This window comes from Cibotium barometz, chromosome 17 (assembly GCF_041138505.1).
Source record: "Cibotium barometz isolate CiBa-2024 chromosome 17, ASM4113850v1, whole genome shotgun sequence".
Taxonomy (NCBI): domain Eukaryota; kingdom Viridiplantae; phylum Streptophyta; class Polypodiopsida; order Cyatheales; family Cibotiaceae; genus Cibotium; species Cibotium barometz.
In genome coordinates, this window is record NC_141062.1 from 40,415 (window position 1) to 184,593 (window position 144,179).

A 144,179-nucleotide genomic window follows, 5' to 3' on the forward strand; every position below is an offset into this window, starting at 1 on the left:
TCAAATGAATGAGTAGAGTTGACTTACAATTGATTTATAGCATGACTCATGCTCATTCATATCATAATACATGGTTCATAGTGCTTCCTTCATCACATCCACTCATGGCAATGTCAATACATTTCCACATACATCAACAACATGTGAAGTATGTATTCAATCCCCCAAATGTGCCAAAAGCTATGCTCACTTATGCCAATATGCAAGACATAGCATTGAATGGCTGTGTGTAGCATTCAAGCATTCATAATCCATAAAGAAGAGCATGAATGGCCATGATTAAAGTCCAATTTTTGAAAATTAGAGTTTTATGTATAATAAAACCCTAATTCACTCCATAGCTTGAAAGAATGCTTCAAAATTGTAAGGAAGTGATGGAGCAACTCACCAATGTCACCCGGGAAGCCTTAATACTTGAATTTGTTGAAGGAGATGAAGATTAGGGTCACTTTGGTGAAAAACGTGGGTAGCTTTGGTAGTGATTTTCAGCCACATTGGGAGCCCCATTGCTCATAGAAAATAGGTGAAATACTTCATAAAACATTGCTACATACATAAGAGAACATACCCAAGCTTCAATGGGGAGCTTGGCTTAGTAAGCCAAGCTCTTTGTGAGCTTGAAAAATCGCGTTTTCTGAGGCGGGCTACTGCAGTTCGCCGCCCCTCTTCTGGTGCTCTTTGGTGTGCTTGAAAAGTTGCTTTCACTCCCAATTGACTTGGAGACTCAATGCCCTTTGCTCATGTTGAGATTCCATGGCTAGGGTTTGCAAGAAAGCTCCCAAACAGAAAAACGTTTTTGATTAACAACTGCTAATCAAGATTAGTGAATTTTTCCCAATTTGGTCAACTCATTCAAAAAAATTAGGTCCATGTGCTCAGATTTGAACCACAAACTCTACCTTAGCCATATCCCCTTCCCCCATGAATCAAATGAAGCAGAAATTTCACGAAATGAGAAGAAGAAAAGAAAAATTAAAAATCATGGATCAAAAGCCATGCTCTGATACCAATGAAAGAAAGTAACAGGGGTGGGTTAGTCCCTCACCAAGGGAGTGGCTCATGAAGGAGTCACCACTTAGCATCTCACGGGAGAAGCTCACCATTGATTCTTGGAACAAATAACATTATCCTCAATGAGCCATAATCCCATTTACATTGGTATTTATACTCCACCCAAGAGTTCACACCTTACTAGTTGTCCATGGCCTTGGGCCCATATTGCTTTCTTACAGTCTAGGCCTCAAGAAAGTCAGGGATTCCATATAATTGCGGTACTTCCATCATCTGAAGACCCAATTACCAATTTATGAATTTCAGTCTTTCTGAATAACAATTTGTATAAGTTTTATCACACAATTACAACCTTTTACTGCTACTTCAAGAATTTTTGACATTTTTGGCTTCTCGGTTGATTCACATTAGCCAATTTGCTCTGATACCAACTGAAAGATCCCTGTCCCCTTCGCGCAATGAATTCAGGGGTACTAGCAGCGGAAGTAGTAGTTTTTGTGCGGGGCAGGGTCCCTCACTCGGGGCCTCGCCCACGGATATTCAGACAAGAGACTAATCCCTCGGTTCTTCCAAAACCAAACCCGGAAAAACTTCCCTCGTCGAAAAGCACGGGCGATTCCTCCAGGATATTTTTACTCTAACGTAGTCAAAAGCCTTAACTAACTGAATTGACCTGATCGAACCCGTAAGTCCCATAGTCAGTTCAAGGAAAAGATTGCACTTGGATCATAGAGACCAACGCTTTTTTCCTCATTGAGAGGCACAGCCGTTGATTCTTTTGCATAGAACAATTTTTATCTGGGATTTACTTCATCTATCGTACCATAACAGAATTGAGTCTCATTTTAGGGATCCATCAGTCCAGCCTAACCCCATCTAGTCCCGTGGGTTAGCCAACCGTCCAACCACTGTAGTGATGGGATCCAATCAGGAATTTGGTTAGGTTTTGTCCCGGGTACCAGGGAAAAGAGTTCTCAGGCCCCCTAGCCGGATATGCACGCAAACTTAAAACTAGTCACACCACTTACACACCCAATATGAAATTGTCTTTTTCACAGATTCAGCTGTCTTTAAAACAATCATTTAATGAAATCACAGTGTCACTGATCATAATCCTCAAAATCTCTGGTTGAATCCTTATTTCCATTTATTTCGTCATCGGTGTACCTATGGCATCTTTGGCAACCAGAACGCTCACCACCTGTCCACTCAGGGGGCTTTTCGATGGTTCCTAGCTCATAGTACTCGGTAATATATTCACATATCAAAATGGAATCTCTGTTGAAGATCAACAAGATCAACCAACGGATCCATATAAAAGAGCCATGGACTCATTCGTTGAGGACCAGCAAGGTCAATCAACCAGATCCATGCCCGAATTCAGAAAACAACTCTTACTCCTTGTTCCAATATCTTCCACGACGCACGTGTGGGTATCTTCGGCGACCCAAAGCCCGAGCACCCTCTAGGATCCTTCCCAGGTGACTTAGCCGTTCACTCATAGGCCGCTTCCTTGGTCCCTCATCCACCTTACTGGAAGCTCACCATTTTAATTGAACCGAGGCTGGTTAACACCTCGGCCGACCTTGCTACGCGAGACGTCCTCCATTGACTCTCCGTCAGCTGTTGTAACTTAATCAGATTAGGTCTCCACGACCTCATTCACAAGACAGTCAAAATGCTTCCCCAGCATTCTTGACATAAAACAGTCATTTAAAAACAGGTCATAAATACAATTTCTATAACGAACTCTCGTCTTTCCATATTGTTCCTTATCAATCCACTTTATTTAAATCACATCCATTTCATATGTATTTTCATTCTTATCCAATTATATCATTTTCATCTCATCACATCTTTCCTCATTTATGCTCATCAGATCTCATCCACTCGCATCTACCCACCTCCACATCTCATCACATCACATTCATTCACATCTCACATCACATGACATCACATCTCATTTATTCACATCCTAATTCACATCACATTCATTCATATCCATCACATTCATTCTCATCACCATCCCATCACATACATTCTATCCAAATAACATCTATCCACATCATATCTCATTCTTTCACATACACATCCACATACATTCTTTCACATACACATCCATATCATATTTCTTTTAGAATGCACAAACGGTGGGAATTACTCTTTTGGAATAACATCCAATTACATCATTTTCATCTCATCACATCTTTCCTCATTTATGCTCATCAGATCTCATCCACTCGCATCTACCCACCTCCACATCTCATCACATCACATTCATTCACATCTCACATCACATGACATCACATCTCATTTATTCACATCCTAATTCACATCACATTCATTCATATCCATCACATTCATTCTCATCACCATCCCATCACATACATTCTATCCAAATAACATCTATCCACATCATATCTCATTCTTTCACATACACATCCACATACATTCTTTCACATACACATCCATATCATATTTCTTTTAGAATGCACAAACGGTGGGAATTACTCTTTTGGAATAACATAAAAATAAACTTTCTTTTCCACAAAATTGTAGAAAATTTTACCATAACCTCCTTTGTATGGCTGACCATTTCTCATTTTTTATCATTCTAATTTCAACTTAAATTAACTTAATCTAGATGTATAGGACTCTAATCTACTCAATTTTCAGAAATCAAGAGAGTAAACAATAAGAAAAGTTTAATTAATCTTTTTTTAATTAATCATTCAAGGATAAAGAAAGGCTAAATTGTAAAGAAGAGAAGGGGGTGGCCTTTTTATCGAGGCATAGCATTAGAATTTACTTCAATCATTTATAAAACAAGAAAATCAAGAAAACTATAGATTTAAAATTAAAAAGTAAGAAAAATTTAGCTTACATGGAGTTGTTATCAAGAAAATTTAATGTAAATGGCTCTGGGTGTAGGAGTAGAGTAACAGTACATAAACACCATTAAGCTTTTACAAATGGCGAGGCTTCTATTTATAGAAAAAAGTGAGCCTCTAACCAAGCAAACTGATTCTAGAAATTTTCAGATCAGTTTAGTCAATTTTGACCATTTTTTGGTCAGTTTAGCTTACTTTTTGGATCTAGTTGAAACATGAGAGAGGAGAGATGAAAATATCTCATTGTTTTTGAGTTTAAAACTCCTCCACACATGTGAAATAGGCACCTCCTTCATGAGGGGAGATCCCCACACTGAGGTGTCAAAAATGCATCATTTCCTCTAAATATCTCTTAATTTTTAACTAATAAACCTTGTACTCAGTCAACTCTTCATCTTATGTGAGCATTTACTCATTTTTGGGAGTTTTTCTTTTATTCTTAAATTTATCTCCTCCCTACATTTGGATTAATCTTATTGGTCCATAGGAACCTTAATTGGAGCATAATTCAAAAATTTCTAAAAATTTGGACCCTTAGACAGGTCCTTTTTACCTATTTTCAATTATTCCAATTGCACATTGGAAAGTTCTTTTAAAATTTCTGTTTTCGGGGAAATCATTTTAGACACTAGGAGGATTTTTATATCTAAAAATATCTCAATTTTGAATTACATCCCTCTAGACATTTTCTCTCTCCAGTCCAAAACAGGATCCTTCTTTTATTTCTGAGAGGGGAATAATTTTAAGATCAAAAGGGAAGGTACTTACACCTGCACACCTCAAAAGCTGGAGGGAGGAATCTTACATCCTACCCCACTTAAAAAATGTGAGATGTCCTCATCTCGCAACTAGAGGACAACTCTTTCCCTAAGATCCAACTGATTCTAGGGTTCCTTATAGTCTGGTCAACCAGACAGAATCCTGGGATAAAGATCCCTTATATAGAACTCATCATCAGATAACAATTCTATCAGATCATAACATTCATATCTTTAACACAATAATGGTCCATTAAACCAAAATTTTCATCTGAACAGTCCTCCATGGGAATTTCAATTATACAGATTTTTAATTTGACATCCCTTAACTTGATCCACTGGGTCAAGTGTTAACAGTAGCAATCTGTCAGCACAATCCACTAAACTCATAGTGATTTGCTGAAGTCATTATCGTCATTCCAGTTAACGAACATCATCATAGGAACTCGTCCCATTCATCCTCATTGTGGTTTTTCTCAGCTTATCGCTTTTCAACCAAAACTCAAGAATCATCATTTTTCAATCAGAATCCAAATCAACTCATCAGTTCTCAACCAGAATTTTAAAATCATATCAACATTATTCGAATTCATTATCTGGATAGCATTTTTGCTTATAATTTCAAGATCTTAGATTTACTCGTATATACTGCCAGTAAAGAGCTACAGTTATACCCTCGGTATATACGGATAGTCACGGTCCTTGGAACTATAAGGTAAATACCATCATGTCTAGGCCTCAAGTAAGTCAGGGATTCCATATAATTGCGGTACTTCCATCATCTGAAGACCCAATTACCAATTTATGAATTTCAGTCTTTCTGAATAACAATTTGTATGAGTTTTAGCACACAATTACAACCTTTTACTGCTACTTCAAGAATTTTTGACATTTTTGGCTTCTCAGTTGATTCACATTAGCCAATTTGCTCTGATACCAACTGAAAGATCCCGGTCTCCTTCGTGCAATGAATTCACGGATACTAGCAGCGAAAGTAGCAGTTCTTGTGCAGGGCAGGGTCCCTCACTCGGGGCTTCACCCACGGATATTCAGACAAGAGACTAATCCCTCGCTTCTTCTAAAACCAAACCTAGAAAAACTTCCCTCGCCGAAAAAAGCAGCCAAAAAAAGCACGGGCGATTCCTCCAGGATATTTTTACTCTAACGTAGTCAAAAGCCTTAACTAACTGAACTGACCTGACCGAACACGTAAGTCCCATAGTCAGTTCAAGGAAAAGATTGCACTTGGATCATAGAGACCAACGCTTTTTTCCTCATTGAGAGGCATAGCCGTTGATTCTTTTTCATAGAACAATTTTTATCCGGGATTTACTTCATCTATCGTACCATAACAGAATTGAGTCTCATTTTAGGGATCCATCAGTCCAGCGTAACCCCATCCAGTCCCGTGGGTTAGCCAACCGCCCAACCCCCACTGTAGTGATGGGATCCAATTAGGAATTTGGTTAGGTTTTGTCCTGAGTAGTACCAGGGAAAAGAGTTCCCAGGCCCCCTAGCTGGATATGCATGCGAACTTAAAACTAGTCACACCAATATGAAATTGCCTTTTTCACAAATTTAGCTGTCTTTAAAACAGTCATTTAAAACACCATATTAGATAATTTGGGAAAAATCCCATTCCCATTTGAAAAATGGGAGCATGGTGAACTTGTCCAAAAGTTTGTCAAAACCTCCTCCTGTCACATATCATCGGAAAGATCTTGAAGAGTAGAATCTAAATCTATGATCTCCGACAAATTTGGAGTTAGTATGTTTAAGATATGTCCAAAACTATATGGAGTAATTGATTCCCAAAATGTGAGATTTTTTCCAAATTACCTAATATTGACTTTTAAGGAAATCATAGTGTCACTGATCATAATCCTCAAAATCTCTGGTTGAATCCTTATTTCCAATCATTTCTACATCGGTGTACCTATGACATCATTGGCAACCAGAACGCTCACCACCTGTCCACTCGGGGGCCTTTTTGATGTTTCCTAGCTCATAGTACTCGGCAATATATTCACATATCAAAATAGAATCTCCGTTGAAGATCAACAAGATCAACCAACGGATCCATATAAAAGAGCCATGGACTCATCCGTTGAGGACCAGCAAGGTCAATCAACCAGATTCATGCCCGAATTCAGAAAACAACTCTTACTCCTTGTTCCAATATCTTCCACGATGCACATGTGGGTATCTTCAGCGACCCAAAGCCCGAGCACCGTATGGTCAGCACCCTCTAGGATCCTTCGCAGGTGACTTAGCGCTTCACTCATAGGCCGCTTCCTTGGTCCCTCATCCACTGTACTGGAAGCTCAGCATTTTAATTGAACTGAGGCTCGTCAAGACCTCAACCCACCTTGCTACGGGAGCCGTCCTCCATTGACTCTCTATCAGGTGTTGCAAATTAATCAGATTAAGTCTCCATGACCTCATTCACAAGATGGTCAAAATGCTTCCCTAGCATTCTTGACATAAAACAGTCATTTAGAAATAGGTCATAAATACAGTTTCTATAACGAACTCTCATCTTTTCACATTGTTCCTCATTAATCCACTTTATTTAAATCACATTCATTTCATATGTATTTCCATTCTCATCCAATCACATCATTTTCATCTCATCACATCTTTCCTCATTTATGCTCATCAGATCTCATCCACTCGCATCTACCCACCTCCACATCTCATCACATCACATTCATTCACATCTCATTTATTCACATCCCGATTCACATCACATTCATTCATATCCATCACATTCATTCTCATCACCATCCCATCACATACATTCTATCCAAATAACATCTATCCACATCATATCTCATTCTTTCACATACACATCCATCACATTCATTCTCATCACCATCCCATCACATACATTCTATCCAAATAACATCTATCCACATCATATCTCATTCTTTCACATACACATCCACATACATTCTTTCACATACACATCCATATCTAATGTGATTCACATCACATCTCATTTATTTCATAGAATTTAAACCTAGAATTTAAGAGAATTCTAATTTTGATATAAAGATTCTTTACACATCTATTTATGCATAAAAATCATCTTCAGTGGCAATAACACATTTATAAAAATCCTTTTATGCATAAATTCAATTTTAATGAGAATAACACTTTTGAAATAAAAATAAATCCTTTATGCATCTTTCTATGCATAAAATCAATTTTAATGAGAATAACACTTGAAATAAAAGTAATTCTTTTATGCATCTTTCTATGTATAAAATCAATTTTAATGAGAATAACACTTTTGAAATAAAAATAAATCCTTTATGCATCTTTCTATGCATAAATTCAATTTTAAGAAAAATAACACTTTTATAATAAAAAAATTTCCATTATGCATCTTTCTATGCATAGAAATTAAATTCAACGAAAATAACACTTTTATAATAAAAATAATTTCCATTATGCATCTTTCTATGCGTAAAAAATAAATTCAATGAAAATAACACTTTCATAATAAAAAATTTCCATTATGCATCTTTGTATGCATAGAAATTAAATTTTATAAAAATAACACTTTTATAATAAAATAATTTCCATTATGCATCTTTCTATGCATAGAAATTAAATTCAATGAAAATAACACTTTTATTTAAAAAAATCCATTATGCATCTTTCTATGCATAAAAATTAAATTCAATGAAAATAACACTTTTATAATAAAAGAATTTCTATTATGCATCTTTCTATGCATAGAAATAAAATTTAATAAAAATAACACTTTTAAAATAAAATAATTTCCATTATGCATCTTTCTATGCATAGAAATTAAATTTAATAAAAATAACACTTATATAATAAAAAATTTCTATTATGCATCTTTCTATGCATAAAAATTAAATTCAATGAAAATAACACTTTTATAATAAAAAAATTTCCATTATGCATCTTTCTATGCATAAAAATTAAATTCAATGAAAATAACACTTTTATAATAAAAAAATTTCCATTATTCATCTTTCTATGCATAGAAATTAAATTCAATAAAAATAACACTTTTATAATAAAATAATTTCCATGATGCATCTTTCTATGCATAGAAATTAATTTTAATAATTAATATTAGTGATATCCATGCATATTCATAGGTGAATATGTACATGGAGTAAATTAGAATATTTCTTTTAGAATGCACAAACGGTGGGAATTACTCTTTTGGAATAACATAAAAATAAACTTTCTTTTCCACAAAATTCTAGAAAATTTTACTATAACCTCCTTTGTATGGCTGACGATTTCTCATTTTTATCATTCTAATTTCAACTTAAATTAATCCAATCTTGATGTATAGGACTCTAATCTATTCAATTTTTAGAAATCAAGAGAGTAAACAATAAGAAAAGTTTAATTAATCTTTTTGTATTAATCATTCTAGGATAAAGAACGGCTGAATTGTAAAGAAGAGAAGGGGGTGGCCTTTTCATCAAGGCATAGCATTAGAATTTACTTCAATCATTTATAAAACAAGAAAATCAAGAAAACCATAGATATCTCTTAATTTTTAACTAATAAACCTTGTACTCAGTCAACTCTTCATCTAATGTGAACATTTACTTATTTTTGGGGGTTTTTCTTTTATTCTTCAATTTATCTCCTCCCTACATTTGGATTAATCTTATTGGTCCCATAGGAACCTTAATTGGAGCATAATTCAAAAATTTCTGAAAATCTAGACCCTTAGGCTAAGGTCCTTTTTTACCTATTTTTAATTAATTCCAATTGCACATTGGAAAGTTCTTTTTGAATTTTTATCTCAGGGGAAATCATTTTAGACACTAGGAGGATTTTTATATCAAAAAATATCTCAATTTTGAATTACCTCCCTCTAGACATTCTCTCTCCAAGCCAAAATAGGATCTTTCTTTTATTTTTGAGAGGGGAATAATGTTAAGATTAGAAGGGGAGGTACTTACACCTACATACCTCAAAATCTGGAGGGAGGAATCTTACAGCCACCAAGGTTACCAACCTCCTCAATCAGGACTGAGGACTAACACCCACCAATCATGCCCATAATCCCGGTTCATTCCACCAAACTGATCCTACATAGGTGTCACACCAACTACCCTTGACGCAAGGGTATCACACCAACCACACCTAACTTGGGACACACGCACACACAACTGTTCCTTTGAGGGCATATATTTCAACAAAAAGAACCTCTAAGTATGTATGTATAGGATGAAACAATCTCCACTAGAGTGCATCGTCAAATGTGATTGTTTTTGGTGTGCAGCTACATGAGATGTGTTGGAGATCATAACCTTTGGTTTTACCTAGGTTGACCTTCAAATTATGTGTCTCGCAAAAAGATTGAAGTGCATTCACACACTGAAGGTCCTTAATTGAGGAGATAAGTACCACATCATTTGCGTAAAGTAAAATCGAGATCAAGGAGCTAGCTAGAGAGGAACCTGCACCTGCAAAGGTTGTGATAGACTCAAGCTCATTGATATATGTGCCAAACAAGGTCGGTGAAAGATAACAACCTTATTTCACCCCAATCGTACTGAATGACAACTTGTAATGACATGTTGATTAGATTTGACTTTAATATTGCTTTATGAAGGGAGATGGTTGTTGTCAAAGTGAATTGAGACCAAGGGAAGTGGTTGTGTTGTTCACATGTTTCATCAATAGTAATGTAAAACAAAATCAATTTGGTCAATTTACACATTCTATGTTGCTACATTAGAACGCGGATCAACTAAAACGAGTTCTTTTATGCAATAGATATTCATTATTATCACGCTATTCCAAGTTTAGTAATAAAATTTCTATTGCAAGTAATTTTTGAACAACTTTAAGTTCCAAGATTTTTGTTTTTGTAAGTCGTGAGCTTATGCCATGTCAATCAAGCTTGTTTGTCACTACCTTGACTTGATATCGTGGAAAAAACTTCAAGTGATTTTAGATTGAGATGATGCTTTTTTAAAAAGTCAATCTTTGAATCTGACAGAAGTAACCTTTTCTTTGTTACAGGAGTTCTAAGATATATATATATATTATTCCCACGGCCTTAAACAAAAATCGGCTTTGGACTCAAAAAGTGTAGCTCCAATTCTAAAGCTAAGAGAGGGTGGCCTCGACGCTAGCAGTGAGGCGGTTCACCTCGTCCTGGTCGATGCCGAAGGCAGTCTCGAGCACCTGGTCGGGGAGGGGCGGGTAGGCGGCAAAGAGGGCGGCGGCCAGCTGCGAGACGCCGGGGTTCTGGCTGTTGACACGTGAGCTTGAGCACTTTGCCGAAGACGAGTAAAGTCTGTCATGGCATATTTTCTGTGTTTTCAAGGGAGTCAATAGTGATGGGAACATGTGAGCATTGCTATTGGATAGACACATCTGCTATGTAGAGAATTCCACTGACCTCTTAAAAAATGCTTGATTAAGTTCCCTCAATGCCTCAAGAAATACCCAAAAAAAACATGCCGATTTCTGAGAAAGAAGATAGAATGGTTTTTACATGCATAAAACAGAACTACCTATATAGATCACTAAACTATCCCAACCATAAGTCCCAAATATGTTTTTAAGTAGCCAGCCGTTACACTTTATAGGATTCAAAGTAGACTTTGCACCTACTATCACTTAGTGACAGAAGAGAGGCGATGTTGCAACAACAAATAAGGAGGGTATATGAGAATAATTTATGCGATTTTGCGTTTCTCAGGGGTGCAGACCTATCGTGTTCCAAACTCTTGGATTGTGTGTGAACTTTGAGAGAGAAAATATGCAATAATCAATTGTGGTTGATGCACTGGAATGATCTTCCTCACATGCAAATTGAATGATATCAATCCCCACAGAGCTACTTAGTTTCATATAGAACACCAACTCTATTTGTTTGCCAGCTCTGTTTATAAATTTGCCAAGCATATTGGCATGCATACATGTCACGTAGGCTGTAACGCCTGGCAGACCGGATGGCCATGTCCGGGGTTCAGTGGGAGAGGACGCCCATGCGGAGTCATGGGCGGCCAGGATAGTGTGGATGGCAGGCCACACACTATATAGCCTGAGAGATGAGGGGCAATCCTCATTCTTCCTCTATGGCTGGGTGGTGAGCCAGAGGTCGTCCCCTCTTGTGGTAATGCTCGTAGCGGCATTACGGATATCTAACACTGGTATCAGAGCGTGGTTCGATGGGGTCGTCAGAGTCCGCGCGTGACCGGTGGACCAGACCACTTGATGGTTTTCAACCATTCATTTTCTCACCCTTATCTCCACAATGGAGTGTGTGGAGGGAGGCGGCCAAGAGATTTTTGAAGGGAAGAACTCTCTCTCTCTCTCCCCGTCACACACAGCAAGCAAATTGGAGGCATTTTTTCTCTCGGATCGGAGCATCCCGGAGAAGCGGCGCTGTCTAGGCTCGCAGGAAACACAAATCGCCAGGCAACCGTAAAGGGGGGTGAATATTCTCTCTCCACCATTGCTCATTTATTAGCGTTTTTTTTAGTAATTTTCGAGTTCTCGCATTGTTTTTTGCAAGAATTAAAGATGTCTGCTAGGCGTAGTGTGCATCTATGGAAGGTCCACTACCATATCCTTAAAATGCATATTCACCAGACTACCATAGTTGAGAGGTCCCAATATCTCATGCCATAAATGTATGTCTGAAATTACAAATTCATCTACTGCATTTGCTTCTGTAACAGGAGGGTTTGTTGCCACTTTAGCCTTGGTACGGCTTAATCACATACTTCACAAGTACTTAAGGAAAATGCATGGAATCAAGGTGGTGGTGTTCTCAATTTGTAGGGCTATGAAGGAGAAGGAGATGAAAGCAGCAAATCTAAAGGAAGTACATCCTCCTTGTCAACAATATTGGTTGACAAGATATCGCACGGCAAAAGGATCAGCCAGACTTCATGGGTTGTCAACCGAATGCAACCAAGTGATAGAGAAAGTGCATACTTGGCAAACTCGATCTTTTTGACAAATTGATTTGTCTACTAACTGCAAGATTGTAGGCTATCGCAGTAGCCCAAAATAGTGTCGAGTATTGGGGGTCCAACTGCCTAGCCTCCTAGCAACACTAGGGTAAAGGGGTCGGTCTTGTGGCACCTTAACTTTTTGGCAATGAAGGGGTCATCGCCTATGCCTTTTTAAAGAGTTTCCAAAATCTAAAGTCATCGCATGATTAGAAATTAACTTTTCAAAAAAAAAACTTAAAAAATGTTACCTTGGTGGAGTTCCCAAGGAGCCAATACGAAAGGCACTCATGGGCTAGTAATGTGGCACTTATGCCAAGCGTTTCCCAACAGCTTACACGTAAGTCAATTTTGCACTTTCTGTGCCTCTTTATTGGGTCTTATGATAAAGAAAAAGGGCAGGCTTGTGACTTAGTATTGGCACCCGCCCCTTTACCGCCCCCTTTACCCTACCTCCTGAACACCCCAACAAAAGGCCACTGGGATACTATGAGAAAGGCTCTCCATTCCTTAATACATCTCATGGACTCACTCTGTTACATGTGCTAATGGGACAATCCCCCCTACTAAAAGTGATATGGATGAAGATCATTCATGTTATGATTCCCCTTCATACACGGTCAGTTGTGTTCTCTAATCCCTACGTTATAGCAGATTCTTTAAAAATAGGGATGCTTAGCTATGTCATACATGACATAGAGATTCTTTAAAAATGGAGATGCTTAGCTGTGTCAAACATGACATCCAAGCTCCTTGCTTAGCTATGTCATGCTCAACATCTTAGCTCCTTACTTGGACGAAGCATATACATGTTTTGGGTAGAACACCTTAGAAAGTAACTTAAACTCCATATTGGACAATGTTTTTACTCCTTTATTATAGAATTGGCACCAAAGTTTGGAGATCCCTATATATTTTGAGTGGGATGCCCTAGAATCGATCTCATTGGGAAGAAAGACCTTACCCTTGAACATGGATCTCCATAGATCTAGTGATAATAATGCCTTTATTGTAAGGAGCTCAATCACACTGGTAGAAGTGGTGAATTATTACAGAAAACCGGTCATTCTCCTTGAATAAAATCTTATAGCATGTTTACTATTCATGAAAGAAAGCATTTACATTTACTTAATGTGTTCTCATTGCCATGAAGGTCTTCGTTTGAATACGAGAAATACCTCTAGAACGAGCATACCAGCAACCCTTCAAAGGTAACATTTTTCCATCTAAAGCAATTAAAGCAATGCCAAAAAAACTGAGCAAAAAGCAAGAAACTGAAAGCAAAAAGCAAAAAGTAGATTACAAAAATCTTGACGAGGGAGGGGCACACTCTCTCATATTATAAAAAATCGGAGAGGAAATGTGCCACCTCTCCCCATACATCACGTATGGATTTTTCTTCTTTGTTTTACAACGTTCTTATTTTTAACTTTCTTATTTTTCAATTTTTTTTTAAATTTGGGTTTTTTTCAAAGGGGAGCAACTTCATATTCATCAATTCAATATGCAAATTTGTTTAATAAATCTAAATCCTAAAATTACAATACTAATATATTTAATCTTTTGCTTGTAAAAATCTCATTGATATTGAAAATAGCTAGGTGACAAAGAACGAGTTGTGGCTCCCATTTTGGCAACCATACATTAATTATTTTGCGCTTATTGAATTGGAAAAAAGCTTCTTATTTTTCAATTTAAAATATGGTTTAATAGTTTTATCACATTCAATGCTAAGCAACAAAACTACACTACTAATACACTTGCTATTCTTATGATAGCAATCTCATTGACACCATAATCAACTACGCAATTCAAAGCAAGATTTACATCCATGAATTAAACAACCAACCATGTAAGTTTTCAAATACATATCAAAATAATATATTATATATAAATAAGAAAATATCATCTTATAAAATTTAAATATTTTATTTGCTTTTGAACCACATTGAATATTAATCAATATTTTTACACATCAAATACAACTAAAGCAATGCATGGCTAAATTAATACTGTGAATTAAAACCAACAACCATATAAATTTGTATGCAAAGAAATAGAATATCTCTCACACACACACACACACACACACACACACACACACACACGAACATAGATCTATTTAGAGAAAGAGACGCGCACACACATGAACATATATATATTTATAGAAAGAGGTTCTCATTCTATAGTGCTTTAAAATAATTCTACAATGTAAAACATTGAAGGTATAAAAGATACAAAAAAGAAAAGGCAAAAAAGGCAGCTGAAACAGCCCAATCTTTGAAAAAAGTGAGGCTTGAACCATCAACACCATCATGGATAAATGTCGATCAAATATATAAAGAATGGACAAACAATTGCGAGTCCATGCTTCGTCAAATGCGATGCTGCGCTCATTGCGGCATCGTCAAGTACCATACAACAAACAATACACTAAATACAATGCCGGAGATGAACATACCTCCACCATCATCACTAGGAAACATATTTCTATCTACGTATGTAGAGAATACATCCGGAGCTAAAGAATGGTTCTCATGCATAACATGCCGCAACAACATTATACGACTGAAATATGTGGTATGCTGTGAGCCGGATTACATAAGGAAAGTCCTACAAGCTTATACATTTCACATGCAACTACTAAGTGTCATTGACGTCTCCACAAACATAGGCAACAGCACGTGCCATTGCAAACGTTTTAATTGATAAAAGATCCCTTCTAGATAACCCATTGATCTGTTGGGATGTGAATAGCTCACGTTGCATCAACCAAAACGAGCTATCTAAATCTATCGAGAATGTGCTTGCATTCAACATGATGAGCAATCTTGTAATCCAACATTACCTTACAATGTTCAAACGACCACACCAAAATCTTGGTCTATGCATACTATCATTCGAGGTTGCATCTTCCATAATTTCAAAACACTCCACTGATAGCCCCTTTGATCTCATGGCTACAGTTGAAACAAAAAATTCTTACTCTATCCTAGAGAATATGGTCCCCATAGCCACACACATGCAGTACCAAAAATTAGATACACACGAGATAGCCTCAGTGTTCTTAAGAGACTCGGGCATGGCAGTCATTCGGCCCCCAACATTCTACATAGACGGCCGTCCATCCATGACCTCCCCTTGTGGCGACCTATCAATGGAGAACGCATTGTTTCCATTTCTATTCCCATTTTGACGTGGAGCATATGATGGGAGTATACAGTTTGCAGAGGACTACCTAAAGATGCACATCGGATGCATTTTCTCTTTTTGAAAGCGGCAATTCACCAATTGAATGTGTACGTAATCTATTGTACTTAAGTAAAATGATGGTATGAGAAGCTAACCACCCCTCTCTTTTTAAATGCATGTTCTTGATGGTGAGCGATTACTACGAAATTGAACAAAAACACTTTTTGGGAGATGAAAAATCGATGAACGATAACACCAACATTCATGTGATCGTTAGTCCGTCAACTCAAATTATCGATCTGAAATATGGTCATAGTGATCATTACTTCCATGTTATCAAGAGAGCTCATGAGCTCATGCAAGCAATGTCTCACTCATTTATTTTTTGGGCTTCAATTCCCCAAAAGCACTAATCTTTTTTTATCAGGAATAATAAAAGCATTGCCCCTGGTATTTACATGCTTTTCGTAAGGGTGGCTCCTACATTTAGATAAGCATATGATTTTAGTAAGGGTGGTGTGATAGAAGCTAAAAGACAAAACATATAATCTTACTTAACACCTAACTAAAAGTTAACACTAACCACATCACTAAAAGAGTCAGCATTGACAAAATACAAGCAATTCCAAACATCTGTCCATGATTTATGAAAAAATGCAACATATCCCATAGACCCGATAGCAGGGCCAAATACAGCATCATATCAACGTGGAATAGCACCAAAGGAGGCCCATAAGAGAATGTTTTAGACTCCAATCAACCATTTTGCCAAAACAGGCAGCATTGTATTTAGTAGACCTCTAGCACATTGTAGCAAGTGCATCCCCTTTGCAATATGCATATAGCACTTTGCATTCCGTACATAGCACATTGCATTATTATTGAAAAAGGAATATGCCCTTTCTTGGGTAGATTGCACATTGCATTCCACATATAGCACTTTACAGTTGGCGCATAGTACTTTGCGTGATAATGCACAACCACACATTCGTGTGGGAGGAGAGTTGTCAAAATTATAAGACCAAGCAACGTGCCCTTACTTGCGTAGATTGCACATTGTGTTCAGCTCACTGTGCAGCATTGCATTTGACACCACGTAACACTTTTTTTCAGTAAGCGCATCGCAATTTGCAAATCGACATATGCATTTTGTACTTAGCACTTTGCAGTTGGTATCACGCGACCAACACATTCGTGTGAGGGGAGAGTTGGCACGCTTCCTCTTGAAAAATTATAAGGCCAATCCCTTCCTTGGGTATATTGCACATTGTGTTCAACACATTGCACATTGCATTTAGCACATAGCACTTTGCATTTCGTACATAGCACATAGCACTTTGCACTTTGCCATAGAAAAATAACACCTTGAATATCTCTGTAGAGGGATAATCTTGGCATGCCTAGAAAATTGGCAGCTACCTTCCAAGACAATTCGAATCCTAGATTTACGAACTCATCTAAGGTGTACCGCTTGTGTAAGGAGCTCTCCCCAAATGGATTTCTTTTCTAGGCTGATGAAAAACAAAGACCTCAAGACTAGAACGGAAGCTTCTTGGACGCCCATTTTGCATTTAGTTGTTGTCTAAAGTGATGTTGCAAGCCTAAATCAATGTGCCAAATATCTACCCATAATCATAGGGCCAAGAAGCATAAACAATTCAGTCAGCTCGAATTTTCGCACACCAACTTGAATTTTCATTGAATTACAGTTCTGAGGCTCTTATTTGGGCTTCAATTACTGATCGTGTTTGTCAAAATGGAAAATCCTCATGTGTATATTGAAGAAATTATATTTTCCCTTGAATTTATTTATTTGCTTTGACTGCTCATTCTACATATCCACTCTTAGGATATTTATGTATGCAAGTTGTGAGTAGTGACCATTATTTAGTTAACAATCAAAGTCAGCCACATGCAATGAAGAAGGCATATAATATATGCCACCTCTAAATTGTGCCATTTGACAAATTTATGCAACTACGTCTTCAATGTTGTCATACTCTACATATTGTATTTCTTTTGCCAAATATCGACCTAAATTACCCTGATCATCCCCATGTGTTTTCACCTGAGCACAAAAACATGAACCTGTTAAGAAAAGGATGACTAGACATAATGAAATGTATGAAAAAAGGAGTGTTGGGTTCACAAACTTAGTGCTTACAACCAATAAGGGCATTGGCTGACCTTACGTTCACCAATTCTTCAAGGTTGTCACTTCTCTATCCGTTTATCTTCGAGTTGATCTAGACATAAGGACTTGGGTGAATCCTTGAGGCCCTCTAGTCCACTCCTCCCCTACATTTCATCCGCACCCGCAAATTTCCATGGCTAGCTTTGAATTTACTATGGATGTTCTACCTGCTCATGCAAATGGATGGCACCAACCCAAATCCGTCTATTGCATGGAAATTGTGTGTAAAACCTTTAGTATTCTAGAGGCCTCCATAGGGTTTTAGAAATGTTTATGAATATTTGCATCAAATCCAAAAGATAGCATGACTTTAAAATGTTTCCAATAAGGAAGGATATAGAAAATAGAAAGTCTTTCCATGCCATGTAGAGGTGTACATGTGTTATGATCATGCCATTCCACCAACCAATCCCCAACCTTCATCATTGAAGGTGCTTCATATCAGGTCACCAAATGAAGTATCAATGTGATTGGGATGATCGATATGAAGATACATTTGATATCGATGGTTTCCATGCACCACTTTTCCAAGGTGTTTTTGTTAACATTCTTTTGCAACATTTGATGAATATGATATGCATCCCTTGATAGCAAGCTACAATTGTGGCTTGTTGTGGCACCCCTTTAAAATTGATATCTCCTTGAAATCCTCTTATGGAAGCTCCAAATGCCTTGAGCATCTTGGAAGTGACCCTACTGTGAAATTTGGATCAGAAGGCCAATACCCCATTGCAAACATTGCTCTACTTCTATGAGGAATAATCTCTACATTGTTATCCACTTACATAGTCTTGGGTGATTACTTTGTCCATATCCACATGTTCCCATGCTATCCTTGTGATTGCACAACTTCCTTTCCTAGCACCTTGCTCATTAGAGGCTTTGTACTTGTGAAAGAGGGCCTTATGTATTGTGTGCCATGCTTTTCCTCATAGTTTCTCCACAAAATAGCATAATTCTAACCCTTTATTTTTCTTCTTTTGTGATGCTTGAAGCATGTAAGCTATGTTCACTCTAACCCATGTAAGGATGTGTAAATTGATGTGTCCAAAACTATGGTCCTTGCTTCAAAACCTACAAATTCATCTAAGACCCTTATGGATGTACAACTTTTCAACATACAAGAGTGTTAAAATTCTTTGTAAGTCTATGTTGTGCCTTAAACCAAGTAGAGCCACATTTCACCATCATCAATGTTTTCTAGATGACTACAAAAAATATGACATAGACAAAATTCCATGCCCATGTGAGACCAAAAAGGTGGTGGTGAGGATCTTTGAGAATGTGGAAAAAATCACCAAGGTGAAGGGGAAACAAAAGCAAAGAAAACATATTGTACTAGGCAAGGAGATGCTTTGCAATGACCTTTTATTGTTCTTTAAGAGTCAACTGACAAAATTCATCAAATAGAATTACATGTGTAGGTAGGCAGAGGTTTCTTGAAGATGTGGTAGTATTAGTGGTGGACTACGTAGAAAGCTACATGTTCAAGGAGAAAAATTCCTCAAATACAATTACATGTGTAGGTAGGTCGAGGTTTCTTGAAGATGTGGTAGTGTGTAAAAAGCTACACGATCAAAGAGCAAAAAGGCATTAAGTGTATGCATTGGAATTGTAGCTAATCCCACAAAAATAAATTATAAAATATGCAAAACAAACAATTATCTTTTCTTGAAAAATATAGTTTTCATCCAAAAAATTAAAGAAAATACCCTACTAAGGTTTGAAATAGCTAGATACAAAATCCTAACCATACGATTGATACAAGGCTAGCATTGAAGAAACCATCAAAGCTACCCTAAGCGTTATTAAATACATCAATAAAGCAGTTGATACCTTGAAATTATTGATTTCTTTTGTGACGCTTTCAAATGTAAGACCCCCTTTCATGGATCCATTGACTTCACTTGCACAAAATTTTAATTTTTCAACAAAGTGATTATGCTTACTTCTTGGCAGTAATCCATTTGAGGATATGCAATGTCGAAGCTTCAAAATTCAATAAAGTGACTATGCTAGCTTATTGATAGAAATCCATTCATCAAGAACACATAATCTTGATGCTTCAATCCAGATAGCACAAGCCTTAGATGATAAATCATGATAGTCTAGCTCATGCAACAAAAATAATGTAGCCTCTCCATACCCCAAAACACCATCCTCACATCCAAAGTCTGACCTCTATCCTTTTATGTTTCGAGTAACACCTCAAAAAATGTATATCGGCAACATAGCATAGAAAATGCACTCATGAAGTTCCAGTTTGATATTACCTTCTTAGTAAAAAAAATAATGGCAATACTTCGTGAATAATAGGCATAAAATTCTCAAAAAATCTTTAGGTGAGAGAGAGAGAAAAGACACCTTTCATCATTTCAATTCTTTTGGAGCCTTAGAATACATGTAGCACTTCCATATCCCAAAACATTGTACTTGCATCTAAAAATTGATCTGTATCCTTTTGAATTTTCATCCGATACCACAAAAAGGACATATATCGACATAGTGCACATAATCCATTTATGGGGCTTGCCACCACTGCCCATGTGAGTCTGATTGTAGAAGTTTTGTTCTTCTCCCTTGTAAGGCGTTTGCTATGTTTATAGGTTGATGTTACAGTTTGTTGATTTGTAAAATGTCTGAGAATCTATCTAGCATTGTCAGCGAGAAGCTTGACAAGAATAACTTCTAAGTATGGAATTTCAGGATGATAAACTTCCTTATGGGAACGAGAGTTTGGGAGTACATCAATGGTGAAAATGCAAAACCAGTCTTGGGTGGTTCTCCCACTGCTGCTAAGCTAAAGCCCTTTTAAGAAAGGCATGAAAAATTCCAAGAAAGTCATGTATTAGTTGTATGTTAGTGATTGTGCATATATAGGATGTAGAGACGCCTAAGGAGGCATGTGATACATTGGTAAAACTGTATAGCACCAATACCAATGCAGGAAGCTGTAGCTTAAGGAAGAGTTGCATAATGTGAAGAGAAAAAAATTGAATATAAATGAGTATTCCTTGAAGGTGAAATTCCTTGAAGATTCTCTTGGCTCAATTGGAGCACCTGTTGATGATGAGGACTTAGTGTCCGTGACCTTGAATGGCCTTGTGAACGATTATGCATAGTTTCGGACATCCATTGGAGTCTATGATACATTTCCTGATTTTCAACAACTTGTTGCTCTATTGTTGAGTGAAGAGAAAAGGAATATTGGTTCAGCCACATCAACTTCTCAAGAGTCTGCCTTCTACTCAAATACAGGTAGAGGCAGGGGTAGAGGGAGAGGCCATTTTGGTGGCAACTCAAGAAATCGGAACCAACAGCAACAATAAGAAAACCTATCCTATGGAGGAGGATGTGGTAGTTCTAGAGGTAGGGGGAGCCAAAGAGGCCATGGTCCATGTCAAAGGAACAAGCAAGAAGATAGCAATAGAAAATACTATTATTGTGAGAAACCTCGACTCAGTAATGCACAGATAGATTGCCCAATGCAAGGAAGTGGAGAACGGGGATAGTTTAACTCATATCCTTTTCAATTGCCAAGCGGTTGTGGAACAACAGGGACGACTAATCAGCACCCTTATTAGCTAGACCCTACCAAAGCTAAACACAGCAGTGTCTTGCCGAAAGGATGCTTTTATACTCCTTGGGGGGGGGACTCGCGGAGTGAGACTCATTGGCTGGGTCACATCTCGCACACAGGAGGGGTGGTGTGTAGGGGCCGTCCTTGTTGCCTCACTCCTCGATGAAGTTATCCCAGAATACCTATGAAGGATTCTAAAGCCTGAGAGGAAGTATGAGGATGGGTGAACTTCATTATTGGGTAGGGGGAGATCGGAGTGCATGAAAGTGTAGTGATAAAATCAAACCCTACTCCCTTTGGCCGAGATACCTCCTACATCCAATGCCACAAGTGGTAGGGATGTCTTAAGTCAGACATCTGCCAGGTACGAAGGTTTTTGTGGGTGTAACTCCTACACTACGTGGTCCCCGTGAGGTCCTAGTGCCTACCCTGACAACACGAGGTGGTGCATTAGAGTAAACGACTCTAAGTTGTTGTTTAATACATAAGCTAGGGCATGGGTTTCCTTCGACTGTCAGGGGCTCGTCAGAGCCTGAGATCCCGGCTCGCAAAAAAAGAAGAAGAAGTGGAAAACTTGGACATAAGGAGAAGACCTCCTATAAAAAGTAGAGTGCCAACAAAGCAATTATGCGTCATCAAGAGGGCACGGTCATGACAAAAATGAGCACCTTTTTGTCATGCATCATATCATTATATCCATGCGAGGAGATGCTATAGGTTGCAGTAATGTTTGGTATGTTGATTTAGGTGCTTCTAACCACATGACCAGTCATGGTGACTAGTTTCGTGATGTCAAAATTTTGAATAAGCCAGGTTATGTTGAAATAGGTTATGATATTGTGCATCCAATTGCATAGGTTGGTAAAGTCGCTCGCTATACAGGATGGCAATACGAAGTACTTGGCATATATACTTCATGTTTCAAATATCACCAAGAACCTAGTTTTAGTTATCCAGATGGTTGAGCAAGGTCTACAAGTCAGATTTAATCCTCATGGATTGAGGACTTGAAAAATCAGTGCCACTTGGTTGCAAAAAGGCAACAAAATTGGCAAAATGTTTACCTTCGATGTAGATATGCCTGAGGTGAAAGCTGCTACGTTTGCACATGGGAGAGGTGTCATTGCAAATATTGAGATATGGCACAAGCGGACGCGTGAATATACAAAGTCTAAAATCTATGCAAATGAAAAACATTGTTGCAGGGTTGCCTAAATTCAGAGTTGATGGAATGCAAAAGGTATGTGAAGCATGCCAAATGGGCAAGTAGGCCAGACATGCATTTCCACAAAATGCTAAGGTGAGAAAAAGAGCTTTGGAAGTGATCCACTTAGATGTTTTGACAACCAAAGCCACTTCTATTAGTGGATGCCACTACTATGTGAGATTTATTGATGACCACACTAGGAAGATGTGGGTTTACTTTATGAAGCGATGTGTGGACAACCAAAGCCGCTTCTATTGGTGGATGTCACTACTATGTGAGATTTATTGATTGACCACACTAGGAACATGTGGGTTTACTTTATGAAGCACAAAAGTGAAGTGTTTAGCCACTTCAAGGGTTTTAAGGACATGGTTGAAAAAGAGAAAGGTGGGCACATTAAGGTGCGAAGATTTGATGGAGGGGGAGAGACTTTTCAGAAGAGTTCAGTGATTATTTGAAAAAACAAGGAATTCAGAGGAAGTATTCATGCAGGTCTACCCCTCAGTAGAATGGGGTTGTAGAAAGGAAAAACAGGCATATTGTAGAAGTAGCACGAGCGATGATAAATGAGAAAAAGATGTTTGACTACTTCTGGGGGCTGAAGCAGTAGCAACTGCTATTTATATTATGAACAGAACCCCCCCTGCAGCTGTCCATGGCATGACACCTGAAGAAAAGTACACAGGCAAGAAACCATATATTTCTCACTTGAAGGTATTTGGTTGCATAGTTTATGTTCATGTTCATGATGATGAGAAAAGAACAAATCTAGATACAAAGGCATAAAAATGCATCTTTATTGGATATGCTATGCAGCAAGAAGGGTATCGCTTTTATAACCCTTCCACTCACAAAATGCAAGTGAGCAAAGATGTTTTTGATGAAATGAGCTGCTGATATTTACCAAGAGTAGTCTTAGCAGATGCAGATGCAAGAAATGGTACTATTGCAACAAATATAGAGCAACAATCTCAAGCCTTCAGTGGACATGGAGATTCCTCTAGTAGTGGATCTAATGCATGGACATGGAGACTGAGATCTAGTGAATCCTCTCATGGCCGTCTTGATGGTGGTGTGCAGGCACGCAAGGGAAAAGAAAAGGTGGACCATGCTCCCGTGTTTGATGTTTCAGCTGGTAGCTCTCATGTTGATGGGGAGTCAAGTGGCTCTGAGAAATGACCCTACTGAGGAACTTGGGATTCCCTCTGTTGTTACACTTGGTGCAAGAAAAAGAAAGCATGCTTTAAAGACTCTTGCAAGTGATCCAGTTGTACACAGGTCCACACATCTTAAGTATCCAGTTGACAAGTTGAGATATTATGGGTATACAACACATCACTATGCTTATATGGTCAAGGTTGTACAAGAACAAGAGCTCACATGCTATGAGGATGTAGTAGGGCATAAAAATTGGTAAGTAGCTATGGATGAAGAGATGGCTGACTTGGATGCAAACCACACTTGGGATTTGATGGCTTTGCCTCATGATAAGAAGGCTATTGGCTGCAAGTGGGTTTACAAAGTAAAGCACAATGCTGATGGGTATGTGAGCAGGTAAAAGGCAAGATAGGTTGCCAAGGGTTTTGCACAGGCATATGGAATTGATTATGAGAAAACCTTCAGCAGCCCGATTGCAAGGATGGCCATCGTGAGAGCAATAATTGCTATGGCTGCCACCAAAAAGGATGGTCTTTGCATCATATGGATGTGAAGAATGCTTTCTTGCATGGTGATTTTCAAGAAGAGGTGTATATGGTGCAGCCACAAGGTTATGAGGATGATGTACACCCCAATTTTGTATGCAGGTTACGCAAAGCCTTGTATGGATTAAAACAGGCACCCAGGGTATGGTTGGAGAAGATAGGGAAATATCTTGTCACTATTGGATTTCATATTTCCAATGCGAATTTTTCACTATGTGAAAAGGACAGACAAGGAGATTTTGCTTGTAGTCATCTATTTTGATGACCTGATTATTACTAATGATAGTGATGTAGATATCAGTGAAGTGAAGCTACTTTTGAAGTAGAAATTTGAGATGATGGATCTGGGAGAGATGTGTTACTTCTTGGGCATTGAGGTTATTAGATCCCCTAGTGGAATATGGGTGTTGCAAAGGCAATTTGTCTCGGACATGCTGTCCAAATATGGCATGATCGGACGTAAGCCTATTTCTATTCCATTAGAGAAGAATGTGAAGCTCAATACAGAGGCATGTGATTTTCTTGAGGATATTACTATGTACAGTCGCATAGTAGGTAGCTTGATTTACATGACTATCAGGCTCCACCCCTGATGTATCTCCTGGGTGAGTTTTGAGGGGGAGTGTTGAGATATCAGGCTCCACCCCTGATGTATCTCCTGGGTGATTATCATTTATGTCACCACCTTGGTTGGTTGTACTTGTGGCATAGTTAGACTGCCACATATGTTTTGGCTTGGGTTCACATATGAACCGTATATTCTAGGGTTAGACATATAGGGTATACCCCTCTCCTATTGTATTGTTGTTGTGTACTATTTTCAAGTAAGTGAAGATAAGCTTCAACCTCCACACCTTGTATCCTCTCTCTTGCATGTTTGTTGTGAAGAAGCTGCAAGTGAGTCTCCTCCCTCTCTCCCGCAATTTTTACAGGTTTGAGGGGTGCAAGCCCTATTTGCCAAGGTCAACTGTTGGTCTATCCATGTCCAAGTCGGGATTGAGGATTTGACAGAGAATCTTAAACAAGGGAGTGTGTGGACCTACGTGCAAGGTTGACGGTCGAGAAGGGGTGATGTGTCAAGATTGTGCGTGTGGGTTTATTTGACTAACATAGAACTTTTGTGGTGTGAAAGTGTGGCAGGCGAGTCAGGCCCTACTCACACAGTGGTTAGTGAGTCCAAGTCCCAAGGATGATGTTTGTGGGGTTTTGTCTGTAACCTAGGATTTGATTGGGGACTTGTCAATCAGTTTGTGGGAAAAGTGTAACATCATGTGGATCTAACAGAGGATCTTCCAATAGAGGGCCACATGAGGTGGTCACTTCAACTAGGGTGAATCTAAGTCATAGGTGGGGTTTTTATTAGGCCACCGTATTCAAAATATGTGAGCTGGCCACAGGCCCTTGTGTACCTTTGTCACGAGTGACGTTGTCTGTCACTATAGTTTTAGTCCATGAGATAGACGTTGTCTGTCACTATAGTTTTAGAGACAAAGTTAGTTCTAGTGAGAGGACACTGGGGAAAGGAGAAGGCTTTGGGGAAAATTGGAAAAAATTTGAGTGAATTCTCCGCCCCTCGTAATAGTGGTATCAGAGCAGTGTAACCATCATATCACATTGTGAGGTTGATGCTAGAGTCTGTTGTGATAGGTTGACACTCGGGTCCTTCCGTGACCTTGGTCCATTGCAAGTCAAATGAGTCTTCCCTCACCTGTGCTACCGTGCCATTTGCATGATAGATATCGCAGAAGAAGCCACCGGAGTGCCGTTCGATGGGGAATCAATGGAACCCATTGAGCCTCAGCTTGAGGAAAGACGAGCTAGATCAAAGTTCAAAGTTGTGGAGTCTTGACTGGCCGCCCTGGAGAGTGTTTTCTCCTAGATTCTTGCCAGACAAGAAGCATTGTAGAGGCAGCTCGCTGATGTTAAAATTTCCATGGAGAAGCTGATAGAGAAGAACCGTGATGACGGAGGCCAGCTGTGCATCAAGCCGAAGAAGCCGGAGCCATAGAAGGGTATGCGCGAGGTAAAGGTCCTTGAGAATTTTACATATGATATAACGCAGTACCTATTATTGGCCAAAATTACCAACGCATAAGAGCAGGTCTTGCATGCCTCCACTTACCTTGCAGACGATGCAAAGCAGTGGTGGTGGAACTACAAAGAGGATGAGCGGCTGAGGCGAAACACATACATTGTGCGCACATGGGAGGACTTGCAACAATGTCACGAGCTACGTTGGCCACTCCGTTGGTTCAGCCATATCTCGCCCCGTGGCTCCCCGCGCACAACCCAGGACACTTGCCAACCGTATTCACATCAAGGCATTAAGCCACAATCCCCCGTGAGTCATTGCTACCTATGTCATTGCCATGGCCCTCCGCTTGTGATGCCACCGTACTTGCTCCATACGGTGTTGCCATGTACCCTCGTACATGAAACTTCTATGCATTGTAGATGAGCTAGTCACTGCCCCCTACCTTGATTCCTCCAAACGAGCTTGGTGTCTCTTGTACACATCCTCTTTCACACCTAAGCGCCCATTTCTTTCTTGGCGCACCCTTTTGGAGTGAGGCAAGCTAGGGTTTTGCTGTGCCGAGACCTCCGAGGGATGCCATGGTGATTGGAGTGTACATAGGTCTTCACCAGTTGGTCAGGTGAGCCTTGAGGCGTTCTATAATTATGGAGGCCATGGGCGCGGGTGCATGTTGGTGCTACAACTAGGCGGGGCTATGAGAGCCGGCTGTGACCAAGCATTAGGGCAAGGTGAGCTGATTCAGGGCATGAGGGGCAGGGAGGTGGAAGGATGTCATCGGGACGAGCCCGTGGCATGACATGGCATGTAGGTCAATGAGGAGGCTGAGTCTCGGGTCGTGTGTGTGTCAGGGCACGTAGGTCCCCAGAAGCGGTCCGAGTTCCAAGTTGACCGTCGTGAGTGCGTTGAGGTGCGTAGGTCCCCCAGAGTAGGCCGAGTCCTGACGTCACTCCTGACTGTGTGGGGGCAGGTAGGGCCAGAGTGGGCCGAGTCCCAGGTGGGTTGACCCATCATGTGTCGGGGTCAGGACACACAGGGCATGTACACGCGTGAGCCGAGTCTCCGGGCGTGCTCACTGGGTTGTGAGGCATAGGCCTCAGATGGCGGGTGCAGCAGAGACGGGCATTGGTTCGGGGCCAAGGGGCCGCAAAGTTTTGGATCGAAGCTTGGAAGGTGAGCGTGGGGGCGGGGGCTGGATGCCAACCTAGATTGGAGTTGACTCGCGCCACACAAGGTCCTGCAATCTTGGAAGGCAGATGGCGAGCCCGACTCTGCGAGAGGGCGAGCATGGGGTGGTCCACGATGGAGCTGCACCCATGCCAGCAGTTTTTCGTGGTAGAGCTGCCAGGCTCCAGCCCGTCACACATGGTATTAGAGACAAATGGACCGAGGCACGAGCGACTCATGGATGATGAAAGGACGCATGAACTAAAGCAAAAGTCAGAGAATCAAACATTGTAGGTGACTCAGTCATTGATGATCTGGATGGAAGAGACGATGGCCAAAGGACAGGGGAAACGTAGGAAAAACTTGCATAGCGTCTTGAGACTAAAAGCATAACTATCCAGAAAGGACCTTATAGCCATGGAACGAAGTGACCTAGAATGCGATCAAGCATATGAAGAGGCCTTCGTCCATGAGCTATCAGAGGAAGTTGGCACCTTAGGGATTCAATCTTGTAGTCACATCCTCCATATCCATCATCTTTGTGTCCTTGGATCTTTTAAGAAAAATAGTTTTTGTCAAAACCATATCCTTCACCTTAAAGGTTCTTGATCTTTCACCCTTTCGAAGCAACCACTCATTGTAGTGCTTTTATTTTCCCCTTATTACCAAGCAGTACTCTTTTAATGTCTTCAATTACCACATATATGTCTTTCTACTTAATAACACTATATTTAGTTACAAGTGATACTTGCTTCATGTATAGCTCATAATATTTATCCACCTATCAAAAGCACCCTTAGAGCACACTATCATGTGAATGTCCCATTTCACATACGTATTAAGGAGGTTGATTATTCTGCGAGCTTTCTAGTTTGAGCTAGGAGTAAACTGTGAGCTTGCTTCAAGCAGGGGTTAGGCTGTGAGCTTTTAAAGTGCTAGGCTAGTCTATACTAAATCACACCAAAATGAGATTTGCATGAAAATATTATTAGAAACGGACTCATTGGGCATATTCAGATCGTTTTGACACCAAACATGACCATATTGTGACATTCCTACTAAAATATTATGACCAAATTTGTCCCTATGCAGCACACAAGTGGTCTGCATTAACGCATATTGGGCCTTTTTGGTCTACATTAATGCATAAATGGTCTCATTGGGCCTATTCCAATCATTTTGACACCAAACATGACCATAGTTGGACATTCCTACTAAATAGGAGCCAACCTCGCAATCGGTTCTACGTATGTCACGTTCGCAGCCTCGGCTTGTTGCAAATGCGATTCCACTTGGAGAGGAGAGGGAGAGGGAAAGAGAGGAGATGGTGTACTCGTGAGCGTGGGTGAAGGGGAAATCGTGGATGTAGCAAACGCATGAGACCATAGAAGGAAAGAAAGCATGCAAGAAATCCAACACAAGGGAGTGGAGAGAGGGAAGCTTGAGCTCTTTTCATTCAAAGTGGTATCCAACAAGTGAAGACCAAAGTCAAAGACTTTGCCTTTTATACAAGTGCCTTTTTCCAAGGGAGGACTAACCCTTTCCTTCTCTTGCACTCTCTCAAGCTCTTAATCCTCCTAGCTAGTGGCGCAATGTGCGACCACCCTACTCTAGCTTCCCTCCTTTTCTTTATAGCTCTCTATGTACATGGCCAAATCGGCAAAAATTGTAGGTACATATATTACAACACAGGTGGGCTACCAAAAGGTTAACATGCCCCCCTTCCTGCTGTAGATCGAGTCCTCTGGATTATGGTGTTTGTAGGATGTTAGTAGTCTGCGCTACTTTCATAAGTCTGTGCCGATCAAAGGTACGTTGTGAAATCGTACTAAAAATGTGATGCGGCTTCCAAAAGTGTGTGTCAAGCATATCCTCAAAGGTTCAGATATGATGGGCATGCAAGTTGCACACTCTAAAATACAACCATATGAGCTGTTTTTGAAGCTCGGTCCCTTGTCCAAATTGAAGGTGTGGTGAAAGAGGTATCTACAGTGGATTGGGTACTAGAAGGGTAAGTACTAGTAGGTTGTTTTTTCCTTTGCTTATCATCCTAAATCTCTTTGGGTGGTGGAGGTTTTGCAGAAATGAAAAGGCCCAGAGCCATGTCAGCCTCCTTCGCCGTTACGGTTTCAGGGTAGGTGACATGCTCGGTTGTATACTCACATTAGGAAAAAAGGGAGCTCATTTTGGGGCCTTTTAGAAGAGAGAGAAAATAGGCTCTCAACCAATCAGGAGTGGGCCAACGTTACGTTGAAAATTCAACAAAAGAAGATGAAAATAAGAAAAAGAAATAGTACTGTATATTCGTAGAAGCGTGTCACATTAATAAAGTGATCCAATTTGAATCTTTAAAAAATTTATTTTTTGTGCAGAATTTGGTGATTCTGACACCGCAGACGTGTCCGAAACGGCCCAAAACCCCAAAAATGGCACTGGAAACGCTGGAATCGGACATCCGGAGGCCCGGAAACGGCCAAAACCAAAAGTGAGATTTACTGATAAACGCGATTTGGTACCTTCTTCCCGTTTGGTACCTTCTTCCCGGGAAGAAGGTACCAAATCGCGTTTATCAACAAATCTCACTTTTGGGGCCTTTTTTGGCCATTTCCGGGCCTCTGGATATCCGATTCCAGCGTTTCCAGTGCCGTTTTTGGGGTTTTGGGCTGTTCCGAATGCGTCTGCGGTGTCAGAATTACCAAATTTTGCACAGAAAAGTGTTGCTCTTATATGAACATTGAATGTAAAGCATGTGAAAGAATATATTTATTCCTTTTCACACTGACATTTCTCACGCAAGTATCCATACTTTCTTGCTTTTGTAGAGAGAGAAAAGAGAAAATAGTGAATTTCTTACAGGGCCTCAAAATGAGCTTCCATTTGTCTTAATGTTTTGATGTGTGGTGCACATATTACTTGAGACCTCCATTATACGGTTGTACAACACCAAAATGCCGGTGGGAGGGTGTTGAGTGACATTTTGGCTACTTAAATAATTATATGTAGCATTTGCCTCCTCCCAACCGACATGTTGCAGCCAAATATGGATTTCCCCTAAGACATTCATAGATATAGGGTAGTGGGAAAGATCCTCAGGTTTGGCTAAATCTAAGATAGGCTCGGTGGTAGGGAAGAGTTGGGATTCTTGTATTATGTGACACCATGCCCTAAAATTGAGGACTATGGGGTGCAATGGCAGGTGGTATATGTCTTCTAGGAAATCTAAGGCAAAATCACTGCTATAAAAATCCATGGCTAAGATAGGGTGTGTGTAGGCGGTATGTTTTTCTAATAGTGAGATGATATACTGGGGTGGAAGTGGTGAGGGGAGGTCTAAGTGGTGTTGTACTGAGGCGGCTGTGATGGAACTTGAAATAGTAATGGAAGGTGCGTGGGTATAAAGCTAAACTTGCCAGGTCGGTAGCCACATTCGGTAACCGTTTGTGCTCTTCTTCATAAAGACTGCTTACCTCCGGGGCTACCCTTGGTGCGCCGTCGCTGTTGCCAATTCTTGTCGCACCTATAGTAGCTCCTCCTTATCCTTTTGTGCCAACTTGTCATTGAGCTCTGAGGTTGATTTGTTAAGATCTTTGGCATGTTTCTCTACATCATGCAATATCTTCTTTGATGTTTTCTCTATGTTCAAGTGCTCTTCCAGCTCTTTTGCAGCTCTTGCTCTTGCAACCTCTAACTCTGTTGTCATGTCTTTGGCCTGCAATTCTATCCTTAGCTGTGCATCTTGCAGTTGCCTTTCCAAGTCTTTGCATCTATCTTCTTGTCTTTGAGAATGCTCTTGCAAACCCTGCACCTGTGTGTCTCTTGCTTGTATGGCCAATGTTTGCTCTTGTGCAGTTTGTTCTAACACCTGTATTCTGACTTTCAGCAGCCGTTCTGATTCAACCAATTGGTTGACTTGTTGTATGTACACCTCCTAGCTGGCTTGGACTCTTGCAAGCTCGTCCTTCGCTTGATCTTTGATTGTCTGTGCATTGAGCATCTGAGTTTTGAAGTGCACTTGTTCTTCTTCTCTCCTATTGTATATTTGCATAGCATGTTGTTGCAGCTCAATCAGGGTTTGCATGAAACCATACTCACTTTGTTCGACCCTATTGCCTGCAAGTGCTTTGTAGGCTTGGTATGACTGCCTATCCACATAATCCAATGTGTTCTATGTGGCAATTGCCTCTATAGCTGTAACAGCCTTCGGAGGGAGAAGAGGTGGGTTAGGGTGCATCTGACCCTTGTTCTTCAAGGCCGTGAGCATGGCTGTTGCCAACTACTCCTTACGTATCCTTGTTGCCGCATCATCTTGTGTTGCTGCTAGAGGGGGTGGTGGATTAGGATCAAAATTTGGCAGATCATTTATGTTTAGGAGCTTCTCCAAATCTTCTAATCTCAATGCCCAAGAAGTAATGCAGCTCTCCCAAATCCTTCTGTGTTCGTCCACCAGTGCTGTTCTTGTGGTGTCTTCGTTTTTCCTTTCCTCTTCAGCTTCTCATTCCCGATCTAGTGACTGGTCCCATGCAACTCTTGGGAGACTTTCCTCGCGCCTCTGTGCGTAATGGTTTCTCCTGGTTGATCATGTTGTCGGCATTTTTGAGTGTCCTTGAATCTCCTCGGGCTTTCCGTAGGCAGGTGTTCAGAACCTCTTGTGTACTCGCCTTCACAACCTCGAATGTTGCGTCCTTTACTTTTCCACATGTACTTTCTCACCTCCCGAGTTCCTTACAGTCTTTTCCAATGACTCATCACTTATGTTATATAGATCCTCAGAGCAACATTCTTTGCGTCTATTTATGTTGGGAGAGAAATGTTGGAGAGCCTTTGCATACTAGTGTGTCAAAAGTAATCCAAATCATCTATACCAATAATCTTTCTAGAGAGCTCTTTTTGGAGAGCATATATGTGTCTATTGAATAAAGAATACGATATACTGCCTTTACTGCACAAAACATTAGAGCCAAACCATTTCTAGCCCATCATGTCAAACCAACAAATGAAGCTCTATAATGTCGGGCGAGGATGGCAAGGGTGCACCCATACCTGCTAGTTTGATGGAACAAGCAGATGATTTAGAAGAAGGGTAGTAAGACTATTCCTAATGGGAAAGCACAGGTGGCTATTCCACAGATTGAAGATTTTGAGGAAGAACGGATTAAAGAGGTAAGTCGTAACCTTTCTGGAGCAACTCTTTCTCTTGATTCCAAAGATGTCACCACGTTTCAGGCCTTGTGTAGCTGATTTGGTCTAAGAGCCCAATACATAAATCAGGAGTGCTTTTTAATTTTTTATGTCGCGTCTTAAGAACTGATTTGATTATGCAGTAGTATCTTTTAAGTATTCTTTGGTTACTTCATAACTATCAAACAGAAGCAAAACCCTTGATCTAAGATGTGACCATGTTTCATGCCTTGTATAGCTGATTCGATCTAATTGCCCAATACGTAAATCAAGAGTGCTATTTTTCATTTCTGTCTTGTCTTAAGCAGTGATTTGATTATGCAGTAGTATCTTAAGTATCAGTATTCTACTTCATAACAACCAAATAGTAGCAAAACCTTGCAAAGCTCCAACCAGTCAGTGCATGTGACATGTACTATTTTAGTGCACGATAGTCAGTAACAATTTTAAGTCTCAATAAAGTTTTTTGAAATGGCAAGAGAGATACGAAATAGTTTTTAGCAAAGACTGAATCTTTAATATTCTTTCAGAGAGTTTTGAATAAAAATTGAAGAATGAAAACTATTCGTTGTTTGAAAGCTACTTAAGCTTTTGGCATTTAATAAGGATTGGTTTAGATTTGGAGGTTTCCAGTTTTTGGCCATTAATGTTATTTGCTGATGTGGCCCTTCAAAATCCAGACCTCTTGCAGTGGTCCTGGACAACTGGCAGACCACTGTTTTTCTTGGTTCTTTTATGTTTTTAATGCTTTATCTTGTGGTTAATGTTTATTTTTCTGCCTCCACTCTGGCTTCCAAATTAATTGAAGAGGAGGTGACATTTTTAAGATTGGCAATGGGGCAACCGTAGATGATTATGCAGAGGCTAGGGATTCTTGTGCAGAGGACATGATGCACTTTTCTACTCAGCATAGCTATGGCCTTGCAAGTGTTGCAAGCAGCAGTGATAGGTATGCCTTGTAGTATGATTTTGAAATTGTGAAGAAACACATGGAAGGGGAAACTAAAAAGGCTGTTCAGTTAGAGCAAAAGTTGAAAGTCCTTACAAAAGGCTATCATGTATTTTTCTTTTCTTTTCCATGTTCAGTCACATACAGCTAAGTATGGCTGCTTGTGTCTGTATTTACCTCAATGTTAACTGCCAAATATTGAGCATTAAAATTGTGTGACAGCTTCTTGACATTGCAGGCCATTGCTTAGACAAAGATGTTGGAATTGAGCTTGGAGTAGACGAGGGGTCTACACTCCCACCTATGAGCCCAGGAGGGTTCCCATGTATGAGAGAAAACAGGATGGGATTGTCCATCTTAGGATTATTTTGCCCATAGAGAGCCACCCCTAGCCAGGTTAACCCCAAAGTTAGAGAAACAAGAGGGGCAAAAATGGCCCCCCTGTTGGAAGGCAAGCAGACCATCTAACGATAAGACTGTTGGCCACCTCAAGGCAGGCTGTTAGGGACAGGCATCCAGATTCAGGCGACCCCCATAGGGGAAGACCTTCCCAAAGGCTGTACGCTTCTCTAGAAGCCAATGCGATCTCTACAACCCATGCACGAATCCCAAAGGAGCGTATTTTTCCATATCCAGTCCACTTTTGGAGCTACTATGGTTGGAGTTTTTTTGCCACATTTAGGGGGGTTTCCATCTCTACAGTTTGTGTGATTTTGGCTATATTCTCTTCACCTTTTAGTCAGTATTAAAGAAGCTGTATTTCTGCATTGTTTCCAGCTTCTCTTCCATCATTCCTTGCAGTTCTTTGTTGCCTAGAAATGAACTATTTGTCTTGGGTTTTGGGCTAGTGCATGACCAGCATCCACACTGTTTTCTTGGTGGGTTTTAACAAAAGATCCTAAATTGGGTTCACATTGTTTTCTCTTAGAACTTCTTCTTAGTGTTCTTTTCTAAGTGGAGTGCGTCTTTGTTCTAAACAAGCAGACCTGTCTCCATTTTGGTTGTCTCTCTAAATCTTTTTGATATTATGTAGACTAGACCCTTATGCTCTAGGTCGACTAGGTGAGCTAGCTGAGCAGCTCTTTTGGGATGCCACTTGACTGGAACTGGTCTCCTAACTAGCTGACCTCAGTTGAACTTTTGTTGTTCTTACAGCTACCTTATTGAAGTTGTAATATTATGAATGGTGTCTTTGGCATTGCTAGATAATTGACATTTATCCTTTTGACTCTAATATGCAAATGCAGTGGCAGGGTGATTTGCTTAAGAGATCATGTGGCACAAGTTCTCAAGAAGGACATAAGCATATGTGTAATCTATTAGCCCTCAGTTTAGCAAGTAGGAGATTGGCATAGGTGAGAAGAGTTCGCCTAGAGGTATCGTTGTGTAACAATCACACACTCGCAACAATACATAGTTTTGTGTAATCTATCAGTCCTAAGTTGAGCAAGTAGGAGATTGGCATGGGTGAGGAGAGTTCGCTTGGAGGTATCGTTGTGTAGCAATTATACACTCGCACACCAGAAATATGCTTTGGAAAGTATATAATTGACACCCCTCCCCCCTTTAGTCTTATTGATTGAGTTCTTTGATTCCTTGTTGCATAGCCTCAATCCAAATCTATTGCAGAAGTGTGCCCCTTTAGTCTTATTGATTGAGTTCTTTGATTCCTTGTTGCATAGCCTCAATCCAAATCTATTGCAGAAGTGTGCCCCTTTAGTCTTATTGATTGAGTTCTTTGATTCCTTGTTGCATAGCCTCAATCCAAATCTATTGCAGAAGTGTGCCCCATTCCGGCCCTTCCCTCTTGCCATCTGTCGCCCCCCTTCAGCCATGATCTTCATTGCGCTTGGTGGCTTCCTACATCAAGAGAAGGCCCAACCATAGAAGTGTACAATTTCCATCCCCATTGATTTGTTGTTCAGCCACGATTTTTCCTGCTCCAGCATGGCTTATCTTCAGCAAACCTTCAAGGAAGTTTACAACAACTCATCACTTGTCTAGTGGGCTTATATTCCACACAGCAATGTCGTCTTTGAGATCATCGAGTTGCAGATTTGATTCAGCATTCTTTTCTCAACTCCCACGCATCTATCTTACTCACGCAGACAGTTGCGACATAGATTTATTATGTAATAAATTATTATGTATATAGACAATTCTTAGTTTTTGCAACATAGATAAATTTACTGGAGCTTATTTTCTATATAGTAAATTATATAATGTTTGGTTTTCCTTTGTAGTTTAATCTACTTCATCTAGGTAAAATTATGTTGTAGATTTTCTATGTAGTAAATTACTTCCTATGTAGTCTATATAGGAAATGTTCATATTTTGCTAGTCTGAAATTTTGCTAGATACATTAATTTGTATCTAACAAATTACCTTTTTTTTTTCTATATAGACAAGGATTAGAGTTCCTTGTGTAGGATGGGAGTCAAATGATGGCTCTAACAACAAGAAATGCAAGGTCTTCTTCTATTGTCACAAGAAATGGCATTTTTCTAAGGATTCTTGTGAGAGCAAGAAATGCTTTGGTTGCAGGAGTTGATAACTCTAGGTTCATGGGTAGTGGTGCTTATTGCCATATAACCTTAGAAAAGGAATGGTTTGAAGAGTTTGATTTACAAATGAGCTGTCTATATCATCACCATTAGAGATAGCACATAGTGTGAAATGTAAGAAATACAAAGAATTGCGATCATTACCAACTGAGGCAAGAAGTACATATCTCATTGGTCTTCTGTAAGTCCTCCTTAATCATTGAGAAGCTTGACTTTTCAACTTTGGTTGTAAGACCAAATGACTCTTGGCTCATTGATAGTGGTACTTTTAGCCATTTGACCTATTGAAAGAAGTGATTTAAAGCCTACCAAAAGTGTATCCAGGATCATCATAGACAGCTCATAGTACCATATCAAAAAAAATGGATAATTTTGATTCTCACCAACAAAGATGAGAAGCAATTCTCAATGATGTATTGTATGGTCTTCATATTTGCAAGAATACATTGTCAGTTAATGTTGTTGTAAAGAACAAGCAAGCTAAATTTGAGGAGAGAAGACGTTGGTATGATACAGAGAAACAAAAGAAATCATCTCTTTAAGTGTGCTAGACAAACGTCTTTACAGGATGACAACTTTTGCACATGCAAAGTCTTGGGTTAGCGTTGTGTGGCCGGCATGAACGATTTGGGCGCATTAGTCATGCCAAAGGTCTTTATAGGATGACAATTTGTGCCCATGCAAAATGTTGGGCTAGTTGTGGCATCCTAGGGACTCCTCAAGTTAGTGTTCCTTGGGTTAGGGGATTTTTCCCAATTTGCAAAGGTATCATCATGAGGAGTTGCAAGCCCCGAGATCGGAGAACTGCTTGACAAAGGACAATGTTGAAAAAAAGTTCAAGGTTCTTTTTTAGAGCAATTAGAGCAGCAGGATATGGTGCCATTCTGTAGGCCTCTCTTTCTTGTTGTAGATACAAATATTAACACTTATGACGTAGATATCTTACATTGTGCTCATATGGCCTCCAAAGTGACTCCAAAAGTAGTAATGTATGTCTCAAATAAGGACTTTTAAATTTTATTAGGTGCAAACATTGATTATACATTTTAATATGTTTTTAAATGTACTTATTTCTTCTTCTTTTTTTTTTTTTGTTAATAGGAAGTTGATATATTAAACATCAAGCGACATAAAATAGGTACTGGGATTGTGGTGAGCAAGAATACCAAGTATATATGTGAAGGTGAAGAAATTGGTAAAGGTCATTGGTGTGTTTTGTTACAAAATGTATTAAAAGCTAATGCATTATTACTAAGGGCATGCAATCAATTTAAGACCTTAGGTGATGTAAAGGATTGCCACATCATTTAGCCATCAAAAAGTCTATGCGTCACTTCAAATGGTAGGTTTCATGTAATTTTTATTTATTTTTGTCTAAATACAAAGTATTTAAACTCAATCAAATTATTTTTGCTCTTGCATATATAAGTTACTAGTAAGAAATATTATGCATGCAATAACTTTTATGTTTGTGTTGGCAAGTACAAAATGATGGATGTATCTCGACAAAAACAGACAATCTTTATGTAATAGCAGAGCATATCACAAACCTGTAACACAAAATTTTGTAGATAAAAACATTTCTATACGAAGTATAAAAAAAGATCTCATCTATTAATGGTTATTTCCTTTGACTCACGCAATTTCTATTGCAATTGCAAAGTTGAATTCTATCTTTTATGCTATTTGAAGCTTAAATTTTATTTTTTATGTTTGTTGCATATACTTTTCAAAGAAAAAGAAAAATGGTAAAATCTAATAATTGTTATTTTTATTGATAGATTGAAATTTCTATGAATAATAAATTTTTTAATATATTTAATTGAAAATATTTATTTAAGTTTATTCATAGTTATAAACTTTAAGTATTTATCATTAAAAAAATAATTTCATGCAATGAAATTTAAATGATAATTTTAAAAATAAATGTTTAAAAATATGAATAAAATAATATTTAAATTTATTAATTTATAATATGCACAATACAATAATATTACAATGCAAATAAAAGCACATATGAATAATAAAATAAATAGAAAAAAGTAAGTATTTTCTTCTTGTAAATTGTGATAAATTAATAACGATATCTATTTTGGGAATTTCAATATGTCAAATAGAAAAGAAAACCGCTATTTATACAATGGAACAAATAGCGACAAAAATAAAATTTGCTATTTATTCAATGGAATAAATAACGGTAAAAAATAGCAAGAAAAATAACTATTTATTCAATGGATTAAATAGCGGAAGAAATCACTATTTATTCATTGGAAGAAATAGCGAAAAAAATCGCTATTTATTCCATAGAAAAAATAGCAGCAAAAATTTACAAAAAGCTGTTATTTATTCCATGGAAGAAATAGCGAGAAAAAGTTGCTATTTATTCCATGGAAGAAATAGCGGCAAAAAATTGCAAAAAACTCGCTATTTATTCTATGGAAGAAATAGCGGAAAAAATCGCTATTTATTCTATGGAAAAAATAGCGGCAAAAAATAGTGAAAAAAGTCGCTATTTATTCCATGGAAGAAATAGCGACAAGAAATTGCAAAAAAAAAAACCGCTATTTATTCTATGGAAGAAATAGTGGAAAAAATCGCTATTTATTCCATGGAAGAAATAGTGGCAAAAAATAGTGGAAATAGTCGCTATTTATTCCATGGAAGAAATAGCGACAAAAAATTGAAAAAAAATCGCTATTTATTCCATGGAAGAAATAGTGACAAAAAGTAGCCAAAAAAACCGCTATTTTTTCATGGAAGAAATAGCGAGAAAAACCACTATTTATTCTATGGAGCAAACTACGAGAAAATAGCGGTCAAAATCACACAAAAATATAGCGGAAAAAATAGCCAAAAAAACCGCTATATTGTTTGTAAAAAAAATAGCGGCTTTTTGCCAAAAAAATAGCGGCCTTGAAAACTGCTATTTTTGGTGGCAAAAGAGGTGTTAGTTAATATTGTTTTGCAGCAAGAGTCACTCCCCTCTAGGATCAGATTGGGTAAGCGAGCTGGATGGAGTGGTGATCCACAGCAAGTTCAGGACAGATAGACCTCAGGATTTCAAGGTAATATACCACAATGCTAATTGCTACAAAGCATTACAGGATCCGGAGGTAGTGCCGCATCTACAGGAGTTAGGATTATCCACACTCAGGTGGAAATTGCCATGCTATTTGGATATGAAGATGACTTCATAGTTCATACACAATTATAACAGTCTTACAAATACAACAAGAATTGAAGGGCCTGAGGGACAAGTAAAGGAGTTCACAATGGAGATTGATGCAGTACAACTTCCCGATGGTCAAGGAGCCATTCCTCCATCACTTGTGGAACATCGACAAAGCACTGGCAGGGACAGTCAAATATAATAAGCAGAAGCATCGAGGTGGGATACCCTTTGAAGATATACGGAAGCCAGAGCTTGTGAAGCCGGCTAGAGTCCTAAGGTTACTCACCAACATCGAGCCCGCCAATCACCACAACATTCTAGCACCGAGTTTTGTAGCAAGGTTGTGTCATCCGCATACCTACAAGACCAATTGGGCCGATTTCTTTACTCAAGAGATTAGAACGGCTTGCACTAAACATCAGGACATAATGCTGATGCCACTAATATATCACATGGGTGCCTGGCAGTTAGATAGAACAAATTTTGGCTATGCGGCAAAGACTAGAAGAATTGAAGAGTTGGATGAGGAGGAGCCCAAGAGGCAGAGGGTTGAACCACTGCAGACCAGGCACATGACACAGAAGGAAGCCGGAGAATCCAGCAAGGCAGTAGAGCAAAAGGCAAAGGAGCAGCAAGATGTTGCAGTTACATGGACAAGTATCTCTTCAGAGAGGAAAGCAACAATGACAGCTACAAAAAGAAGTCAGCAATGCGAGGCAAAGGCCTTGGCAAAAGAGGCAAAGGAAGCAGAAGCAACCGAAGCTGTAGCCACTAAGGAGACCGAAGCTCAAATAGCCCAAGCAGAGGCAGAGGCAACAGAGAAGCAAAGGCAAGATGAGGAGGAGAAAAAATCCTATATTTTCCACAGGGTCGGGGACTCATTGATATAGAGGAATAAACATCCTTTTTCAGAGGGTTATTTAGTTCTAGCCAGGGTGGAGACAAAAATCAGTCAATGTAGTTTCAAGTTCAGGGAAGGTACACAGGAGAACTAATTAGCATCACACTCTCCTAGAGTGCATGGGTATATGAGGGCAAGTCCATGAGTTTATTAATCTTTTCAAGATAGCAAGGCAACACACTCATAGTTTAAATTCCAAATTAATGATGTTAGGGTGAAGAGGGTTTAACCAACCATATTATTTTGTTGCAAGAATATTCCAAGGTTACAGATTGAATAAGATTTTTAACAACCCAAAATTCTTGGAAATAACAAAAAGCAACACGATCCCATGTATAAGTTTAGTTTAGGGATAATTATCTCCTTGTGATTGATATCATATGTTCATCAGTTTGTAAGAAAATCTAATGTCATGGTTTCAATTTATGTCTCTAATGACACATTCAAACGCACAACATGAAGAAAAGAACTAGAGTGAGTTTCATTCCTTAACACTAGTTTGGTACCAAAAAAGGACACTTAAGTGTCCTTTTTCGGACGATGCAAATAAAATGCTACTTGCACTAGGAAAGACATATTCAAAATCCCTCTTTAGGAGTTTGAATATGTGACCTAGTGTGTCTTTAAAAAATGTAACCTTGCAATTTGGATGCTGGCACGATAAGGAATTACACCCATAAATAGGACTTGTATGAGGCTGCAACTCAGGTTTGAGAAAACTACCTTATAAGCTTAGAGAAAAAAATCACTAAGCCTCGTGAAAAATTCCAAGTAATTATTTTATATTTGTGTCAAAGATTTTGCCAAGTTTCACAAGAAATAAAATTCAATTGAGAGTGTCTAAAATAACTGTAGGAAGTTGTGTGTGTTTGATACACCACTTTTTAGCATCCATTTGTATCCAAACCAATACATGGTTTTAATGTGTTTGCAAGTTTTTTAAGGTGATACAATGCTTACTCTATCCATTGAGATCTTAAAGTTATATGTAAAAGTCCCTTAGTAAGCTACGAATATTAATTGTTTCAAAATGTCAAAACTGCACACAATAAAAATTCTGGATTTAGATTCTTGAGTCATACGCATTACATTCCTTAGTAAACTTGCAACATTTTGTCTGTATAGAATAATTCCGCTAAGGTACATTGTACAAACATAATTTGGGCACCTAAAACCTTTATTTCATAGTTGTTGAGAGAGAATTTAGAAATTTTGAAAAATGAAGATAGCGCTCAAGTAACAAGATTTACTTGAGCTTGGGGCCCCAAAAAATATGTATTAACTTGATTTTGAACTATATAATCATTTTCGATTGCCAATTTGTACTAACATAATCCTAGTTTTATGGAAGTACCTTTGAAAGGCCAAAATTTTTCTCTTTTTCAGCATCTTGGTAATTATGAGATTTTTGTTATAGTTCACAAGTAGCTTAGGAACTAGGACCTAAAGGAGATTGTGTTGTTTTGAAACCCCAAGTTCTACCAATTAACTTTTACAAACATGAAAAACATGATTTATTCAAGAAGTTATAGACATTTTATAGGATTTTTGACAAAATAGCTTCAAATTTCAATGAAAATTTCAAGTTAGAGTTTTTTGTCAAATTTTTAATATAGCTTGTGTTTTGACATCATGAAAAATCCCCTTTATTTTTTGACTTTTAACCGACCTATGGTTGATACAAGGTGTATAAATATTATTTCTAGGTTCCCCAAAAAAATCCAAAGTTTTGGTGAGAAACAGGACACTAAAGTGTTCTCAGGACACTTTAGTGTCCAATTATTACAAAACTAGTGTTAACACACCCAAGACCTTTTTTCTTTCTTTAAACACATGAATTCTCTCTTGTATGATCATGTAGAATTGTGACATAAGGACCTGACCAAGTAAATTGGGATTCATGCACTACTTCAGCAAGGTTCATCTTGTCTCTCATTTTAGACCACTCCATATACTCTCGGCCCGACACTGTTTTAAAGCTTCCAAAATTCCTATCTTTTGCATATTCAACTGTTAACTCTTGGACTGCCCACCCGATGATGTAACTTATGTAATTACATTTTTGCTGATTCGGTCGTGTAAATAGAGAGCTTAAAAGAAAATGAGGGAAGCTAGAGTAGGGTCGCACATATTGCCAACGTGACCAAAACTTGCCAAACAGGACCCCTGCTATAGCAGCGCGCTGCTTTAGCCAGGTGCTTGTCTCTCAGGTGTAGTACCTCCAGAAGACCCTGAATTTGCAGAGTGAACCATCAGTGCCACCAATTAGAACCTGAAACTGCCAAAAACTTGATCACATTAGCCAGGGTGCTGCCATAGCCTATAGCAGCGCGCTGCTATACCAGTCTGCCCAGTGTGCAAGGAATATCGTATCCAGTGCCAAGTGTCAGTACCTCGAATCTTGCCTGAAGACTTCTCTTGCAACTTAGAAATGGTAAGGTCTTAGGATCTGAGGTTTGACCTAGTGACAGTGCTTCGAACAACGGTATATCTAGCTTTTTGCCTAGCTTTGCGGCCTTGAGATCAGGAGCTTCTGATTGGAGTTCATCTTCTGTACAAGGACCTAGACAAGAAGACGACACAAGCACGGAGTCTTGATAGCAACATGGAGAACGCGGCAAAGATTAGGGTCACAATTGCCCCTAACTCTACCTCAGTTGAAAGTCAATCACCTACACCATCCACAGCGGTGAGACTCTATAGGTCTTTGTCGAATTTCATGGGAAGGATAGGGTTAGCGGATCAAACGAAAATGGTTAACCCGCAAACCACTGTGAATTGGAACCCTAGAGACATGACATCACCACCAATCACAAAACCGATGAGTAGGGATTCAGTTCCCGCCACTATCCAAACATGGAGTAAACAAGGAGGAGAAGTGAATACTTCCACCTTGGGAGCTAATAATCCAACCAGAACGGAACCTTCATGGTTCTCTTTTGAAGCACCACCTCAAAGACCAAATTGGCAACCTCCAACTTCTTGGAGCCGTCAAGAGGTGAATCCAGATCGACCAAGTGCCTCACAGAGAAGGGAAGAGGGGACAAACCCAAACCCCTACCCTAATGCTCAGGCTTATCTTGGTTTTGAGCAACAATGGAGGAAGAATCATGGTACCCTAGTTTCACAGAGGGACAAATGCCCATATCTAAAACATGGGAGGACCTCCGAAGGTACCCAGTTTACAGGCCATATATCCCTTACCCAAATTTCATACCAACCACGGGGATTACAATGCCTATTCCAAGGCCCCCTCCGAATCAAGTCCCAAGACCCACTACTCATCCGATGGAATCTGCAAGACCACATAGACCGATAATCTCTCTCTCTCTCTCTCTCTCTCTCTCTCTCTCGCTTTCTCTCTCAACATAACCTCTATTCTCTTTCTCTCTCTCTCTCTCTCTCTCTCTCTCTCTCTTTCTCACAATGCATGTTGAATTTTCACGATCCCATAGATGATGTGGGTGTACTACATTCCATTGTTCATGAATGCAGACCATCAAGTAATACACATGCATTTTGAAGCAATTTGCAAGCACTGGATACAAGTCCAATTATCGTAGTACTTGCAGGTGCGTACAAAAATGTTAAATTCATAGTTTCAAAGATAATTACAATTCTATTTATTCTTCCACGCGTGGTACATGGAAGGGATTTTTGGATACAAAATCTTGCACTATTCCGGCATACATTGCTAATCCTCGTAGATAAGGCAACATGTTTGATAGGAGAGTTGTGTCCATGGGATCCCCCAAAAAGGTGGGGGTGATTATGTACGTGTTTGCGGTATTTTGATCCATCTTCTCTGCACTATCATCCACAAACAATGTTGCTGATGGGTCGAAGTGTCGCCACTCGATGGCGGTCAAGCATTTCCCATATTTGGTCATCGGTCCTTTCCCCTTTGCACGCCCCCTAGGTCTTCTTGCATCTGTAACCTGTGCAGTACATTTACTTTGGCTGTGCTCGAAGACAAAGAAGGGCGTGTGGCTGGTTGATTTGCGACATTCTGTCTTTAGGAGGCCCGCAGATTGTCTTCCTGTACCGAGCTCCAGATCGCCACATCAAACTGCTTCCCCACCTTGAGTAGGAACTCCGCTACACCAGGCCTCAGTAGGACCAAATGATACCCTACCTCGAATGCCTTGACCGGCAAGGCACCTTGACTCTTCAGCCTCCTATGGAGCAACACCCCATTCAAATCAAAAATCACTAGCTTTCTCGAAGCTGGGGGCAACTGTTCACAACCACAAGCTCGATGAGTTTACAGAAGGGCTAGATTGCGTAGATGGAGAAACATACTGTACATAATCAAATTTCAGCAAAGATTGATGCACTTGACAATTTTGAATCCATACCTTTCCTCTTACAAATAGCACCTCAGCATGCGATTTGACAAGACACAGGACTCTACGCCCCTCCTGCACTGTGGGTTCCGCTAAATCCCCACAGCCCGCGTTGCAATCGAGGAGTGTGTCCCCATGTTCTAAGAAGGTCTGTAACAACCTCGTCCAACACAGACGCCCACTTTGCATGCCACCTACCACAACACCAAATAATAATTACAAGACCACTTGTGTTTTGAATTAAGACAAAGCCACTACATAATTGCCAAGCAATACGTCGCACAGGCTTGTTGTCCCCATCGCGCACCCAGTCTGTGGTGCTAATACTGTCCTCCACAAAGTCATCCAAAGGGGGTGAACCTGTAATGCATGTGCGCACGCATGAGCCCTTTCGTATTCTCCTCTCATGAACAGAGCGCATACCTCTATGTTCTGCCCCACACATATTGGTGTCTTCAAGTGTACGGCCTGCTCACAATGTAATCTCCATTGTATGCATCCTTTAGCTTCACGCAGGCGCTCATCATCCTTGAAGTTTGTCAAAAGGCTAAACACTGATATCGGTGTCCCTATGAATATAACAACACCATTATCTGCAAGCACTCGATTAACAAGATGAAATGCGTTGCAGAAATCCCTCGTGTGGAATGTGTTCCACCATGGCACCGCAGCCTGCAGCCCAAATACTGGCAATGCGCTAGGAAGGTGAACCACCATAATATTGCATGTACTGTCTGTGCTTAGACCATCTACCTCAGAGCACTTTCTGTGGTTCAGCTCCTCTAGGGACTCCAATAACCAGTTGAATTCCGGGCATGCCCGCTCGTCCCTTACTGCTTCACCTGCCTCGAATGGATCGCATGTAAGGACCCGCCATTGGGGCAAAATATGCTTGGTACATTTGCCCACGTGCGTATGCGTCGGGTATTCAACATGAAGCGGCCTCTCTTGATCCTCGCCTCTAGCTGTGTTTATGAAACATATTGTTAGCAGTGCTTCAAAACAAAATGGTGAGATGCATGGATTGTTTCCCATGCAAACCATACTTATGATGGCTCGGGATCTCCTTGTTGGTCCTCCTCGTTATCTTGGTCTCCACGTAATGCTTCAGTGTCTTGTATTCTGGCTGCGACCGCAGATGAGAATTCCTTATTAGAATGTCCTTGTTTTCAAGCATAAACAAACAGAGGTACATGTTACTTGCTTGTTGGGATTGGTGGATGGATGGATTCAGTTCTATTCGTGACTGCACTGGTGAATTGAGGGTCGATTGCCGACGGTCCCAATGTGTCACTAGCTCATGCAGCGCCATAATTGGCGAGTGAAGCCTTTCTGGAACATAAATCCGGACCTTCATCGTTTGCAAGGACATCACTCACAACTTAAACACAAATGTAGAGTCCGTGTTGAAAGCGCATACCTTCTTCCACGGCGGTGATGGCATTCTCCTCCTCATCTTGCTCTCCACTTTCAACTTGTCCTCCTCTACCACCCCCTTGGTTACTTTCAACTTGTGTGACTACAAGTATAGGATGTGTTACACTCACATGGCTCATAGGCCTTTCCACAATGGGAACCGTCTCTGCAGAGGCCATTACATTTCCAATTATGAAAAGCTTCTTCTTTGTTAAGAAGAAAAATAGTCCATGTGACTCTTAATCTAGCTCGTGTTTAGTTGTGCAAATTGTACTCTTCTCACATACCTTTGGGTATGGGACTGTCCAGGTCTATTGGTTCGCTTTGAACTCCCAATCTTGACCTTTTCTCCCTCATGCTTCTTGTAGATGCACGTTCCCCCACAGTGCTATCTTCAGTTTCATGTGACATACATCTCCACTTTGTCAATACGTGTAATATCTTGGAAGATGCAAATGTTAGGGTTTACGGTTTAGGGTTTATACGGTCATTGTTGTTTGTGGCTTACGGTGCCCCCGCAACGTTTTGTAAGTTAAGTACATTGTTTTCTCCTCACGTGGGTGCTCCCCTTCAGGGTAGTCAAGGAACAACGGGCACTTCTTGTACACTTCCTCCGGCCATTGTTGCTCCAGGTGGAAGTCTTCGTACATACAAAGGTCCGGATCATGTATTTTGGTCAACTCCAAACACTTCCCTGGCATCTCGATGATGGGCCCCCTTGCTAGTTGTGCGGCCATGAAACTATTGTGTTCCAAAGGACATGCGTGTTACGGTTGGTTCTCCATCGGGAAACACAAAAACGCCATATTCTTAAAGTGTGCGACAACACAGCATACCGATACACATACCGATACATGTGTCTCCAACATGCAAGTTTCGCATTCGTCTAGGCCCATCAAGTCACTATCGGCCTTGAATGTTTTGAGCACGTTCATGAAGAGGCGCTCCCTGTGTTTGCGCTATGTTTCTTGAGTGTATATGAAGAACTTTCTCTCATCGACGTCGATCGTGTAGAAGGAAGTCCATCGCCTGCACATTTCAAGTCCTGCCTCGTGCAACTGGGACCACAGTGTCTCATTCTTTAGCCAGGACTTGAACTCCCATCTGCAAAAAAGCGATAAACACATGGTGCATGAGCAAAACAGTTCATTAAGGGAGCCAAAATCAATTTTTAAAAAAGCAAAGGAGACAATATATATTCAAATGTTAGGGTGATGCAACCTACGCTCAGGAATGCCCGTGATGACACGCCTCCCCTTGTCGTTGCTACATAGAGCATCCAGAGTCCGCACTTTGTCATCCTTGCTCAATCTTGATGATGCGACACTATATAGCATTTAATGCGCCCGGTGCAATTACATCACACAGTGGCACATTGGTATACTTAGTAAGCATCTTGTTCTGGTAGGTGCCACATCTGCCTTGTGGAGTATGAAGGAGGAGATCACTTGAGAGTTCTACCTTGCAGTCACGAGTATCACATGACCTGCCCCTCGAGCCTTTGGGCTTTTCGCGGCACCTGGCAACCACATGCCCTGCTTTTCCACATCAGAAACACTTTACTTCCTTTCGGAAGGCCTCGATCTGCTCTTGAGTAAACATGGGTTTCTTTTCGAACATCCGGTGGAATCACCCCGGCTTCTTTGGCTGAAAGTCACGTTTCGGAATCTAGGAATTCCTTGAGTACAAACCACCTTCCTTTGATTTTGAGGCAGCTACGGTCTTTACAAAATCCTCCTCCATCCTCTCGGCTGTGGCCGCAACATGCATCACATCCTGCAACTTTTTACAACGAATGGTGCTGACAAAAGATCGGATGGTAGGAGGTTGTCCTGCTTTATATTTCCTTAACTGAGTCTTCATAGAGACTTTGAAAGGAGAAACTTGAAGATAAGCAGTCCATAATTTCTTATTATATGACTTCAGTGTATCGGAGGATGTCATCCGCAATCCCTCCCAAGCTGCATGCACGTCTTCATAAAACTACTTGGGCAAGAATTGCTTGTAGTTTAACCATTTGAAATCCTTCCAAGTTGTGGGGGCTTGCCCTGAAACAAGGAGAGAGCTCCACAACGCACTTGCATTGTTGGTAAGATGAAGGCTTACGTCTTTATCTTGGATCTTTCTTGATAATCTCCGTTTTGAAAAGCTACATCAAACTATTGAATAAATTGTAGAGCCTTTGCGTTTTAAAGAAAGTAGTAATATGTTCACAGCGGGTGGGAGAGTGAGAACTCTATCCCTAATCTCAACAATATGATTGAACATCCATGGGGGTAGTCTATAATGCCACGACATCCCCAGCGGCGTCAAATGAAAAAACAAAGAACAATCCCAGGTCCTCATGAAGGAGATCAATCTCTCGCGCGCTGCCTGCAGAGGACCCGGTACATCTATCCCACTGACTCCTAATGGAGAAGATAATCTCTGGCCATATAGTAGCCAATATATCTGCCTCTGTACTATGGCGATCTCCTAGAACATGCGCACATCTTGAGCACCAGATCCACCACAATGTAATACCCGAGATCACCTCCCAGGCTAAACCTGCCGATGAAGTAGGCAGCGAATCTTGAGCTGGAACGGGGGTCAGAAATATATCCTGCGGAGCCATAATGCAAAAGTGTGTGGGACCTCGCCTCTGTCTCTAGACTGCATGAAGAAAGCATGATCACCAGCCTCAAACTCATAAATTGTAGAGCCTTTGCGTTTTCATCGTAGTCTCCATCATAGGTGGTAAACCAAATAGATTTCCTTCCTCCTTTGAATTCCTTTTGATGCCTTTTTACATTTTGACGAGGAGAAGTGGAAGGTGAACTCTTCTTGGATGAGGAACTGCGGGATGATGATGATCCTGAGGAAGGGTCGGGGCTGGGAGAATCTCTTTTTCTTTTCTTTGGGATGTTCTTCTTAGAAGCCTTAACAGGCTCCCATGGGAGCCTTTCGGAAATGATCACGACGTATGCCCCTGTGGTGCTTTTTGAGTTGTTGGAGTCACATGATTGACAATATCCGTTGAACCCATGGGGATGGCATTCACAAGTCTATGGAAAAGTGGATCCTTGCTTGCCTCTTTAAATTGGGCAGTTAATTCCTTGTAAGAATAATTGCTGTCCAGAAACCCTAATTTTCATGGTTAGGCCATGTGAAAGAAAAGCCCTTGGGAGGACTAAACAGGCTGCCCAGAAGTTGAGTTAAACTGAATCGGACAGAGAACCTAATTCAGAAATTGTACCAAACTGAAACAAACTTGACCCAGGCTGTCAATCAATAGAATAGGCCGCACTACAGTCCTGCGCACAGTTCGTGATTGAAAGGACGGTGTTGGACAGAGCCTGATCAGATATTATGCGAGCTGTGCATGGAATTCTACCTGAAATTTCAGAGTATGTTATGTGAACTGGTTGCGTGCACAATCCCAATCAAGGACAGCAATCGAACAAAGAAAATTACAGAAAATAGTGGTGCGCCTGGCTCTTCCTTCAGTTCTCGCCGGCTTTTTGGAGACTAGAGGAGGCATGCGTGGCTAGGGTACGGGAGAGTGGGACCCCTCATACCCAGTACAACCTTGGGTTGCCGCCTGGCAGCCAACATATCTGACATTGGGCCTTGGAAGGTAAGCCCTTAATCTCATGTTTTCTTCCTCTATGCTCCATACGAAGGGAACTTGTGTAACAATACGACTGGTTTTTGTATAGTTTCCTTCACAGAAGTTTTTTTCATAAAGAACATGAAATATTTCTAATACTTACAGCAGGGCTTGATTGAACTAACCTATGAGATGGTTCCTTCTCTGATAGAAACATATGTTTATTTGCAAGAAGTGAATTGCTTTCATGAAGAGATTGAGCAAATTTTGAACAAAGAGAAGCAGATAACAAGTACAAGCTCAAGTTTAGAGAACATAGAAATAGACTTGTACATACATGGATGGTCTGATGATGGGGAGATAACCCTTGTCCTCCCTTCAACCACCACGAATTCATCGGTATGGTCTCTCTCTCTCTCTCTCTCTCTCTCACACACACACACACACACACACACACACAAGTCTATTTCTATGTATTTAATTCATGCGTTTTATTTTATTCCTCTCAATGTATTTCTCTTTATAAATGTTTTGTTATTATAGGGCATTGAGGCATCGGTTATTCCTATGCACATGAAGACTCCTGAGCAGCGCACATCAGTATCTACATCGAGACCGCAGAAGGTTACGCCCTCTGGGGAAGGAGATTCAAATGTGGTGAACGTGGGAGAGGTGGCTGCACAGGGGGGCAACCTAGTGAAGAAGGTTGCCCAGCTCGAGCGCGCAGCCACCTATGCTCGAGTTCGTACAAACGAACATACCGGGGATGTCTTACAAGTAAGCTTACATATCTCTCTCTCTCTCACTCTTCTCTTATTAGCATTTCTTTTTCATTTGATGCCTGTCGAGATGTCGTGGCATTTTAGGCCACCCCCGTTGTTGAGGCTAGGGAGAGAGTTCTTATTCTCCTACCTCTTGTATGATTGTCGTTTTGAATGGAATAAATTTTCATTTTGAAGGAAAAAAATAGATTACTGTTGAATGCAATGAATGGAAGACAACAAGTTAAGAATGCAATGGAGTGTACTTGCAAATGGATAGAGTGAAAGTACAAGTGAGGGGTCATATAGACCCAAGTACACCCTAGTGTCCTACGTAGATGTCCAATGTGTAAATGGCCTAATTGAGTCCTAAAGCCGTACCAAGGCTAAAGTGGCAACAAACCCTCCTGTTACAGAAGCAAATGCAGTAGATGAATTTGTAATTTCAGACTACATTTATGGCATGAGATATTGGGACCTCTCAACTATGGTAGTCTGGTGAATATGCATTTTAAGGATATGGTGGTGGACCTTCCACAGATGCTTAAACTTACCAAACATGTCTGTGAGGGCTGCTTGTTGGGAAACGTGCATCGGTTCTCATTTCCAAAAAATGGGACCATTAGTGCATCCAGGAACTTGCACTTAGTACATGGTGATGTACGCAGACCAATGCAGACAACATCACTTGGGGGGTACTCATACTTTGTCGTCTTTGTGGATGACTTTACCAAGCACACTTGGCTTTAACCCTTCAAATCTAAGTCCGATGTCTTTGCTTGTTTCAAGCCTGTCCTTGCCATGGCTGAAAATGAGAGCGGAAATAAGCTCTTGTCCCTCCGCGCAGTGATAAGGGGTAAGTACACGTCCCTTGAACTTTCTGATTTTTTAGCAGCACAAGAAATTATACATCAGCGCATAGTGCCATATGGAGTTGCAGAGTGGAAGAATTGGACATTGATGGAAATGGCCAGATGCATGCTTAAGGGAAAGTCTTTACCCAACAAGTTTTGGTTGGATGCAATTATGTGTGCCAACTATGTGCTCAATAGAGCACCCATAGAGCATAATTGCATTGAGATTTGGCTTGTTGGTTTTAGAAGTTTATAAAGTCTTGTGAAGTTTATGCATTGATGCATCGTGATGATGTAATACATTTGATTTAAATTGTATTTCTCTTGCATTTTTTAAACATTTTATCTCTTGCCACTTGTTATTGTTATTTGTATAGGTGGTGGGCTATGTTGCACTCGACATGTCGTTGATCGATGGTTCAGAAACTGCAGCGAGAATTATATCCTTGCATGCAGAGATGTTTCTAGATTTGTTCTCACTACAAGAAAAAGGCGCACTTGCATACTTACTCAGTCAGAGTGAGTCCAACTGATAATTAATAATGTAGAGATTTGTCTATATCTGAGAGATGATCTTTTTAATATAGATTTTTTGTAAACCTGTGTAGGAGGGGTTTACGAAGACGTTGAGAAACTAATTGGAAATAATGACAAATTGACTGGTAAATTGAGTTTTTGGTTTGATTTTCATAAATAATTCTCTTAAGATTTTTTGAATGAAGAACCCTCTCTTATGTGGAGATTGTATTGTGCAAATGAAGTTCAACAATGCAAGGCTGAGATTAAAAATTGCAAACAAGAATGCAAGGTTGAGATTAAAAATTGCAAACAAGAATGCAAGGCTGAGATTAAAGAATGCAAGGTTGAGATTAAAAAATGCAAACAAGAGATCTCGGATCCAAGCTTGCGGTGCATCGTTTTCAGTTTGCTCCAAAGCGTCTCGGATGCGAGCTTGCCGGTTGCATCATTTTCAGGCGCGTCTTCTTTTCCTCCCTCTGAAGCGTTTGCGGAGCGGGCGAATGCTCGCAGGGAGAACCACCATTGCTGCGAATCGATTCTCTGCGCAAATCGGAGCATGCTTTTTCCACCAATAATTAAACGTATCTTCTTCCATCCAGATTTGGCGCAAAATCCTGAATGACGACGTCCCCTCTGTCTCCATTTCAACGCCTGTGATCCCGAATTCGAAGCTGCATCCCCGCTGTGCTGCTGTTACCGGAGCGCGTCATTTCGAAGCACATCATGGGAAGGGTGAGTGAATTCATCTTCGTCGTATCTTCTTCTGTTCAATTCAATGTGCCTCGCTGTTCAATTCAATGCAAATCTGCCTCGCTTTCCAGGATGGGCAGCCCCAAACATGCCAGGAAAAAGCAAAGGCCCAGGAGTTTTTTGAGTTTCTCAGTAGACAAGGTCTGTATATGTTCGAAAATCTTGAAGATGTTTGGAGACAGACAGACCCCCAAGATGCTGCCAAGGTAGCTGGACTTCTGCACCCAGGGGTCCGGCTCCTTCTCAGCACTTCTGGCAAACCAAACCGTGTGTTAGCTAGAATGCAGCTGGAAAGGTTGCTGACCCTGCAGGCTAGAGCATTCCTATGAGGCCACATGCAGGTAGGTGATCATGCTCTGTGGTATTATGTTCGTTTGTCTCAATAAGGTAGAAAGAAAGAAAGAAAGAAATTTTATTAAAAGTATTCAGAAGACCAAAAAGGTCTATGAGACTGAAAGAAATTATCCTGTATATGGACTTGTAATTACACAGTCAGCCGCCGTAGGACTATACAAGGCCTGTTGTACCTAATTTGTAAATATGGTTGATTTGCCATTCATTAATATAATGGATACTTGGCCGAGCTATTGCTTTGGCTGGTTCTCCAAATTGGATGTAACCTATGTTGGAAAAGAAGAAGAAGACCTAGATAGTCTATTGCAGCGGAAGTATTAGGGTGGGTGCTCTTGCAATCACACAGTGGTGGGTGGGGACATTCAAACTTCTTTACTGATGTGTAGTTCAACTGAATATGAGAATCATGTAAATAGACCATGCACAAGACAAATATAGAAGCAACCAACAATGTATTTCCATCGGCCCAAAGCTGGACAGATACAATACCAAAAGGGGTCCTCCTACTATATGCCTGGCACCTTTAGATCCCAGAGTCCGTGTGCTCCACAAGAGCGTCAGTAAACTCTCTGTCCAAAGGTGTAGATCTGTCCAGCTTGCTGTCCTGGAATACAGCCCAGCTTGGAAGCTACTGGCAAGCTAAGTCTGCTGCCCAAACAGCCCCCAAGTCGCCTCCCAAAGTAGGCCCAGATGGTGCTGGTAATGCAGCTCCTTTTTGCTTCCAGATCTGCCTCAGATCTGCCCCAAAACATGCTGCTGTCTCAGCCCAGAAGTGCACTCCATATCTGCCCCAGATAGGTGTCAAAGCTGCTCTTGAAGTCAGCCCAGAATTGCTGAAGACTGCATGCCAAAATAACCCCCAGGGGGTCTCCTTATATAGGGCACTGGCTGCCCCAGTAGGTGGTCGGCTAGATCTAGTCGGCCACCTCTCCAGGTTTGGCCGACTGCCTCCAGCCAGATCTGGCCGACTGCCTCCAGCCAAATATGGCTGACCTCCAGCCCCCAACTGGCCGACTGTCTCCACAGTTGGCCGACCAACTTTGTCCTGGCCCTTCCTGTGGCTTCTTTCTTGGCCTGGTTCTGGCTATCCTGTGCCTCCTTTCTGGGATGTCTCCTGGCCTGTTTCCCAGTCTGTTTGCACTCTGATCTGATGCCCTAATCCTCCTGGTCTACCTCCCTGGTTGCTCTCCTCATTTGGGGGCTTACAGATGGGGAGGTGACCAATACATTTCCAACAATCCCTCTAACCGACCCATCTTGGCCCAATGCCAAACTGTCGATGCCGATGGGGTAATAACTCCTGTTCTGCCACATCTGGTTCCGCATCAGCACCACTCTGGTACACAGGTCCCTTGGTAGCACCCGAAAGCACCACCTCCGTCCGTCGCGTCCCTGCCTATGATCTGGAGCAGTAGCATCCTTCAACTGGCCCCCCTCATCATGAGTGAACAGCGTGGAGTCCACCAAGCAACATGCTCTAAGGGTATGTTTCAACCCGTCCTCCACCTGGCTAAATCTGCAACCGTATAGTATACTCAAGACATCAACTCTCAAGCATACATCTAGATTACCTGTTCCATCATCCTCCATGTGTCGCTCCTGAATGTCCCCCTCTGAATCACAGCATCTCTCTGACTCCGGAGACTCGGGTACTGTTGACAGAGCCACCTCAATGTCAGTGCCCTCTTTCCGTCGGCCCAAAGCTGGACAGATACAATACCAAAAGGGTTCTCCTACTATATGCTTGGCACCTCTAGATCCCAGAGTCCACGTGCTCCACAAGAGTGTCAGTCAACTCTCTGTCCAAAGGTGTAGATCCGTCCAGCTTGCTGTCCTGGAATACAGCCCAGCTTGGAAGCTATTGGCAAGCTCTGAGAATTGCTGTTTTCAATCTCAGCAAGGTGGGCACTCCAAGGCAGCAATCGAAGCTGGAAGATGGGGTGCTGAAATGGGCTGAGAAGCAGGAGGAACGAGGGCTGAATTGAGGGGGGCAGCAGCAGGCAGGGATGGGAGATCTGCAGAGGGAGCGTGGGCAGCCAGCAGGGCAGCTATGGGGCTCATGTAGGGCCAGCGAGGAGGCAACAGGCAAGAGCTGAGGACCTGAGGAGCTGCAGGAGTGGATGAAGAAATGAGGAGGGGGGAAGGCCCTTATGTAGGGCCCTAGTAGGTGGTCGGCCCGATCAAGTAGTGGGTCGGCCCAGTTGCCCTAGGCCGACCAGCTAGTTGGCCAGGGTTGGTCAGCCCAGATCCCTGGCCCAGCCCCCCTCTATCCCCCTCTGTCCTCCTGTCCCGTGGGTGCCGGAATCATGCCGAAAGGAGCCCTGTGGAGGTCGAAACGAGCCTTGAAAAAGAACTGACAGTGACCTCTCTCACTGGGCGGGTACACACACATCAAAGGCCCTCACTCCCTATAGAACACCTAGAGATGTCAATCTCAACAGACGGTTCGTTGTTTGGTGAAGTATCTTGCTCCTGGTCATCGTTTTACTGGTTGCTGGTCTGAATTTCTTGCAACAGCAGATTCCTTTGTTTCTCTCTTTGCAGATTCTCCTCTCTCATCTTTTGGAGGACCTTTGGTTGCTGGAATTTCTGATTGCTGACTCCAATCTATCGGGGAGATTATCTTCTTCGAATTGATATGCTGGAAGTCCTAATTCATCAAAGGGAATTGATTGTATTTATGAAGCCAAACGTCAGCCTTGCCTAACCTCTCCAAAGTGTGGGAAAGTTGTGTCAGTTTGTCTGATTGTTTGTGGTCTTTCTGAGTGTCAGATTGACTACCGATTGTCCTTGGCTAGTCCAATCTTCTAACAGGTGGTTGTATTGCATATATCTACTAGCTTTCGAGCGGGGTCCCACCTTCACCCCTTATCTGGTGTCGTCTCTTTAATGTTTCATGTGATTATTGTGGATTATCTTTCATATTCAGTTAAGTAATAAATTATTCAGTGCATGCCTAGATTCTCTCTCTTAAGCGATGTTACACCCTTGTTGCTCTCCTCATTTGGGGGCTTATAGATGGGGAGGTGACCAATACATTTCCAACAACCTATGCAGCCCCTCACAAGCCATGAGGTAAGTCTAGCTCATGACTTACATCCCGCCTCAAGCATTTAAGGTACTACCTATCCAGCTTATCAATTTATTTCTCTAGTAGGGTAATATTTGAATGCCTAGACTAGGTCAAATGCTAGTCCCTTGTCCTTAGGTCAGTCATAGCTAGGATTAGCCACAACTAGGGCAAATCCTGTTGCATTGGTATCGGAGCTCTTTCCATGGGATTTTGTGGTCCATTCTGTCACGAAGGCGTGAATTTCATTGAAGTGAATTTTAAATTTTGAATTCTTGGAATTAGGTATGAGTACCTTTGGACTAGGGGGCATGGTGGTCCTTTGCAGGTGGGCTAGGACCCGGGGAATTAAAATTCCCAGAAGCCCCATGGAAATTGTGGATGTGCAATTCAATTTCTTGGTGTTAATTCTTAGGCCCAAATGGGGAACACAACGGGCAGCAGAGTGGTTTAATTCCATTTACTAATTTTGGCACGAGAGCTCAGTTTGGCCACAGGGGCTCCAAATTGGCAGTCAAGACAACGATTCAGGACAGAGAGGCTGGTCGCCACTCCAGAGGAGCACCCCGAAGCTGGCCGCCATTGTTTTCCACTATCCCCCACCTGTTTCCTCTCCCCAGGGTTGGCTGCTCCACTTGCGTATTGATTTTTGAGCTTCCGGATCTGTAGGAGAGCCAAGCGCACTTATTTTGTGTTGTTTTTGGGTTGCAAGGAGCAAGGCACACCTGTTTGGTGGGTGTTTGGGCTGCAGGAGAGCTGGCCGCACCAATTTGTGCAGCTTCTGGGCAGGAGTAAGAGCTAGGGGCACCTGTTTATGCTATTTCTGGGCTGGTTTGGCTTGTGGGTTGGTTGCCCGTTGTGTTTCCAACACTGTCTGGCATTATTATCGAGTTGTGCAAGCAGGTAGAGCTTTGGTGACAGCCTAGATGAGCTGTGAGGCTGAGAGCAGCTGCTAGTGACAACTCTGGGGTGAGGGCACGCCTTGTTTGCAATCGATTTATGTAGGGACAGCTTGTGGGTGGACAATTTGTGCTGTGAGTTCATCGGTTGATGCCTGGACAGTTGTGGAATTGGTGGGAGTTGTATGCCTTGTTGCCATGATTGGTTGAGTAGAGATTTCTAAAGTTTGTAGTGTGGATTGCGCGTGGTTTTGCAAGGTTCAGTTGCAATTGTAATCGGCTTTCATAGATGCTCTGATTAATTAAAGAAATACCGAAAGTAGCGCTAGTGTTTGGGGCGAATCAATGTCTTTGTGTTGGTGCAGGAGCACTCTAGCTCCCCGCCTCTCTTTTTGTGTACTTGCTGAATTATTGGTTGTTGTATTTGCTAGTTTCACCACCCTTTATTCATCTGAAGGCTGGTTTCAAATTCCTTATAATTTCTTTTTGAAATTTGGAGCACGTATTCTTGAGCACGTTGGGCAGGTGTTACAGATATTGCGCAAGAATTCGCTGTACGTGAACGCCAAGAAAAGTGCCTATGGATAAGAGTAGATCCAGTACCTCAGTTATGTCATAAGCGCCAGGAGGCGTACACCCGGCAAGCCAAGAAGTCCCGACGCGACGTCAATTACAAAGAAGGGGATTGGGTCTCTACACGCGGATACTAAAGCAACGGTTGAAGCAACTGGGCAAGCGCTGCCCAAAGCTGTTTTTCCGCAGCTTTGGACCTTTTCCTATCATTCGGAAGATTAACGACGTCAGCGTCAAGCTACAACTTCCAGCAACTTGGACGATGCACAACACATTTCGTGTTTCATGGTTAAAGCCATACATCGGTCCCGACCTGTCAGAAGTCCAAGAAGAAGAGCAGCTCGAGGTTCTTGAGCAGGCTGAAGTGTTGGAGCTAGTGCAGATACTACTCCAAAAGTGGAAGCATGGGTCCGGTTGCAAGATACGTCAATTCTATACGAAGTTTAGAGATCGGGGCACACATGAGGCCGTCTGGTTGGACGAAGTATTTTTCTAGGAGTACCCTCAGCTACTACAGGATTACTTGGAAGCAATGCACCTACCGCCAAGCTAAGGAGGAGGGAATGTCAGATGCACCACTGCACCTGGTGCATGGTGAGAAGCTGGCTCACCATAGGTGTATTACTTTAGCACCCAGATAGGACTTTTTGTTATATGTCATGGCCTATTTGTGAGCCCCAGTCTGGGGACGAGTCAGGCACGAGCTGCATAGTACCTTCTAGCCTTAGGTTCAGTTAGTCAGTCAACGGTTACCCCTAGAGAACCCAGTTAGAGAACAAGCCTCACATAGGAAGAAGTCAGTGCACTAATGCTTGCAGGTTTTAATCTGCAGATGCAGCAAGAAGTCACCAGCACACCGGGGCGTTGCAGTGGAGACAATGGAAACGAGGAAAAAATAGATGCAAAGATGAGCAGCAGAGACGGGAGACGCATGAGATACATGCCAAATATATCTGAACAAGCGACAAAAATAATGAAATCAGCACTTGAAATGAAATCAAAGGTGGTACAGGAGATGGTCCTTTAGGCCAATAGACATGAGGTGTTCACTGTTGAGACCATTGGGGAGGGCCGCGAAGAGCATGTTTATGATATACATATAAAGGCCAATCCATCATGCACTTGTCCAGACTTCATGGGAAGGGTGAAAAGCAAGAAGCAAATTCTAGGTCAGCCTAGGTTAGTGTTAGGAGGGTAGGGTGAGAGGGTCAGTTCAGGGGCCAGAAAGGGGCCAGAAAGGACCCAAATGAGGGCCTAGTGGAGGGGCCAAGGCTAGCCAACCTTGGCCAAAATCTGGCCGACTAAAATTGGTTGGCCAATTTTGGCTGGCCGACCAATTTTGGCTGGCCGACCATGGCCAGATCTGGCCGGCTACCTGGGGCAGACTGCCCACTCCTCCTATATAACCCCCCGCTCTTAGCATCCAACTTCAAGGCAGCAGCAACAAGACAAGTGCAGCCCTCAGCCGCTCAGTTCCGAGCCGCTTCATCGCCCAGGGTAGCTCTTGCAGGGAAGATCCAGCGTGCAGCCACCTCTTCCTCTTCGGTGTGCACAGTTCGGGGACAGTTCCAGAAATGAAATTACCATGCAAGTGGATATGCTTTGTGAAGAGAAGTGACATTCCCTCCGTCTTTCAATCAGTTGTCCTCGACTGAAGTGCTTCTTCGTAAGCATCAAGAATGTCAGGAAACTCCTAAAACATTGACCTTTCCATCCATCTAACATCCATAGATGGAAATCTGTTGAACTTCAAGAGATTTCCATCCATCTAGCATCCGTAGACGGAAATCTCATTATCCTCCACTTCAGGGGGATCTTCTCAAACTGGGTCATGAGGAATATCCCCAACATAGGCTTTGATCAAATTGACATGAAATACATTGTGTATCTTCCTATGTGGTGCAAGATCTAGTCGAACTGAAGCTTGGTTAATAATCTTCAGTACCTTGAAAGGACCATAATATCTGAAAAAGAGCTTTAAGTAGATATTCTTTTGTCCCACTTTGTTTTTGAGCATGCCTTTTTCAAACTTTAGTAAAATCCATTGACCTTCCTTGATCTCAAAGGCCCTCCGTCTTTTATTTGCAGTTGCACTTTGTTTTTCTTGAGTCTTTTGGATGGTTGTGCGAACTTTGGCAAAGCGGAGGCATAATCCTCTACAAATTGATCAGTGGCAAAGATCTTATTCTTAGTTTGCATTAATGGAGTTGGTAAGGATGTACCATAGATGATTTGGAAAGGAGTTCCCCCCGTAGAAGAGTGTATGGTATTATTGTAAGCAAACTCAACTATGGGGAGATATTTTTTCCACATGGTCTGCTTATCTTGTACATAGATTTTGAGCAGATCAAGTAGAGTACTATTAGTAATTTCACTTTGGTCATCAGTTTGAGGATGAAATGCGAAAGAAAAACTTAGAATGGTTCTAAGATTTTCAAACAAGGCTTGCAAAAAATTACTAGTAAATTTAGTATCTCTATCAGAAACTATAGATTTAGGTATCCCATGATGTTTGAAGATGTACCTAATAAATAGGTGTGCAGCTTCTGGAGCTTTTAGTTGTTTCCGACATGGAATGAAATGAGCTTGTTTACTAAATCTATCTACTATAGTCCAAATCATGTCATGTCCTTGATTTGTGCTAGGAATTCCAGTAATGAAGTCCATGGTGATATGCTCCCATGGTCTTTCTGGAATAGGCACAGATTGTAGTAGTCCTTTGGGTTTTCTTCTACCATGCTTTGCCTCACTGCCGAAATTTCCTTCTCATAAATGTCATAATGAAGTTCAACATCTTTTAGCCTTCTACTTTCATAGGCTATTGCATGAGCATCTTGAACTAGAGCAGCTCCAATGCAATCGCCACTAGCATCCACTGCTACCAAGAAGGGTTTTCGTAAGTCAGGAATGATGAGAACGGGACTTGTGGTTAAGGCATGTTTGAGGTTTTGGAAAGTTTCCTTTTCTTTCGAAGCCCATCTAAACTTAACCTTCTTCTTGGTGAGATCATGTAGGGCAGCAGCTATCTTTGCAAAATGCCAAATGAATCTCCTATAATATGAGCATAGACCAAGAAATGATCTTACCTCATGAGGAGTCTTTAGCTCAGGCTATTCCAGAATTGCTTGTATCTTGGCTAGATCAAGGTTGATGCCGTACGTACGTACGGATCCGTACAGTACGGTACAACCGTACGGTACGGTACGGTACCGTACTGTACGGATCCGTACGGAAACATTTAAAAAAAAAATAAAGAATTGTGTGGCGTGGCGAGGCGCGTGTGGCGACCATGCGCTTGTGGATAAGCGACCAAAATTTGGGCATTTGTGTATACTTGCAAAATCGTGTGTACCTGCAAAACTCTGCAGAGCAAACTTCTTCGCTCTCTCTCACGCCCAGGCTTCATCATGCCGCGCAAGACTAACCCGAACTGGGTAATCCACACCAATGTCCTGAGGGTTGTTAACACCCCTTCTCAGCAAGGGTCAGGTACTCGGCTATGGGCATGCAAGTATTGCGGGGAGCAGTACACTAGCACCATAACTCGCGTCATCAAGCACATGACAGGTATCGGGTGCACCAATCAATGTGGTCCATGTGATAAAATACCACAAGCTGTGAGGGACCAATTGATTGCGGAGAATTGTCCTGCAATGGGTGGTGCAAGCAGTGTTAGAGGTGGTGAAAGTACGCAAGATGCTCTCCATGATGCTTTTATTGGAGATGTTACAGGTTCAGGTATAGTAGATGAGGGTGAAAGTCTTTCGGCTTCAGCCCAATCCACCACAGGCAGGAAGAGGGCACGTATTGCCGATGATGAGGACCTCCTGCCACAAGATGCGAGAGGTACAGGGGAGGCATCAAAGCAATCCACTCTGCGTTCTTGTATCTCATCACAAGCTTGGGTAAAGGAGTGGCAAAGGGTGGCAGAAATGAAGATTTGTCGTACTCTTATTGAGTGTAATATATCCTTCAATGTGTTAAGGACAGACCAATGGAAAAGAATGGTGAAAGCAATTGCGCAGGTAGGGCCTACTGAGACATGGACAGGTCTTGAGTATACGAAGATGCGTACATCCATGTTGGATGAGCAGAAGGCCTTGATGATTTTTGGCAGCAAGTTCATAGCCTTTCAGTTGCACTTAAGCCCGTGTATGTCCTTCTCCGACTTACAGACATGGAGGGCTCAACTTTGGGGCTGGTCTTTCATTTGTTTATGCAAATGAAAGACCATGTTGCTCAGTGCTCCATGATGACTGCTCAACGGTAAGCAATAGTTCTAATTTCTTCCTCTTTCTTTGATTTTTATGACTTCTCGATTCTCGATTCTCATGACATGTCAGGAGTCAGGACTGACATGTGTACACTTAGCACTATAACCTAAGACATGTATGTTCAATCTCTCATTTTCAGCCGAGGTGAGATCTTGGACATTGTAGACAAACGGTGGACATTCATGAGCCATCCCATCCATGCGATGGCTGCCATGCTCCATCCTCTCTACAGGTCGCCAGAGCTATGGAATAATACTGCTTTGAGCATGAAGCAGTCAGAGTATGTGGGAAGGATGTTCTCAGAGAAGGAGCAACTTCAGATCGATAGAGAGTTCACTACTTACATGAGTGGTATTGGTGCTTCATTTGCGAGACCTGTGTCATTGAGGAAGGAAGCCATGAAATTCCCTTTGACATGGTGGCACTCTTATGGAAGGGTTGGTCTTCCAAACCTTTCACGAGTTGCTCTTCGTGTTCTATCTCAGGTAACTTGTAATTAATCTCTAAAGTATAGTCTTCGGAAATGAAGATTGATGTTTTAGCATTAAAAGATTTACAAATTTGCTCGCATTGCACTCATTTTTGCACAGGATTGCTCAGCTGGAGCATGTGAGCGGAACTGGAGCTCATACTCTCTTATACACACTAAGATTCGGAATCGCCTTAGTACTTCTCAATTAGAGAGTTGGTGTATTGCAGAGCTAACATGAGGCTCGTGCGAAGCTACCATGCTTTGGGGTCACTGAAGCAGGTATAAATTGAAATTTGGACTCAAGAAGAACTTAGAAGTAGAAATTTTTTTCTAGTTCAATGAATATCCATTGTCCAATATGCAATTTGTGGCATGTTTAAACAGGTTGATCCAACACTACTCAAAATGGTAGATGAACCCAGCCCGGAGCTTGTGGATCGGCAGATTAGAGATGAGCAAGAGGAGATTTTGAGAGCTTTACATAGAGAGCTTGAGAGCGTGGATCGTTGTGTGACCCGCTCACGTGCACGATCTCTCAGCATTCCTCTACGCCAGGCAGCTCCAGATCCGGGCTCTGCGAGACGAGAGAGCATTCGCAGGGGAAAGCTTCCAGTTCGTCGCACCCAGCAGAGGCGTGCAAATGAGGCTGTCGAACTCATTCACTCAGATTCCCGAGGCACATGACGAGGATGCACTGGAGCTTGTTGCTGCTGAGCCAGAGTTCGATGAAGAGGGCAATGGTATCAATGATGGAGGCATGCTCTCTTTAGAAGACTCATCATCTTCATCTGATGATGAGATTTGAGACTCTTGCGTCTAGACTCTAGAGTCTAGACAACTGTAGTGTTTCATTGTTTTGCTTTTTGCACTTGTGGGCCAGGACATGTGCTGGCAGCTGTAGACATGATATTTGTACTCTCTTTTATCATCTATGACTTTCATGGTTCTTGCTTATATCACTATGACTGTTAACATGAGGTATTGTGTAATGGGCTTGGTAACTGATAATTGATTTAAACTTTAAGTAATGAGGTTCAGTCTTTATTTTAAGTATTTTGGTTGCTATGTCTACAAAATATTCAGGTTTCTAGGACTGTTTACAAATGGTACGTACTGTTTACGTACCTTAAAATTTGTTCCGTACAGAAGTACGTTCCGTACGTACTGATAGCGTGCCGTACACTACGTACCTTACCACCTTGGGCTAGATCCATTTGGATACCATCTTTGGAGATAATATGGCCTAGATATTGGATTTCTCCTAGGAAGAATTCACTCTTCTTGCTGTTCCGCGTCACAATGAAACGTTTCATGATTTGGCTGAAACGTTTTATTAGTGGATTTTAGGTAATTTTTTAGCAAACACGTGAAATTTTGCATAATTTCAGGTATATAGTACAAGCACAAAGCTCTAATTGCATGCAAGAAGTTGTATGGCACAAAACAATTATGAAAATTGATAAATCTTTCATGAAAGATAAGTATCAACTACTGGTTCTTGAACAATTGAAAAAGCATAAACTTAGAAAGAGACTAAAGACATTGATCAGACTAAAGTCTTAAGCTTCCAATGCCGGGCAGTGAGACATTAATGTTTCTCAATAATCTTAAGACATCAACTATTGAACTGATCATAAATTATAAAGTCTTAAGCTTCCAAGCTACATAAACGAAAGTCATTCAAGCACTCCTTGTGTCAGAGGTCGTGTCCTCAGACTCATCCTTGTCAAACAGCAATGTGACCTGTGATGGATGTGGTGTATCCTCGGATGTTGACTCCTCTATGTGCTCCAATTCTCCCCTCATATGTAGCCCTATCCTGCCTCTGCCTCTGTCTGTACCTCGTCCTCTGCGTACATATTACTTCATGGGCCGAGCTTGAGAAGTACTGGCCACCATATCCCATGTTCTCTCAACCTCCTGCGGCTTGTGAAGTTGTCTCTCTACGCTGACGGGTCTGAGAGCGCATCTGTCGGTGGTGAAGACTCATAAGCTTCTCATGAAGGATATCATACGCATCGTCCTCCTCATGTACAAGCTGCAGAAGGGACTCATCGCCAGGGTGGACCTCTATATCCTCAGGCCTCACCTGTTGTGGCTCCCAACTAAGAACACCATCACCGTCGGGGCCTCGTAGTTTCTCCAGAAGCCTGAGATTTTAGTTCACGCACGTGAGTTGGTTTAACCGCTCCACGGTGAGTTTGCAAGAACCAAATTGTTTGTAGAATGCAATGAGCAAGATACTCAATTTTTAGTTCTATGAAATTTAACTTTCAGCCATTCTTGTTATGTGCTCACCTATTTCTTTTTCTCGTGTGAATGTCTGCCATAATGGTCCACACACGCTCCGCACACGAAGATGAGCAATCTTAGGAGAGCACTCTACATGCAATACTCCGCAATGTAAGATTCAGCCCACCAAATTTGGTCCACCAAGACAACAGCTCTGATTGATTTGCAACATCTAATGCAATGCTGCGTGCAAAGTTCCCCTTGGAGGCCCTGAATGCCATGAGATCATCCTCAAGGAAGTTCTGCACATCTAGCTTCTCTTCATAAACTTCCTCCACATATGCGGTCCATCCATCTAGCAAAATCCAGTTCGACTCTTGCTCCACATTTCTCCATCTAGGATGGAGTATGTGAGCAACACAATTGATGGGTTGCCTGAACCATCCCCACCTAGTATCGAATATATCCAACAATTGATCCACCTTGCAAAGTGAAAAAATATTTCATAAATGAAACATGTATGATCCAAATCCTAGAAGCTCCCTAGAATTGCAATGTGTTTTAGCACCTGTCAGGCCTGGGAAGAGCGCATTGTTGCAGTGCTGCCTGCACACATGTCATGTATTCATACAGGAGTCCCATTGTGCAACCCTCTCTATCTGTGAGACGAAGGACAATGTAGATGGAGAATATTGTTGCTTGTCCAGAGTCAGCAACATTCCACCATTCATTATCAAGAATAGTCTCCTCAAATGTCTGTGATTGTGGCTTCACTTTGTCTGGCCAATCTATCCAATCTCTGCTCACTACCATGCGTTGGATGTCATGTCTAGACTTGCACAATCTGCAAAAAGGGATGTAGGGAACATGGTGATAATTGTGCATGATAACTATTCTTAGACATGATAATTGTGCAGTATACACACCTTGATAGAACCACATAAATGTATTCAAACCGTGTGAAGGAAGGCTTCTTCAACTCCCACCGGCAACGATATCTGAATATTGCCAGCACCCTAGGCCTACGGGTAATGAAGTTGATCACCTCCTGCGCTTTACTTACAACATCTGAGATCCAAGGAAGATTGCAAATGTCCTGCATCAATAAGTCTATGGACTGGCACAAGGTGTCCACATAATGGTGGGATAGTCGTCCATAACTCGCTCTCCCATATTCTTGCAGGCGGAATGATTATCTGTGATAACCTGCACCGCATTCTCTGGCCCTATCTCCTCTATTGCACGCTTGACATGTGAGTAGATATAAGCCCCTGAAAGTGTACATTGAAATTTAGAGGGACTAAAAAAAATATGTTTTTGCAACAAGCAATCGAAAAGATATTCCCTGAACAATCAATTTCAAGATTTGCCATGAAAGTTGCAAAAGGGAATGAGATATCTCACTTGTCATCACTGAAAGGCCGGGCAGTAAGACATCAATGTTTCTCAAAAAAATAGTGCCAACACAACATGTGACCAATATATTTGTGACATGTCGCTTGCGCATATCAGACCAACCATCCGACACAATGGCACAACCATATGTCCTCCAAGCATCTCGTAAGCCTCCAAGCTTCTGCCCAATCATTTCCACGTGTCCACAAAGTCGCGTAGTGCGAAGTGACTCTGAATTAGCGGGTGGGAGAGGAGAACCTGCTACTGCAGCCTTGGAAGTAGCTGCCACAAATCTCCTTGTAAGCACCAATTCTAGCCACATTGAAAGCAAGATTGTAGCTATAGAACAGCCTCTCCTCTGCAATCTCTGCTTCGAATTGTGGGCAAGGTCCCCAACTTTGCTGCAAAGTAGCATTGGCTCATGGCAAAGGCCGTGCCCTCTTGTGCTACCCCCTCCCAAGGAAGATGCATCACCAGGAGCAACACACGGTCCAGTATTTGATGTTGTGGGTGCAGGAGCAGGTGCATGTGCTGAAGAAGATCCCCCTGCATTAAGTCATGTAGGTGAAACAATAACCTCCTCGGTCTCTGAACAGTGAAATGTCTCGGCCAGTTTGTTGTGCCTTCAACTTCTCTCTAGCCACAGCTATATCTAGAGCCTCTGGCAAGATGGGTGGCTCCAATGAAGGAAGAAATCGAATATACCCCTCTCAAATACTCTCTGGAACATTGGCATAACCCTTGCTGCCTCTACCTCCATCTGATAGAAGATGGGCTCTCACGCGAGTGTCTCTTGCTCTGTGAAAAGAGATCCACAGTATTTGCAAACACTTTTCCTTGTGCTGGATCGAGGGTACCGTATGATCTCAACAGTATCCAACCAAGCATCTCTCAGTGAAGCTTTCCTTCCCATTGTGCACACTGCACAGTGCAACCTGTAGGAAAATCTCCATTTGCATGAGACAAACTTGGAGTCTGCAGAAGAAGGAAACAATATTCCTATGTCTTCGTGTATGTGGCTGCCTACAACGCGTGAACTGAAGCAGATTGGAGTGAAACATACAATGGAACATTGCAGCCTGCACGTGGGAGAATGTTGTGCGTCACACTTTCACCTGTACGCGTGTTCTCAAGGCTTGAAGGCTGTTCTCGGCAAGGTGTACTCGGCAGGGTCAAGGCTGTCCTTGGCAAGCGTGCACGCCTGAGGAAGCGTCAATTGGCGTGCGTGAGAAAGGGTGGCGCGAAAGTACGCGCGGCATTGTTTTTTAAGCATTTTTTAAAGGGTTGAAAGTTGGGCAAAAAAGGTGGCCATTTCACAGGTTTCAATGAAACGTTTCAACGTTTCGAACTGGCTGAAATGCGTTTCATTGTGACGAAGTTGCTGTTTATCAAAAGACAATTTTGTGATAGGACTTTGAATACAATTTTCAAATGCTCTATGTTCCTTGTCATTCTTACTGAAGATCCTCCCAGATGATCAAAAATGTCATCTATTCGGGGAATAGGAAAACGGTTTTTGATGGTCTGTTTATTCAAGGCCCTATAGTTTACACACATCCTGAAAGATCCATCTTTCTTGAGGACTAGTAAGATAGGAGAGCAGAAAGGGGAACTACTAGGTCATTCTAGGCCTTTCTCCAAAACTTCTTGAACTTGCTTGAAGATCTCATCTTGTTGGGTTTGACTGACTCGGTATGGAGGTCTATTGGGTGGAGAACATCCAAGAACTAAGTCAATCTTATGGTCTTTGTACCTTTTTGGTGGAAGCTAACTAGGTAACTCTTGTGAGAAACTATTTGCAATTTGTTTAAGAAAATTCAACCTTTCTTGACTAAGTGGATTTGTCAAAACCTCTTCTGGGTCCTCGTTTCAACAACATAAATAAGGAAAGAACATATCCCTTTTCTAATAACTATTGAGGATCGTAAATGGCTTACCATAGGAATAGTATTTCATGAAACTCCAACTGAAATGCTCACATCTCGATCCTTGTGTTGAATGGTCAAGATATTCTTTACACAATCAATTCGAGGGTTGACTTTCTTATGCCAAGGCATTCCGAGTATAACATTAGCACCTTGGATCGGGGCAATCATAAAAGATAGGTGATCAAGATACCCTTGAATATGAACATCCTGAGTTTGCCAACGAGAGGGTACACCTTTTCTTCATGACACTTGAAAGCACCAAGTGCCTCTTGTGCTTCACCTTTGTCTTTAGTAGCTATGCCCAAACTTTGTGCTAACTCATACGATATAAAGTATGTGTTGCACCTTCATCAAGTAAGAAAAGGGCTGAATGATCTTTTACCTGGCCCCAAGTTTTAAGCAAACTATGGGCTGATAAGCAAAACTTCAGAGAAATGCGTCTTCCAGCAAGATAATGGTGGCTGTAATTAGATCTGATAGTAGCAACAAATGCGGCTGGCGGGTAGCAATCGAATGCCCTATAGTCTCTACAGCCCATCCTTACAACCAGACTCGTGGTGACAACGTAGCAGGGATACACATTGCTGGTAGATTTGGTGAGGCAGTAGCTGCATCGCGTGCAATGTGCAGACAGTAGCAAGTACTATATCAATACAAGAGAAGACTCCCAGCAGTAGTAGCAGAACCGTAACATGCCTTTGAGAGTGGTAATCTGAAGAACGCAGCAACTCCCAAGGTCTGTACTGGAGATCAGGACTGAAAAATCCAAAATCGGTTGGAAATCAACGTTGCACAGTAGGATAGAACCCAAACAGCTTTTAACAAACCTTGAATATCCCGGTCTATTGATAAACAATCACAGTTGTAGATACTACGGATTCTGGAAATCCAAGCAATGATATAACAGTAGCAGCAATAGATAACTAGCCACGAGATACGAAGAAATGCGTCAGCATAACTGTATGATAGCCGCTCCAGAAACACCCGGCAAGGATGAACATTAGAGACTCCAACTGGTAAGCGAAGGAAAGTGGAGAGATGAGCAGCCTTGCTCTCATACCATATAGAAAAACATGGTGAGGGTGAGACAATCAAGAAACAATCATATGATGGAGACTGATGGACACAATGTACTGTATTGTAGATGATGAAAGATGCAAGTACAAGGTGCCATTTTATAGGCTGGGCAAGCCTCACACATGACATCGCAAGTGATGTCATACGCACAGAATCTAATCTACCTCTATCTACACCCACTTGCCCAGAAGCTACGAAAGGATAATTTTGGACAATGTTTGCCCACTTGCTTTAGTCTTTGCTTCATAATCTTAAAATATATCCAGTCCCCTTCTTTAAAGTTGACATCTCTTCTTGATTTATTGGCTTGCCAGGTGTATGCTTCCTGTGCTTTGGCAAGGCGCTCTTTGAGAGACTCAATTATCTCTGAAAATGTTTCTGTGGTCTTGTTGGCCTCAAAGGAAGGCGATACCATTCTTGTCAGAAGTGACGAGAAACGATGGCCAAATGTTGCCTTGTTTGGAGTTCGACCAATGCTAAATGAATGAGTGTCGTTGAGGATGGCTTGAACCAAAGGAAGATAATGCTCCCATTTTGACTGCCTGTCTCATGGCAATACGATTTGAGAACATCAAATGCGAGCTAATTGTATATTTCTGTCTGGCCATCTGTTTGCGGATGGAATGCACTAGATAGATGCAACTTGGTCCCAAAATTATCGAACAATGCTCTCCAAAAATTTGAAGTAAACTTCGGATCCCTGTCTGATGTTATTGTCCTTGGCAGACCTCCGATGGGGTACTAATGGCGGATGAACAGGCGAGCGATGTCTTTAGCTATGGCCATTTGCTTGCATGGGATCAGCATGCAGAATTTACTGAATCAGGCCACAATGGTAATGCACTGTGTGTTTTGAGATCCAAATGCAGTGAGAAGAGGTCCAACAAAGTCCATACTGATATCCTGAAAAGGACCATTTGGAATTGGCAAAGGTTGAAGTAACTCTACCTGTTTTGTATGAGATACCTTCACTTTCTGGCATATTTGACATGCTTGGACATATTGATAGACATCCCGTCTCATCTTTGGCCGATAGAATGATCGCTCAAGTTTCTCTAGTGTACTGTTGATACCCTGATGCTCTCCAATGAGAGAATCATGAGCATCATGGAGAAGTGCCTGTCGCTTTTCCCTGAGAATGCACAGTCGGTTCTTGTAAAATAACCAGCCATCATGAATGGTGTAGTGACCCGGTTTTGATTGTAGGGGGAATCTAAATTGAATCCCGAATTCCAAAGAATCCTCGTATTGTGTCTTCATACCATCGAGATCTTTTCCTTGTATTTCACAAGCACAGTGGACTCTTACAAATTTTGAATTCTACTGAGAGTATCGACAACGGGATTATTTGAGCCACAGATGTATTCAATCATATGTTGCATGTGCGGAAGCCTTGCTGTACTGATCCACAGCGCTAAGCATACTTAAGAACATTGATGCTAATTACTTATGATTAAGACACAGAGGAGAGAGAAGAAGAGAAAGATTAGTGTTCAGGTTTTCTTGTATTACTACAAAAAGGTAACTTAGTGCTTGTACATGATGTAGGCCTGTGGTCAGCCCCAATGGGGTTGACCTGGGCCCTTCTACTTATGATCTACTACTGACATGGATGATAGATGACTGAACTTCTGAAATATGACTTATCTTATGCTGAAAATGACTACATGCTTATATATATTGCTATGATGCCAGTCGGCTAGCTGAATATATTGTTGGCTTGGTGCTTGGACAAAACCTGGATTAAATTCTGATTTTCTGCCCACACATGCTGCCCTTCTTGTAGCCCATGGCCGACTACTAGAGGGAGCTTTGGCTGCCAGCCGACAGCACCCTGTGCACTCCCATGAGATGATGCATATGCTGTTGATGCTGCTGAAGGTGACTTTGATGATGATGTTGACTATGCTACTGATGTGCTGCCTATGCTGATGGTGCTATAGACCAAGGTGATGGCCCTGATGCTGATGATGAAGATGACGGTGATGATGATGACTTTGAGCTGACACTATATGCATGTCCTAATTGTTGCCCTAATCAGGGATTAAGCCAGTTCATGCCGAAGATTAGGCATGGCACGGGCGTGCACGTGACATACTTCCAAACTGTTGGAAGATTTGACTCCATCTGGCCTGTCTATCACTCCATTGGGCACTAGGCATGGTCTTTAACCATTTCAGTGCCTGGTGATCTGTCTTAATGGTAAACTCTCTTGTAAAGGAAGTGTTTCCAATGTTTAAGTGCTGTCATCACCCCCAATAACTCCTTGTTATACACAGAATAATTCTTTTTTGCATTATTTAATTTGCGGCTGTAATAAGCCATTGGGCGCCCTTTCTACTGGAGGACAGCTCCTATGGCTAAATTGTTGGCGTCGATGATTACCTCAAAAGGATCATCCCATGAAGCCAATTTGAGAACAAGAGATTGAGGGGCCACTTTTTTCATTGCATGAAATGCCTCGAGTGCTTTGCCCATGACTGCCACTTCTTCACGCCCTTGAGTAGATCGGTGAGAGGAGCTGCAAGGTCGGAAAATTTGTTGATATGGGTACTATATGCTTGGCAGAGACCCACAAAAGAGTGGATCTCTTGTGCACTCTTAGGCACATCCCATTTGAGAATTGCCCGTACCTTTTCAGTGTCTAGGCTAATCCTGTCAGAATTGATGACATATCCTAGATAATGGATTTCTTTTGCTCCAAATTCGCTCTTTTTTGCATCATGTAGAGCACATTGTGTCGTCGCAAAAGTTGTAAGACCTTCTCGACATCCTGCACATGCTGCTTTGCAGTGGCAGAAAAAATGAGTATATTATCTAAAACGATGAACACGCATTTTCCTATGAGCCCCACAAATACTGGAGACATCATCTTGTTAAACGTTGCAGGTGCATTGGTGAGACCAAATGGGATCACCACAAACTCGTAATGGCCACGTTTCGTCCTGAAGGCTATTTTTTGGAATGTGAGTTGTAAAGATCCGAACCTGATGATAGCCACTTTTGAGATCTATCTTTGAAAAGAACTTTGCACCGTTGAGTCGCTGAAGGATATACTCAATCCTGGGCATTGGGAACCTATTCTTCACTGTGAGCTTATTAAGAGCCCTGTAGTCCATGCATAATCGTGCGGACTTGTCTTTCTTCTGCACAAACCAGATAGGTGCAGCAAAGGGCGAGGATGACGGCCGGATAAATCTAGCACGGAGTAGCTGGGAAAGTTGATGCTCTAGTTCGCTCTCCAGTGCCTTAGAAAGGCGATAGGGGAACTTACTGGGTGGTTCTGTCCCGGGGACCAACTCAATGCGATGATCCTTAGGACGACTGGCTGGGAGCTGTAGTGGAAGATTATCCTTTAGCATGATGTCCTGAAACTGTGCTAGGAGACCATCCAACTTTAGTGTTAATGGGATTGCTGATTGAACAACGGATTGTTGGCTACCTACATAAATCAATGCACACTTGGCTCCCTTTCTGATAGCTCGTTGGATCCCTGGATGTGTGAAATTAGGAGAATACCTGGAATGTTCCTACCCTCGCAAATTAGGACTGGCTCAGGAACACCATCAACAATCGTGAAAGTATCTTGCCTCCAATTAGGGGTGTGTGCTTACTCCCTAAACCATTGAATGCCGAGAATCATATGGCACCCCAAAAGAGGTGAGACAATGAAGTCTCGTTGAAATGTGGTCTTTTGAACCATGAATGAGAATTGTTGAGCCTTATGAGAGATGTGTGTGCGAAGACCGGATGTGAACCCGTCTATGTCCAGAATGTGGGATACAAGAGTATAACTCATCTTTTTAGCCAACTAAGGAGAAATGGCATCCTCAGAGCTATCCATGTCAAAGAGAACAATGAACTGTTGTTCCTTTGATGTGCCATAAGCACAAATGAGGGCTTTCTTTTGCTCCTCAACCTCGCCCTCTTACTTATTGTCAAATTCCACTGTAGGTACGGCATTTAAGGCGGGCAGGAGTTGGATTGCATTGGTGGCCAATATGTTAGGTGTAGCTATAGCTGTTGCGGTGGCTACTGTGGAGGTAGAGGCTTTGGTTGCTTGCGGAGTCTGCCACTTGGTACAATCTTTCTTACCATGCCCCACAGTGTGATAGAAGAAACATCTGTTCTCCCCCAGATATCCACCAATGATGTCCTCCTTGACCTTTTCCTCAGGTGTTTTCTTAGGCACAAATGTTCTATTCTTCTTGTCTCTTGAAGTGCTCTGGGATTCTTTCTTATTATCTTTGCTATTTTGAGCCCCCTTTCCCTCCTGAGATAATGAGTGTTGATTGTGAATAATTGTTGTTGGGGTTTGGAGCTAGTCTGGGGCTGCTTGGGCTTACCTCCGTTTAGCATCATTTCTTGATTTTGAGCAAGAGTAAGAGCTCTGTCATAAGATTGTGGCTCAAAATTATGTACAGTAAACCTAATGTTTGTATTTAGACCTCTAATGAATTGTTTCAATTTATCCTCCTAGGATATACCTCTAACTGTTGTGTTGACGTGAATACTTTATTAGAGTAAGCTAGCTGTTAGCAGTCATCTCCTGTCTGTATAGTATACCAGGGCCTCTGTTGTGGGTATGCCCGCCCATTTTATGTGTTCCCCCATTTTTCCTCACTTTCCATAGTATTTTCCCATTTTTGCTGGGTGTGGGAGGACTGTTTTCTGGCTGTCAGCTGTATCAATTGTTGGCCGACTGATTCTGTGCTACTCGACCTATTCTACAGTGCTGGCCAACTGAGCTTATGCTGGCCGACTGTGTCTTTTGCTGGTTGTGAGCATCTATTGTTGCTGTCGGTTGTTTATGGGCTGGCCGACCGGCAGCCTGGGGCCATATATATTGTTGGCCCTCACCCTTCCATTGTATCATTTCCAGGATTTTCCAGTATATATAGCGAGTTTATACAGCTTCTCTCTCCCTCTCTCGTTTGCGTTTTGCTCTCTACAGCAGTTGTCTTCATTTCCGCTGTGCATTCTGACATGATATCTCTGCCCCAGGTGGCTTGAAGCTTGGAGACAGTGGGACCTCGAGGGTTTGCTGATTTGTGGTGCTGATTGGAGATTGCTTGGGCTGTTCGGGAGTTGGAGATTGGGTAGAAGGCGGCCATCATCGTTGGACAGCCACCTTGCATACTATTTGCAACCTCTTCTTCATTTTTTTTCCACCCACCCCACAAAGACCAACAACTGTCAAGGATGCAATGATCTTGGCTGAAGTATATGAAGAAAAGTGTACGCAAATACATGGGTGAACCGTCGGCCAGATTATGGGTCAAATGCTTTCACAAAGTCATCTCCTACCACTCCAAATGTACCCAAATTTCCTACCGTCCATGGTGGTGGTGGAAAACCATACAATTCGGATGCTTCCAAGGGCGGAAATACTTCTTAAAAGCCTTCACAAGCGGGTGCAAAGCTAACTAATGATGGGGTCACCAAGACCAAATTTGTGAAGGAACGCATTAATGAGATGAGGGACAAAAACCTATGCTACAAATGTAGTGGGAAGCATAGCAAGGATCATTGGAAGGAGTGCAAAGCCCGCAATGTCAAGATTAATATAGTTTACTTGGAGGTGGTAGATGACACTAATGACAAAAAAGTGGAGCCATTTGAAGAGCCATGTGAGTTTGTGGATGCCGACTATTCTTTAGATCCGGATGGGGAGTTTCCTTTTGATCCCGGTGGCTCTTTTGGTAATCTTTATGATTATGATGATGGCTTACCTCATACTTTGGATGCTACAAATGCATATGAACACAATACTTATCTTTGTTCCATATCCAATGAATCTTATGCCAGTTTCAAAGGGGCACATATATTGAGATTCAAGGCTAAGGTCAAGGGAAGAGATGCATTTTTGTTGGTGGACAGCGGTAGCACACAGTTTGAAATCTGAAATTAAACCCGGATGCATTGGCAATGAAAAGAAAAGTTGAAGTAGCAAACGGGGATAGCATGGATTGCACAATGATTTGCAGAAATGTGGAATTGATGCTCTCAAAAGAGTACACTAGCAAAGCTGAATTGTTGGCGCTCGATATGGGACTCATTGATATGGTTTTGGGGCGTGATTGGCTATCAACTCTTGGAACCTTTTCCATGAATTTGTGTAACATGCGGAAGCTCTGAGAGTCTTCTTTCAGCCCTAAACACCACTTAGAACATGTTGATGCAAAAACGCAGACAGAAGGGAGAGTAGAGAGAGAGAAAGAAAGAAAGATTTTATTAACGTCTTCCAAAAGACCGAACTCGGCCTATGAGACAAATCGGAGTACATGTATGGGGTATCCTCTGTCATCCCAACAAAATGAAAAAGTACTGAATAAAAAAGCTGAATCTGGGTGTGCAGGGGATGGAGCTCTATTACTAGGAGAATGCAAAGCTATATGCATGGAGTATACAATCATGATATGCAACCTAGCTAGCTCCATCCTGTACCATACTGGGGGTATAAAATGGTATATATCAGTGAAGGGGGTGTCCACAGCTCCCTGAAGAACATGCCTGGGTGTGCTCTGAAGCGAGCCAGTCGCTCCGCACCCTCTCTGTGAAACTGAGCTCTGATCTCTGTCATCTCTCTCTGGTATAGGCGTGGTGTCCGAAAGCCAGGTGTCCTCTGTCTCCTGCGGGCTCTAAGTGTCTCTGCTCTCTGGAGAGTAATTCCCTGCCGTGTAGGGGCTGGGAGGGGTATGGATCTCTGAAAAAATGTAGTAATCTGTGTCTGTCGCCCCCCCTCTGGAGCTGTCTGAGCCTGTAATAATGTCTCTCTGTGGCGCTGTATGTCTAGAATGTATCTCCCCAGTATGCGCTGGTCTGCTGCCTCAAAGATCTGGCGTAGGGAATGTGGCTCTCTGAATAAAATGGGATATCTCTCTCTGATGGCTGTATATGCTCTGCATCTGCATACATAATGCTCCTCACTCTCCACCTCCTCTCTGCACAATCTGCATACCCTCTCCTCTCGGGGGATCCGTGCTGCTCTGCCAGTCTCAATCTCCAATCGGTGTGATGAAACTCTGAGCTGACCAATAGCCACTCGGGAGCCGTGTGGTAAAAAGCCCTCCATGTATCTAGGCCTCTCTATAAATCCATCATCAGTGATACTCATGAAGTGATCTCTGTAGTATAGCATCTTCGGTGGAAGAGGCTGTGTAGGCGAAATCCATGTCTCTCGTGTATAGAGCTGCCATAGATCCTGTCTCAATACTCTGTTCCTCTCACTATGAGAGAGACGGATATGTGGTGCATCCCTGTCATACTGGAATGGTGGTAGATGATCCATGTCTAGGCCATGCTGTGAGAACCAATGTGTGACCTGTGCATACCATGATCCTCTGTCTCCTGCCTCAGCCAACTGTCTAGATGCCTGAAAAGCTCTGTATGATAATCTGTCCTGTGGCATCTCTCTGAATCTGTCTAGCAGGCATATAGTCTGAAATATGGCCTCTACCATCATAGGAGGCGCAGCAAACTCTGCTCGGATAATGTCATGAGGTACTGACGGTTTGCTGCGTATCATGCGTGCCATCATGAGGGCCTGTGGTCTCTCTATCTGTGTCCACCAATGGGTAGCAAGGCCTGGCGCCCATACTGCTGCTCCATACATCAATGCCGGTGTGACTAATGTGTCAAATAGCCACCCCTTCGTCCGGGGCTCCTGAAAATGCGCCTGGTGGCACTGTCTCTCTAGCATAGCCAATGCTGCATATCCCCGTGTCAATCTAGCTCTGGCTGCTGAACCCATGGTAAAGCGTGTGGCTGCTGCAGAGAAGGTAACCCCTAGGTACACGTATGATGTCACCACCTCCACCTGGCATCCTGCGAGAGTGAATGTCAGATGACTCCTGCCCTGTCTCGATGTATGAAAGACCATAACCTTGGTTTTCCCAAGGTTCACAGTAAGACCCCTTTGTGTGCAGAAATCATGGAGTGCATGTAGATGCTGCTGTAGACCCCCTGGGGACTCAGACACTAATACAATATCATCAGCATAGAGCATAATATGTACTGAGGTACCTGCTAAATCAACTCCATCTCCGCCTCCCTGTGTAATGAAGTCAGCCACCTCATCAATGTATAACCCAAATAGCGTGGGGGAAAGTGGGCATCCTTGCTTCACACCAATGGTGCTAGCAATAGTCTCGGACATACCTCCTGGACATCTGACTCGCCCAAAAACCTGCTCATATAATGCATAGATGCCCCATGTCATATCTGCTGGTATGCCAAGAGACTGCAGGCGCTGAAAGAGCCTCTCTCGTGGTACTGTGTCAAATGCCTTGCGGAAATCCACAAAGCAGCAATAGAGCTTTCTCTTCCTCACTCTGGCCTGATCAATCATACATCTCAAAGTGAATACATGGTCAGTGGTAGAGAAAGCTCTCCTGAAGCCTGCCTGCCCTGAAGAGCGTAAACCTGCTCGCTCAGCATATAAGCTAAGCTCCTGCTCCAGCACTGCACCATAGAGTTTGGCCAGCACGTGGCCAACCATAACCGTCCTGTAGTTGCTCGGATCGAGCATATCCCCTGTTTTGTGAATCGGCACAATGGTGTGCATCGTCCACTCCGCAGGCAAACCCTCTGCTAGTGCCCTGTTAAACAGGTGTGCAAGAAAAGGAGCTAAAGAATCTACTGCATATATGAGATGCTCACCCTGCAGGCCCATATGGTCGGCGGCCCGTCCATGCTGTAGGCGGCGGATAGCTTCCTGTACCATCGAGTGGGTAAAGAAGCTAGCTGTGGTAGGTCGAGGCTCCTGTGGCTGAGGTATAGGTGGCTGCTGTGGGGCATGGTATAGACCCTCTGCATATGTGTGCCATGTCTGTGGGTCTGCAATAGGTGTCGGGGTCCGGGGCTCTCTGAAGTGCCGCCATGAGACAGGGCTATCTCTACTCATGAAGAAATGAAAGATCTCTAGCTCCTGCATCTCTGCGAAGGCCCGCCTTTTGCGGCGAGTAAGTCTCCTCATCTCTCTCCTCGACTCCTGCTCTGTGATGGCTCCCAAGGCTCTCTGTATGCGGAGTCGTGAGTATAGGGCTCTGCACTCGTCATCATACCATCTGTTCTGGGGCATAGTCCCAGGTCTTGCAGACTCTCCTGAGTGTACACGATGTGGGAAGCTCTGTAATGCAGCCGTGTGTAGGAGTGATGCGAGCTGGGCTGTAATGGTATCCATAGATGCCAGGGGATCCATGAGTAGGAGCCCATCCTCTACTCTGCCAGTGTATATGTCTGCCATGTCATGTGTGAAGTAGATGGTAGTGTGTGGCGTCGGTATGTGGGGGGCTGGTGATACTGGTGATCCGGCTAGTGAAAATGCCAAGTATGTATGATCTGCCCCAATAGGACGAGGTGGAATGGAGAATGAGGTGACAAGCTGTGATGCCTCCAAAGACCCCATAATGTAGTCTACCACCGTGCCTCCGGTCCGTGTATGACCCCCATGTGGGAAGCATGTCAGTCCTCCTGATCCCGGCCACTGTAGCATCCCGTTATAAATAACGAGACGATGCCTGGCTCCCAACTCTAGTAAGTGGTCTCCATAATATCCTCTGTCTGGTCCAGTGTCCTCTGATGCCCGACTAGCCCCTATCTCCTCTGGATCCACAGGGTGGAGGATCTCCATGTCATCATAGTCATACACCTCACACTGTCTGCTGTGTGTGTGGGCATTGAAGTCGCCCGTAAGAAATACTTCCCCTAGTGTAGAATAATGCATAATCTCCTCTGACAGACAAGTGTATGGCGAGGCTCCTATCTCCTCCTCCTGTGGCATGTCCTCTGTAATGACATAGGAGGATCCTGATGGAGAAAAGTAACATAGAGCTATGTATATAACCCTGTCCTGTGAGAGCTGTAAGCTGATCCACATGTATCTGGCCTCTGGATCCTGTGCTACCACTCTCAGTCTCCCCTGTAGCTCTCGTCTGAATAGGACTGCTACTCCCCCCGACCCTCTCGAGGTACCCTGGCGTGTGGTCCTCCTGTATGCTGACTCCCACTGGAATCCCTCTACTCGAGGTAGCCCTCTCTCTGGGCTCTGATGTGTCTCTGTCAGAAGTATGATGTCTCTCCCCACCATAACATGCTCCAGTCGTCCAGGCTGCACCCATAGTGAACCATTACAGTTCCATACTGCTATGTGTATCTCTGTCAGTGGCCTGGTCTGTGTCCCATAGGCCCCAAACCGCTAATCCATGGGCCGGCCATCAATGATGACCCGACCATCTCGATAGAAGGCCTTCTTGCCTTCTCTCCTCGCGTGTAAGACTCGTGGCATGCAAGTTCTCCTATGCTCAAGCTGCATCCTCGTGAGATCATCATCCAAGAAAATAGGAGCTCCCTCTAAACCCCGTAGTATAACCCTCTTCCTCATGAAGGTGACCCTCTCCGTCTCTCCTGCAAACTGTAGGATGAGGGCTCGCTTGCGTGTTAAGTCTTTCCCAGCTCTCCATGCTTTGGTGAAGGGGAGAGGGTGCTCTTCCTTGTAGCCGAGCTTCATGCATAGAAGCTGTGCATCTTTCTCGGGAGTGGAGTCGGGTGTCTCGGCTATACCTGTGACTCGAATGTTGAGGCGGCGGGCATGCCTCATCTTCTCCTCCTCAATGGTGGTGTGAATGATTTGGTTTTCTTCCCTTTGAGTTTCCTCTCTCACTTCTTTACGAATGTTCTTCTTCACCACCTCGACCCATCCTGATTGCTTGGCTTCGAGCTTTCCTTCCATGTCCTTTGTGATCTCCTTGGAGATCTCTTCTTTGATGGCCGTGAGAGTGTTGTCATTGATCTCCCCTTCTTCCTTCTCAGCATTCTTGATGGCTACCATTTCCATTTTCAATGCACTCACCTCCTCTTTGAGTGCCGTGTTCTCTTGTTCGAGGTTCGTGACCCGTGCTTCGAGAGCTATGATGTGCTTGTGTAGTTTGTTTTCTACCTCATTGAGGTTGGAATCGGATGTCTTCTTGTTCTCCTTGATTAATGCCTTCATTGCCATCTCGAGGGCCTCGAGTTTCTCTTGGAGACTCGGGGCCATTCCTCCAAATCACTCTACAGTCCTTCCCACAGGCAGGGAGGAAGGAGAGAGAGAGAGAGAGTTATGTTTCTGCCTTGGGGGCCTGAGCAAGGGTGGGTGGGGAAAGGGGGGGCCAATGTAGCGAAGGGCGAAATGGGCAGCGAGCGGCGAACTGCCGGGCAGAGAGGCGAAGTGGCGAAAGGCGAAATGGGCAGCGAGCAGCGAGCGGCGAACTGTGGCAGAGAGGCAATGTAGCGAAGGGCGAAATGGGCAGCGAGCGGCGAACTGCCGGGCAGAGAGGCGAAGTGGCGAAAGGGGGGGCCAATGTAGCGAAGGGCGAAATGGGCAGCGAGCGACGAACTGCCGGGCAGAGAGGCGAAGTGGCGAAAGGCGAAATGGGCAGCGAGCAGCGAGCGGCGAACTGTGGCAGAGAGGCAATGTAGCGAAGGGCGAAATGGGCAGCGAGCGGCGAACTGCCGGGCAGAGAGGCGAAGTGGCGAAAGGCGAAATGGGCAGCGAGCAGCGAGCGGCGAACTGTGGCAGAGAGGCAATGTAGCGAAGGGCGAAATGGGTAGCGAGCGGCGAACTGCCGGGCAGAGAGGCGAAGTGGCGAAAGGGGGGGCCAATGTAGCGAAGGGCGAAATGGGCAGCGAGCGGCGAACTGCCGGGCAGAGAGGCGAAGTGGCGAAAGGCGAAATGGGCAGCGAGCAGCGAGCGGCGAACTGTGGCAGAGAGGCAATGTAGCGAAGGGCGAAATGGGCAGCGAGCGGCGAACTGCCGGGCAGAGAGGCGAAGTGGCGAAAGGCGAAATGGGCAGCGAGCAGCGAGCGGCGAACTGTGGCAGAGAGACAATGTAGCGAAGGGCGAAATGGGCAGCGAGCGGCGAACTGCCGGGCAGAGAGGCGAAGTGGCGAAAGGCGAAATGGGCAGCGAGAGAGAGTTGGAAATTCAGTATATTCATATGGTTCAAAAAGGTACCCTACATCTACAGCCATAGGTTGCCTTCGGAATCCGCCATCCTTCGCTTTTATAACCATGCGATTCGCTTTTCTCCAAAAAAACTAAAAGCAAATAGTAAAACGCATGCTTCTTAAAATATTAATATTTTAAGTCATCAAAGGTTATAAAACCTTATAAACTCAAAATCCCTTTTTGTCTGGGCTGGCCACATATGGGTTTCCTTTTCATATCCAAGCTAATGCCGTTCACACTGTCCATCCCGTGCCCGTGCCCACGTGCTTGTTGTCCAGAGAAAAACACAGGGTCGTAACACATGCAGCCGACAGCATCCTTCCAAGTCCTTCTCCTAGTCCAATACTGCGACATCTGCACTCTGTGCTCCAAATCCTGGTTCTCGTCATCTTTTTCTGGTTGCCCCTTTTGGACTAGTTTTTGGACATGTCCATGGGCAAACTTGCACATTACAATTTGAAGCAAGGCTTTTTGAGGTTTATGCATGGGAAGGAGACCATTACATTGCATGATTTTGGCACCTCAAAGTTAACCTTGATCAATAGCACACAACTCAAGAGGGAATTGAAGAAGAGTGACTATATGTATGTTTTACAGCTTTGTAAGGATGAAGACAATGAAAAAGAGAGCAAAGTTACACATGAGGACATGAAGAAGTTACTTAAAGAGTATGAAGATGTGTTTCATATGCCCAAGTGCTTGCCACCAATGAGAGAGGTTGATCATGCAATTGAGTTGGAGTCAAATGCAAGGCCAGTCAACAAACCTCTATATAGGTTGTCAAAAGTCTAAAAGGATGAAGTGGCAAAGCAAGTTAAAGAGCTCATTGATATTGGTCGGGTGGAACCAAGTCAATCGCCATTTGCATTGCCCGTTTTATTGGTGAAGAAGAAGGATGGGACTTTTAGAATGTGCATTGAATATCGGGATGTTAACAAAATTACCATCAAGAATAGGTACCCAATTCCAAGAATTGATGATCTTTTGGATGAATTGAAGGAGGATGCCAAGTTCTTCACCAAGATTGACTTACGGTCCGGTCACCACCAAATAAGAATGAAAAGTGGGGATGAGCAGAGGACGGCATTTCGTACCGAAAGAGGTCTCTATCATTTCATAGTGATGCCGTTTGGTTTATGTAATGCGCCGGCCACTTTTCAAGCATTGATGAACAAAGTGTTACAACCATTCCTCTTCAAGTTTGTGTTGGTGTTTTTCAAAGATATCTTGGTGTATAGCAAGAGTGAAGAGGAGCACTTGGTTCATGTGAAGGAGGTATTTGGAAAGGCCTATGGAGGGAAGTCAAAGAATATGTTGCTAAGTGTATGCCTTGTCAATTCAACAAGGATCCCACACACAAGTTCGGTGGTTTGCTTCAGCCTTTACCCATTCCGTAGGGTAAATGGACGCATATTGCTATGGATTTCATTACCAGCTTGCCTTCTACCAAGAGGGGATGGGATAGCATCTATGTGGTGGTTGACCGATTGACAAAAGCTGCCCATTTTGTACCAACAAAAGTGAGACACTCGGCATCTATGGTCAGGGTTGTTTCTGTACGGTGTACGACGGCTTATCGTACGGAATACTGTACGGTACGATACCGTATGTACACTTACGAAATTTTTTCAAGAAAAAAATATTTATTTTTTCAAATTTCTTTTTCAAAAAAAAATATTTTTTGGGAGGTAATGGTCTTTTTTTTTTCTTATCTATGGCTGTTTGAGCTTCCTCTATACTATGATGCTTTCCTCCTTTCTAAAATACTCCATATTTATAAGTATTTTTTTAAAACACCTTATTTTATCGTACGATAAGGAAAATTTTTTATATCGTACCATATTTTCTTGTACCGTATCGTATCGTACGAAGCATACGGTATTATACTTGACAACTATGTCTATGGTGGCACACCAATTCATGAAAATGTGTTCAAGTTGCATGGTATGCCGCAACAAATAGTGAGTGATCGAGATGTGAAGTTTATGGGCACATTTTGGCGTACATTGTTTGATAGCATGGGCACTAAGTTGACTCCTAGTACGGTCTATCACCCGGAAACCGATGGTCAAACCGAAAGGGTCAAAAAAGTGGCTTGAGACTTACTTGAGACATTATTGCTATAAAACGCAACATGCATAGGATGATTGGTTGCATTTGGCGGAGTTTGTCTACAATAGCACGTATCATAATAGTATTGGAATGTCGTCTTTTGAGGCATGTATGGCTATAAGGTGCATGTACAGATTGTAGCATTTAAGTAAGAGAATGCAAATCCACATGCAAGGGATGAAGTGTAAAGAATGCAAACTCTTTTGCAAACATGCAAAGAGAACATCAAGAAGTCTCAAGAGAAGATGAAGCATTATGAAGATGCATATCGAAGGCCATTGGAATTCAAAGAAGGAGACTTTGTGTTCTTGAGGATACCTAAGACTCAATATGGATCTCTCAAAGATAGTACCAACACAAAGCTTGCACACCGTTATTATAGACCATATAAAGTATGAGGAGAATTGGTGAAGTGGCTTATCAATTGTTACTTCCATCTACTACAAGAATACATGATGTCTTTTACGTATCACATTTGAAGGTATATGTTGGCCCTGAAATGCAAGTATTGGATGAGCTTTCACCCATGAGTGAAGATGGCATGGTGGAGTACATACCCGAGAAGGTGTCGGGAGAAAGAGAGAAGGTGTTACGTAACCGCACTTTGCATGAATACCTTGTCAAGGGGAAAGGTTTACCTCAAGATGAAGCAACATGGCAGCCCGCCTCTATGTTGGAGGGGATGGAACACCTTTTTGATGCATCTGAGGTGCATTCTTGAGCCAAAACAGAAAAAACAGCTTGCTGTAATATACTGTTATGAGGCGTAAAAGAGGCTCACATGGATGCAATTGACATATACACTTCTTAGCCATGATTAGCAATGTGTTGGGGAGCATTTCATGAAGTTTTGGAGGTCTCAAAGGCTCAAATGATGCTCTTTTGGACAACTTTGGCAAAGAAGTGTGAAGTGATTCATATTGATGTTTATGCAAACCATCCATGCTATGGTTCTACTTTGAGCATGTTTCGAGGACGAAACATATTTGGGTGGGGATGGTTTGTAATGAAGCGGTGGATACGACTTGTACATATGAGGCCAAGAGCCAAGCATAAGTGTATTGGGCCAAAGGGCCAATTGTAATTGAGGGCCATAGGCTTATGGGCCAAAGGCCAAGTGGGGATGGACACTAATAAGTGTGTGAAAAGGGGGCCATTGTATATAGGCCAATGTGAATAGCTAATCACAATTAACTCATACTAATCAAATTTACAAGCCAATCAACTTTCATTGCAATCTTGCCCTTCTCCCTACTCATGGATGGTGCTCCTACCATGTTGTTACTCTATGCTTTGAGTGGCCATAGCTAGTTCTTTACATTTTGGCTTGCACGATCTTCTCCGAGTTTATGAAGAAGTGAATAGCCATAGAATCCACATTCTTCCGGACCCCGAAAGCTCACACAACTTTGTTAATTACAAACTTGTGCAGAAATTGGGTCTGGAAACGATGCCTAGCGATCATACCTACGAGGCACGCCTACATGCGGATCGGCAAGTGTGGGATTGAAAGGTGGAGAAGCTATTGATCCGGATCATAGTCACCAGAAACATTTGGGGTTTTTGGGATTTCGGAGCAAAACGTTTCGGCCTTCGGCTAAGAAACGCCAAGGTTTCGGTTTTTTTTCTATATCTCAAAGTGAATACGTGGTCATACAGGATAAGCCAGGGTGAGGAAGATGAGTTGGCCAAACAACTCGCAGATTATTTGAGGATCGGTTGGATCCGTCGAAGTAAATCACCTTGGGATGTACTTGTGTTACTTAGGCGAAAGAAGGACAACACCTGGTAAATGTGTGTAGATTACAAGAGACTGAACAAAGTGACAATTAAGAACCGTTATGCTCTCCCTAGATCAGATGACCTAATTGATCGTTTAGTGGAAGCGAAGTATTTCACAAAGATAGATTTACGTACTGGCTACCACCAGATACGTATTCATGAAAGGCATGTTGAAAGAACCGCTTTTCGGACTAGGTATGGCCATTATGAATTTCTCATACTACCCTTTGGGTTGACCAATGCTCCAGCCACTTTCCAGCAAATGATGAACGATCTTTTTCGTGAATACTTGGAGAAGTTCGTGGTGATATTCCTGGACGATATTTTAGGATACAGTCGTGCTCTTGAGGATCATGTTAGTTACCTCGTGATTGTCTTGACTATTTTAAGATAGAATCGACTATATGCTAAATTTAGTAAATGTGAGTTTTTTATGACAGAAATCATTTATTTGAGACATAAGATCACACGAGACGGGTTGAGCATTAACCATGGCCGACTCTAGAAGGTTTTGGCTTAGCCGATACTGCAGACAGTGAGACAACTTCGTTCTTTTCTAGGTTTTGTTGTTTTTCTTCAGAAATCTATGCAAGAGTACTCTCAACTCACACTACCGATGACTGACTTGTTGAAAGATCGTGGACGTAAGTCGAATCAGCCTATCCCTTGGAATAACGATTTGGATATGGCCTTCAAACTTTTGAAAGATAAAGTCAAGGAAGCCCCTACCTTAGCACTACTCGATCCTAGTCGGCCTTATGTTCTTAAGACTGGCGCGAGCGACTATGCGATCGGGACTACTCTATTCCAAGATGTTAGACCTGTTGCTTTTGAGAGTCGAAAGCTGGACGACACTCAATCTCGTTGGTGGCTAACTCTTGAGAAGGAACTTTATGCTATCATTTATGCTCTCAAGGTTTGGAGGCATTATTTATATGGCTCCATGTTTGTGGTATTGACTAATCATCAATCAATCAAGTATGTGTGTGATGCGGATGATTTGAGAGGACGAAAAGCTAGATGGGCAGAGTTAATGCAAGATTTTTGATTTTGAGATATGCTATCGAAAGGGGTCCATGAATAGTGTAGCAAATGTGCTTAGTCGAATCAGAGAGGTGAATACTTTGTCGTTCATCGAGATTTCCACTGACTTGTTTCAGTGGAAATATGCTTAGTCGGATCAGAGAGGTGAATACTTTGTCGTTCATCAAGATTTCCACTGACTTGTTTCAGTCATTGAGAGGGCTTTGCAGGACTGATAGTTATTTTGGTCCATATTGACAAAGGGTCTGTCACCAGCCTGGACATTTCCCAGTATGAAAGGGATCTAGTGGACTCCAAGATGTCTAAATATTTGGAAAGTACAAGCTTTGGGAATGGGGGATTATCCTAGAATACAAAGGACCACACTCCTAAAATTTAGGAGATTTGCTATTTTTGGCCAACTCCGATGGAAATTCTGTTCGTGTCATTACATCTGGAATTGAGCAGATACCAAGAGTTAGCAAAATGCCTATGACTGAATGTCTACTAGTTGGGATATTTTTAGAGGTAAAGATTATGGGAGAACCCATCTCTTAGATTGGGACATGTGGCAAGAAAGTGGATCAAAGTGAGACAAGTGGCCTCACACTTATCAGAAAGTGGATCAAAGTGAGACAAGTGGCCTCACACTTGTCACTCCAGCTATTGTGTGGCTCTCCACTTGTCATCATAGCCTTCTCTTTCCATTTTCACTCATGGGAGCCCTAAATCTATAAATTGGAGCCCTCTTTCTTCATTAATGGAGGCTCTCTTGCTGCACACTATTCTCTACCACCGTTACAGGCTGTCCTAAGGATGGCTACTCTCTTTCTCTCTCTCTTGAAGGCTACCCATTTGTTGTACCAGCACCGTACCTCCTATACCCTTCATTGTACTTGTTGTACCGGCATTTGTACTTGTTGTAGCCATTGTATCGGTTGTACCAGCCACTGTACTTATTATACGAGCCACTGTACCTGCTGTACCGGCTGAATGGAGCGTTGTACTTGCTGTACCAGCTCTATTGCATGAAGACCCGTGGTTTTTGGGAAAGAATCAGTACCCACACGGAGGTATATGGATTATATTATTGGCTCGGCATTTCTACAGCCTATGAAGCCGATCCCGTCAAGTGAGAATAGACTCCGTTGGACACCCACATGCGTAATAGCACAACTTAAATATCACAATTTGAATGGACAACTTAATAACAACTGAAAACTGAAATGAAATGAAATGTTGATCAATGGACACTAGCACTGGGGCCGGAACGGGCCGACCCCCCCTTAATATATGATATATTATTGGGAGTATTTAAAAAATACAATGCTCCATGGGTTCAATGAACCAGATGATGTCCATGTACAACTGGGATGAATACAATTACCAAACAAGAGACTCGAAGTAGACGTTTGAAGGAGAGCGATCCACTTGAGAAGTTTAGTCTCTACGGTCCTGTGCCTTCACTGGAATCCGCAGAGTGCCCCACTGGTGTTCCAGGACCACGCACAAACAGGCGCTCCCGTACTAACGCCTGGCTCTCCCGATCTCAGCACCCATGGACCGTGGTTCTCCAAAAGCTTGGACTACCCGGCACCGAACGGGTGTTAGCAGCAGAGAGTATCCCTTATGAGATTTACATCAAAGTCCTTTGCTTAAATCTCAATCCACTTACCTGTAGCTCGCTAGTGGAAGACAAATACCAGAGGCACCTAAGTGCAGCTGTTGGAGAAGGACACCAGGGCGCAGCAGCCTGTTGGCAAGAGAGAAGAGTGCGCAGCCGCGTGGATGGGTGGCAAGACGACGTTGCCATAAATAATCTCAAACGGGGTCTTTCCCATGGAGGCATGGATCGTATTGTTGTAGGCAAACTCAACAAGTGGAAGATACTTCTCCCATGCAGTCTTTTGATCTGCCACATAACACTTCAACACGGTTGAATTTGCAGCTTCACTTTGGCCATCCGTTTGGGGATGATAAGCTGATGAAAACTCATGTTTAGTGCCCATGTTATCAAATAAAGCCCTCCAGAAGAGGCTCGTAGTTATGGAATCTCTATCCCCAACAATGGATTTAGGCATACCATGATGTTTGAAAATATTAGCAAGAAAAAGCATTACCATATGATCAACTTTAATGGTTTTCTTGACGGGCAAGAAATGAGCTTGCTTGCTAAACCTGTCCACAATGGTCCAAATAGCATCATTCCCATGCTGGGATCTAGGCAAGTCCATAATAAAATCCATAGTAATACTTTCCCAAGGTTGTGAGGGAATAGGCAATGGCTGAAGCAAACCTGGAGGTTTTTGCTTGTCAAATTTCACCTTTTGGCAAGTAATACATGCACGTACATATGCCTCAATGTCTTTACACATGCTTGGCCAAAAGAAATATCTCTCAATCATGCGTGTAGTGGGCATGATACCTCTATGACCAGCATAAGGTGGAGCGTGACATTCCTCCATAACCTTTGGACGCAAATCCTTTACCACACATAGGCAGTTATCCTTCATAAGATAACCCTCGTTGATAACATAAGAGGCATGTGAGTGACCAGCCATCAAATCAGTCCATATATGGCAAAAATCAGCATCCAAATGATACAAATCTCGCATAGCAGATAAGTCCCCATGAGAGGCCACTGAAATTGCAGCCACATAAGGCCTCCTGGATAATGCATCTGCCACCACATTTTTCTTTCCCGGAGTATGCACAATCTGAAAATGAAACATGGAAAGAAAGTTTGCCATTCTCATCTGCTTCTCCGAAAGTTTCGTTTGAGATAGAAAGTATCTCAAGCTTTGATGATATGTCTTGACTACAAATTCAGCCTAAGAAGATAATGTTTTCATATCTTTAAGGCATGAATTACAGCCAAGAGCTCTTTCTCATAGATATCCATGTGAAGCTCAGCATCATGCAAACGACGGCTCTCATATGCAACTGCATGCCCTTCTTGATTTAGGACAGCCCCTATACAGTCGCCACAAGCATCCCATTCCACTACAAATGACTTCTGCAAGTCGGGAACAATTAATACGGGTCCGCATATGATAGCATGCTTGAGCTGCAAAAAGGCATCCTGTTCTTTTGGGGTCCATTTGAAAGTGGTTTTCTTCTTTGTGAGATCATGAAGAGGGGTGGCTATCATAGCAAAATGCCTTATGAAACGTCTATAATCTATACCAACTACAAATTCCAAGGAAAATTATTATCATTGGAATTAAAGTATAATTAATACCTAATAAGTGCACACCTATCTTATCTAGGCTGAGTTCCTAGATTTCTATGTCCTAAATAGAGAAGAGTTTATACAAAAAAGGCTTGATTGTGCATATGTGAGCCCTGAGATTTGAGCCTAGAGATGTGAACCTATATATGTGAGCCCATATATATAAACCTAGACATGTGAACCTACTACAGACATGAGCCTAAAGATGTGAACCCACATGACAGACATAAGACCATACATGTGAACCTATAGACATGGCATGTAGACGTGAACCTTGACATGTGAGCCAAGAAAAAAAAACAAAATCCTCCAAAAAATCATTTTTTTTAAATGTTTGAAACCAATCCCATATTCGATCCATAGGCACCAGGGACACTTGATATGAACGCAATCTGGACTAATTATGAACATAATCCCAAAAAACTACGTACTTGATGTACGTTTTGCAATTCTGGCCAATTCCGAATGGTTTCTATCTTTGCAGGATCCTTGGATACAATGTGATCCAAATAATGTATTTCTGAAAGAAAGAACTCACTTTTCTTAGCATTAATGAAAAGTTTATGCTTCCGCAACTCTTCGAACACTGTGACCAAATGAGTTCTATGTTCCTGCTCATTCTTGGAGAAAACTAAGATGTCATCAAAGAATACACCTGTGAATTTGCGATGTGGTCGGAATATCCTATCCATCATATGATTAAATGTGGCAGGAGCATCGGTGAGACCAAAAGACATCACCAAAAATTCATATAATCCAAAAGCTATCCTGAATGCAGTTTTATGGAGATCTTGTGGCACCACTCGTATTTGGTGATAACCACTCTTCAAATCAAGACGGCTAAAACAAGCCGAGTCATCAAGCTTATCCAAAATGTCATCAATACGTGGGATTGGGAATCTATTCTTGATGGTAAGCTTATTTAAAGCTCTATAGTCCACACACATGCGGAATGACCCGTCTTTCTTTTGAACAAGAAGCACGGGAGAGCAATAAGGTGAGGAACTTGGCTAAACCAAACCTTTCTCTAAAAGCTCATTTACCTGCTTCATGATCTCTTCTTGTTGTGCGGCACTCACACGGTATGTGGGTTTGTTAGGTGGAGAATTGCCTGGCACAAGATCTATGCGATGATTCTCGGGCCTTTGGGAGGTAATTCACCTGGCAATGCATCAGCGAAACAATCGTTGAATGCATGAAGAAAATTCAGCCTATTGTAAGTCATAGCATCCACATTTTGATGACTTGGTGCAATGCTATCACGAACAAAAATCAAGTACGTAGAAAGACTCTTTTTCATTGCTTTATTAATCTCGATGTGAGATACAAGTGGGATGGAATCCCCTTCCTTGCCGGCATCAATGAAATGCATGCGGCCTCTATGTTTGTCTTGTACCCTTTGCGGGGCTCAAGCCTATGATGCCATGGCTGCCCAGCAATACATCACATCCATTAAGTGGTGCAACTAAGAAATGCTCATTATCAAGGTAACCCTGGATATGTGTGCGCAACTTCCCTATTAGTGGGGTAACATGCACCTCTTTACCAACAAAGGCATCTTCTGCTTCAATCTGAGGTCCCATGTTCTCAACCTCAATACCCAAGGCAGCTGCCATTTGAATAGAGATGAAGTTATCGGTTACACAATCATCAAACATGAATAAGGCGGGCTGATCCTTGATTTGACCCCATGCTTTGCATACCATCCGCTCTTTTGCATCATGTTTTGTGTTTCCCTGCACATCGGGAATTGCATGCACATTAGCCTTGGTTTGCTTGTCCTAATGCTTTGGTTTGCGGTCAGGGCATTGTCTAAACATGTGCTCTTTGCTGCCTCAAGAAAAACATTTCTCTTCCATGGCATATTGCTTCCTTTGCTCGGGGGTCAAGCCAAATTTGTTCTTCTTTGGGCCATGATCTTTAGATGAAGTATTTTCAGCTTTTCCTCCCTTCTGGATCTCCCGGAAGCTCTTTTTAGGTGGCTGTCCACCTTTTTGCAGATTTGGGACAGCCTTATCTTTGCCCTTTGAACCGCCTTGATCTTGCTTAATTTTGAGCACCAATTGCTCCGTAGCAAGAGCAGAGGCTATAAGCTGTTGCAAAGTGTGTTTCGGGGTGCAATTCAATGCCCGAATGATAAGCTGGTTGCAATCTGGAGCGAAACTTTCTCTTTCTTTCATCCTCAGTGATTTGCATAAAAGGAGTTACCTCAAGCAACACTTTCCAAAACTTATTGACATACTGTTGCATGTTGCACACTTTCATTATCTCTTTGCTCAAGTCTATCCCACTTTTGGGTGAGAGTTTGCTCGGCATTAGGTGGCAAGAACTGAGCATAAAATCTGTCCTTAAACTCTTTCCAGGTGCAAATGGGGTCTTTGGTGATCTTTTCAGTGATCCACCAATGAGCAACAGTCCCCTTCAAGAACATGCTAGCATGGCGTACTTTAGACTTCTCAGTGAAGTCCTCATCGCTAAAAGCAATGTCAAACTGTGCCACAAATGCTAACACTTTGGAAGCATCATGCTCTCCATGAAAAACATCAAACGTAACGGACTTGTCACCTGCTTTAAATTCCTTGAGCTTTCTGGCATGAGGCTCATGGTCCTCTCTTTTTCTTTTCCCCTTATCCAACGGGGTAGCCCTATCTGCATGGGCTCCATGGGCCATCATGGAAGTTTCATGAAGCACGGTGGCATGTGCTCCACGAACCTGAGAATCAGATGCATGTGACCTTCCTGTATAAGGCAATGTCTCTCCATGAGACAACTCAGTAGGCAAGGCTCTTCTAGTGGCAGACCTGTCACCCCCTCCATGGGATACATGTCTTGAATGCATGTGACCATCATGCCCTCCATGAGCACTAGCATACATATACCTGTCAGTCTTTGTGCCTTGTGGAGAAGATGCATGACGAGAGGTGACTGTCACCTCTTCCCTTTGCATAAAAGACCTCAATCCAAGGTTGCTGTCGTACGTACGTACGGTACAGCCGTACGGCACGGTACGTTACCGTACTGTACGGATCCGTGCGCAATCATTTTAAAAAAAATAAAAATATGTGGCGTGTGTGGCGAGGCGCGTGTGTGGCGATCAGGCGCTTGTAGATAAGCGACCAAATTTTGGGCATTTTGTGTGTACTTGCAAAATCGAGTGTCCTGTGTGTACCTGCAAAACTTTGCAGAGCAAATTTCCTCGCTCTCTCTCCCGCCCAGACTTCATCATGCTGCGCAAGACTAACCCGAACTGGGTAATCCACACCAATGTCCTGAGGGTTGTTAACACCCCTTCTCAGCAAGGGTCAGGTACTCGGCTATGGGCATGCAAGTATTGCAGGGAGCAGTACATTAGCACCATAACTTGCGTCATCAAGCACATGACAGGTATTGGGTGCACCAATCAATGTGGTCCATGTGATAAAATACCACAAGCTTTGAGGGACCAATTGATTGCGGAGAATTGTCCTGCAATGGGTGGTGCAAGCAGTGTTAAGAGGTTGTGAAAGTACGCGAGATGCTCTCCATGATGCTTTTATTGGAGATGTTACAGGTTCAGGTACACTAGATGAGGGTGAAAGTCTTTTGGCTTCAGCCCAACAATCCACCACAGGCAGGAAGAGGGCACGTATTGCCGATGATGAGGACCTCCTGCCACAAGATGCGAGAGGTACTGGGGAGGCATCAAAGCAATCCACTCTGCGTTCTTGTATCTCATCACAAGCTTGGGTAAAGGAGCAGCAAAGGGTGGCAGAAATGGAGATTTGTCGTACTCTTATTGAGTGTAATATATCCTTCAATGTGTTAAGGACAGACCAATGGAAAAGAATGGTGAAAGCAATTGCGCAGGTAGGGCCTACTGAGACGTGGACAGGTCTTGAGTATACGAAGATGCGTACATCCATGTTGGATGAGCAGAAGGCCTTGATAGACAAGGCGCTCACTCCTGTGAAAGCAGGTTGGCAGGAGTTTGGATGCACTATTATTTCAGATAGGTGGGTAGACATTCGCAAGAGACACAGAATCAATATCCTTGTGTCATCTTGCTTGGGCACCTATTTCTTGTGTGCCATGGATGTAGGGAGAGCAGGAGACAGGATCACAGGGGAGCTCATTTATAGCCACATTCGACAGGCTATCCTTGAGGTTGGGGAGGACAATGTTGTGCAGGTGGTGACCGACAACGCCTCTAACTGCAAGGCAATGGGTTAATAGTGTGGACTCCATGTGTTGCCCATTGTCTTGATTTACTTATGGAAGACATTGGGAAGCTTGTTTGGGTGCAGCCCATTGTTGCAGATGCTGTAAAGATCACCACCTTCTTCCGCAAGAAGCATCAGGCTCCTTCAAGATAAGAGATTTACTATCATCAACAGTTGTGGATCCAAGGTGGCGATAGATGCATCATTCAGAGGATGAGCGTACAAAATACTTGCAGAGGCGGATCTTGGATAATGATTTTTGGCAGCAAGTTCATAGCCTTTCAGTTGCACTTAAGCCCGTGTATTTCCTTCTCCGACTTATAGACATGGAGGGCTCAACTTTGGGGCTGGTCTTTCATTTGTTTATGCAAATGAAAGACCATGTTGCTCAATGCTCCGTGATGACTGCTCAACGGTAAGCAATAGTTCTAATTTCTTCCTCTTTCTTTGATTTTTATGACTTCTCGATTCTCGATTCTCATGACATGTCAGGACCGACATGTGTACACTTAGCACTATAACCTAAGACATGTATTTTCAATCTCTCATTTTCAGCCGAGGTGAGATCTTGGACATTGTAGACAAACGGAGGACATTCATGAGCCGTCCCATCCATGCGATGGCTGCCATGCTCCATCCTCTCTACAGGTCGCCAGAGCTATGGAATAATACTGCTTTGAGCATGAAGCAGTCAGAGTATGTTGGAAGGATGTTCTCAGAGGAGGAGCAACTTCAGATCAATAGAGAGTTCACCACCTACATGAGTGGTATTAGTGCTTCATTTGCGAGACCTGTGTCATTGAGGAAGGAAGCCATGAAATTCCCTTTGACATGGTGGCACTCTTATGGAAGGGTTGGTCTTCCAAACCTTTCACGCTTTGCTCTTCGTGTTCTATCTCAGGTAACTTGTAATTAATCTCTACTGGAAGATTCTTGGCAGAGGTGATGTGAGGCTTGTGTTTTCAGATGGCTCACAGCTTATGCTCCATGATGTCAGGCATGTGCCTGAGATCAAGAAGAATCTGCTTTCTACTGGACAGCTTGATGATGCTGATTATGTTACCACATTTGGTAGTGGAAAGTGGAAGATTAGTAAGGGCTCACTGGTTGTTGCCAGAGGCTCTAAGGTGGACACTCTTTACTTTATGCATGCAGGTGTTTGTCACCATGCTAATGTAAATGCAACCGAGCTGCCGGAAATTTCTATGTGGCATAGCCGGTTGGGACACATGAGTGTCAAGGGAATGGAGCAATTGTCTCGTTTGGGTTACTTGCCTTCTCTAAAGTTTTCAAGTTTTCAGTTTTGTGAGCATTGTATATATGGCAGGCAACTCCAGTGCCCCCACAAGAAAGCTCTTGGACAGAAAGATGCTCAGTTAGAGCTTGTGCATACAGATGTATGTGAGATGCCTCAGCTTTCTTTGGGAGGGGCAAAATACTTTGTGTCTTTCTTTTCCTTCATTTAAGGGCACTTTGCCTTTAAGTGGGAGGTTGTTGGGGTAAAGGCGTTATGTCCACCCTTATAGTGTGTACAAGCCCATAAGTTATAGTACAATGTACACTTAGTACTTTTAATGTACTAAGTGCACCATGTGTACTAGTGCAATATACATGTGTGATAGGGGAGTCACACACTCATGCCTCATGAGTTGACTTATCCCCACAACTCTCTCTCTCTCTCTCTCCCTTGTTCTTCTCTGTGTATGTCTCCCACATTAACCAAACCCTAATTGTCCCACACACTGAGCAGCGCACATCAGTATCTACATCAAGACCGCAGAAGGTTACGCCCTCTGCGGAAGGAGATTCAAATGTGGTGAACGTGGGAGAGGTGGCTGCACAGGGGGGCAATCTAGTAAAGAAGGTTGCCCAGCTCGAGCGCGCAGCCACCTATGCTCGAGTTCGTACAAACGAACATAGCGGAGATGTCTTACAAGTAAGCTTACATATCTCTCTCTCTCTCACTCTTCTCTTATTAGCATTTTTTTTTTCATTTGACGCCTGTCGAGATGTCGTGGCATTTTAGGCCACCCCCGCTGTTAAGGCTAGGGATAGAGTTCTTACTCTCCTACCTCTTGTATGATTGTCGTTTTGAATGGAATAAATTTTCATTTTGAAGAAAAAAAATAGGTTACTGTTGAATGCAATGAATGGAAGACAACAAGTTAAGAATGCAATGGAGTGTACTTGTAAATGGATAGAGTGAAAGTACAAGTGAGGGGTCATATAGACCCAAGTACACCCTAGTGTCCTACGTAGATGTCCAATGTGTAAATGGCCTAATTGGGTCCTAAAGCCATACCAAGGCTAAAGTGGCAACAAACCCTCCTGTTTTACAAAAGCAAATGCAGTAGATGAATTTGTAATTTCAGACATAAATTTATGGCATGAGATATTGGGACCTCTCAACTATGGTAGTCTCGTGAATATGCATTTTAAGGATATGGTAGTGGACCTTCCACAGATGCTTAAACTTACCAAACATGTCTGTGAGGGCTGCTTGTTGGAAAACGTACATCGGTTCTCATTTCCAAAAAATGGGACCGTTAGCGCATCCAGAAACTTGCACTTAGTACATGGTGATGTACGCAGACCAATGCAGACAACATCACTTGGGGGGTACTCATACTTTGTCGTCTTTGTGGATGACTTTACCAAGCACACTTGGCTTTAACCCTTCAAATCTAAGTCCGATGTCTTTTCTTGTTTCAACCCTGTCCTTGCCATGGCTGAAAATGAGAGTGGAAACAAGCTCTTGTCCCTCTGCAATGATAAGGGAGTAAGTACACGTCCCTTGAACTTTCTGATTTTTTAGCAGCATAAGAAATTATACATCAGCACATAGTGTCATATGGAGTTGCAGAGTGGAAGAATTGGACATTGATGGAAATGGCCAGATGCATGCTTAAAGGAGAAGTCTTTACCCAACAAGTTTTGGTTGGATGCAATTATGTGTGCCAACTATGTGCTCAATAGAGCACCCACAGAGCATAATTGCATTGAGATTTGGCTTGTTGGTTTTAGAAGTTTATAAAGTCTTGTGAAGTTTATGCATTGATGCATCATGATGATGTAATACATTTGCTTTAAATTGTATTTATCTTGCATTTTTTAAACATTTTATCTCTTGCCACTTGTTATTGTTATTTGTATAGGTGGTGGGCTATGTTGCACTCGGCATGTCGTTGATCGATGGTTCAGAAACTGCAACGACAATTATATCCTTGCATGCAGAGATGTTTCCAGATTTGTTCTCACTACAAAAAAAAGACGCACTTGCATACTTACTCAGTCAGAGTGAGTCCAACTAATAATTAATAATGTAGAGATTTGTCTATATCTGAGAGATGATCTTTTTAATATAGATTTCTTGTGAACCTGTGTAGGAGGGGTTTAGGAAGACGTTGAGAAACTAATTGGAAATAATGACAAATTGATTGGTAAATTGAGTTTCTGGTTTGATTTTCATAAATAATTCTCTCTTAAGATTTTTGGAATGAAGAACCCTCTCTTATGTGGAGATTGTATTGTGCAGATGAAGTTCAACAATGCAAGGCTGAGATTAAAAATTGCAAACAAGAATGCAAGGCTGAGATTAAAAATTGCAAACAAGAATGCAAGGCTGAGATTAAAAAATACAAACAAGAGATCACAAGGGTTAATATGACAATTGTGCTTGCTTGTTTAGGACTTGCCACTCTAATTATACTTCGGTCCCATGTTTCATTTGGAGTTCACATGAAATAGACAGAGATTTTACTTATACTGCATGCTTTTTTGCTCTTGCATGGGGTAAAAGTTCCTGACCTGGAAATGTTAATCAATGGATGGGCTTGGAGCTAGAGGGGTCTTTGGTACTAGAAATATTGTAAATAGACTTGTTTTATGAGTTGCTGAGTTTTTGTAGGATAGCACACTGAAAGGTGATTTGAAGGGCTAATCTGATAAGGCAATACATGTTTGTCGTCACACTGAAATTGTTGATCCTTTGGAAAATCTTGAGAAATAATAAATATGTTGCGTTCTAGTAAAGCTGTAAATGAATATTTATAAAGCTTAATATGTGGACTAGTGCAATGAGTGCATATCTAGCTGAACTTGGCCTGGGTGGTGGCCAATGTTTGGTTGCTGAATGGCTGGTGGCAGGACGGACAAGGTTGGTGGTTGGCCAATGGTTGAGCAGGCGGTGGCGGGCCTTGGTTGGGCGGTGGACGGTGGTTAGCCGGTTGTTGGCTGGCCTAGCTATGGGGTGTATGGTTGGCCTAAAAAAGCTCGCTCATAAGTATGCTCAAATTCAAGATGAGCATCAGTCACACTATCGTCATCATCTTGCACATCATGAACTTTTGTTGACTCTTCGATATGAGTTATGGCTTTTAATCATAGAAGCATCTTCTGACGCTGCAGCACGATCATCAAGCTTCAAGACCTGTACACCTATGGTCGGCCAGCCTGACTGGGTTGACCATCATCAGCCAGCTCATAGGGCCAACATGGTTGACCAACTGGTCGTCCAGCTGACGGGTCGGCCAGCTGGGCTGCTGGCCATGTGTGGCCCAACTCGGGTCAAGCCCCGAGTGGCCTTCTCTCTCTGCCCTGACTGTCCCATCATCAGCCAGACACAAGAAAAAGACACACTCTTTGCACTTATCCATCTAGCCTCTCTCCAAGTGGGCACACCCATAACGAAGGCCCTCTCTCTGGCTACACACAAGATGTGTACCTAATGGTAACATCCTCTTATTGACAAAAAGGACAAGCGAGGGGCTTCAACAAATTGGAGAACAGAAGATGAGATTGATTAGTAATGAGGATAATGAGGAAAAGGACGATGATTTACAGACCGAATTATATATAAAAGAGGAGACATAAGTATTATTTTTGCCGAAACAGGATAATGAACATATGGGTGTACAGGTCTTGAAGTTTGATGATCGTGCTGCAGCGTCAGAAGATGCTTCTATGGTTAAAAGCCATAACTCATATCGAAGAGTCAACAAAAGTTCATGATGTACAAGATGATGATGATAGTGTGACTGATGCTCATCTTGAATTTGAGCATACTTATGAGCGAGCTTTTTTAGGCCAACCATACACCCCATAGCTAGGCCAGTCAACAACCGGCTAACCACCGTCCACCGCCCAACCAAGGCCGGCCACCGCCTGCTCAATCATTGGCCAACCACCAACCTTGCCCGCCCAGCCACCAGCCATTCAGCAACCAAACATTGGCCACCACCCAGGCCAAGTTCAGCTAGATATGCACTCATTGCACTAGTCCACATATTAAGCTTTATAAATATTCATTTACAGCTTTACTAGAACGCAACATATTTATTATTTCTCAAGAGTTTCCAAAGGATCAACAATTTCACTGTGACGACAAACATGTATTGCCTTATCAGATTAGCCCTTCAAATCACCTTTCAGTATGCTATCCTACAAAAACTCAGCAACTCATAAAGCAGGTCTATTTACAATATTTCTGGTACCAAAGACCCCTCTAGCTCCAAGCCCATCCATTGATTAACATTTCCAAGTCAGAAACTTTTACCCCATGCAAGAGCAAAAAACCATGCAGTATAAGTAAAATCTCTGTCTATTTCATGTGAACTCCAAATGAAACATGCAATTAAAGTAGCAAGTCCTAAACAAGCAAGCACAATTGTCATATTAACCCTTGTGATCTCTTGTTTGCATTTTTTAATCTCAGCCTTGCATTCTTTAATCTCAGCCTTGCATTCTTGTTTGCAATTTTTAATCTCAGCCTTGCATTGTTGAACTTCATCTGCACAATACAATCTCCACATAAGAGAGGGTTTTTCATTCCAAAAATCTTAAGAGAGAATTATTTATGAAAATCAAACCAGAAACTCAATTTACCAGTCAATTTGTCATTATTTCCAATTAGTTTCTCAACGTCTTCGTAAACCCCTCCTACACAGGTTTACAAAAAATCTATATTAAAAAGATCATCTCTCAGATATAGACAAATCTCTACATTATTAATTATCAGTTGGACTCACTCTGACTGAGTAAGTATGCAAGTGCGCCTTTCTCTTGTAGTGAGAACAAATCTGGAAACATCTCTACATGCAAGGATATAATTGTCGCTGCAGTTTTTGAGCCATCGATCAACGACATGCCGAGTGCTGCATAGCCCACCAACTATACAAATAACAATAACAAGTGGCAAGAGATAAAATGTTTAAAAAATGCAAGAGAAATACAATTTAAAGCAAATGTATTACATCAGCATGATGCATCAATGCATAAACTTCACAAGACTTTATAAACTTCTAAAACCAACAAGCCAAATCTCAATGCAATTGTGCTCTGTGGGTGCTCTATTGAGCACATAGTTGGCACACATAATTGCATCCAACCAAAACTTGTTGGGTACAGACTTTCCCTTAAGCATGCATCGGGCCATTTCCATCAATGTCCAATTCTTTCACTCTGCAACTCCATATGGCACTATGCGCTGATGTATAATTTCTTGTGCTGCTAAAAAATCAGAAAGTTCAAGGGACGTGTACTTACCCCCCTTATCACTGCAGAGGGACAAAAGTTTGTTTCCACTCTCATTTTCAGCCATGGCAAGGAAAGGCTTGAAACAAGAAAAGATATCAGACTTAGATTTGAAGGGTTAAAGCCAAGTGTGCTTGGTAAAGTCATCCACAAAGACGACAAAGTATGAGTACCCCCCAAGTGATGATATCTGCATTGGTCTGTGTACATCACCATGTACTAAGTGCAAGTTCCTGGATGCACTAACGGTCCCATTTTTTGGAAATAAGAACCGATGCACGTTTCCCAACAAGCAGCCCTCACAGACATGTTTGGTAAGTTTAAGCATCTGTGGAAGGTCCACTACGATATCCTTAAAATGCATATTCACCAGACTACCATAGTTGAGAGGTCCCAATATCTCATGCCATAAATGTATGTCTGAAATTACAAATTCATCTGCTGCATTTGCTTCTGTAACAGGAGGGTTTGTTGCCACTTTAGCCACGGCTTTAGGGCTCAATTAGGCCATTTACACATTGGACATCTACGTAGGACACTAGGGTGTACTTGGGTCTATATGACCCCTCACTTGTACTTTCACTCTATCCATTTGCAAGTACACTCCATTGCATTCTTAACTTGTTGTCTTCCATTCATTGCATTCAACAATAACCTATTTTTTTCCTTCAAAATGAAAATTTATTCCATTCAAAACGACAATCATACAAGAGGTAGGAGAGTAAGAACTCTATCCCTAGCCTCAACAACGGGGGTGGCCTAAAATGCCAAGACATCTCGACAGGCGTCAAATGAAAAAAAAATGCTAATAAGAGAAGAGTGAGAGAGAGAGAGAGATATGTAAGCTTACTTGTAAGACATCCCCGCTATGCTCGTTTGTACGAACTCGAGCATAGGTGGCTGCGCGCTTGAGCTGGGCAACCTTCTTCACTAGGTTGCTCCCCTGTGCAGCCACCTCTCCCACGTTCACCACATTTGAATCTCCTTCCGCAGAGGGCGTAACCTTCTGCGGTCTCGATGTAGATACTGATGTGCGCTGCTCAGGAGTCTTCATGTGCATAGAAATAACCGATGCCTCAATGCCCTATAATAACAAAACATTTATAAAGAGAAATATATTGAGAGGAATAAAATAAAACGCATGAATTAAATACATAGAACTAGACGTGTGTGTGTGTGTGTGTGTGTGTGTGTGTGTGAGAGAGAGAGAGAGAGAGAGACCATACCGATGAATTCGTGGTGGTTGAAGGGAGGACAGGGGTTATCTCCCCATCATCAGACCATCCCTGTATGTACAAGTCTATTTCTATGTTCTCTAAACTTGAGCTTGTACTTGTTATCTGCTTCTCTTTGTTCAAAATTTGCTCAATCTCTTCATGAAAGCGATTCACCTCCTGCAAATAAACATATGTTTCTATCAGAGAAGGAACCATCTCATAGGTTAGTTCAATCAAGCCCTGCTGTAAGTATTAGAAATATTTGAGATTCTTTATGAAAAAAAATTCTGTGAAGGAAACTATACAAAAACCAGTCGTATTGTTACACAATTTCCCTTCGTATGGAGCATAGAGGAAAATAACATGAGATTAAGGGCTTACTGCCAAGGCCCAATATCAGATATGTTGGCTGCCAGGCGGCAACCCAAGGTTGTACTGGGTATGAGGGGTCCCACTCACCCGTACTCTAGCCACGCGTGCCTCCTCTAGTCTCCAAAAAGCCGGCTGGAACTGAAGGAAGAGCCAGGCGCACCACTATTTTCTGTAATTTTCTTTGTTTGATTGCTGTCCTTGATTGGGATTCTGCACGCAACCAGTTCACATAACATACTCTGAAATTTCAGGTAGAATTCCATGCACAGCTCGCATAATATCTGATCAGGCTCTGTCCAACACCGTCCTTTCAATCACGAACTGTGCGCAAGACTGTAGTGCGGCCTATTCTATTGATTGACAGCCTGGTTCAAGTTTGTTACAGTTTGGTACAATTTCTGAATTAGATTCTCTGTCCGATTCAGTTTTGCTCAACTTCTGGGCAGCCTGTTTAGTCCTCCCAAGGGCTTTTCTTTCACATGGCCTAACCATGAAAATTAGGGTTTCTGGACAACAATTATTCTCTCCTTGTTTCGGGCATCTTTGCTGTCCAGAAACCCTGAAAATTAGGGTTTCTGGACAGCAATTATTATCTCCTTGTTTGGGACACTCAGAGCTCAATTTTATCAAGATAATACTCTGAAATTCAGAACAGAATTTTTAGCATAACTATTATGTCGTCCTCACATCTAGAAGAGGCTCTGGCCACCCAAGTTCATGGAACTAGAACGTCCCATGTGCAGGAAGGGAGAGTGTTCAGAGATGAAGATTCTTACAAGGAATTAGCTGCCCAATTTAAAGAGGCAAGCAAGGATCCACTTTTCCATAGACTTGTGAATGCCATCCCCATGGGTTCAACGGATATTGTCAATCATGTGACTCCAACAACTCAAAAAGCACCACAGGGGCATACGTCATGATCATCTCAGAAAGGCTCCCATGGGAGCCTGTTAAGGCTTCTAAGAAGAACATCCCAAAGAAAAGAAAAAGAGATTCTTCTAGCCCCGACCCTTCCTCAGGATCATCATCATCCCGCAGTTCCTCATCCAAGAAGAGTTCACCTTCCACTTCTCCTCGTCAAAATGTAAAAAGGCATCAAAAGGAATTCAAAGGAGGCAGGAAATCTATTTGGTTTACCACCTATGATGGAGACTACGATGAAAACACAAAGGCTCTACAATTTACGAGTCTGAGGCTGGTGATCATGCTTTCTTCATGCAGTCTAGACAGAGGCGAGGTCCCACACACTTTTACATTATGGCTCCGCAGGATATATTTCTGACCCCCGTTCCAGCTTAGGATTCGCTGCCTACTTCATCGGCAGGTTCAGCCTGGGAGGTGATCTCGGGTATTACATTGTGGTGGATCTGGTGCTCAAGATGTGCGCATGTTCTAGGAGATCGCCATAGTACAGAGGCAGATATATTGGCTACTATATGGCCAGAGATTATCTTCTCCATGTACCGGGTCCTCAGCAGCAGCGCGCGAGAGATTGATCTCCTTCATGAGGACCTGGGATTGTTCTTTGTTTTTTCATTTGACGCCGCTGGGGATGTCGTGGCATTATAGACCATAGTTGTTTCTCGTACGCGTACGAACCTATTCGTACGTACGAGTCGTACGGTACGATACCGTACGAATTCGTACGATATCGTACGGTACGAGTTAGGTTTTTTTTTTTTTTTTTTTTTTCCAAAAAGTTTTTTTTTCCTTGAAAAAAATATTCCAAATGCTAAAAAAAAATAGAAACCCTGCTTTACGAAGATCCCAAATGCTAACAATACTTCGCAACTTTCGTGTCCACTAAGTATTCCATATGGGGTTGTGGAGAGACCTAAAAAATCTGGCGAGGTAGACTGGTAGTGTACACTTGATTGGTAGGATGAGAGAATCTTGCTACATCACTTGGGGATCCCTGGTATAGGTAGGCTAGACAATTAGATTCTCAAGTTATGCACAAGGGAGAACATTTGGACATGGCCATTTTGATCTAGAGAGGAGTCCCTAAACTTATCACCCTAGATGCACTCCTCGTATTTGTGCAAGGACGGTCCCTTAGTCATAAACGCTACACTGGGAGACCTTTGGTATTGCATTACCCATCCAGGTTCTTTTTTGGAGACAATCGGGAGATCCAACCGAGAGAGACACATATCCATGTACTGGTTTCTCAAGCACTGTAGACTCCTCCCCTCCCAACCTTCCCTCACATTCAAGCTTGAAGCTCCATAGCTTGTAAGTGTAAAAAATAAAAACCGTATTTTATCGTACCGTATCCCAAAATTTCATATCGTACCGAATATTCCCGTACGGTATCGTACCGTACGGTATCGTATTTTCGTACCGTGACAACTATGTTATAGACTACCCCCATGGATATTCAATCATATTGTTGAGATTAGGGATAGAGTTCTCACTCTCCCACCCGCTGTGAACATATTACTACTTTCTTTGAAACGCAAAGGCTCTACAATTCATTCAATAGTTTGATGTAGCTTTTCAGAACGGAGATTATCAAGAAAGATCCAAGTTAAAGACGTAAGCCTTCATCTTACCAACAATGCAAGTGCGTTGTGGAGCTCTCTCCTTGTTACAGGGCAAGCAACCACAACTTGGAAGGATTTCGAATGGTTAAACTACAAGCAATTCTTGCCCAAGGAGTTTTATGAAGACGTGCATGCAGCTTGGGAGGGATTGCGGATCAAAGTCTCTATGACGACTCAGTTAAGGAAATATAAAGCAGGACAACCTCCTACCATCCAATCTTTTGTCAGCACCATTCGTTGTAAAAAGTTGCAGGATGTGATGCATGTTGCGAGAGGATGGAGGAGCTGCCTCAAAATCAAAGGAAGGCGGTTTGTACTCAAGGAATTCCTAGATTCCGAAACGTGACTTTCAGCCAAAGAAGCCGGGGTGATTCCAGCGGATGTTCAAAAAGAAACCCATGTTTATACAAGAGCAGATCGAGGCCTTCCGAAAGGAAGTAAAGTGTTTCCGATGTGGAAAAGCAGGGCATGTGGTTGCCAAGTGGCCCGAAAAGCCCAAAGGCTCGAGGGAGTAGAAAATACCACAATAACTACCCAAACCAATGGCGGGAGGAGTCTCGGATATTTTGGGTAGTGTAGCCTGTACCAGGCCCAAGAACTTTGCTTAGGTTGGGGCAAAGTTCATGATGAGCATGCAATGTTTCAATTTGAATTGGGAGCCACTGCAAACTTTATTTCGAAAGATTTGGCTTCATGCTTGAATATTAAAGTAGAAGAATCGGGGAAGCTCGTGATGCAGAGCAGATTTTCGGTAGTGAGGCAGTACTAGTTATGCCAATTATTGTCAAGCTATGTATCCATGTTCAGTACTACGTGGATTATGAAGATTTCTATGTATCCCCAATTGTGCACTATGATGTGATATTGAGAGTTCCAAAAGGAGTGCATGTGGCTATGCCTGAAGGCCTAGGGTGCTGGCAATATTCAGATATCATTGCCGGTGGGAGTTGAAGAAGCCTTCCTTCACACGGTTTGAATACATTTATGTGGTTCTGTCACGGTGTGTATCCTGCACAACTATCATGTCTAAGAATAGTTATCATGCACAATTATCACCATGTTCCCTACATCCCTTTTTGCAGATTGTGCAAGTCCAGACATGACATCCAACGCATGGTAGTGAGCAGAGATTGGATAGATTGGCCAGACAAAGTGAAGCCACAATCACAGACATTTGAGGAGACTATTCTTGATAATGAATGGTGGAATGTTGCTGACTCTGTACAAGCAACAATATTCCCCATCTACATGGTCCTTCGTCTCACAGATAGAGAGGGTTGCACAATGGGACTCCTGTATGAATACATGACATGTGTGCAGGCAGCACTGCAACAATGCGCTCTTCCCAGGCCTGACAGGTGCTAAAACACATTGCAATTCTAGGGAGCTTCTAGGATTTGGATCATACATGTTTCATTTATGAAATATTTTTTCACTTTGCAAGGTGGATCAATTGTTGGATATATTCGATACTAGGTGGAGATGGTTCAGGCAACCCAATTGTGTTGCTCACATACTCCATCCTAGATGGAGAAATGTGGAGCAAGAGTCGAACCGGATTTTGCTAGATGGATGGACCGCATATGTGGAGGAAGTTTATGAAGAGAAGCTAGATGTGCAGAACTTCCTTGAGGATGATCTCATGGCATTCGGGGCCTCCAAGGGGAACTTTGCACGCAGCATTGCATTGGATGCTGCAAATCAATCACAGCCGTTGTCTTGGTGGACCAAATTTGGTGGGCTGAATATTACATTGCGGAGTATTGCATGTAGAGTGCTCTCCTAAGATTGCTCATCTTCATGTGCGGAGCGTGTGTGGACCATTATGGCAGACATTCACACGAGAAAAAGAAATAGGTGAGCACATAACAAGAATGGCTGAAAGTTAAATTTCATAGAAGTAAAAATTGAGTATCTTGCTCATTGCATTCTACAAACAATTTGGTTCTTGCAAACTCACCGTGGAGCGGTTAAACCAACTCACGTACGTGAACTAAAATCTCAAGCTTCTGGAGAAACTATGAGGCCCCGACGGTGATGGTGTTCTTAGTTGGGAGCCACAACAGGTGAGGCCTGAGGATATAGAGGTCCACCCTGGCGATGAGTCCCTTCTGCAGCTTGTACATGAGGAGGACGATGCGTATGATTTCCTTCATGAGGAGCTTATGAGTCTTCACCACCGACAGATATGCTCTTAGACCCGTTAGCGTAGAGAGACAACGTCACAAGCCGCAAGAGGTTGAGAGAACATGGGATATGGTGGCCTGTACTTCTCAAGCTCGGCCCATGAAGTAATATGTACGCAGAGGACGAGGTACAGACAGAGGCAGAGGCAGGATAGGGCTGCATATGAGGGGAGAATTGGAGCACATAGAGGAGTCAACATCCGAGGATACACATCCATCATAGGTCACATTGCCGTTTGACAAGGATGAGTCTGAGGACACGACCTCTGACACAAGGAGTGCTTGAATGACTTTCGTTTATGTAGCTTGGAAGCTTAAGACTTAATTTATGATCAGTTCAATAGTTGATGTCTTAAGATTATTGAGAAACATTAATGTCTCACTGCCTGGCATTGGAAGCTTAAGACTTTAGTCTGATCAATGTCTTTAGTCTCTTTCTAAGTTTATGTTTTTTCAATTGTTCAAGAATCAGTAGTTGATACTTATCTTTCATGAAAGATTTATCAATTTTCATAATTGTTTTGTGCCATACAACTTCTTGCATGCAAGAAGAGCTTTGTGCTTGTACTATATACCTAAAATTATGCAAAATTTCACATGTGTTTGCTAAAGAATTACCTAAAATCCACTAACAAGTGTTTCACCTAAAACGTTTCAGCCAAATCATGAAACGTTTCATTTTGAAACGTTTCATTGTGACGCGGAACAGCAAGAAGAGTGAATTCTTCCTAGGAGAAATCCAATATCTAGGCCATATTATCTCCAAAGATGGTATCCAAATGGATCTAGCCAAGATACAAGCAATTATGGAATAGCCTGAGCTAAAGACTCCTCATGAGGTAAGATCATTTCTTGGTCTATGCTCATATTATAGGAGATTCATTTGGCATTTTGGAGAGAGAGCTACTGCCCTACATGATCTCACCACCAAGAAGAAGGTTAAGTTTAGATGGGCTTCGAAAGAAAAGGGAGCTTTCCAAAAACTTAAACATGCCTTAACCACAGGTCCCGTTCTCATCATTCCTGACTTACGAAAACCCTTCTTGGTAGCAGTGGATGCTAGTGGCGATTGCATTAGAGCTGCTCTAGTTCAAGATGCTCATGCAATAGCCTATGAAAGTAGAAGGCTAAAAGATGTTGAACTTCATTATGACATTTATGAGAAGGAAATTTTGGCAGTGAGGCAAAGTATGGTAGAAGAAAACCCAAAGGACTACTACAATCTGTGCCTATTCCAGAAAGACCATGGGAGCATATCACCATGGACTTCATTACTGGAATTCCTAGGACAAATCAAGGACATGACATGATTTGGACTATAGTAGATAGATTTAGTAAACAAGCTCATTTCATTCCATGTCGAAAACAACTAAAAGCTCCAGAAGCTGCACATCTATTTATTAGGTACATCTTCAAACATCATGGGATACCTAAATCTATAGTTTCTGATAGAGATACTAAATTTACTAGTAATTTTTTGCAAGCCTTGTTTGAAAATCTTAGAACCATTCTAAGTTTTTCTTTCGCATTTCATCCTCAAACTGATGACCAAAGTGAAATTACTAATAGTACTCTACTTGATCTCCTCAAAATCTATGTACAAGACAAGCATACCATGTGGAAAAAATATCTCCCCATAGTTGAGTTTGCTTACAATAATACCATACACTCTTCTACGGGGGAAACTCCTTTCCAAATCATCTATGGTACATCCTTACCAACTCCATTAATGCAAACTAAGCACAAGATCTTTGCCACTGATCAATTTGTAGAGGATTATGACTCCGCTTTGCCAAAGTTTGCACAACCATCCAAAAGGCTCAAGAAAAACAAAGTGCAACTGCAAATAAAAGACGGAGGGCCTTTGAGATCAAGGAAGGTCAATGGATTTTACTAAAGTTTGAAAAAGGCATGCTCAAAAACAAAGTGGGACAAAAGAATAAATACTTAAAGCTCTTTTTCAGATATTATGGTCCTTTCAAGGTACTGAAGATTATTAATCAAGTTTCAGTTCGACTAGATCTTCCACCACATAGGAAGATACACAATGTCTTTCATGTCAATTTGATCAAAGCCTATGTTGGGGATATTCCTCATGACCCAGTTTGAGAAGATCTCCTTGAAGTGGAGGATAATGAGATTTCCGTCTACGGATGCTAGATGGATGGAAATCTCTTGAAGTTCAACGGATTTCCATCTATGGATGTTAGATGGATGGAAAGGTCAATGTTTTAGGAGTTTCCTGACATTCCTGATGCTTACGAAGAAGCACTTGAGTCGAGAACAACTGATTGAAAGATGGAGGGAATGTCACTTCTCTTCACAAAGCATATCCACTTGCATGGTAATTTCATTTCTGGAATTTTCCCCGAACTGTGCACACCGAAGAGGAAGAGGTGGCTGCACGCTGGATCTTACCTGCAAGAGCTACCCTGGGCGACGAAGGGGCTCGGAACTGAGCGGCTGAGGGCTGCACTTATCTTGTTGCTGCTGCCTTGAAGTTGGATGCTAAGAGGAGGGGGGTTATATAGGAGGAGTGGGCAGTCTGCTTAGGTAGGTGGCCGGCCAGATTTGGCCATAGTTGGCTGGCCAAAATTGGTCGGCCAGCCAAAATTGGCCAACCAATTTTAGCCGGCCAGATTTTGGCCAAGGTTGCCTGGCCTTGGCCCCTCCACTAGGCCCTCATTTGGGCTCCTTTCTGGCCCCTTTCCGGCCCCTGAACTGACCCTCTCACCCTACCCTACTAACACTAACCTAGGCTGACCTAGATTTTGCTTCTTGCTTTTCACCCTTCCCATGAAATCTGGACAAGTGCATGATGGATTGGCCTTTATATGTATATCATAAACATGCTCTTCGCGGCCCTCCCCAATGGTCTCAACAGTGAACACCTCATGTCTATTGGCCTAAAGGACCATCTCCTGTACCACCTTTGATTTCATTTCAAGTGCTGATTTCATTATTTTTGTTGCTTGTTTAGATATATTTGGCATGTATCTCATGCGTCTCCCGTCTCTGCTGCTCATCTTTGCATCTATTTTTTCCTCGTTTCCATTGTCTCCACTGCAACGCCCCGGTGTGCTGGTGACTTCTTGCTGCATCTGCAGATTAAAACCTACAAGCATTAGTGCACTGACTTCTTCCTATGTGAGGCTTGTTCTCTAACTGGGTTCTCTAGGGGTAATCGTTGAGTGACTGACTGACTGAACCTAAGGCTGGAAGGTACTATGCAGCTCGTGCCTGACCATCCCCGGACTGGGGCTCACAAATAGGCCACGACATATAACAAAAAGTCCTATATGGGTGCTAAAGTAGTACACCTATGGTGAGCCAGCTTGTCACCATGCACCAGGTGCAGTGGTGCATCTGACATTCCCTCCTCCTTAGCTTGGCGGCAGGTGCATTGCCTCCAAGTAATCCTGTAGTAGCTGAGGGTACTCCTAGAAGAATACTTCGTCCAACCAGACGGCCTCATGGGTGTCCCGATCTCTGAACTTCGTATAGAATTGGCGTATCTTGTGACCGGACCCATGCTTCCACTTTTGGAGTAGTATCTGCACTAGCTCCAACACTTCAGCCTCCTCAAGAACCTCGAGCTGCTCTTCTTCTTGGACTTCTGACAGGTCGGGGCCGATGTATGGCTTCAACCATACGAAATGTGTTGTGCATCGTCCGAAGTTGCTTTAGTATCCGCGTGTAGAGACCCAATCCCCTTCTTTGTAATTGACGTCGCGTCGGGACTTATTGGCTTGCCGGGTGTACACGTCCTGGCGCTTATGACATAACCGAGGTACTGGATCTACTCTTATCCATAGGTACTTTTCTTGGCGTTCACGGACACCGAATTCTTGCGCAATATCTGTAACACCTGCCCAACGTGCTCAAGAATACGTGCTCCAATTTTGAAAAAGAAATTATAAGGAATTTGAAACCAGCCTTCAGATGAATAAAGGGTGGTGAAACTAGCAAATACAACAACCAATAATTCAGCAAGTACACAAAAAGAGAGGCGGGGAGCTAGAGTGCTCCTGCACCAACACAAAGACATTGATTGGCCCCAAACACTAGCGCTCCTTTTGGTATTTCTTTAATTAATCAAAGCATCTATGAAAGCCGATTATAATTGCACATGAACCTTGCAAAACCACGGGCAATCCACACTACAAAACTTTAGAAATCTCTACTCAGCCAATCATGGCAACAAGGCATACAATTCCCACCAATTCCACAACTGTCCAGGCATCAACCGGTGAACTCACAACACAAATTGTCCACCCACAAGCTGTCCCTACATAAATCGATTGCAAACAAGGCGTGCCCTCACCCCACAGTTGTCACTAGCAGCTGCTCTCAGCCTCACAGCTCATCTAGGCTGTCACCAAAGCTCTACCTGCTTGCACAACTCGATAATAATGCCAGACAGTGTTGGAAACACAACGGGCAACCAACCCACAAGCCAAACCAGCCCAGAAACAGCATAAACAGGTGCGCCTAGCTCTTACTCCTGCCCAGAAGCTGCACAAATTGGTGCGCGACCAGCTCTCCTGCAGCCCAAACACCCACCAAACATGTGTGCCTTGCTCCTTGCAACCCAAAAACAACACAAAATAAGTGCGCCTGGCTCTCCTACAGCTCCGGAAGCTCAAAAATCAATACGCAAGTGGAGCAGCCAACCTTGGGGAGAGGAAACAGGTGGGGGATAGTGGAAAACAATGGCGGCCAGCTTCGAGGTGCTCCTCTAGAGTGGCGACCAGCTTCTCTGTCCTGAATCGCTGTCTTGACTGCCAATTTGGAGCCCCTCTGGCCAAACTGAGCTCTCGTGCCAAAATTAGTAAATGGAATTAAACCACTCTGCTGCCCGTTGTGTTTCCCATTTGGGCCTAGGAATTAACACCAAGAAATTGAATTGCACATCCACAATTTCCATGGGGCTTCCGGGAATTTTAATTCCCCGAGTCCTAGCCCACCTGCACAGGACCACCATGCCCCCTAGGCCAAAGGTACTCACACCTAATTCCCAGAATTCAAAATTTAAAATTCACTTCAATGAAATTCACGCCTTCGTGACGGAATGGACCACAAAATCCCATGGAAAGAGCTCCGATATCAATGCAACAGGATTTGCCCTAGTTGTGGCTAATCCTAGCTATGACTGACCTAAGGACAAGGGACTAGCATTTGACCTAGTCTAGGCATTCAAATATTACCCTACTAGAGAAATAAATTGATAAGCTGGATAGGTAGTACCTTAAATGCTTGAGGCGGGATGTAAGTCATGAGCTAGACTTACCTCATGGCTTGTGAGGGGCTGCATAGGTTGTTGGAAATGTATTGGTCACCTCCCCATCTGCAAGCCCCGAAATGAGGAGAGCAACAAGGGTGTAACATCGCTTAAGAGAGAGAATCTAGGCATGCACTGAATAATTTATTACTTAACTGAATATGAAAGATAATCCACAATAATCACATGAAACATTAAAGAGACGACACCAGATAAGGGGTGAAGGTGGGACCCCGCTCGAAAGCTAGTAGATATATGCAATACAACCACCTGTTAGAAGATTGGACTAGCCAAGGACAATCGGTAGTCAATCTGACACTCAGAAAGACCACAAACAATCAGACAAACTGACACAACTTTCCCACACTTTGGAGAGGTTAGGCAAGGCTGACGTTTGGCTTCATAAATACAATCAATTCCCTTTGATTTCCAGCATATCAATTCGAAGAAGATAATCTCCCCGATAGATTGGAGTCAGCAATCAGAAATTCCAGCAACCGAAGGTCCTCCAAAGGATGAGAGAGGAGAATCTGCAAAGAGAGAAACAAAGGAATCTGCTGTTGCAAGAAATTCAGACCAGCAACCAGTAAAACGATGACCAGGAGCAAGATACTTCACCAAACTACGAACCGTCTGTTGAGATTGACATCTCTAGGTGTTCTATAGGGAGTGAGGGCCTTTGATGTGGGTGTACCCGCCCAGTGAGAGAGGTCACTGTCAGTTCTTTTTCAAGGCTCGTTTCGACCTCCACAGGGCTCCTTTCGGCATGATTCCAGCACCCACGGGACTGGAGGACAGAGGGGGATAGAGGGGGGCTGGGCCAGGGATCTGGGCTGACCAACCCTGGCCAACTAGCTGGTCGGCCTAGGGCAACTGGGCCGACCCACTACTTGATCGGGCCGACCACCTACTAGGGCCCTACATAAGGGCCTTCCCCCCTCCTCATTTCTTCATCCACTCCTGCAGCTCCTCAGGTCCTCAGCTCTTGCCTGTTGCCACCTCGCTGCCCCTACGTGAGCCCCATAGCTGCCCTGCTGGCTGCCCACGCTCCCTCTGCAGATCTCCCATCCCTGCCTGCTGCTGCCCCTCAATTCACCCACGCTCCCTCTGCAGATCTCCCATCCCTGCCTGCTGCTGCCCCTCAATTCAGCCCTCGTTCCTCCTGCTTCTCAGCCCGTTTCAGCACCCCATCTTCCAGCTTCGATTGCTGCCTTGGAGTGCCCGCCTTGCTGAGATTGAAAACAGCAATTCTCAGAGCTTGCCAATAGCTTCCAAGCTGGGCTGTATTCCAGGACAGCAAGCTGGACGGATCTACACCTTTGGACAGAGAGTTTACTGACACTCTTGTGGAGCACGTGGACTCTGGGATCTAGAGGTGCCAGGAATATAGTAGGAGAACCCTTTTGGTATTGTATCTGTCCAGCTTTGGGCCGACGGAAATACATTGTTGGTTGCTTCTATATTTGTCTTGTGCATGGACTATTTACATGATTCGCATATTCAGTTGAAGTACACATCAATAAAGAAGTTTGAATGTCCCCACCCACCACTGTGTGATTGCAAGAGCACCCTAATACTTCCGCTTCAGTAGACTATCTAGGTCTTCTTCTTTTCCAACAAGGTATCAGAGCCAGGCTGCTGATCGACGGTGCTTTTGTGGATTCACAAGTGGAGAAGCTTGTAGGCAAGGACCTCGGGGAGGTGACCTTGATATGGAGCTTGGGGGAGATCTGCTTCCACGGGTGAAGGACAGTGCCGTTGCGGGTGGCTCAGCTTCAGGCAGGTGTACTTCTATCTTGTTTCATTACTTTCAGTTCATTGTCATGGCCATTAGATATCAAATCCCGAATTTCGGAGAGACGGGCAAGCTCGATGGATCGAATTATCCGTTGTGGAAGATGATAGTCAAGAGTCATTTAGTGTTGAGAGAATCATGGGGGATTGCGACTGGGGTGGAGCTTATGCCTCAACCCACAGTGGTCCCAGCTTACAGCGACTGCAGTAGCGGTGATGATACCAGCAGATCTGGTGGCATTGAGAGCATGGCAGAACCGAGACGCAGAAGCCTTGGTTATCATTGTGAGCACTACGGCAGACGATGTCATCTACAGATGGCAGAGACTTCCTTCGAGGCTTGGACCACTCTGAAGGATATGTATGAGCTCAACAACGAGGCGAGGATTCTGGATCTAGAGTCAGAGCTGTTTGGCATGGACATGGAGGAAGGAACCGCGGTCCAAGAGCACGTCACAAAGATGAAAATGCTACAGAACCAGCTAGCAGCAGTCAGACAGGTCATAAGTTTGACAAGGATAGCGAGGCTTCTATTGACGAAGCTTCCTAAGAGCTACGGGAGTTTTGTGCTGCATGTCAGAGGACGGCGCCAATCACTTTTGAGGAGCTGGTACCATTACTCTTACAGCAGGAGGCTCGAGAGAAGAAGAACGAGGAAAAAGATGACAAGGCCCTATTGGCTCGTGATAGGAGCAAATGGAAGGGCAAGGGTAAGCTTGGCAAAGGCAAACCTAAGAATACTGACGACGACGCTGACTCTTCAGAGGAGGACAATAGGAAGCAGAAGAAAGAAAGAAAGTGCTTCTACTACAGCTAGGGCACTTTGCAAAAGATTGCAGAAAGAAGAAGGTTGATCAAAGGAAGGAAGAGGCTAGTTCAGAGTCAGAGGAAACAGGGACAGCTCACATGGTAAGGGAGCTCTTTCTTGTGACATCTCCAAGTGTTGCGGAGATTAGATATGCAAACCCCGGTAAAACGGTCAGAATGTCTGACATAGAGAGGCGAGCAGTTGAGGAGACAGATATCTCAATGGACAGTGTTAAGTACCTGGACTCTTCTGGGTGCTTAGCTGAGGGCACTGACATTGAGGTGGCTCTATCGACAGTACCCGAGTCTCCGGAGTCAGAGAGATGCTGTGATTCAGAGGGGGACATTCAGGAGCGACACATGGAGGATGATGGAACAGGTAATCTGGATGTATGCTTGAGAGTTGATGTCTTGAGTATACTATACGGTTGCAGATTTAGCCAGGTGGAGGACGGGTTGAAACATACCCTTAGAGCATGTTGCTTGGTGGACTCCACGCTGTTCACTCATGATGAGGGGGGCCAGTTGAAGGATGCTACTGCTCCAGATCATAGGCAGGGACGACGCGACGGACGGAGGTGGTGCTTTCGGGTGCTACCAAGGGACCTGTGTACCAGAGTGGTGTGTTGATGTGGAACCAGATCTGGTGGAACAGGAGCTATTACCCCATCGGCATCGACAGTTTGGCATTGGGCCAAGATGGGTCGGTGAGAGGGGGTGTTGGAAATGTATTGGTCACCTCCCCATCTGTAAGCCCCCAAATGAGGAGAGCAACCAGGGAGGTAGACCAGGAGGATTAGGGCATCAGATCAGGGTGCAAACAGACTGGGAAACAGGCCAGGAGACATCCCAGAAAGGAGGCACAGGATAGCCAGAACCAGGCCAAGAAACAAGCCACAGGAAGGGCCAGGACAAAGTTGGTCAGCCAACTGTGGAGACAGTCGGCCAGTTGGGGGTTGGAGGTCAGCCATATTTGGCTGGAGGCAGTCGGCCAGATCTGGCTGGAGGCAGTCAGCCAAACCTGGAGAGGTGGCCGACTAGATCTAGCCGACCACCTACTGGGGCAGCCAGTGCCCTATATAAGGAGACCCCCTGGGGGTCATTTTGGCATGCAGTCTTCAGCAATTCTGGGCTGACTTCAAGAGTAGCTTTGACACCTATCTGGGGCAGATCTGGAGTGCACTTCTGGGCTGAGACAGCAGCATGTTTTGGGGCAGATCTGAGGCAGATCTGGAAGCAAAAAGGAGCTACATTACCAGCACCATCTGGGCCTACTTTGGGAGGCGACTTGGGGGCTGTTTGGGCAGCAGACTTAGCTTGCCAGTAGCTTCCAAGCTGGGCTGTATTCCAGGACAGCAAGCTGGACAGATCTACACCTTTGGACAGAGAGTTTACTGACGCTCTTGTGGAGCACACGGACTCTGGGATCTAAAGGTGCCAGGCATATAGTAGGAGGACCCCTTTTGGTATTGTATCTGTCCAGCTTTGGGCCGATGGAAATACATTGTTGGTTGCTTCTATATTTGTCTTGTGCATGGTCTATTTACATGATTCTCATATTCAGTTGAACTACACATCAGTAAAGAAGTTTGAATGTCCCCACCCACCACTGTGATTGCAAGAGCACCCACCCTAATACTTCCGCTGCAATAGACTATCTAGGTCTTCTTCTTCTTTTCCAACATAGGTTACATCCAATTTGGAGAACCAGCCAAAGCAATAGCTGAGCCAAGTATCCATCATATTAATGAATGGTAAATCAACCATATTTACAAATTAGGTACAAGAGGCCTTGTATAGTCCTACGGCTGACTGTGTAATTACAAGTCCATATACGGGATAATTTCTTTCAGTCTCATAGACCTTTTTGGTCTTCTAAATACTTTTAATAAAATTTCTTTCTTTCTTTCTTTCTTTCTTTCTTTCTACCTTATTGAGATAAACGAACATAATACCACAGAGCATGATCACCTACTTGCGTGTGGCCTGATAGGAATGCTCTAGCCTGTAGGGTCAGCAACCTTTCCAGCTACATTCTGGCTAACACACGGTTTGGTTTGCCAGAAGTGCTGAGAAGGAGCTGGACCCCTGGGTGCAGAAGTCCAACTACCCTGGCAGCATCTTGGGGGTCTGCCTGTCTCGAAACATCTTCAATATTTTCGGACATATGCAGACCTTGTCTCCTGAGAAACTCAAAAAACTCCCGGGCCTTTGCTTTTTCCTGGTATGTTTGGGGCTGCCCATCCTGGAAAGCGAGACAGATTTGCATTGAATTGAACAGCGAGGCACATTGAATTGAACAGAAGAAGATATGACGAAGATGAATTCACTCACCCTTCCCATGATGTGCTTCGAAATGACGCGCTCCGGTAACAGCAGCACAGCGGGACTGCAGCTTCGAATTCGGGATCACACGCGTTGAAATGGGACAGAGGGGACGTCGCCATTCAGGATTTTGCACCAAATCTGGATGGAAGAAGATACGTTTAATTAATGGTGGAAAAAGCATGCTCAGATTTGCGTAGAGAATCGATTCGCAGCAATGGTGGTTCTCCTTGCGAGCATTCGCCCGCTCCGCAAACGCTTCGGAGGGAGGAAAAGAAGACGCGCCTGAAAATGATGCAACCGGCAAGCTCGCATCTGAGACGCTTTGGAGCAAACTGAAAACGATGCACCGCAAGCTTGGATCCGATGCGCACTCGTGATGCTAACCCCCCAAGAATGTAAGACAAGGTACTGTTCCTAGGACAATGTCATTACATGACCAGCCTAGATCAAATCTAAGAATTCTCAACGTAGAGAGTGCCGCGTGTAATGCCTTTTTAATGCTTTTTGGTTAGCTAAAAATTTGTTCTTATTTTGGGGTTTTCATAACTGGTGGTTCTTCTCAACTCTCACCAATCGTCCCCTCACTGCTCCATGCTTTCTCGCCCTATTGCTCTTGTCTCCAGGACATGCTCCCTACGGTGGCCTCCGAATCCTGGGACAAGAATTCAACGCGTGCAGGATTGCTGATGATATGGTATTTTCTTCTGCCCTCCAGTCTGCAACCATAATCGTGCGGCCTTCGATATCGTAATCTCCAATCATTGGGCGTCACAATCGTTCTATCTGATCCATGTCTTCCAGCATCGACTTCCTCTATTGTGCCTTGCAAATGTCTCCCCTTCTTTTAGCGAATGGCTTGGACATGCACAGAAAAAATTGCTCCGACATGCACCGATTTTTTTTTGCTCCGGACATGAATTCTAGACAACATGTTGATGTGGATGGACTAGTCAATGAAGGAAGTGACAAGGCAAGAAATCCATCATCATTGGCATTCTAGACAACAAGAACAACATGAGGTCATGAGTTTACTCAATTTTGAGGTTAGTCTTCTCGTAGATCGCCTTATTGTTGGTTCCATCGAACATAATCTACGTGATTTCTGACATAGCATTCGGTTATGTGCATCTTTCGGCAGAGGATGTTGTTACTTTGGATCGATGCAAGCTACAAATCATCGACTTGGATCTCATGAACCCTTGCTCCTTGGCCTTCTACATGATCTTGCACTTGCTCGTTTTCTGAGGCTTCCATTATATATCTAGGCTTGGCCTTCTTTGAAATATATCAAAGATAAGTGGATGCAAACATGGGTAATAATTCACTAATTGGTTTCTTTCGCTGAGAAAATTCTATGGCACAGAAAGCTGAATGGTTTGGCATTTTAGCATGGTTATATGGTTGAGAAGATGGAAGTAGAGAGCGGTGTTCAATTTATATCTACCAAATATTGTTTCGCTTCCCAATTTACATCTTGGTCTCATTCACACACCATGTTTGGAATGCTAGATCGTGGGTTGGCTTTGTGTGTGATTCAACGGCTACAACGTATTTGAAGTGTGCATCATGTATTTTGGAAGATCAAGAGTGGTTTTGCATATTCATGTGCTCTCAAAAGATGAGATTTTTTGGGTGCCGGCCTCCCTTCGCTCGTTACCGACTCCGGGTAGCATGTTCCTTGGCTTCAAGTCCCAATGAAAAATGTGCCTCTCGTGTAAATACGACATCTCCTTCACCACTCCTAGTAATAACTCTGCTATCTCGCCCACTGGACGAAGCAGCTCTTTCTCGTGCACCTTCCGATCCATTAGCGTTCCTAATTAGTATCGCCCTCTATTCTTGTCATGGCTATATCCCAGCATTCAAACTGTGTTCGGGTGAGTAGCTTGCTCAACTCGTCTACTTTATTGTTGAATGTAGACATTCCAGCCGGTTGAAAGAACTTGACTAAATAGTGTTGGCCCAGCCACCTTGCTTCAATGACGTTCCCGAAAGAGCCTCTGCCTAACATACCTTGGAGAAAGACGATGCATTATGTGAGCATGCAGAGAAATTGGCTGTAGCTTTTGGGCTTCTTAATACACCACAAGGTCAATCACTACCTGTGATTAAATATATGAGAATGTGCAATGACTGTCACAATATGAGCAGGATCATTCCAAAGATTGAAAGATGTGAGATCATTGTTTGAGATGGATACCAAATTCATCATTTTAAAGGTGGATTGTGTTCTTGTGGGGATATGCGCTGATTAGTGCTTCTGAGTTTCTTTGAACGTACAATTTTTATACTTGGGTGCCCATCACAGGATTTGTGGGGTTTTCAATGGTGGCTCCTCATTGTGGTTTTGTATGTTCTCAGATATCCTCTATCATATTTTTATGTGGATGAATTGATGCAATTGTGAAGATGCTATAGAAAGAGCGTTGGAGTTCCAAGAATTAAAGAGGAAGGAGACTTACAACTCCAATGAGCTAATTAACTTTTGTTGTAAAACGAAGACTGATTTTAGCGTTGGCGTTAGCGGAATGGGATGGGATGGTGTGGTAAGTGGTTAGCAAGAAGGAGGGATAGAGAAGGACACCAAGGGTGAAGGGAGGAAGGAAGCTTGACCTAGCACGGGCAGGATTTCCTAAAAAAATCATCTCAATCTTCTCCTCAGCATTACGTGATCCGTCTACATATTTCAAGTCGTCTTTGAAACGCCACCCCATCATATGCAGAATGACGTGACAAGTGCCTCACTGCCGTGCTTTTAAGCTTTGAGAAGCATTGCTTGGAAGCAATTCCCGAGAGGTCGTAGATGCATATCATGGATATTGTGAGACCAGCCGGGCTCATTGAGATAGATAGGAGTCAGCCAACAGGCTCAAATGGCATTGACAAGTGAGCAAGAGAAACAACAAATCACATACTTCACAAGTACTTAAGGAAAATGCATGGATTCAAGGTGGTGGTGTTCTCAATTTGTAGGGCTATGAAGGGGAAGGAGATGAAAGCAGCAGATCTAAAGGAAGTACATCCTCCTTTTCAACAATATTGGTTGACAAGATATCGCACGGCAAAAGGATCAGCCAGACTTCATGGGTTGTCAACCGAATGTAACCAAGTGATACAGAAAGTGCATACTTGGCAAACTCCATCTTTTTGACAAATTGATTTGTCTACTAACTGCAAGATTGTAGGCTATCGGAGTAGCCCAAAATAGTGTCGAGTATTAGGGGTCCAACTGCCACGTGCACAGGCTTGTTGTCCCCATCGCGCACCCAGTCTGTGGTGCTAATACTGTCCTCCACAAAGTCATCCAAAGGGGGTGAACCTGTAATGCATGTGCGCACGCATGTATACCAATACTTGCATTACGTGGACCTGCATAAGACACATACACAAACAAATTAGAACATTTGCAACTAGCATACGCACCACGTTAAGCCCTTTCGTATTCTCCTCTCATGAACAGAGCGCATACCTCTATGTTCTGCCCCACACATATTGGTGTCTTCAAGTGTACGGTCTGCTCACAATGTAATCTCCATTGTATGCATCCTTTAGCTTCACGCAGGCGCTCATCATCCTTGAAGTTTGTCAAAAGGCTAAACACTGATATCGGTGTCCCTATGAATATAACAACACCATTATCTGCAAGCACTCGATTAACAAGATGAAATGCGTTGCAGAAATCCCTCGTGTGGAATGTGTTCCACCATGGCACCGCAGCCTGCAGCCCAAATACTGGCAATGCGCTAGGAAGGTGAACCACCATAATATTGCATGTACTGTCTGTGCTTAGACCATCTACCTCAGAGCACTTTCTGTGGTTCAGCTCCTCTAGGGACTCCAATAACTAGTTGAATTCCGGGCATGCCCGCTCGTCCCTTACTGCTTCACCTGCCTCGAATGGATCGCATGTAAGGACCCGCCATTGGGGCAAAATATGCTCTGTACATTTGCCCACGTGCGTATGCGTCGGGTATTCAACATGAAGCGGCCTCTCTTGATCCTCGCCTCTAGCTGTGTTTATGAAACATATTGTTAGCAGTGCTTCAAAACAAAATGGTGAGATGCATGGATTGTTTCCCATGCAAACCATACTTATGATGGCTCGGGATCTCCTAGTTGGTCCTCCTCGTTATCTTGGTCTCCACGTAATGCTTCAGTGTCTTGTATTCTGGCTGCGACTGCAGATGAGAATTCCTTATTAGAATGTCCTTGTTTTCAAGCATAAACAAACAGAGGTACATGTTACTTGCTTGTTGGGATTGGTGGATGGATGGATTCAGTTCTATTCGTGACTGCACTGGTGAATTGAGGGTCGATTGCCGACGGTCCCAATGTGTCACTAGCTCATGCAGCGCCATAATTGGCGAGTGAAGCCTTTCTGGAACATAAATCCGGACCTTCATCGTTTGCAAGGACATCACTCACAACTTAAACACAAATGTAGAGTCCGTGTTGAAAGTGCATACCTTCTTCCACGGCGGTGATGGCATTCTCCTCCTCATCTTGCTCTCCACTTTCAACTTGTCCTCCTCTACCACCCCCTTGGTTACTTTCAACTTGTGTGACTACAAGTATAGGATGTGTTACACTCACATGGCTCATAGGCCTTTCCACAATGGGAACCGTCTCTGCAGAGGCCATTACATTTCCAATTATGAAAAGCTTCTTCTTTGTTAAGAAGAAAAATAGTCCATGTGACTCTTAATCTAGCTCGTGTTTACTTGTGCAAATTGTACTCTTCTCACATACCTTTGGGTATGGGACTGTCCAGGTCTATTGGTTCGCTTTGAACTCCCAATCTTGACCTTTTCTCCGTCATGCTTCTTGTAGATGCACGTTCCCCCACAGTGCTATCTTCAGTTTCATGTGACATACATCTCCACTTTGTCAATACGTGTAATATCTTGGAAGATGCAAATGTTAGGGTTTACGGTTTAGGGTTTATACGGTCATTGTTGTTTGTGGCTTACGGTGCCCCCGCAACGTTTTGTAAGTTAAGTACATTGTTTTCTCCTCACGTGGGTGCTCCCCTTCAGGGTAGTCAAGGAACAACGGGCACTTCTTGTACACTTCCTCCGGCCATTGTTGCTCCAGGTGGAAGTCTTCGTACATACAAAGGTCCGGATCATGTATTTTGGTCCACTCCAAACACTTCCCTGGCATCTCGATGATGGGCCCCCTTGCTAGTTGTGCGGCCATGAAACTATTGTGTTCCAAAGGACATGCGTGTTACGGTTGGTTCTCCATCGGGAAACACAAAAACGCCATATTCTTAAAGTGTGCGACAACACAGCATACCGATACACATACCGATACATGTGTCTCCAACATGCAAGTTTCGCATTCGTCTAGGCCCATCAAGTCACTATCGGCCTTGAATGTTTTGAGCACGTTCATGAAGAGGCGCTCCCTGTGTTTGCGCTATGTTTCTTGAGTGTATATGAAGAACTTTCTCTCATCAACGTCGATCGTGTAGAAGGAAGTCCATCGCCTGCACATTTCAAGTCCTGCCTCGTGCAACTGGGACCACAGTGTCTCATTCTTTAGCCAGGACTTGAACTCCCATCTGCAAAAAAGCGATAAACACATGGTGCATGAGCAAAACAGTTCATTAAGGGAGCCAAAATCAATTTTTAAAAAAGCAAAGGAGACAATATATATTCAAATGTTAGGGTGATGCAACCTACGCTCAGGAATGCCCAGTCGTTGCTACATAGAGCATCCAGAGTCCGCACTTTGTCATCCTTGCTCAATCTTGACGATGCGAGACTATATAGTCTCTCTCATTTAATGCGCCCGGTGTCTTTATCCCCCCACTCTAGAGTGGTGATAGCCCTGTGTCCAGAAAGATGGTACAATAAGTAATCACTACGCATGCAAGGATTTCATCGAATCATTGCCATGTGAGAAGTTATCCCCATGCGTCACTTACTTGTACCATCTTGCCCCCAGGGCAAGGTCGCACATCCTCAACGTTGGCTTCAACAGCTTTTCGTTCACACTGTAGTATGCGTCGCTCCACTTACTACGAAAGTCGACGTCCGACAACTCGCTGCGCTTCTGCATGATTGGGCGGACGGCCATGTCGTACGTGTCCTACACATGCATTCAAAGTCGTTAAATAAACAAAAACTAGAAAAAATGGAAAGGTTTAGGAAAAGCGTCCCCTTCAATATCCTTACCTTCCACATCACTTGTGAGATGATGGCAAGAGGGGACTTGTACCAATGCGGGGTTGTGGAGGACTTCTACCTGTGGGCATCCAACCAATGTCTTTGCTCAAGTGTCAATCTTCTATAGATTGTCACCTCAGGAACATCGCCCAACACCCTCGCCTCGCATATAAGATCCGCGAAAGTGGTGGTGACCACTCCTTTCTGCGCTAGCCTAATGTCAAAAACAACATACGAAGTGATCAGTCACATCATCGAGTGCAAGCCAACACAACGAGTGCATCTAAAGAAAGAGTGCAAACATTGTGAATCATTTAGCTCACCTATTCGTCCTTGATAACGCAGATAGCAACTCCCCTTCGTCTTCTGAAGGCACTTCCACTAAACGGCATTGGACACGAATGTGCCGTCTCTCATCATGTGCAAAGGCTGTCAGGCAAACAAAAAAACAAACAACTTGAGATCCTAACTTGTAAGGAGGCGAGGCATATGGAGTCACCCAAATCAATACACAAACATACTAACTGCTTCCAATCTCAGCCATCCACCCCGTGCAGCGATGGTTCCCATCCCAGATGTTGAACATGGAATTTGACAAGAATGCCCACTCCGTGTTCTTGATGTCCTCCTCGAACTCGACGTGCTTCTTCAACCAGTGCGGATTCCACTCCCTCTTCACATTCTCATCCACATCTCGCTTTGGCATCTTTGGGGTAGATGTGGAAACAATGAACACACCCACTCCCGGCACGTACCCATGAGAGAAGAATGTTTGCGCCATGTCTTGGGTGCGGGATGTGATCTGTCGGATGGTGGGCATTGGCACCATTCGACACAAGGGTATGGGGGGTAGAGGAGTGCTTTTTAAAATCTACATTCAGAAGACATTTCTTACGGTTTAACATATTTTAGCAATCACATAGTACTTTCATATAAAATAAGTACTATAAAGGCGCAAGCACTCACCGTGAATGTTTCCAGCTGGTTCTCAATGCACTCCTGCACGATTGTTTTGTCGCACGAGGCTGTAAACGCCGTCTTCCCCAGAATTGCCTCCTCATTGTCGTCCTCTGATGCTTCGAGAGAGTTTGAAGAATCAGATATGGTCTTCATTCGAGTACGACCAAAAATAAGTTCCTTATCCTTAGGGAAGTACAAGTTGAGATGTCTAATTAGAAAGGTTGATTTGACATCCATTTGAAAAACTAGCCACTTCTTAGCAGCACTCAGAGGTAGTATTGTGTGAATAATATTCATGTGAGATGTTGGAGCAAAGGTTTCACTAACATCGAAACCCTCTACTTATGAAAATCCTTGTGCCACTAACCTAGCCTTGTACTTTTCCAATGAACCATCAGCTTTATACTTGGCTTTCCATACCCACTTGGTGCTAATTACTTCTTCTTAGGTGGCCGGTCAACAAGCTCCCAAGTTTTGTTTTTGATGATAATGTCATACTCGAATTACATTGCCACCTTCCACTTTGGATTAGCCAAAGCCCCATCCACACGTGTTGGCTCCTTTATAGAATCCATCAAATCCATGTTGAAAATGTGTTCAGAAGCCCTTCTCTGCTCCCCTATTCTCCTTGACCTGTGTAAACCATTTATTGACGTTTTTGGAACATTAAATGGGGGTTGCAATCATCAAAGAGCTTATGTGCCATAAGAAGCCACTTTGGTAGTGATGTAGTTTTGTAGTAGGCTAGTGCTTTGTATAAGAGTCATCATCATCAGATAAATCCTCCTCCTTACCTGTTACCTATCTTTGGGCTAGCACAAGTAGAGTTCTCTCTCCCGTTGATGAGATACTAGACAAACCTGTTATCTCCACCGAGTAACAAAGAGGATTAGGCATCACTAAAAATTTCTTACTCGATTAGGTCTCTTGAGGCATGATACCCTCGAGCACTTTTGGGTAGCTCCAATTTGGGATGTAAAATTTTGTATTGGCTGCTTCTACCCAAAATGAATCTGGAAGATTTTACCCTTTCAACATGCATCGGGCCATCTCACCGATTGTTCAATTATGGCCTTCTACGACACCATTTTGTTAAGGTGTATGAGCAGTTGTGAGTTGGCACTCTATGTCATTCTCCTTGCAGTAATCATTGAATTCTATTGATAAGAATTCTCCTCCTTGATCGGTGCAAAACTTCTTAATCTTCTTTTGTGTCTCATTTTCTACAAGCTTATGCCACACTTTGAACTTGCCACCAAAAGCTTCAACCTTCTCACAAAGGAAATACACCCACATCTCATTGGGGTCCTAGATGCAATGTGTTGGCCGATCTAAAAATGGCTATGATACATCCTCCAAACAATTCCTAGAATCTTCACAAATCCATTATAAGATTTACATGCAACAAATAGCAAAGAGAGTACAATAACAATGCAAAGTAGAAAATGGAGAGAATTTTAAAAAATTTTATCATACCAAAACAATGGAGATAGGTACAATGTCATGGCATTAATTATCCACCCATGCACTCACCAAGTAGAGCTTAGATGTTGGTCTAGACAAACTCTAGGAGAGGGGATTGACTATGTGTAGAAGGGTGGATACTCACAAACAATGGATTCCCTAGCTCATGGCACTGCCTTGTATATATGGTGCTACTGATGATGTGGTAGACGTCCATACAACATGGGCGGCTATAGTGCATTGTGAAAGTGCACCACCCAGGTATCCATAATGCGGTCTACTGACCACCACCACGGCCCACTTGTAAAGAGAATGTACATATGGCATAGTATCTCAGAGAATATTTTGAGAATATTTCCTAAAATTTTGGCTAGGACTGTTGCCCGCCAAACCCTGCCTAGGAGGCCACTAGGCCCCTACATATTTTGAGAATATTTCCTAAAATTTTGGCTAGGACTATTGCCCGCCAAACCCTGCCTAGGAGGCAACTAGGGCCCTACATCCCCTAGTTGGGGCTCTTCATCATTGCTTCAGACCCCATGGTTGTACTCCTAAATTAGCTCCCATCCAACATCAATGGTCACATTAATGATCCCTTCAATGTTTAATCCGGATTCCCATCAAAGACGTGCACCAATGCCTTCTCCTCATAATGGGAGCCTGAACTATGCACCAAAAATCAATGTGTGAGATACATGCAAAGAGGCAGGCATTGAGTATATACTAACACCCCCCTCAATGTCCGATGGCAGCATGGGAGTGGAGCATAGTCACCTTGCAAAGGAGGCAGATGGTTCTTGGTGCATGAAGTGTGAGCCTATGCTGCCTAGATATGAGTTTTTGAGTAAGGATGGCTCAATATTTGTTGTCTATGATATTGCACCATAGCAATTATGCTCAATAGAAACTTACACAAAGTAAAGAGAAATGCACATATAAACCTCGTAATCCTTTTTGTTTCAAGAAAGTGTGCCCAAAAGGAAATCTAAAAAAACCCTAGCACACCCACACGTAGGGATTTTTACACTTGTAAGTCTGGGTCCCTTGATTTTTCCCATCAAATTTGGGTATCTTCCAAACCCACAACCTCTTCCTTTTGGGAGGCTAAGTTTAAACTTTGTAATCTTAAATGATGGATATTAATATTGCGAGAAAACAAATAAATCGCTTTATGAGTGATGAGATAAGATTATATAAATTCCCATTCACGGGCAAGAAATTCTTATTCTCTAATGGATGCTAAAGGTATATGTGTGGGCTTTTATGTTACATTCTTTGCATCCATGTAACACATAACTTTGCCCTAATCAAGACTCACAAGCCACTTACTTCAAACTTGAAATATTTTAGTACTTTCTTGAATGGAAACTCTAGAATTATCTACGTGGTGGACTTTTTATATCTTCAAATTTCCTATAATGCAGTAGACTCTCCTTTGTTGCTCCCCATTCTTTTGTTCCCACACTCAGCACAATTGGCCTTCTCCCCTGTCATTTTTACTATGTATTTTCCAAACTTTATCTTTTGCTTAGTGCGGTTGTGGATTATTTTGAGCTTCTTCAATGGCTTTGCACATCTCTAAGTCTTTTGGAAATTTGTATGTTGATCTCTCATTCACTCTTTCATATACCTCCTCATTGGTAGCCTCTCATCCTATCTTGGTTCGCACTCTTGGTTGAGAAGTTTGGGTGTTCCTCTTCATATACATTTTCCCTTCATGAGCTACCTCCCCAGTTGTTGTTTCACCTAACAAAAGATGTTGCTTTGCACTCTCCTCGGCTATAAATGCGAATTTCCTTCATCTATTTTTTCCTATGTGCGCCAAAGTGGTTCCTTGTAGGCACACCAATCTAGATGTAGCCTCTTTCTAGCATGTGTCAAATTTATGATTGTTACCAACGTTGTTAATTATCTTGCTAAGAAGTTGGGGTTAAACATGTTAATAAAAAGTAGTATAGATCCATTAGGTTGTAAATAGGCCCCTCTGTGTATTGGAGCCTTGCTTCTCCATGCATGGTAATGTAGGGGAGGAATTTCTTACATTTCAACGTCCTTGCACATTGAAGTTGGGATGGGAATGGTGGAAGCTCGTCATTTTTTCACTTGTTTGTTGTTTATATTACAACATGACTTATGCAATGCATGGCTTAATAGAAGTAAGCCATATGGTGTGTAACTTTGCCCTTTAAAGAAGCTTGTTTATGCTTGTCGTTTTCTCACTCGCTTGTTGCTCTATCTATAGTATTTATGCAATGTTCACACATGGCTTAGTAGAATTAAGCTATGGTGCGTAACTTAGCCCTTTTTGGTATAGGGACAAACCCCATGGAAAAATTCAACTAAGCCTACTAATCTTGTGTGTACATGGCTTTAAGCACTTATTGTTTAGCTTGTGGAGGGCTTCTTGAAAAGTGAGAGCATCTCTAGAGGGCTTCCTAAAGAGTGAGATCATCCTTTTTTTTAAGTGGAATTATTGTCAGTGCGAACGATGGAAGCAATCAATTTGGTCTTAGTCACAAAAATGAAGAGTTAGCATATGAAAAGTACTCTTTAAAATAAACATCTTATTTATAATGGCTAAAAATGGTATTCTAGCAAAAAATTAGAATGGGAAGTGAGTTTGGAAAATAAAAATTTCACAATGACTTAACAAGTGACTCTTAAACTTTGAAAAGCTAGAAAGGCAATAGGCAAAAACCCTTAGAAACCCTTTTTGTCATGTTAGAATTGTGTGATCGCCCATCATAACCTCCACCTTTAAAAATGAATGCATATTTATATACCATAAGAATGTTTCCGTTATTCTTTCAACCATTATGTTAATCCAAAAACATATAAGAAATTTTAATGTTTCTTTATCATAAGAGTGCTTCTCTCTTTCTTTCAACCACTCTTGCATGTTTACATGTTTAATAAAAGATCAAATAAAAAGATGTTTAACATCATTCATATTGACATTTCGACCAACCAAAAACATATAAATATTTATATACCATAAGAGTGTTTCCCTTATTCTTTCAACCATTATGTTAATCCAAAAGCATATAAGAAATTTTAATGTTTCTTTGTCATAAGAGTGCTTCTCTCTTTCTTTCAACCATCAGGTTGTGTGTTCTTAAAGCACTCAATGCATGGCACCCATCTTTGCTGCACGTTGACATGTCTTATAGCACATTTTCTACATGAAATTGAAGGCATTTCAAGTCATTAGTTTTGACATTTTCTACCACCTCAATTATTATGAAACAATTGAATGTTCTATAGAATGTGTCGCTTTTTCTTTCCATAGTACAACCAATTGAGAAATTTCGATTAAAATCTTAAGAGGACATCCTTCTTTTCAAGGGTCGAATGTTGACATAAATACACATAAATTTGAGTATATTCCTAAAGTTGTTGTTCAATTGGCTAAGAAAATAGTTCTTTTCTAGCACTATTGTAAACCATGCAATTATTGTAAACATTGCATGGTCATTCATGTGTAAAGCAAACTAATATTATGCACACAAAAAAAAAATAGTTTTTATTGAGAGAGAAAGCAAACAAAATATTTTTCTTTGTGTCTATACATATCATTGCAAAAAGAATGTTATCTTGAAACTTCAAAAAAACAATCCCATTGAATTTTTTTCCTCAGGCATAATTAACATTCAAGGCTAAGGTTTTCTTATTTTGAAAGGCATACCCCTTCATCTATTCAATATGCATAGCTAATGTCATGTTTATTCTCAACTTGCATGAGAATCAATAATCATTGACCAATCCATTGAAGTTTCTTTTCTTTGATATAAATATCATTAAAGGCTACGGTTTTTTTCTCCTCTAAGGGCATACACCTCCATCTACTCAATATGCATAACTAATGTCAGCTTGAATACCAACAATAACCACTCAAGGAATTCTTGCCAAAATAAAACCATATAATTCTCCAAATATAGACACTTGGATGCTTTTAATATTAGTGACCTACTTGATTTTTTCATGTCCATCATTAAAATTAACCCCCCAACAACTTCAGACAAGTGACGACTCAAAATGTAAATTTCTAAGTTGGTCTGATATAATACATCTGATTTCATAACACTCTTCTTCATCGTATTGTTTTAAAAAATAAGTCAAAGCCGTTCACAAGAAATCCACATACTATGGGAGTAGGGAAGTTCACACGTATGGACTTCAGAGCGAGGCATAGACTGCCATTTAGTGACATAGAATGCTATTTTGAAGACCGACCTTAAATGACGATTCACCAAACACTAGAGCTCATCCACAAACATATAAACTTTTCTTTACAAATTTTCTTCTCCTTTAAGAGGCAAGAGTAAGAAGCATTTTGGTAAAACACAGTTTACTTGCTTCGTATTGTTTTATCTAGATGAAGAGACATACTTGTGATTTGCATGTATATGTGATAAAAGTGTGTGTGAAAGACGTTTGCATTACATACATGCATACGCACTTACCTACAAGTGGAGAGAGAGAGAGAGAAATGAAATGAAATGAAATGAAATGTTATATTAACGTCTTCAAAAGGCCATAATGACCTATGAGACCAAAAGTTACATCATGGTGGATCTGATACAATGTCTGGATAAAAAAACCCAGAAAATGAAAAATAAAGATGATACTACTGGCACCTAGAAAATGAAACTGGAACTGGAAGGTACACTATGGAGGTACCTCCATCTCATAATATGTGCCGCATCGGACACTGGCGGATCTCCTCAATATCCTCTGTGGAGAGAGAGAGAGAGAGAGAGAAAGAGAGAGAGAGAGAGACATGTTATAATTTATAAATATCAAATAAGGCATACGAGATCTATATGGATCATGTTTTAGTTTATGAAAGAACATTGCTTTTATTGATGACTACCAAATAAGGGACATGGGATTTATATGGATCATGTTTTAGTTTGTGTACGTGTGTGTGTGAGAGAGAGAGAATTTTTAACGTGGTAGAAACAATTCCAAGATGCTTTAAAGCATATCCCACAATCCTAGTTTTGAACCCAAGTGGACTCAAATTGAAAATTTGAAAACTCATGCACTAGCCACTTTACCTCCATAAAGCTGATAAAATGGTTAGTGCAAAGTTTCTTTTTATTATACACCTCCTGTCTTCTCTTTTTTGTTTGTTTTTTTGAGGTGTCACACATGGACCCATGTTAAGAGAGCATTTTTAACGTGGTAAAAACAATTCCAAGATGCCTTAAAAGGCATATCCCACAATCCAAGTTTTGAACTCTTGAAAATTTGGAAACTCTTACACTAACCACTTTACCTCCATAAAGGTGATAAAATGGTTAGTGCAAAGTTTCTTTTTATTATACACCTATCTTCTCTTTTTTGTTTGTTTTTTGGAGGTGTCACACACACCCATGTTAAGAGAGCATTTTTAAAAACGGGTAGAAACAATTCCAAGATACGTTAAAGGCATATCCCACAATCCAAGTTTTGAACCGAGGTAAACTCAACTTGAAAATTTAAAAACTCTTGCACTAACCACTTTACCTTCATAAAGGTGATAAAATGGCTAGTGCAAAGTTCCTTTTTATCATCCACATGCTATCTTCTCGTTTTTGTTTGTTTTTTGGAGATGTCATGCATGCACCCACGGTAAGACAGCATTTTTAACGTAGAAACAAATTCCAAGATGCCTTAGAGGCATATTCCACAATCCAAGTTTTGAACCCTGGTAGACGCAACTTAAAAATTTGAAAACTCTTACACTAACCACACTGACAAGCTAATATAGCATTAAAAAATACAATTTGAATACTTTAAATATGAAAATGACATGACATTCGAAAAGAAAATTGTGTTATAGGCTAGCTAGCATGCTTGCATATATGTATGCAAAAGCAAGGTTGGAGAGAGAGAGAGAGAGAGAGAGAGAGAGAGAGAGAGAGAATAAGCGTCTACTAAAGATCCAATGGACCTATGAGACCAAAATGGTACAATAATGTCCATGGCATATCTCATCATGGAAAGGAAAATAAAATAGAAAGAAAACATAAACATAGCTAACTCGCCACAAAGAAAACATAAGTTGAAAATGGGATGGCAATGCTGTCCATTTACATAGGTATGAAAAAATCAGGTAATGTAGGTAACATAACTGATACAATTGAAAATGTCATGCTTACTAACACTCTAAAAGTTGGGAAAACCACGTAATGTAGGTAACATAACTGATACAATTGAAAATGTCATGCTTACTAGCACTCTAAAAGTTGAAAATGGGATGGCAATGCTATCTATTTACCTAGGTATGAAAAAACTAGGTAATGTAGGTAACAAAACTGTCCATGGAAACTCATCATGGAATACTAAGAACATAGAAACATGAGAGCAACATCAGCTCCAAGTAGATGGTATACTACTCTCCAAAATATCAAGCATGAAGCTAATAAGTACGGCCGAGAGGTCTCTCTCAGCTATGTCATGTGAAAAGGCAACTCGAAGGTGATCGAGCATGTTCTAGATTCGGAGATGATAAGGTGATCGTGACTGACAGCCGGGGGCGTCTACATGATTCGTGTAAACTGTTTACAGCAAATCACCTTACACAACTAGAAGAAGATGTCATGCTTACTAGCACTCTAAAAGTTAAAAGTGGGATGACAATGCTATCCATTTACATAGGTATGAAAAAACCAAGTAATGTAAGTGACATAACCCATACAATTGTGATAACTTTGACTACCTCTTCTATTGCGATAATGGCCACGGTCTTCATTTCCACCCCATGACCAACTTGTATCATCCCAATTATCTGTAAGTTTTTATTCAATACCGGTTCTCCAGAAAAGCCAAAATCAACCCTCGCACTCACTATTGTACATAACTCTGAATTCAACTCCACCATCCCATCTGCGATCACCCCACAAATCAACTGTAAAATAACCGTTCACTCACTGCAATGTGCTAATTGATGAGTGTTTGAAGGGATTCGATACAGGAAGAAGAGGACTAAGAACGCTAACGTGTCGCCCATTTTGTGAGATGATGTGAATGAATGTGGAAATGATGTGAGATGATGTGAATGAATATGAAAATGATGTGAGATGATATGAATTGATGTGGAATAATGGAATGGTAGAGTCGAATTCGGAGTTATGTACAACAGTGAGTACGAGGGCTGATTTTGGCTTTTTCGGAGGACCGGTATTGAATAAAAACCTATAGATAATTGAGATAATACAAGGTTATTGTGGGGTGAAAATGAAGACCATGGCCATTATCCCAATAGAAGAGGTAGCCAAAGTCATCGCAATTGTATCGGTTATGTCACCTACATTACCTGGTTTTTCCATACTTATGTAAATGGATAGCACTGCCATCCCAGTTTAAACTTTTAAAGTGCTAGTAAGCATAACATCTTCCAGTTGTGTAAGGTGATTTGCTGTAAACAATTTGCACGAACCATGTAGATTGTATAATTGTGAGTTTTCGCCACATGAAGGCTTCTAGTTATGTAAGTTGATTTGCTGTAAAGAGTTTGTACGAACTATGTAGACTGTATAATCGTGGGCTTTGGTTTGTGGCCATGTTGAAAGCTGATTATTTTCTGAAACAGATGCCAATTAGAGTACTCACTTTAGGTTTATTGATGTATTTATAAGTTACTTCACATTCAATATGATCACAAAGCAAGTAATCGTTTGTCTGTCTGTACCAATCATTCGTCGCGAGTACTCTAGACATTGAAGAAACATGTATAAGTGTAACATGCGTTGCTTGAGAGCATTTAAATAAACTTTTTCTACTCACCTCATCATATCTTCTCTTGTTTTCATTGTCTTTTTCACATAGTTCACTCACCTAGACATTGAAGAAACATGTATTAGTGTAGCATACATCACTTCAAAGCATTTAAATAGACTTTTTTATTAGACCGTGATTAGAGCCACATGTATATAATGTACATTATGAATGTGTATGGTATGTACTTTAAAAATTGTAAAGTCAAAATTTTTGTTTCACTAATTATTACAAGTCCTTATATGTTTTGTCTTCCTCCGCCCATCTTGCAAACCTTCATGTCACCTCCCCTCCTCCATCCCGAATCATCTCTCAAATATCCTCACCACCTCTGCCTTGCCCTCTAACACCTCCTCACCTCTCAGAACCCTAACCCCCCTCCCCTCTACACGTACCTCCTCACTATCAGCACCCTCACCTCCCCTCTCTCTTTTGGCACCCTCCCAATCGTTACCGACTTCCTCTCCCTCTCAATTTATCCCCCTCCCAAACACCTCTCAATTGGGAGCCTAAAACCCTCAACGTTCAATATTATTTCCCCTCCCCCTCCTTAATAACCTTCCCCTCAAGTGGAAAAGGTTAACTACAAATCTCCGAATCTTTAAAATTTCTCCCCCAAGCCACACGAGTTCAACCTCGTCACCTCTACTCTGCTCGAAGTCTTAAAAAATATAGAGAAAGACGTTCGAATGCTTTTAATTCCTTGATACCTTCCCTCCCTCGAAGGAACAACGGCTCATGGACCTTCATGCTTGTCTCGTATCCCATACATCCCCCTACAAGAACAAAGCAATAAGCATAATGCATGGATCTTTGGCCTAGTACCTCACCAAGCTAGAAAGCAAACCCAAGACTTCCTCCATGAAGTAAAGCTTCCTCCCATAGAGGGATTGGTCATTGAAATAATTCAAATTGAAATAAAGGAGGACCTATTAGATAGGTCTCCCCGTGTATGCGTGTGTGTTGCGTGAGTGTGTGAACACAACTTTGTATGGGAACACACTAGGTAAGTGTGTGTATAAACACACCCTTACAAGATGCATTAAATAAAGGTAAATAGAGTTGGTGTAAACTCTGGCCTATAAAAAAAAGACCCAAACTTGTACTTGAATATCTTTCTTTTTTATCTCAAACATTAATCGAAATCTCTTTACAAGTCTTTCCTTCCTCTGCGCATCATACTCCACATATGATCGTGTGTCCCTCATCTCCAACAAATAGTATGCAGAACAACGACCTTGACCTATGTAGCGTGTCATCCCAGAGCAAGGCTTCAGTCCTTCTCGATAGAATCGTCACGAAACGAATCGACAAAACCCAAGGTGACTTCTCATTCTCCCTATTGTAGGAGAGAAGGCATTCGAACCCCCGACACCGTGGTTCGTAGCCACGTGCTCTAATCCCCTGAGCTACAGGCCCCTCTCCACTAGATTTGTTCCAAGAACTCCTTCGCCGAAGCAACCTTTCCTCTCCTTACCCATTCCCAACAGCACCACCATCTTCTTCATCCCCATCAAGCCTTGAGCAATAAGTCTCCTCATCCGAGTTGTGGCCCCGCCGCCTGCACCCAAGCCATCATCATCCGACATAAAGAGGAGAACCCCGTCAATAGCCCCATTGTTGCTTCCTCTCAACGTAGGGCATAAAAGCTTGTCATCATCCGTAAGGATGACCTTTGTGGCAGCCCCATCATCTGCCCGTCAGCCCACGCATCATCTTGGGTGTCACCCTTGTGTGTAGTCGAGCGACCTCGACCCTTTTGCAGCAGGCACGTAGCCTTTTTCTTTTCTTTTCTTTTCTTTTCTCTATTTTTTGAATTATATTTTCCCCTTTAAAAAGAAAAGAAAAGAAAAGAAAGAAGCGTAGCAACGAAGCAACAGTTTCTCTCTCTAGCCCTCTCTCTCTCTCTCTCTCTCTCTCTCTCTCTCTCTCTCTCTTAATGTTTTCTTTTTGTTTTATTTTCCATTCCATGATGAGATATGCCACGGACATTATTGTATCACTTTGGTCTCATAGGCACATTGGGTCTTTAGTAGACGCTTAACATATCTTTCTTTCTTTCTCTCTCTCTCTCTCTCTCTCTCTCTCTCTCTCTCTCTCTCCCACCTCATCTTCATCACTCCCAGCCAACACAAATATGCTTTTCTTCTCCTCCATCTCACGACATCGACACAAATGGGCAGCCTCGACCTTGATGACTACCTCGAAAACATCGACTTTCTGGACTCACCATGCGCATGTGATCTCAATGGCTGGTCCAATTGTCTCATCCTCTACCCTGAGGAAGCAGCATTCGACTACCCAGACTTGAGATGGGACACCTTATACAAGTTGATCCCGAAGTGTCTACTTTATGAAGCAGCGCACACGCATACCCGGGGAGAATTATCTATAAAATATTAGATAGGTCTCCCCGTGTATGTGTGTGCATTGAGCGCGTGTGTGGGAACACACTAGGTGTGTGTGTATAAATACACCCTTACAAGATGCATTAAATAAAGGTAAAGAGAGTTGGTGTGAAAAAAAGACCCAAACTTGTACTTGAATATCTTTCTTTTTTATCTTAAACATTACTAGAAAACTCTCTACAAGTCTTTCCTTCCTCTTTACTTCATGCTCCGTGTATGACCATGTGTCCCCAACAGGACCTCCACTAAGAGCTCCACCCTCCACCTAGCAAACCCACATCCTAACAAACAAATACACCCCCCCCACCTTGAGAAAAGCCCTTCTGAACTCCTAGCTCCCCTCATATATTTCCCAAACTACCTCCCCCCTTAAATCCTATATATTTATAAGCATGCGTTTTGCAGTTGCTTTTTGGCGTTTTTGATGGAAAAGCGTATCGCCTCTTTAAAAAGAGCGAAGGGTGGTGGATTGGAACAGGTCACCGTGGCGTGGCGCATGGTGAGACGGCAGGTGCATCTTTGGTTATTGAGCAGGTTGCCATGTGCAGGGCTGCTGTGTGCATAGGCTTCAGGTGTTGCTGCCGCTGCTGCCGCCGCCGCCAAATGCTGTTGCCGCTGCCGCCGGTTGCTGCTGCTGCTACTGGGCGCTAACAGGCGGGCTATGCGCATGGCTACAGCCAGGTGGGCTGAGCGCATGGCTGCAGCCAGGAGGGTTGCTGCCAACGAAAGGCCACCAAACGTGTTTAGTGCACGGGCTGCCAGCAACCAGTGACCAGACAGGCAGGCAGCCAAGCAAGTGTCAGTTAGGCGGACAGCCAGTTGGGCAGCCAGGTAGACGCCAGGTGTGGGAAGGCGGTGCAGAGGATGGGAACGCAGCAGCAAATCTGGTCAGGTGCTGGCGGTCGTGGAGCAGGTTACTTGCATGTGACAGCTAGGCGGGCGGTTTTTTGCAGTATGGAGCAGACCGCATCGCTAAGGCATCTCCGCAGCCAAACCGGACAGGCGTAGACCAGCATGATGGAAGCGGATCTATGGGTTTTTGGCACCGTGATTGGATGGTGCATATTCGTGGGATCCATGATAGAGATGCAGAAGACCTTTTTAAGCAGGGAGGTGTCATACAGGTGTGCCTTCTCTATGGAATGCTTTGCTGTGATAACGAGAGTTCTTATTTGGAAAGTCCTCGGTGAAAAGCTAAAAGGGATCCTATTGGTAAAGGATTCGACAAGTTGTACTTTGTACTCATATTTGATCAAGTAAAGAAATACCGCAAGGGGCGCCACTGTGTTTTGGGGCCAATCGGTGTCCTTGTACTATTTGCAAGAGCATTCTAGCTCCCCTGTTTGTTTTCCTTTTCCAAGTTCCCATGGGTGATGAAGTGTTTTGTGTGTGAATGTTTGTTCCACCGCCCGTTAGATTTCTAAAGGCCGGTTTCACATTGCTTCACCTTGGAGCACCATCTGCACACCATCACCACCTTCAGATCTGCCCTCTTTGGCAGCCCCTACTGCACCCTTGTTTTGCCTCACTAGCGCGGACATCACCATTGACCCCTGCTGAGCCTCGGCATATTCAGGTCTGCATTTTTGTGTTTTTCTGCAGTTCTCTACAACCCTGCAGATCTGCGTTTACCACTACCTTGACACCGACTACCTCAGAGTGCCACCGCATCACATCGACACAAGCCTTCAACATCCGACCGTACCTTCTGCTTCGACTTTGTCTACGCTTCACCGATGGTCTACCTTCTTTGGGTTGCTTCATGAGAGTCTCATACAGAGCTCTTGTATTGGATCTCTCACGATTATATATATATCTATCATTCACCTGCACTGTGCTCTGTGTTACTCTGATCTCTCTTTGTTAGGTTGTTTGATCCTTGTGTTCTCACATGGCATCAAAGCACTCGTGAGCAAGGGATTAAAGACCTCGAGAGCTACTCACTATGGAGCAACTTCCAGAGTATTCTGAGGATAAGCCCTCGCTATCCTCACCAGGGTCTCCATCCTACCAAGATCAAGACGATGGTTCCTCCTACCAGCTCGACAGCCCAGTACGTGGCTTGACCCTGGGAGACAAAGAACCCATCTAACAACGACTCGGAACCAAATCCCATTGCTACACGACTAGCCTCTTCGAGTTAGATGGACCAGCTATCAAGAGGGGGTTTCTTACCTACTTCCAGCGTGCCATATATAGGCATTGGTACTTAGTCTCATCTGGAGAGCCCAACCTCACTGTCTCAAGCGAGTCCGAGACAAGGGCTAGTTTTCAAACAAGTACTATTTCCATACCTGGCAGTTGTAGTTCATTCGTCAGCACCCCAACTGGTCGACGTGTCAGGTTCGTTTGTACCTTCGAGTGCATATGTTCCTAACCCTGGCATGTTTTCCTCGTTTGGTTTTCAGGTCTAGCCAAGTGCAGCTACTACTACAGCTATGCTTGACCCCTGGGAGAATGTGAATGTGTGACGAGGAGGTTTGAGGAGCAGACACCCTCAACCTCACAGTGGACAAGGAGGTAACAACAATTTCTCTTTTACTCCACCTTCTCCTCCTCCCACATTGCACTGGAATATTGCAACTGTAGCACCAGAACCACAAAACTCATTTCTCATCTAGCTGGAGGTGGGATGTACACTCTGTCTGCACCCACCCAGGATCGTTTCAATCCTCAGGTTCCCCGAGCACTATTCATACCACCATTGTGCTAGCACCCAGCTCACCGGGGTATCAAGTCCCCTATCCACACACCATGGGCACTGCACCAGCAGCTAACCCTGCACCATCTCATGTGCCCCAACCAAGCTAGATGCCTCAGCTAGGTCACATACCTATGCAGAGTGCTCAGCCTTATACAATACACTCAAGCTATGCTGTTGAGCCATAAATTCCACCTGTGTCAAGCCAGCCGCCTTACCCACCAACACAAGACCCCTATCCACACACTATGGGCACTGCACCAGCAGCTAACCCTGCACCATCTCATGTGCCCCAACCAAGCTAGATGCCTCAGCTAGGTCACATACCTATGCAGAGTGCTCAGCCCTGTACAATACACTCAAGCTATGCTGTTGAGCCATAAATTCCACCTGTGTCAAGCCAGCTGCCTTACCCACCAACCCAAGGCTATGCATCTCAGGCAAGCATTCCACCTACGTTGAGTGCACCGCTTTACTCACCAAACCTCCACAGATCATCATACCACAGCTATGTACCTCAGCTAGGTCCTCCGCCTATGCAGAGTGTTCCAGCCTACCCACCCTAGCCAGCTATCAGCCTCAGCCAGGTATTCCACCTGTGCCGAGTGCACAGCTACATGATGAACCTACCATTAGCTATCAACCTCAGTCAGGAATTCCACCTGTGTCGAGTGCACAGCCCACTTTATGGAGGGACGCAGCCAGGTCTAGCCCCTGCGCCGGGAAGTGGTGGTTACGTTGGAGCGATATCCACTCCTCCAACACCAGTCTGTGGCTCTCAACCATCGGGAAGCACGTCCTTCCATATCCCTTCGTCCAAACTCGTTTTAATGGGTCTAACTACACCACTTGGGAAAATCTTATGCAACAAATATTTACTTCCCAAGATCTATGAAAGATGATCTTAGGACTTGAACAGCAACCCGACCCCTCTCTAGCTCTTCCTGAAGTGCTTCAGGACTCGGAGCCTAGCAATGCAAGTGCAATCGTGGAGCTCATGCAAGGCCTCATACCGGAGTTTCATTCGCAACTCCAGCAGATGGGCACACCTTGCAGAGCGACATGCAGCACACGATCGTTCACGTCGCATTGACCTCGGCAGCCAGGGAAGGGTCGTTCACCAGAAAAATCTGGGACATCAAAAGGCAACCAACCAAATGAATCCAACACCACTCCCATATCCAATGCTTCAAAGCTCACACCTGAACAGCAAAAATTACCAAGAAGCGGCGCTACTGCACATATTGTCAAATATCGGGACATTTTGACAAAGAGTGTGGTCTAGAGGGGGTATCAATCCACGACCTAACACACAGGGATCCTCACAAGAAAACAAGCAAGGTCAGTGGCCTCGGCCTTCCCAGCAGGGAAACCAAGGACACACCATACAAGGTCCCCAAACTCCTGAGGGTTTGACTAATTGGTCAGTCATCACTCCTCAGGGCCCTATGGCCAATGTCACTCAGACTGAGTCAACTCCTGGTCCTTCCCAAGGGAAGAAGCATTCAAGGACACGACATGGCAAGAAGCCCATCATAGCTTCAGCCAATGTTCACATTTGTGAACTACCCAATCAATCTGATGTGCCGCCCGAAGCCCACCCCTCCCTTCTTTGTGGGCATTCCATACCTTGGATTGTGGACAGTGGAGCCACTCAACATATGATGCGCCATCCCAAGATTTTTCTCTCTCACCGTACTATTGGCGAAGCTGTACGATGTGGCAACAATTCCATGATGCCCATCCAATCTGTCAGAACAGTAATGTTCGACACCAATGCAGGTCCAAACCTTGCCACATTGGACAAAGTGCTCCTTGTTCCCAAGCTGAACATCAATCTACTTTCTGTTTCTCAACAACTGGCACAACTCAACCATGGAGTTTAATTTAATAAATGAGTTGTCGCGGTTATCGATGAGACTACTAGTCTCGTTGTAGCCCGTGGCCAAGCTACCGAGAACGAACTCATGACCACTTTCTTAACCACACCTACCTCTGGAGTCTAAGGACTCTGATTTTCACTGGATTCACGCCTGTGTAGCCAGAGCACCCTCTGACATTGAGCGACTATGGCATTACCACTTTGGTCACTTACAATATGACACGCTCTACGAGCTGTCTAGGGATCAATTGGTTGAAGGCATACCCCGCCTCACCAAGAATGTTTGCAAGCCTTGTCACCTGGGCAAGCAACATCGCATGTCGTTCCCACACCAAGCCACTCATCGAGCTCAAGGAATCCTTAGGTTGATTCATTTCGATCTAAGTGGACAAACATCCTTGTTTGGGTCTCTCTATTACTTGCTAATAGTAGATGACTACTCAAGATAAATGTGGGTCTATTTCCTGAAACACAAATCCGATGCTTTCTTCTACTTCTCCATGTGTGTTCAGTTAGTCACTAACCAAACGGGTGTCTGCATTGGCACAACCCTCAAATAACAATGGTGGTGAGTTTATCTCCCATCAATTTTCCGAGTTCTTGCAAGAGAATACCATTCAATGTTAACTCACATCTACCAACTCCCCCGCACAAAATGGGGTGGTTGAATGCAAGAACCGCACTGTCATGGAAATGGCACGCTCCAAGCTATTTGCAAGTAAGTTGCCATAATGCCTTTGGTCAGAAACTGCCAACACAGCAATCTATGTACTGAACTGATGCCCGACAATTATCGTACCTAGCAAGACGCAGTACGAGGCATTCTTTGGCGAAAAACCCATTGTCAAACATCTACGTGTCTCTAGGTGCCGTGTGTACATGCATACCCTGAACGATACACAAGGCAAGCTCGAACCGTGGGTTACCCTCGTGCATGGATTATCAAGCTCTAAACAAGCTCACCATCAAGAACAGGTTTCCAATCCCACGCATAGATGACATCTTGGATAAGCTTGATGGTTCGGCTTGTTTCAACCGTATAGATTTGAAAAGTGGTTATCACCAAATTCGTGTGGTACCCGAGGATGTCCATAAGACTGCATTCAGGACAACTTTTGGATTGTATGAATTCTTGGTAATACCTTTTGGTCTTACCAATGCCCCGACTACATTCAACCGCATGATGGACAGGATATTTCGACCCCATCGTAAGTTCACAGGTGTATTCTTTGATGACATCTTGATTTTCTCCAAGAATGAGAAGGAGCATAAGACTCATTTGGCTACAGTCTTTGAACAGTTGCAAAAGCATAAACTCTTCATAAATGCTAAGAAAAGTGAGTTCTTCCTATCAAAGATACACTATTTGGGGCACATCGTATCCAAAGAGTGTGTAAGAATGGATCCTGCTAAAATTGAAACCATTCGAAATTGGCCAGAGTTGCAAAATGTACATCAAGTGCGTACTTGGATTATGTTCATACTATAGGCGATTCATCAAGCATTTTGCCAAGATTGCCTTGCCATTACATGATCTTACGAAGAAGAAAGCTACCTTCAAATGGACTTCGCATGAGCAAGATGCCTTCTTGCAACTCAAAAATGCTATCATTTGTGGGCCGGTATTGATTGTTCCCGATTTGCAAAAGCCATTCACGGTGGAATGTAATGCATGTGGGAATTGTATAAGGACTGTCCTAAATCAAGAGGGTCATGCAGTTGCTTATGAAAAACGTCGATTGCATGATGCCAAGATCCATTTGGACATTTATGAAAAAGATCTCTTGGCTATAATTCATGCCTTAAAACTATGGAAGCATTATCTTCTTGGGGCTAAATTTGTAGTCAAGACAGATCATCAAAGCTTGAGATATTTTCTATCTCAAACAAAGCTTTCAGAGAAGCAAATGAGAATGGCAAACTTTCTTTCCATGTTTCATTTTCAGATTGTACACACTCCGGGAAAGAACAATTTGGTGGAAAATGCTTTGCCCAGGAAGCCTTATATAGCTACAGTTTCAATGGCCTCTCATGGAGACTTATCTGCCATGCGTGATTTGTATCATTTGGATGCTGATTTTTCCCATATATGGACTGATTTGATGGCTGGTCACTCGCATGCCTCTTATGTGATCAAAGAGGATTATCTTATGAAGGATAACTACTTATGGGGGTATAAAATGGTATACATCAATGAAGGGGGTGTCCACAGCTCCCTAAAGAACATGCCTGGGTGTGCTCTGAAGCGAGCCAGTCGCTCCGCACCCTCTCTGTGAAACTGAGCTCTGATCTCTGTCATCTCTCTCTGGTATAGGATGGAGCTAGCTAGGTTGCATATCATGATTGTATACTCCATGCATATAGCTTTGCATTCTCTAGTAGTAGAGCTCCATCTCCTTCACCACTCATTGTACTTATTGCACACCCAGATTCAGCTTTTTAGTTCAGTACTTTTTCATTTTGTTGGGATGACAGAGGATACCCCATACAGGTACACCGATTTGTCTCATAGGCCGAGTTCGGTCTTTTGGAAGACGTTAATAAAATCTTTCTCTCTCTCTCTCTCTCGAGCTGGGGCGGTCCAGGCGCCCCAAGATGAGAGGCCCATCTCGACACCGGCGGAGACTACAACAGAGGATCAGGACCATACTAGCACGGCATGGGAGACGTCCAGTCAGAGTACTCACCATGGAGAACATTGAGGATATCCGCCATCGACCGATGAGAGACATCTTTGGATAGTGATGTGTATGATGCTTACCTTTGTTGTTGGAGTTTTCCTCCCAGATGCTATCCATTAGGAGCTCCTAGTACCGTACTTTTCCTCATAGTTGTTTCAGTTTCAGTTTCAGTTAGTTGTTTAGTTGTTTTTAGCTTTTCTTACACAGACATTGTATCAGATCCACCAATTGTTGTAACCTTTTTGGTCTCATAGGTCATTTTGGCCTTCTGAAGACGTTAATATATCATTTCATTTCATTTCATCTCTCTCTCTCTCTCTCTCTCTCTCTCTCTCTCTCTCTCTCTCTCTCTCATTCTATTATATGCTGATGATATCATTCTTGTGTCGGCTACTCGGACAGGGCTACAAAGGCATCTACAGGCCCTGGATACTTTCTGTGCGGAGCGAGGACTCACAGTGAACCTTGGAAAAACCAAGGTTATGGTCTTTCATACATCAGCAGTAGTCAGATGCCAGACTATCCTTACACTAGCTCGGGGACAGGTAGAGGTGGTGGGCTCATATGTATACCTTGGGGTCACATTTACCAGCTCATCAGGGAGATTCTCTATGGCACAAGCAGCCAGAGACAGAGTGACACGAGGGTACACAGCACTAGCAATTTTGGAACGCCAATGTCATCAGGCACACTTCCAGGAGCCCCGTACTCAGGGGTGGCTATTTGATACACTAGTTACTCCAGCATTGATGTATGCAGCAGCAGTATGGGCACCAGGTTTGGCTACATCCTCATGGACACAGATAGAGCGCCCTCAGATTTTGATGCTCTCACGGATGATCCGCAGCAAACCTTCAGTACCACATGATATCCTTCGAGCCGAGTTTGCTGTACCACCTATGTTAGTAGAGGCCATGTTCCATACTATATCTTTTATACACAGGATGCGGGACAGAGACATAGGGAGATCTTACTTCAGACACCCGCACATCATAGCGGAGGAAGACAGTCCCAGTTGACTGACTTCTTCCAGAGATTGGCACCAGTAGCCCAGCCACACACATTGGGAGTGACATCTCAGCGAGCAGAGGCGATTCGAGCTAGGCGACGACCCAGACTAGCCGGCTATACCAGACACCACGACTACACCACAGAGAGATCGCTGCCATCCAGTCTCGACACCAGCAGGAGGTCCAAGAGCAGCTGGCACATTTTCGCTCTGATCCAGGACGCATGTTCCAGACATTTACGGCATCCTCAGATCGGATGTATGACATATTGTACCCAGACTATGGGACTAGATGGAGTTAGGATCTCTCCTCTCTCCTGTTTCAACTAGATCCAAAAAGTGAGCTAAATGGACCCAAAAATGGTCAAAAATTGACCAAACTGATCTGGAAAATTCTAGAATCAGCTTGCTTGGTTAGAGGCTCATTTTTTCCTATAAATAGAAGCCTCCCCCTTTGTAAAAGTTTAATAGTGTTTATGCACTGTTACTCTACTCCTCCTGAGAATCAAATACATATTCAATTGATAATTCAATTATTTTTTACTAAATCCTCTCCAAAAGAACTGGTGGCCACTCTTGTTGCAAACAAGAGTAGAACCCTCAATCCCGCAAGCCAAAGGAAAGCTTACAAGTTCCATGTAAGCTTAATTCTAACTTATCGTGAATTTTAAATCTATGGTTTTCTTAATCTTAATGCTTTCTAAATGTTTGAATTAAAATCTAATGCTATGCCTTGATGGAAAGGCCACCC

The 144,179-nt window shown here is 42.8% G+C and overlaps 5 protein-coding genes, 1 long non-coding RNA gene and 1 pseudogene across 16 annotated transcripts; 4 read left to right on the plus strand and 3 right to left on the minus strand.

Moving 5' to 3' along the window:
• Positions 1–44,077: 44,077 nt before the first annotated feature.
• On the minus strand, positions 44,078–49,103 carry LOC147629550 (uncharacterized). Of its 10 annotated transcripts, none has more exons than XM_086811051.1 (7): positions 47,466–47,846; positions 47,089–47,344; positions 46,726–46,981; positions 46,528–46,632; positions 46,245–46,406; positions 44,837–46,156; positions 44,078–44,715 (listed from the first exon to the last, which is right to left on the minus strand). In XM_086811051.1, the coding sequence occupies exons 4-6, from the start codon at positions 46,595–46,597 to the stop codon at positions 45,822–45,824; spliced, it is 567 nt and encodes a 188-aa protein (XP_086667177.1). In that variant the 5' UTR covers positions 46,598–46,632; positions 46,726–46,981; positions 47,089–47,344; positions 47,466–47,846; the 3' UTR covers positions 44,078–44,715; positions 44,837–45,821. The 10 variants fall into 10 exon arrangements, 9 of the variants coding, with proteins under 9 accessions (XP_086667177.1, XP_086667178.1, XP_086667174.1 ...); XM_086811052.1 differs by having other exon boundaries at positions 47,462–47,846; XM_086811048.1 differs by lacking the exons at positions 47,089–47,344; positions 47,466–47,846 and having other exon boundaries at positions 44,078–44,656; positions 44,837–45,018; positions 45,132–45,789; positions 45,871–46,156; positions 46,528–46,909.
• On the plus strand, positions 49,103–52,141 carry LOC147629551 (uncharacterized). Its single transcript, XM_086811912.1, has 4 exons — positions 49,103–50,228; positions 50,373–50,672; positions 51,822–51,963; positions 52,053–52,141. Exons 1-4 carry the CDS (start codon positions 50,022–50,024, stop codon positions 52,139–52,141), a joined length of 738 nt encoding a protein of 245 aa, XP_086668038.1. The 5' UTR covers positions 49,103–50,021.
• LOC147629552 (uncharacterized) lies at positions 51,122–56,396 on the plus strand. The gene is made up of 3 exons (XR_015267726.1): positions 51,122–52,695; positions 52,785–53,054; positions 55,612–56,396. It is a non-coding gene; the product is annotated as an uncharacterized LOC147629552 (long non-coding RNA).
• Positions 56,397–61,716: 5,320 nt separating this feature from the next.
• On the plus strand, positions 61,717–63,625 carry LOC147629553 (uncharacterized; annotated as a pseudogene).
• Positions 63,626–64,724: 1,099 nt separating this feature from the next.
• Positions 64,725–65,689, minus strand: LOC147629554 (uncharacterized). Its single transcript, XM_086811913.1, has 3 exons — positions 65,514–65,689; positions 65,156–65,431; positions 64,725–65,022 (listed from the first exon to the last, which is right to left on the minus strand). The coding sequence occupies exons 1-3, from the start codon at positions 65,687–65,689 to the stop codon at positions 64,725–64,727; spliced, it is 750 nt and encodes a 249-aa protein (XP_086668039.1).
• On the minus strand, positions 65,459–116,650 carry LOC147629555 (uncharacterized). 2 transcript variants are annotated; one of them, XR_015267725.1, is made up of 3 exons: positions 116,393–116,650; positions 116,034–116,303; positions 65,459–65,858 (listed from the first exon to the last, which is right to left on the minus strand). XR_015267725.1 is itself a non-coding variant. In XM_086811054.1 (2 exons), the coding sequence occupies exons 1-2, from the start codon at positions 66,395–66,397 to the stop codon at positions 65,698–65,700; spliced, it is 567 nt and encodes a 188-aa protein (XP_086667180.1). In that variant the 5' UTR covers positions 66,398–66,551; the 3' UTR covers positions 65,470–65,697. The 2 variants fall into 2 exon arrangements, 1 of the variants encoding a protein (XP_086667180.1); XM_086811054.1 differs by lacking the exons at positions 116,034–116,303; positions 116,393–116,650 and adding an exon at positions 65,992–66,551 and having other exon boundaries at positions 65,470–65,858.
• Positions 93,944–97,343, plus strand: LOC147629556 (uncharacterized). Its single transcript, XM_086811043.1, has 3 exons — positions 93,944–94,225; positions 95,075–95,260; positions 96,480–97,343. The coding sequence occupies exons 1-3, from the start codon at positions 93,944–93,946 to the stop codon at positions 96,633–96,635; spliced, it is 624 nt and encodes a 207-aa protein (XP_086667169.1). The 3' UTR covers positions 96,636–97,343.
• Positions 116,651–144,179: the final 27,529 nt, after the last annotated feature.

Coding starts and splice junctions, on each gene's coding strand:
- LOC147629550 (XM_086811045.1), bottom strand. CDS start 45,868: ATGGTTTGCATGGGAAACAATCCATGCATCTCACCATTTTGTTTTGAA. Junction 45,019..45,131: donor GTATTAGCACCACAGACTGG/GTGCGCGATGGG, acceptor GTGTTGTGGTAG/GTGGCATGCAAAGTGGGCGT.
- LOC147629551 (XM_086811912.1), top strand. CDS start 50,022: ATGGTTCCTTCTCTGATAGAAACATATGTTTATTTGCAAGAAGTGAAT. Junction 50,229..50,372: donor CAACCACCACGAATTCATCG/GTATGGTCTCTC, acceptor TTGTTATTATAG/GGCATTGAGGCATCGGTTAT. Junction 51,964..52,052: donor TGCATACTTACTCAGTCAGA/GTGAGTCCAACT, acceptor AAACCTGTGTAG/GAGGGGTTTACGAAGACGTT.
- LOC147629554 (XM_086811913.1), bottom strand. CDS start 65,689: ATGCAGGACATTTGCAATCTTCCTTGGATCTCAGATGTTGTAAGTAAA. Junction 65,432..65,513: donor ATTTATGTGGTTCTATCAAG/GTGTGTATACTG, acceptor CCCTTTTTGCAG/ATTGTGCAAGTCTAGACATG. Junction 65,023..65,155: donor GCTCTTCCCAGGCCTGACAG/GTGCTAAAACAC, acceptor GGGATGGTTCAG/GCAACCCATCAATTGTGTTG.
- LOC147629555 (XM_086811054.1), bottom strand. CDS start 66,397: ATGCTACTTTGCAGCAAAGTTGGGGACCTTGCCCACAATTCGAAGCAG. Junction 65,859..65,991: donor CGGCCTTTCAGTGATGACAA/GTGAGATATCTC, acceptor GTACACTTTCAG/GGGCTTATATCTACTCACAT.
- LOC147629556 (XM_086811043.1), top strand. CDS start 93,944: ATGGCTGCCATGCTCCATCCTCTCTACAGGTCGCCAGAGCTATGGAAT. Junction 94,226..95,074: donor CTCTTCGTGTTCTATCTCAG/GTAACTTGTAAT, acceptor CACACTGAGCAG/CGCACATCAGTATCTACATC. Junction 95,261..96,479: donor ATAGCGGAGATGTCTTACAA/GTAAGCTTACAT, acceptor TTATTTGTATAG/GTGGTGGGCTATGTTGCACT.